This window comes from Physeter macrocephalus, chromosome 8 (genome assembly GCF_002837175.3).
Source record: "Physeter macrocephalus isolate SW-GA chromosome 8, ASM283717v5, whole genome shotgun sequence".
Lineage (NCBI taxonomy): Eukaryota > Metazoa > Chordata > Mammalia > Artiodactyla > Physeteridae > Physeter > Physeter macrocephalus.
Genome location: NC_041221.1, coordinates 87821870 through 87943194, shown reverse-complemented (window position 1 = coordinate 87943194; position 121325 = coordinate 87821870). Strand labels below are relative to the sequence as shown.

The following is a 121325-nucleotide window of genomic DNA, read 5'->3' as shown; positions in this document are numbered from 1 at the left end:
TAATTGTTTTGGGTTTGTTATTGTAGGTCCTTTTCTTCTCTTGTGTTTCCCACTTAGAGAAGTTCCTTTAGCATCTGTTGTAGAGCTGGTTTGGTGGTGATGAATTCTTTTAGCTTTTGCTTGTCTGTAAAGCTTTTGATTTCTCCATTGAATCTGAATGAGATCCTTGCCAGCTAGCATAATCTTGGTTGTAGATTCTTCCCTTTCATCACTTTAAATATGTCATGCCATGCCTTTCTGGCTTGTAGCGTTTCTGCTGAGAAATCAGCTTTTAACCTTATGGGAGTTCCCTTGTATGTTATTTGTCGTTTTTCCCTTGCTGCTTTTAATAATTTTTTCTTTATCTTTAATTTTTCCCAATTTGATTACTATATGTCTTGGCGTTTTTCTCCTTGGGTTTATCCTGTATGGGACTCTTTGCTCTTCCTGGACTTGGGTGGCTATTTCTTTTCCCATGTTAGGGAAGTTTTCAACTATAATCTCTTCAAATATTTTCTCTGGTCCTTTCTCTCTCTCTTCTCCTTCTGGGACCCCTATAATGCGAATGTTGTTGCGCAGTGAATTCCACCATCTGTCTTCCAGGTCACTTATCCATTCTTCTGTCTCAGTTATTCTGCTATTGATTCCTTCTAGTGGATTTTTCATTTCAGTTATTGTACTGTTCATCTTTGTTTGTTTGTTCTTTAATTCTTCTAGGTTTTTGTTAAATATTTCTTGCATCTTCTCCATCTTTGCCTCCATTCTTTTTCCGAGGTCCTGGATCATCTTTACTCTCATTATTCTGAATTCTTTTTCTGGAAGGTTGCCTATCTCCACCTCATTTAGTTGTTTTTCTGGGGTTTTATCTTGTTCCTTCATCTGGTACATAGCCCTCTGCTTTTCATCTTGTCTATCTTTCTGTGAATGTGGTTTTTGTTCCACAGGCTGCAGGACTGTAGTTCTTCTTGCTTCTGCTGGTGGATGAGGCTATCTCTGGTTATCCTTTTAAAATATAGCAGTGTGTACATGTCAATCCCAAACTTCCTAACTATCCCTTCCCTCTACCCTTCACCCCCAGCTAACCATAAGTTCATTCTCTATGTCTGTGAGTCTGTTTCTGTTTTGTAAATAAGTTCATTTGTATTTCTTTTCAGATTCTGCACAGAAGTGATATCACACGATATTTCTCTTTATCTGTCTGACTTAATTCACTCAGTATGACAATCTCTAGGTCCATCCATGTTGCTGAAAATGGCATTATTTCATTATTTTTTATGGCTGAGTAATATCCCATTGTATATATATACCACATCTTCTTTATCCATTTCTCTGTCAATGGACATTTAGGTTGCTTCCATGTCTTGGCTATTGTAAACAGTGCTGCAATGAACACTGGGGTGTATGTGTCCTCTCGGACCATGCTTTTCTCTGGATATACCTGTGATCAACCTGTGGGTCACATATCTGTGTAATGGTATGTCACTTTTGAGGGTAGATCAAAAAAGACATAAAAGGCGTGGTAGCTTCTGTCTCTTTCTCTTGTATTACTTGCTTAAGGGGGAGGCAGGCAGCTCTGTGGAGAGGCATATGGTGAGAAACTGAGGTATTGTGCCAGATAGCTAATGAAGAACTGAGGCATTCTGCCAATGTGAGTAAGCCATCTTGGAAGTGGATCCTCTAGCGCTAGTTAAGCCATTAAATTATTGTTGCCCCAGCTGACAGCTTTGTTCACAGGAAACCGTGAGCCAGAACTACTCAGCTAAGCTACTCCTGGATTTCTGACCCTCAGACACTGCATGAGTTAGAAATGTTTGTTATAAAAATTATGTTTTGGGGGTAGTTACTTATAAAGCAATATAAAACTAATAAAGATTTTGGCACCTGGAAGTGGGGTGCTGACATAACAAAAACCTAAAATGTAAGAGTGGCTGGGACTTCCCTGGTGGTCCAGCGGTTAAGACTCTGTGCTTCTACTGTAAGGCGTGTGGGTTTAATCCCTGGTTGGGGGAGCTAAGATCCTGCATGCTGCATGGTGCCGCCAAAAAAAAAAAAAAAGTGCAGTGGGCAGAAGCTGGAAGGGCTTGGAGGAGAGTGTTTGTAGATGCATGATAACTTTGAGGAGGCTGCAGATGAGGTCTTACAGATTTAAAGTCTTATTGGAAATTAGAGGAACGTGTTAATAGTTTAGCAAATTTGTCACCTGCAGTTATGTGCAAAGTAGAGAATATGCCTAATGAACTGGGTGATCTGGTTAAGGCAATGTCCAGCCAGAATAATGTAAAAGATGTCACCTGGCTTCTCACTGTTGCTTATAGTAAAATGTGAGAGGAAAGAGATAAGTTAAAGGAAGAACTGTTAAACAAAAAGGAGGCAGAACTTTTGGGATTTGAAGATTCCCAGTCTCTCTAGGTGACAGATGATGTTAAAATTAGTAAATGGCTCAGAACAAGAACAGATACAGGAACTTCACTGGTGGCGCAGTGGTTAAGAATCCGCCTGCCAATGCAGGGGACAGAGGTTCGAGCCCTGGTCTGGGAAGATCCCACATGCCGCAGAGCAAGTAAGCCCGTGCGCCATAACTACTGAGCCTGCGCTCTAGAGCCCACGAGCCACAACTACTAAAGCCCGCACACCTAGAGCCCATGCTCCGCAACAAGAGAAGCCATTGCAGTGAGAAGCCCGTGCACCACAACAAAGAGTAGCCCCCGCTCGCCGCAACTAGAGAAAGCCCGTGCGCAGCAACAGACACATGCAGCCAAAAATAAATAAATACATAAATTTATTAAAAAACAAACAAAAAAAACAAATGCAAAGCACTAACAGGAAAATATGAAGTTGAGGATGTAGTTTTAAAGCCCTTTAAGACCTCAGAAAGATCTAGCATGGTGCTTCAGAGTATTTTTGTTCAGACATAAAGGATGTGCCTGATGAAACTTCTCAAGTGACAGGTTCTAAGAATTTTCAGGGTGTGGTGCATCAAAAGCCCAAGGTAGAGAAGGGTTTATATGGAAGATATTTATGGGTATTGCTTTGTCTAATGGTGTGAACTCAAATAAAATTCAGAGGAGATCCACAAAGTTTATAAAAGAATTAATTATATGAGCAGAATATAATGTTTTAAAAGAGACTTTTAAAAGAGGGTTATATTAGTACGTTGCTTGCCCGCCTGAACTGAAAGGGACAGAGCACCAGATCAAAAGAGGCTTTTGGATATCCAAGCTTCTACAGGCAGAGACAAGTACCTAGCTGTAAATGTGGAAAACGAAGGATGACTTAGTGGGTGGATCCAAGTGACTAAAGTAGAGTTAGGAGACCTGGAGATTTACTCTCAGGCCTTGAATCTTAATGAAGAAACTGCCAACCTGTTCCCAGGTGGATTTCAGAATTTCTGTGAACCTGTGTACCTAATTTCCCTCCTTTTAAACACACATCCATAGTGGTTGCCCTATTTTATATTAAGTGTGTGGAGGCAGATACTGTGTGTCTTTAGTATACAGCTCTTCAGATCAAGAGGAACTCTATTTAAAGACCTGTGCTTAAGGAAGTACACACACAAGTCCTCATCTACACCTAGAATTGATTTACATTTCCAGACTTTGAGTTAATGCTGTAATGGGATGGAAGTTAGGGGGAGCTCAGGTGGAGGATGAGTATATTTGGCATACTGGAAGAATGTGACTCTTTGGAGGTCAAATTGTGGTAGCCAGCTTCCTGATATTCATGTTTTTGGATAATTTCCTCCCACACTCTTATCAGGGATGATCTGTGGGATTAAGAGAATACAGGACAAGTAATGCATCACTTTGAGTGATTTTAGCTTGTCTCTTTCTTGGATCACTTGCTCTGGGGAAGACCAGGTGCCATGTTGTGAGCACACACAGGTAGCCCTGTGAATGAACCATCTTGGAGGTAAATCCTCTCTGACCAGGTCAAGTGTTCAGAAGACTGCAGTCCAGCCAATAGCTTGATTGCAAACTCATGAGACCCTGGGCCATGAGACCTAGCTAAACCACTCCTGGATTCTGACCCTCAGGAACTGTAAGAGATAAGTATTTTTAGTTTTAAGCTGTTAAGTCTTAGGGCAATTTGTTATACAGCAATAAATAACTAATACAAGTTCACACATTGCTTCATATGTCTTTTAAGTGAGTCTCTTTTTAATCTACATTTGTTTCCATCTTCTCTTCCTCCTGCAACATATTTGCTGAAGTTAATTTGTCCCATGATTTCCATAGATGAAAATTTTCTGATTGCACAGCCACTGTGTTTAACACATTCTCTATATTTCCTAATATCAGGTTCAATTTTTTTGGCAAAAGTTTTTAATAGGTGATGGTGTGTTTTACCATTAAGAGGCATATAAAGTTTTCTTATTTGTCACATTAGCAGCTGTTGACATACAATGAATAAACCTATTTATTCATTAGGAATCTTAAAATTTTCTAATTTTATCATTCATTCTTCATTTATTAATACATTTATATAAAAAACTTCCCCTCATTTACTTACCTGTGGTACAGTTCATATAGGAAAGGCAGGACAAATAATTACCTTTTTAAAAACTGGTTTTCAAAATAATGATTCCAGAACATCCTTCAATGTTGATCAATTAGATGCTTTTTGTTAGTTTTATTATCATTAAGAACTCATGAATATAAGGACATTTGATAATTTCAGATGTTCCAATCCATTACATTTGGTATGTCCCAGTTTGTGCTCAAGGGGATTTCAGAATTTCTGTGAACCTGTGTGTCCTTATTGATACTCAAAGCGTTCCATCTTTGGCCAGAGGGATGCTTTTCAGTTGGCTCCTGACTCCATTTGACATGATCCTAGTAGCCTATGACATTTTCCTTGCTAAACTGCACAACAAAATGTTCCAGGCTCATTGTGTACATTTCCTGTACCTAAATGAAATAAACTATTACTCCAAGGGCTTATGATATCTTTTGAACAGAGATTTAAAAAATGTATTTGAATGTAATTCTTCCTTTTTATAGGTTTTGCATTTACCTACTATAAGAGCATAAAGATATCTCACTATCTTGTCTTCTGAAGTTTTAATAGGTTTTCCTTTCACATTTAAATCTTTAATTCACCTGGAATTGACTTTTCTGTATGGTGTTAACTAGGGAGGTCCAATTTAATTTTCTTTCATATGGATATCCAGTACCATTTATTGAAATGCTCTTGCTTTTCCCGTTGGCCTACAATGTCATCTGTCTTAAATCAATATCCCTTATAAGAGTGCATCCATTTCTAAATCTGTATTTCAGTACAGACATACTTCATTTTATTGTGCTTCACTTTATTGTGCTTCACAGATATTGTGTTTTTTTTACAAATTGAAAGTTTGTGGCAATGCTGCATTGAGCAAGTCTATCGGCACCATTTTTCCAAAAGCATTTGCTCACTTCATGTCTCTGTGTCACATTTGGTAATTCTCAAAATATTTCAAACCCTCCACCAGATAAAAGATTACAACTCACTGAAGGCTCAGATGAAGGTTAGCATTTTTTAGCAACAGAGTATTTTTAAATTAAGGAGTATACTTTTTTTAGATAATGCTATATCACACTTACTTAGTAGAATACAGTACAGTGTAAACATAACTTTTAAATCACTGGGAAACAAAAAAATTTATGTGACTCATTGTGATATTTGCTTTCTTGTAGTGGTCTGGAACTGAAGCCACAATATCTCCAAGGTATGCCTGTACTCCTTCTTCTGAGAACTAGAAAAGCTAGACAAAATATAAAACAAACATCTGAAGGCATCAGAGAGAGCCATTGAGGCAGTAGAAAATCCAGAAGAAGAAAAACCCAGAGTTGTTGAACTCAGCATTTACTATAGCTTTTTTCTAGGGTTATCTGCTGATTCCTGAGAAGATGATAGCTGAGAAGCTGAACAGACCATCTGACTAACTCAGTGAGTCAAAAAGAAAAAAACTGGAGTTCAGAGCCTGCCTTTGTTAACTCTACAGTCTTCAAGTTGAGATCTCAAAGGTCTATACCTTAGGAAGAAGTTTGAACTAGAAGTAGACCTTCCAGTCATCTCAGCCACTGACCAGATTAAGGTGATTTTGGATTACTAGTGCCCAGAGCCCCTGCCAGGAGACATAAATCCTTTCTATCATCATTTTAGACCTCAAAGTATAATTTCATATACCAGTTCTGGCACTCAATCAAAAATAATATAACATAAATTAACAAAAATTTTATAAATAAAAATAATATAAACAAAAAATTCATAAAAGTAAATAAGATAATATGATAAACAACAAAGAAACAAGGAAGCTTCAGACAACAGCAGACCCCACAGCTACTAGACACGAGTTTTAAAGTAGTTATACTTAATATGTTTGAGAAGATAAAAGATCAGAATGAGACAAATAACTGGAAACTATAAAACAGAACCAAACAGAAATGCTTGAACTGATAACAACCAAAAACATAACTGAAATAAATGCTTCAAGAGATAAGTTTCACAGGAGATTACAGACTATTAAAGAGAAAAGAGTGAACTGAAAGGTAAGAATTATCCAGAATGAACCATACAGAGACAGATAAATGGAACATAGGGATAAACTGAAATGACTGAATATTCATTTAAGTGGCGTACCAGGAGAGGAGAGGGCAGAGAGTGGGGCAGAAACAACTGAAAAGAGCTGAGAACTTTCTCATGTCTTTCCAAGACATAAGATCCCAGATGCAAGAAGCATTACAAACCTCAAAAAGAAAACAAATTTTTAAAAAAACCAAAGAAAACAACATTTAGTTACATCATAGTAAAACTGCTTCAATTTTACTTGGACATCTTATAAACAGCCAAAGGAAAAAACAGGTTATTTAAGGGGGCAAAAATAAAACCAACATTTTTTTCTCAAAAAAAAATTGGAAGCCAAAAGCAATGGAATGTATCTTCAGAATGATAAAATACAATAGCTGCTAATTTAGCAAAAATGTTCTTTGAAAATGAAAGTAAAATAAGTAGTTTCAGGATATAAAAACTGAATTTGTCACCAGCAGCCATCTACAAAGGAAATACTGGAGCATGTTCTTCAGGAAGAAGAAATAAGATCCCAGATAGAAGCTTAGAAACTCAAGGAATCATAAAGTACAACAGACAAAGTAAATGTTTGAGTAAATATAAACACACATTCATTGTATAAAAATAATAATGTGTTAAGGAATTAGGAAATATATATTAAGTAAACACAATGTATATAACATGCAGTGGGGCAGTAAATTAAGTTGATGTGTTCTCAGGTCCTTACATTGTCCAGGAAGAGTATAACATAAATTTCTAAATAATACCTAACTGTCAAGCTTATGGGGTAGAAGAAATGGATTAAAAATAATCAATCTAAAAGAAGGCAAAAAAGGAGAAACTGAACATAGGAGAGATGGGACAAACAGCAAATACAGTTAAGTCCCCTACATATGAACGAGTTCCGTTCTGAGAGCATGTTCCTAAATCCAATTTATTTGCTAAGTCCAACAAAGTTAGCCTGGGTGCCCAACGAACACAATCGTCTATACAGTACTGTACTGTAATAGATTTATAATACTTTTCACACAAATAATACATAAAAAACAAACACAAAAAATAAACATTTTTAATCTTACAGTATAGTACCTTGAATAGTACAGTACAACAGCGGCATACAGGGGCTGGCATCGAGTGAACAGGCAAGAAGAGTTACTGACTGGAGGTAGGAAATGGTAGAGCTAAAAGATCATTGGCAATAGGAGACAGAGGGCAAGCTGCAGTTTCACTCATGCCAGACGTTGATGGCACAGTTCTGGTTCCTTGCTAGATTCAATTCTATTGTTTTTTCTCTTGAAAAAACAATCCAGTGATGTCTGGGTAGCTATATAGTACTGTACAGTAAAGTACACAAAAGCACAACCACTTGTAGAGGATGCACGCACATGACAATGTAAGCCAGACACGTGAACTAACTTATGTTACTGGACATGTGAATGCATGTTCGCATCTTTGAAAGTTCACAACTTGAAGGTTTGTATGTAGGGGACTTACTGTAATATGATAGATTTATGTCCATGTATATTAGTAATTGTGTTACATGTGAGTCAACTAAACATTTCAGTTACAAAAATATCATTAGATTTTAAAAATATATTCTTGCATATAACTCTTCAGGTTAAAATGCTTTTTCCACCACACTTAGAATAAAATCTAAACCCTTTCCTGGCTTTCAATGCAACCATAATTTAGCTCTTTCCTACCCCCAAACTTACTCTTCTTGTAGTCACTATGCTCCAACAAGGCAGGCCTTTTTTTCATTCCCAAAATATTCCAAGATAGTTCATGCCTCAGGGTTTTGCATTTTTGTCCCCTCTGCAAGCAATGGTTTCCCCAATTTCTGCAAAGCTGGATTCTCCTGTCAAATAGCAGTTTAAATAAAAACACTCTTTTAGAAGTTTTCCTTAGTGACCTAATCTAAAATATTCATCTACCTTAATTCCCTGCCTAGCACTATTACTAACTTATATTTTTCTTGTTTATTTATTTACGGTCTATTATCACTAAAATGTAGTAGGGACCATGTCTGCTCTATTTATCACAGTTTCCCCAAGTATAGAAGTGATTAGGACAGAGCAGATACTCAATAAATACTTAAAGAATGAATAAAGCTAACTTAGGTTTTAAACTTTTCTAATGGTTTTATTGCTCTCGGTGGTGGCTGTTTAAAGACCTTCCTGATACCAAAAGGTATCAAATGATATCAAGATCTCATTTATGTACGTTAGTAATCCTTGAAAATGTGCACTGTATAATTTGTGTAAAATTTGCAGGAGTTTTTCCACCAGTCAGATATGTAGTACAGTCCTAGTTATAACTATAATAACAAGTAAATAGAGAAAAGGTTCAGAGGGAGGCTACTGAACTATCAAAAAGTTGCAATACACTTCTGAAGAACATGTGTGTTTGTATGTTTTTCCCAAATTAGAAAGGTGAGAGTAATATAGGTGGATGTTACAAAGCATAATTTTTTTTGGGAAAAAAAAGCTTTCATCTACTCCTAAATAAAAAAAATTAAAAAAAAAAATTACCCCCTTACAGAAAGGTTGTTTTAGAGTGGTAATTCCAGTAACGATGATTGATATATTTTTGTTACTTCCTTTTTTACTCTTTGTTCTATACTTAGTTTTTTCACGTCAAAGCAATCATACTGGTCACATTTTCCATTAGAAAGACCAGTTTAATGGCTTTTAAAAAATAGCTAGATAATATTCCACTAAGTATACATGATAGACTTTGACCAATCTCTAATTGTTAAAGATTTTTCCTAATTTTTTATGATGATAAGTATTACTACGGCTAATATTTTTGTCCATAAATCATTTTAAGGGCAGTTTAACTGAAGTGATTTTTGTCCACAACATTCCTTTAAATGGTTATTTCTCAAGGGGAAGAGGGTGGGCAACACAAGAAGGTCCCAGGCATTTATGTCTAATTAGGAAAACAATATACATTGCGCGGAGGTGGGGGGATTACAAAGGCACTGCACAAGAAAGCATAAATTATTATATTTACTAAAGTAAGAAAACGCAGTGGAAATTTCTTAGGGGAGCTAATCTGTAAAACATTTTGCAAAGAATATGGAGCTAGACTTCAAAAAAGTGATAGGTCTTAATGGCTGAAAACGTTCCAGATAGGTGGAGGTCCTGAAGGACGAGGTAACTATTTGTTCGTGTTCTTAAGTACTGGAGAACAGTTCTCACTCAGGACAACTCATCACAAAGCCTGAATAGTGAGCAACGAAGATTTTTTTTAAATCAAAGACTGGACTCCTAACTCCCTTGACAAAAACAACCAAATTTCTTCTTAATCTCCATCATCCACATCTTTTCCCCCCTTTCATTATTTTCCCCCTTTTTTTGTTCCTTTGTCAAAGACTCTCATCTATTTTAAGTAACGGAAATAGGTAAATTCCTGTACTTCAAGGCATGTAACCTTACACAACATTATAATTACTCTGTGGGATTAAAAAAAAAAAGACTGGGAGGTTGCAGCTTTAAAACATGCATGCATTTTAATCTTAAAAAAAATTACTGGGGCTTCCCTGGTGGTGCAGTGGTTGCGCGTCCGCCTGCCGATGCAGGGGAACCGGGTTCGCGCCCCGGTCTGGGAGGATCCCACATGCCGCGGAGCGGCTGGGCCCGTGAGCCATGGCCGCTGAGCCTGCGCGTCCGGAGCGAGGGAGGCCCGCATACCACAAAAAAAAAAAAAAAAAAAAACAGAAAAATTACTTATAACAGATTTTTCACACTGTAACAGAAACATTAAAGGATATTAACCAAGAGTTATCAACTTGCCATATACCAAATAAGGAACATAGAACCCCATGGTCTATTTAAAATGATCAGCAGTTAACGAATACTGTTATTTCCTTTCGTTTACTCTGGCAGGAATGGATTCCAACCTAATAATTTCAGTCTTACTGCCACATAGGAGATGCTTTGTGAACCTCAATGAGGCTGCCAGGTCTAGGGCAGATGTAAGACCCACAGTGTCAGAAAGGAGAGTAAGACGTAGCAGGATGTGTTGTCACTGACAGACTTATAGCCACTTTCCTTCTCCACAATTTCTTCCTCAAGAATCGCAGCTGCTTTCCACAGACACACCTGCCGACAGACTCCAATTCTTCTCTCCCAGTTACCATCTGCAATGCCCTAGGGCCTGTCAATTTCCAACCTTGTTCCGTACAGCAGAAGTGGAACGAACCCTCAGCGAAGTTCTGGATTCAACCTCAACAGGACTGTTCCACAAAATATTTCCCAGCCCCACTCCACCTCCAGCTGTTTCCAATGTTAGTACTTATGATTCTTACATCTTTTTAAATTGTCACACTATTCATCTCCCAATAAAATTTAAAGTGAAAACTAATATAGAGTAACTGCCCTGTGCATGCTTCTTTTAATGGCTGGGAACGCTGATTCTCAGGATCTTTCGACCATTTATAGCTTGGGTATCTGTGCTGTTCAGGTACTTTGGTAAGGAAGGTGAAACTTAACATCTCTAACCACCCCTACCAACCCAATTTTCTTAAGTTCTTCTGAAGCTTCCTAGTTTCCCATCCCAATTCCAGCTTTACGACAAAACTAGACCCAATGGCAAAAAGAGATCCCACAGATGAAATTGCAGATACAGTTGGGACTAAGCAAGGATCCCTAAATTGTGAGATGAATTTCTGGGTTAAAGGTACTCTGTATATCCACTTCAAAGCCTGCCATTAGTACTATGTATAACCAAATAAAAAGACAGAGAGTTTATAGGTACAGAAAACAACACAACATTTTGAGGGTATATGGGAGTTGTCTTTTGGAAAATAAAAACCAGCACAACATTAGAAGGTATACGGGAGTTTGACTTTTTTTCCATCTGATGATATATACTTTTTAATCTAAATGGAAACCGTCCATACTGGAATGTATTATAGGCAGAATTCTCTTGCCGGTTTCTCTCCTCTTGGTAGATGTCCTTCAAATTCCACTGCCCTGAGGAAGGACAGAGCTGGAAAAGCCACTAAAGCAGGGAGCAGAGACGACAGAGGGACAGGTCTGTAAGGAAAGTCTCCAAGAAAGGGCAGCTAGAAAAACGAGAAGGTAAAAAGAGAAAGGGCGTGGCTGAGCTGAGGCAATTTCAGTGTTGTCTCAGCAAGAGCGGGGCTTAACTGTGGTTTTCTCCCGCAAGAAGTCCGCTGGATCTGGAGTCCGCTCCCACCTCATTCACCAACCTTTATCTCTATTACCTTGTAGAGAGAGGGTGCGCTCTTGCCAACACCACCCAACCTACCTCTGAATCCTCGCAGGCGCAACAGCGGCGCACCGCCCACCTACCTACCTGTGCTGCGCCTGCGCCTCCCGAGTGCGCTCTCAAGGTCAGCACCTCCCCCAGCCTCTAACCTAGCGCCCACGGAAGTGGCAATGAAGGACGTCCTGCGTAGCCTCACCTCTGCGTGGCGTGGGGTCGCCGGCGTTCAGCAGAGGGGAGGGACTTCCTGTCCCGCTCAGGCTGAACTTCCGGCAGAGCCGGAAGATCTTCTCCCTCGCCGTGTCGAGTGGATCCCGGCTGTAGAGTGGTGAGGGGAGGTCCTGGACGGCCCTGGCGACTCCTGGGCGTCTGGTCCACGACCTGTCCTTGGCGCCATGGTGAGTCCTCCTGTGAGGGCTGGAATAACAACAGTCGGGAGGAAGGGGCCGGGAGGTCAGTGCTGTGAAGGGAGCCGGTCGGGTGCCCAGCTGAGGATGGAGCGGGCGGGAGCAATGGGGTGAGCGGTAGGATAGGACCTACCACCTGCCCCGGGGCGCTGGGGCTCCAGAGGAAGCAGCATCTGTCCTGCCCAACCGCGAGATCTGTTTAGGAGTACGGAATAGGTAGTCAGAATGTTCATGGCCCATTTACTGTGTATGGCCGTGGGCCAGGTGGTCCCAGAGTTGACCTTGCCTGGTTGATGATCTCCTCCCTTTACTCTCAGCTGTAGGGCAGTGGCCAAGAAGTTCAGATCTTAGAAATGCCTATAGCCTTTCCAGGTGGACACAGTACATTCCCTTCTTGTAAAGGATTAACACCTGTCACTTAAAGAAAGGGCAAAGTAAAGGAACGGCAAAGTCAGTTTATCTTTCAAACTCAGCCCTTGTGGAATTGGAAAAGGTGTCAAATAAAAAACCTGGACTTAATAAGCAGGGTCCATATTCGAAAGGAATAGTAAGAGCGTGGGCGAGGGAACTATTGGAGGAGGGAGAGTGCCCTGACCATAAGATCTTCAAGAGTCTCAAAGGTTAGGCAAAAGAGCTTCTCTTTTATGGGCAGGAGGAAACAAGGCTAGAAAGAACTGGGTGTGGGGAAGTGAGATGAAGGGGTAGTACGATTGGACTGTAAATCAGAGAAAGTTTTACCCCCACGCAAACCTGTTCGGAGGAAAAACTGTTGGGGGGTTGTATCCTGTTTCAGACTGAGGGTGGGCCAAAGTTCAGGAACCTAGGGGAAGAGATCGTGGAATTTGGGTAGTATTTTGTTCCAGTTGCTCTATGGGGACAAGCAGTTCAACTAGTCAGTTTTGAAGCAAAGAATGGGAATTTGCAGGCGCTATGTCTGCCCTTGTTACAGGTAAACAAGGTGGGTGGGTAATTCCTGAGTCTTGCTCACATAAGTCCTTTGGGGACTGTTGGTTCTTTGCAGTAAGCCATTTCCAGATCACGGAAGGGTGGCAATGGGAGGATTTCTTAACCTTTGCTGTTTCCCAATATCACAGGGGTTTGGCAATGTTCAAAATTGTCAGTTACTTGACTATATAAAAGATTTCAAATCCTCATCTGGAAGACATTCTGTCTTGGAATTTGGAGTTTGCCATATTTTTTCAGGATCAAATGTTGACATTGTTCAGCTGCTGTGTATGATGATTGACTTTTGAATGATTTATAGAAACTTAACTGACTGAAACAGAAGAATTTCAAAATAATGTTGTTCCTGGTGCTCTTTACCAGCTAACCTCTGACTCTTTCAGGCACTGGTGTGTGTGTGTGTGTGTGTGTGTGTGTGTGTGTGTGTGTGTGTGTGTGTGTGTGTTTCTTTAAACCTCAGTGAATAGTACAATTTGTAATCATTAACAGTTTTTTTTTCCTCCTTTTGTATCAGTGAAATTAGACAAAGATAAGGAACAGTAGAACTGGAAGGAACCAAAGATAATAACTAGCGTAACCACCTTCCTCCCTCCCCCGCAACCCCAATTTTATAGAGGGAAGGATCTGACGTCTAGAAATAGGCAGTGATTTACCTAAAGTCGCGATAGTTTGGCACAGTCTGGACTATAACCCAAATCTCCAGTTCTTAAACTTCAACTCAGTTTTCGATATCTTGGTCTGAAAAGTTGAAGATAGGGTGTAATTAAAAACTTTAAATTTATAATTGTCACAAAGAAGCTGAATGAACTTGTTGTCAGTATTCTGTAGTAATAGAAGTAGAACCCCTCTCCCCCTGCCAGCTCAAAAAAAGGGAGTTTTGTTTTAAGCTAAGGTAAACTCCTGATGTTTATCAAAATGCCACTTAAGAGAATGTCACCTGGAGAATGTCACCAAGAGCCAGATAGTTTACTCTCCATTTTGTTATTGCTTATAGTTCTGAGTTAATTACTAAGCTTGCAGCTTTACCTTCCCCAACTATGAAATTGATAATGTCTGTATATGCAAGTGTGGTCATTGCCTGGAATCCTTCAAAGGAAAGGGTTTAGCTATTTTTTTAAAAAATTTATTTATTTTTGGCTGCGTTGGGTCTTCGTTGTTGCGCGCGGGCTTTTTCTAGTTGCAGCGAGCGGGGGCTACTCTTCGTTGCGCTGCGCGGGCTTCTCATTGCAGTGGCCACTCCTGCTGTGGAGCACAGGCTCTAGGCATGTGGGCTTCAGCAGTTGTGGCACGTGGGCTCAGTAGTTGTGGCTCACGGGCTCTAGAGCGCAGGCTCAGTAGTTGTGGCGCACGGGCTTAGTTGCTCCGCGGCATGTGGAATCTTCCCGGACCAGGGCTCAAACCCGTGTCTCCTGCATTGGCAGGCAGATTTGTAACCACTGCGCCACCAGGGAAGCCCTGAGGGTTTAGCTATTATATGAAGTGAACAAGGGTTGAATTTGTTTAGGATTCAGCTTAGTTGAATTGAGGTCTTGGGCACTGCTTGGTCCTAATGATATAATGAAAAGGGCACAGAAGTCAGAAAACCCAGATTCTGCCCATTATTATATGAATTTGGCAAAATCACTCAACATAGATAAGAATTCCAATTTCCTTCTAGATAAGAGAAGTGGAACTTGATAGGAATTAAAGCACCTTTTAACTCTAATATTTATGATTTTGTGACTTCACCCAGGACTTTTTTCAGAATTTTCAGTAAGTTTCTGATTAAGTAAAATTTAGTCTGATTTCCACTGTCCTGTCCCCCCATCATCAAGTTTGATTTTTTTTTTTTAAATCATTCACCTTTCCATTTTTTAATATATCAGGTTGGTAATACTTGAAATCTTTGTCAATATGTTTGGTCAAGTATTTTACTACTGTTTTAAATACAACCATGGAATGGAAAGCAAAGGCTTTTTTATTTTACACCTTGATTTTATTTTGTTTTAGTCGATATAAATTCATGATCTAGACCAAAAATACTGAGTATTCACTCTTAATTGTTTTGCTTTCATGTTGTGAGAATGGATAGTCCACAGAAAATTTACTAAAGGAATAAAGCTATTTTATTATACTTTTTGAAAATTATAGACCAACTTTAATCAAATAGATCTTTACACCATTTAGGCTGATTTGTGGGAGAAAAGTAGATTAGAACTGACTCCTGGAATTGCAGGAATCGCATGGCTTATTTTATCTATGTAACATCCTCTAGTAACTTTTACTGTGGGATTGTGCTCTGGTGTGTTGGTTGTGAACCTCTGCCTTAGTCAGAGTTAATGAGAAAGTTTTCTTTTTGGGGTATGGGGAGGGCTGTTGGGAAGAGATAATGTGGTATAAGTTATAAGAGAAATACATGTAATGTGTTCAAAGAATAGTACAGAGAAAAGAAATTAATTCTAATGGGGGGGAGTCATGTAATAGGTGACTTCAACTGAGTTTTGAAAAGTGTATTAGAACACTAGTTCTCAACTTAAGTTCACATAGGATTCACCTGTGATGCTTGATAAAAATGCTTATCTCGTCTCCATTATTGGGGGGTGGAGTCTCAGAATTTAATTTTTAATGAGTTTTACAGTTAAGTCTGAAACTCGTGGTCCTTAAAGCACTTTGAAGGAACTCTAATGCAGACATTAGAAACTTTGATGGAGATATTGAGGTTTTTGTGCTGAGTGATAATCAGACGTGTGGTTTGTTGATGTGGTGGATTACTTTAATTGATTTTTGAGTGTTGAACTAGCCTCAAATATCTGGAATAAATTCCGCTTTGTTGTGGTGTATAATTCTTCTTATACACTGTTGAATTTGATTTGCTGGTATTTTGTTTAGGCTTTTTGCATCTATGTTTATGACAGATACTGGTCTGTAGTTTTTGTTTTTCTTGTAATGCCTTTGCCTGGTTTTGGTAGTAGGGTAATGCTGTCCTCATAGAATGAGTTAGGAAGTATTCCCTCTGCTTCTGTCCTCTGAAAGAGATTGTAGAGACTTGGTATAATTTTTTCCTTAAATGTTTGGTAGAATTCACCAGTGCACCCTACTGGGCCTGGTGCTTTTTGTTTTGGAAGGTTATTAATTATTGGCTCAATTTCTTTAGTAGATATAGGCCTATTCAGATTGTCTATTTCTTGTGTCAGTTTTGGCAAATTGTATTTTTCAGAAATTGGTTAATTTCATCCAGGTTATAAAATTTGTGGGCATAAACTTGTTCATAGTGCTTCTTTATTATCCTTTTAATGTCCATGGATCTGTAGTGATATCCCCTCTGTCATTTCTGATATTAGTAATTTGTGTCCTCTCTTTTTTTCTTGGCTTGTCTAGAGGCTTATTGATTTTATTGATCTTTTCGAAGAACCAGCTTTTGGTTTTATTGACTTTTCTCTGTTGGTTTCCTCTTTTCAATTTCACTGAAAATAATTCACATTATTTCTTTGCTTTTGCTTACTTTGGTTTAATTTTCTCTTTTTCTTGTTTTGTAAGGTGGATCCTTAGGTGATTGATTTAAGATCTCTTCTAATATATGCACTCAATGCTGCAAATTTCCCTCTAATCACTGCTTTTGCTGTATTCCATAAAATTTGATTAGTTGTTTTCATTTTCATTTAGTTCATAGAAATTAATGTTTTTAATTTCTCTTGAGATTTCCTCTCTGACCCCTGTGTTATTTAGAAACATGTTGTTTAGTCTCCATGTATTTTGGGATATTCCAATTATTTTCTGTTACTGATTTCTAGTTTAATCCCATTGTGATCTGAGGGCAGACAATGTATGTTTTCTATCCTTTTAATTTGTTAAATGTTTTATGGCCCAGAATGTGCAGTTTGAAGGATGGATTCTGGTCAGGTTTCATCACTTTGCCACATAGTGGCAGAGATTTGGGCCTCTGCTCAGTTCTCTGACTTTTCCTCCAGTTCTTTACTAATTCTTTCCAAAAGGGGCTTAGTTCAAATAATCGTAGAGACTGTTCTCTTGGTTAGCATTTGGTTGATTCAAGGTTGATTCTTAAGACTGGTTTATACTTTGAGCTCTGTCCACTTTTTAGATAATTAATTCGTTTGTTTGCTCTGGGATAGAAGCTTAAAGCAAATATAGTTGATTTTAGAAAATCAGAACGTATTCTAAAATGTTCTTTTTTTAAAAGAGAATTTATTATTTTCTTACTATTGTGCCATGGTTTTCCCATGTTACTAAGTCAAGAATGAACACCAACTTGCCCCAAAGGAACTTTGAAGAAATCAACCCGTTTTGTACACTGCCCTCCTACTTTTTCTGTACCACCTACCCTTGAGTTACAGAAAAAAAATTTTTTTTTAAAGTCCTGGTGAGATGAACATTCTCTTGTTTTTAACTGAAATGATTATGTCTTTTGTTTCACCAAACACTTAAAAATCATGCTCTTACTTCCAAAGTATTTGTTCAATCATTCATTCATTGTCTGTTAAGCAGTATCTGTATGTCATGTACTCTTCTTGGCAACAGAAATATAACTGTTTATAAAAGAGAGACATTCCTGTCTTTATGGACCTATGTTTTATTGAGAGAGTCTGACAGTAATCAAATGGGACATAATATTTTTTAGTCGTGGTAAATACAATAAGGAAAGATAGAACAGAGTTAAGGAAATGATTGGGGTGGTTATTTTAGATAGGGCATTCAGGGAAAGCCACAATGAGGAGGTGACATTGAAATAGATTTGAGTTCATATATGTATTCAGCCTATATACCTGGTATCTTTGAATATGTGTTTATGAACTGCACCCTAAAAAACTGTTATAGTGTCAGGCACAAAGCTCATAGTTTCTTTAACTATAGTGGGAATCTTTCAGTAAAGCCATGTATTATCATCTTTCCATGCAGTGAACAGAAAAATAATAGAAATGTGTTTTTTAAAATCGTATATTAGTAGATGATATTATATTTTACTGAATAGATTACATTTTTTATGCCACATATTTTTAGTCTTTTAAGTTATTACAGATCTTGGGAGAATATAACTTATTCATTCAAAATATTCTGATTTTACATTGTATCTTTAATTACATTAAACAGACTTAGTAATTCTTCTGTTAAGGTAAATTAAATATCTTTTGTGTTTTGACCATAAACAAAGATTTAGAAAAACCTGAAATAATTTCACCTTTTGATACTTTGATGTTGAAGCTCAGGATTTTAATATCTGATTATAGTGTTTTATTTATTTTTTAAAAATTGTAAGATGTTACAAAAACCAACTGCTCAAACATGCGTATCTTTAAAAATGACTTTGGGAAGAATTCAATAAATATATGGCATTGAAAGTCTGCTTGAACCAAAACTAGATGACCTCCATAGTTTGTTTCAAGGTTCTGTGATTTTGAATGTGTAATTTTGTGAATATTATTGATGTACTTTTAGTTGAATGTACATTGAGGGAACAAAAGAGGGAATATTCAATTTGTATGGAGTTTAAGAAGGATTTCACAAAGGACTAGGTCTTTAAGGGTAAGTGGAAGTATGTCAGGTAGATAAGAAATTGAGTGTTACTTTTCCTCAATAACAATAATAGCTGCATTTATTTAAAGTTAATATTTATCTCCTCTGCTTATATTAACTTAACTAAATACTTATAAAGTTATTCAGTCTTGGGTTGTTTTTTTTTTAACTTCCTACTATTTTTTTTTTAATCTCCGTATTTTACCTCTTTTTTTTTAACCTGTTTTACAGATGTGTAAATGGAGGCACAGCGACATTAGAGTAATTCATCCAAAATCACATCTAGTGGTGGTGGAATTTGACTTCTAAATCAGGCTGTTTGGCCACTGTACTGTTGTGCCAATCTTATTGTTTATCTTTGATAAGTTTTAACTTATGAAAGGATTGAATTTCAAAAACATTTTCCTATAGAAGTACTATTATAATTAGTGATTATATTTCTAGAAAATCCTTCCCAACTTAGTTACTACCTAGTATCACATCTCATGGTATTAGAGAAATTAATTATTACTGTCATGTGTAGCGCTAATGATTGGCATTTCTAACTCAGATGCTAAATACATCTGACACTGCTGCAGTAAGTCACAATAAGGATTCTGTCATATTCCTTTTACCTTAACTGGCACTCCTTCACGCCAAAGCATTAATTTCCCTTAGGCCTGGGGTTGAACTAGTAACACTGTTGAAGTGTGGAGCAATTAGAGAACTGGGGATGAGGACCTGTGGTGAATTGGAATTTCTTATCAGCGTAAGCATGTAGTGTGTCACATTTGTTCCAAGCCTGTCTCACAGCCCATTTCTTTTCCTGAGGGCTCTCAGGATTGGCTTGCTCCTTTTCTTTTCACTTGGATTACCTATTGCTTGCAACTAGAACTTTGTTCCCTCCCTGAGTTGCAAAGAAGAATGTGGTCTTGTAGAGTATCCTGCCTTCCCTCCCAGACATTCAGCACACTCTAGTAAAGGTTTTTACTGCTAGAAGAATTTGTAAAAGTTATCTCCCCATGTAACTTCTGACAGACCATGAACTAATTATCTATCTAGCTAGCTAGATATTTATTATAAAGATCCTTTAGGGAAAAAAAATAGAAGTGCTAGATGATAATGATGAATCTTTGCAATAAATTCTTGAAGTAGAGAGGTTTGGATTGTGAAGAAGAGATGAGATGGAAATACTAAGGGGCATTGGTTAGAGAAAGGGAGACTTTTCTCCAACAGTAGAAATTACTTAGGAAGTAGGAACTTTAACAAGCTCTATATTATAAATATATGATAGTAGACTGCCATCAGTTAATGTCACAGATAAGGCACTGCTAAGGCTATGGCCATTTTTCTTTTTTTAAATAAACTTGATACTTTTATCTTTGTGATAAGTAATAAAAGCCTTTTGAAACAGTAATCTTGAATTGCTTGTTTTTTATATATAGTTTTAATGTCTGCCCTTTACACAGTGCTTAGCTGATTTTTGTTATCTTCTACCTGTTGATTTCCACTGTTTGCCTACGTGCAATGATCCACTTAGAAAAAGCAGTGCCATAATTTCCTGCTTTCTTTTTCTGAAAGAAAAAGTCATACTGGAGGGTTCTACTCGACTAAAACTTCATTAACTTGAGTGTTTATTAAGTATTTGTATCATTTCTGAAGATTTTGGCTATTTTTATGGTGAGTATAAATAATTGATTAGAAAATAGTTCCAGTTCTTTATGGTTTATGGGCATATGCATTTAAGTGTTCCATGACTAGAATCATTTATTTCTGGATACAGTCTTGCTCAAAAGAGAAGCCATGGCTTTTTTTCCTCAAAAGTTTTGCTTTTATTAGTAGCTAATTCATTAGTAGAATTTTACTTCTGTTTAAGTTTATGCTTACTGACTTCCCGCTCTGTTCCCTATTGTCTTAATTAACGTTAAGACAATGAAGCCTTACTGTATCATTTATTCCTAGACAGTTTAGTTGTTTGGATAGGTCAGATGTTTCATGTTGATTATACTGATCTTTTCCTAGTCCAGTTTTTAAGCCAAAAAGGAATTTGAAAAGAATCTGGATAACTGCAATTAGAATTGTCAACGAAATATATATTCCAGTCAGGAGGGACAGATAAGAAAGCTTCGGTAAAATTCATTGTATTGTAAGTAGTAACTTTAACTGAGACATTAGTTCTTTAAAACTATTTTTAATTTGATTTAAACTAACATTTATTGAGTACTTATTCTTGACTTTAATAGAGAGTTTCTCAATCATTACTGTCAGAAGTAGTTATGGTCATCATAGTTCTTTCTCTTGATAGTCACTAAAAATTTTTTCAGATCATAAAGAAAATGAATCATTTAATAAGAGAGAATTGGCCAAGTAGCTAAGTTAAAAAAAAAAAAAAAAAGGACTGTAGAACCTCTGGCGTTCACAAATCTCCTAAGAGAAATTCCTGCAAACCACTATTTGAGGTAAGAATGCTGGGCAGTGAGCTAGGTGTACTCCTTTACATTAACTTGGAGCTCTGATTTCTATGCAGGTCTCCTATAAATATTAGCTCATTTAATTCTTATGAGGAAGTGATAATTATTCATTCCCATTAGCAATAACCACATATCACAGGCTTTGATGGTGGCTTAGAAATGGTAAATATGTGAATGCCAACAATCTATTGTTTATTTAATTAAAGTATTGCAGTCATCATCAGTAAGCTTTTTTAAGATTTTGGAGATCATTTGCCAACTCCTGTCATTTTGTAGATAAGGAATGCGTCCTAGAGAGGGCTTGTCTGGTTGCTGTACTAATGCTAGTCAGTGACAGAACTACCTTGATTCTAGTGTTTAATTATTCAACATATTAAAATATTAACAGTGAATGCATTTTTCTAACAGTTAATATTAGGGGTGCACATTAAGTTTTCTTGGCTTTTGTATTTGGCTTAAAATTTAGAGATAAGCTGAAATTTTTATTTTTGAATTGTTTAATAAAGCTTTATTAGCACACTTACCAAAATTTGAAAGTATTTGCAATATTTACTGCATTAAATTGAGAGGATTATCTTGTAAAAATAGCTACAACTCTTTGCGGGTTTTTTTAACATCTTTATTGGAATATAATTGCTTTACAATGGTGTGTTAGTTTCTGCTTTATAACAAAGTGATTCAGCTACACATATACATATATCCCCATATCTCTTTCCTCTTGCTTCTCCCTCCCTCCCACCCTCCCTATCCCACCTCCAAAATAGCTACAACTCTTAACTCTGAGGTATGCAGAGTGCATGATATATTGTCTTTCAGTCTTAAAGTGGATAATTTTCTTCTTTATTGTGAATAAAGTCCAGTGTTTGGCATGTATAGGAAACTGAATATAGTGAAGAACAGTGAGCAAATTTATGCTTTATCCTTTTATTTCATCTAAAAAGTAAATATTCGACTTGTAATGAAAGCCTGCCTTGCAAGGCACTTTCCCGGGAATGGAGTTGGGGCTGAAGAAATGAGTTAAGTACAGTTCTAGTGGGGGAGAGACCCTTAAATTACAGTTCAGCATGATAAAGTCTGTTTTGGAGTTATGCATATGTTTTTTAGTAGCCAGGAAGGTTTTATAGAGGAAATGAATGTTGAGGAATGAGGAGGAATTGGTTAGAACAAACGAGATGATTTGTAAATGTCAAATATAAATTTATTAGTTTTGACTATTAGCTTTTTTGAGTATAGATCTGTAGGGAAAATTTTTATATTGTCAGAAAATACTCTTACAGTTAAGGAAGAATGGCAGAATTTAGGGATGTCTTACATTAAACCTTTTGTTTGTTACTTATCAGTATTATAATAAAACATTTATGCCTGTTTTGCTTAGAGATAAAGTAGCTTGTTAACATCTTTAAAAAGATTTAAGTTTTCATCAACATTTTAATGACTGTATGGTATTGCTTTACATGAGATATTGCATAATTTATTCAACCTACTACAACTGGAAAATTATCTTTTAAAATAAACAACTAGGGACTTCCCTGGTGGCGCAGTGGCTAAGAATCTGCCTGCCAATGCAGGGGCCACAGGTTTGCATCCTGGTCCGGGAAGATCCCACATGCCGCGGAGCAACTAAGCCCGCGAGCCACAACTACTGAGCCCACGTGCCACAAGTACTGAAGCCCGCGCACCTAGAGCCCGTGATCTGCAACAAGAGAAGCCACCGCAATGAAAAGCCTGCATGTCGCAATGAAGAGTAGCCCCCGCTCACTGCAACTAGAGAAAGCCGCGTGCAGCAGTGAAGACCCAACGCAGCCCAAAATAAATAAATAAAATAAATTTATTAAAAAATAAAATAAACAACTATTAATTTCAACACATATGGTGTTGAAATTAATAAAATGGTTTATAAATTATATTTAATTATAATGTCCCATATCCTTGGGAAAAGCATCTTGATCCTTGCACTCTATTTGTTGTTGGTCTTCCACTTTGCCTTATCAATTTATATCATAAGAAAAATACCTTAAGTTTTTTTCTAAGTTTAATCAAATTCTGAAAAACGGCTTTCTATCATCATCTTCAGCAGAAAATCTGGAGCTGCTATTACTGAATATAGTTATGTCAAATTCATGCATTCTATGTTGTAGGTCTAATTAAGATATTTAGGGTGAACCAAGGCATTTTATTGAAGGTTTGTGGTTTTGGACCTTAGTTTTAAAGTACATTAAATTTCTTATTCTGAATTTGGAAACAATAAAAATTTCTGCTTGTACTTTTTACTCTAAAGAAATTAAATTTTGTGGTGCAAAACATTGCTGTTGGCAAACCGGACTAATTCTGTAAACATTTAAATTTGAAAACCCATGTCGTTTGAGTTCAAATCATAGTTGTTGATAATTGTGTTTTCCAATTCCCTTTCTGTCATTTTACCTTCTATATATTATGTGTATATAATTCTATTGGTAGTAACAATTTGAACTATATGAAATTGCTGTTTTGTAGGTCAAAACAAATATCTGATTTCATATGATTCAATCAATAAGTCTTAAATATCAATAGGTGACTTTATTCATATTCTTTAACTGCTTTTCTACCAAAACCTTTTATTTTCATTTCATTTGTTTAGCAAAGGCCTCCTTATTTTCAGGTCTGTTTACTGTGTCTGTAAGGGCTGGAGCTATGATATAAAATCAGATAAAGGCCATGATAGCCTGTATAATCAACCCTGGGATTCTAGGGATGGTCTGTGGGGAGGAATTCTCCCTGCCTATTCATGATTATTTTATGCTTTTATCCGCTTTGGCATTATGTGGAAGAATTTCTCTTCTGGGTGAAATTTAGATAGCCCTCAATTCTATTAAAGAACTTATTGGAAGTAATTGTTTTTAAAAATGAAACTTGGGTTTGTCAGTCATCTACATGTATAAGTTCATCAGACCTTTCTTAAGTTTCTGGACATCCTCTCAGTCACATTGCCAAGATCTTGACCTTGATGTGGTTATTTTTCAAGATCTCTCAAACTTTGTCCACTTTGGTCATTTCTTTGGCTCTTTTGACCAGCTACTTAATTATTCTGCAGATTTAACCTTTAACTCCACATCTTTCATTTCTCTGATGTTGTACGTGAGCTACTGAGTCATGCAGGCTTGTAGTTGCTTGGCAATTATTCATTCAATTCTTCCGTTAACTTTTATGTCAAAATTCTCATGACTTGCTGCCCCTCCCCTCTTTTGTTTTACAGATCAACCCCCCACCCCGTCATGGTTTTTAGGGAATGATCTGAGGACTTTGAAATGATATGTAATGAGTTTTCCAAAATGACTGTATCCAGTGGAAATCAGGACATCAAAAATCTTGACCTAGTTTTTCCTTATCCCACCCCAGCCAAGTTATGTAACCTTTGAAGACCTCAGTTTTTCAATTTAATACGTCTGTATACCTTTTGTGCTTCTGTTCAATAGAACAAGGTCTCATAAAGTTTTACTTTCAACTTAGGCCTTTGGTCTCATCTATTTCTGATTCATAAGCAATACCCACAGTTAACTCCTTTTTAGAATATTTAGCAGCCCCCTTATATTGGTTCCTTCCCTTTTGCCTTAAGTATGTATATTTTCCCCCTTACAAATGTATGTTTTTATATGTGAACCTTTCTAGTAACTGTCAGATTTTCCTCTTACTGCTTAATTTTTCCAAGGAATAATTATGGCCATTATTCTCATTTTATCTTTACATAATCACTTAAGTTTAATCTTTACCTATTGATACTTTTCTTGCAGAGATAATTATTAACCTCATGCCTAATTCCTTTTTTTTCCCTCGAAAAAATGTTCTTAATTTTGCTCTTGTTTTTGAAGCTGTTTTAGTTTAGGCTTTTATGGTGTTGTTTGGACTATTTCAGCAGATATCTAATCTAGCTCTTTGCTTCCAATTACTTTTACCCCCCCTCCACTTTATTTTTCCACTGTAGTGACAGAGTTATCCTTCCAAAATATATTTGGTTTATTTACTTCCAGGCTTAGGATCCTGGACTTATTTCTAAGTACCTGCAGAAAAGTCCATTTTGGGGAGCCCATACCAAAATCTAGCTGTGTGGAGCTGCTCATTATTTCAGCTCATGCCATTTACATTCTTGGTACAAATAGGTGTATCTGTCTAAACTTGTATTCCTTTCCTGTCTGACAATGGGATACTACTTTAACCTTGTGACATTGGTTTAGATGTCACCTCTGTGAACAAGTCTTTCCCAGTTCTCTAATGTAGATTTAATCACTCCCTTTCCTGGAATGCTCCCATAACACTGGGCACTGACCTCTACCATACCACTTATCACATATTATTTGTAGGTGGCATGAGGGGTGGTTAACATTTTAAGAGTTTGATAAAATCAACACGTGATGGAAGAAATAAGTTGTCCTCTCACCTTGAACTTAGATGTGGATTGTTTGCAAGACCTAAGGTAGACTAGATTGTAGCCAAATCAATGGTATTTACATGTCAAAAGATAGAGAAAATTTTAGATAGGTTTTCGTCTAAAGAAATAGGATTGGAAAATAGTTTTGTCATTTGAAAGTCTAGAAAAACAGTTTAAATAGCCAGAATTGGACATACTTATCCAGAACTATTTAGTGTTGGAGTATTTTATACTCTAGAGGGCTGTTTTGTGTATTTCTTCAGACTTCATCGCTACGTGAATGAAATATCCCTCAATGATGCCTTTTGCTCTGAGTCACTACGTACCAAGCAGCCTGTTTATAATTTGACTTCCAGTGTATCATTAAGACAGTAATGGAGTGGAGCACTTAGTGAACTGGAGCATCTGATTCACTTGATAGCTTATGTTTCACTGTATATTAGTTGTTAGAACTCTTACAAATCTGATTGTTGCCAGTCTGTCTGTTGTAGAATTGGTTGTACCAGAGAAACATGTTCTGTGTGTGTTCTGAATGGCTGAGGATACAGCCAAGGTGGGAGGCCTGTGGTAGGGTTGTTAGTCCACTTCCTTGAGTTTCCTTCAGCCTACAACTTTTCTGTCAGTGGCTTTAGGATTCTGCCGGTCACTGAAACTAAAACATCCTGAAATAACCTTTGAGACATTCCTGTTTTATTCTATAGTTGTTTTCCGTCATGGTCAGTCACACTCAAAGTCTGATTGGTTTTCTACTGACCAAGTTTTAGTTTTGTTCTTTCCTTCCTAGTTTCAACTGTTTCTACCTTAGTCTTAGGTTTTCTCTGTAATTGCTCAATATATTGCTGTGTCTAATTTTCCTTATATGTTACTTGCATTATTTTATTCTCCTACTCCTGACTGTTTAAAAAGCCTTCCAAGGTGATCTTTATAGACACCTCAGCTCGACGCCTCCTCTTGGTTTTAAAGACTCTTAATCTGAAATTCTGTCTTCATCTGATTTCTCACAATTCTTTGTCATATATTAAAGTCTGCCTTGGTTGAGTTACGCTTTTTGCTGTCCCATGGTTACTCTGTTCACATTTGTCATTTAGCCTGGAAGTCCCTTCCTTGATTTCAGTTTACTCATCCACTCTATGAAACTTTTGTATTCAATTTTTTAAATTTCTGTAACTGTTGTTCATAGTACTATGCAGTTTTGTGCTCCAACATTGTCTTAATAATATTTGTTGTTACCTAATATGATAATCTTGGATTTTAAGTTCTGTTAAGACAGATTGTTTTGTAGTAGTGTCATTCATTCTTTCAACCCTACTATGTACCTTGAATTATTCTAAATGTCATTGCTCTGAGTATTTGGGTTATAATAGTCAGTGAAACACAGAAGTCCTTTGCCAAGTTTCTAATAATAGCCAGTAAGATATTGGATGTAAGTTAGGCAGACAGCCTATATTTGTTAATTAAATTTTTGTTTGCTTTTCTCATTTATAGATATAAATAAATAATTTCTGTAGTGACATAATTTGAATTTATAGATTTTTAACATTGTTTGGCCAAGACCCTAACTCATTTGTCACTATTATATATAGTGATTCTATATAGTTCTTATCACCAACATAAGAGAGGCTGCACCTCTCCTTCCTGCAGTACTGCTACTACCTTTAGTGCAGTTCCTCCTTTCATACCTGGGCAGTTGTCTTAGTGCTGCTGGGTTATCCCTCATCCAGTCTTTACATCGTATCCAGAGCAACTTTTCTTTAATACTGATCTGGTCATATTACTTTTCATGGGTTTCCTTATTGTTTTCAGGCTAAATTCTAAACCTGTAAGTTTTGCCCTTTAGTATCTGGTTTTGGACTTCTGTCATCCTATGTGAAGGAGATATCACTGATGGTTCATCAAGCTGATTCCACCGAGTCTTGACTCATGCTTTACTTTCCATAATCCCCTTTCATAGCTTTTTGCCCTTAGTACTCTCTCTCTCTCTTCTCTCTTGCTGTGTTCTCATAGAATCCTCTGCCTATCCTCTCATAACTTTGTATTGTAAGGGTCCATTTACTCTGTTAGTGGACTGGTTGCTCATTGATGGCAGGGACTGTGCTGTTTCTCCCTATTGTGTGCAGGTGGTTCAGTGCCTGTAGTTTGTTACTTGATAAATGTTCATTGAATGCACTGAAACGACATAGTGCATTCAATTGGAAATTAGGGGTCTGGGTTCTGGATAAGTCTGTGACTGAGTAGTTCTGTCGTCTTTGCTGTTTGGACCCTGATTTCTTCATTTGTAAATTGTTCAGAGATGGTTTGCTTAAATGCTCAGTGTGTGAATTCTAAGTTTTATGTGAATCTAGATTGAAATAACAAAATTCACCCTTTCTTTTGTAGTATAAATCATTTGAGCATATCTAAGAAGTCTTTTTCAACATGTCTAGCTATCACTAAAATATGTAAAAAGTTAAGAAACCGAAAATAGCAACGTCATTGGGTAACAGCCTCTTTTTTTTCCCTTCTTACTTATTCAAGGGGGGTGATAATTAAAACCGTTTGGGTGGTGTGATTCCCAAGTATGTATGCTGATTTGCCTTCTGATGCTAAACAATATATACTTTGTTTCAGTCTGTTGTCAGCAGCAGAGCTAGTTTAATGAAACAAAACAAAATGTCAACTCCGCTGAGGTTGACATAATATTGTTCCAAGTTTGAATTTTAAAATTGCTGGGACTTCTGTGTTTGATCCCTGGTCTGGGAGCTAAGATCCCACATGCGTCGCTGCCAAAAAACCAAAATATAAAACAGAAGCAATATTGTAACAAATTCAATAAAGAGTTTAAAAATGGTCCACATCTAAAAAAATCTTAAAAAAAAATTACAACATGTTTGTTTTTAAGTTTGGGGAGTTTTATTGTCAGTATTGTCAAGCAAGGTAAAATACTGCTGTTTGATATATTTTATTTCTTGGAGAATTGTTTAATTTTCCTTGGTAAGAATTTTTTTAACCTACCCAGAAACGATTACTAACAAACATTGAAATGATCATTCTTCTGTAGACTAAAGGCAAATAACTTTTTCTTGCTCTTCATGACCTCAGGTTAATAGATGTGGAAAGGTTGAAACCTAAGTTACCCCAGTGTTTCACCCTTCTTGGGTGCTTATGAGCTGTTTCATAATTGACTTTCCCCAGTTCCAGTTATCAAGAGAATTGGGGCCTAGGGGCAATGAATCCAAACAAACCATCTCTTTGGTCAAGTTATTGTTTTGAGGCCCTAATAAAACCATTAAGGCCACTTGGGTCAATGACCCATGTGGTTGTGTGTTTGAGAGTTCAGCCATGATGGACTTTATCGGTTCAGTGCATATCTACCCAGTTTAATAGTTTTTTCTTGTGAAATTTATGTTGGTTTATGCTTAAATTTACTTAAGCATTATCTTTTAATTAAAAATAATGAAAAATATTCAGGAAATTTGGTTTTTAAACATTTCAAAAATTCTGTTGTGTATAAACTTAGACATAGACATTTAAGTTGGTCAGTGAAGGCAGGTTATTTAAATGGTTTATTTTTAAATTTCAAATGATTGTGTCTCTTAGTTAATGAATTGAGTACTTTATATTTTAATATGTTAATCCCTGGCATGAACACTGTAATTGTCAATTGTATAGTAATGTCTCAAAAGTCTATCTAAGTTTAGTATTAATAATATATTAAATTGATAACATATAATTCTATAAAATGGTTGCCATTTTGAAAATATATTCCGAGGACTCTTTTCTAAATATGTATGAAAAGGAATAACTTTGGGGACATATTCCATATAATTTAAAAATTACTTCTCCAAAATATTCGGTAGATTCTTGTATTGGGAAAAAAGCAACATATTTTCTTTCAGTACCACATATATAGTCACCTAACAGCTGATTCATTCTCAGAAAGATTTATTGACTTCTATTAGAAAGTTGGAAGAAAACTTCTATTATATAATATATTTAACCCAGTATATAGATGAGGTTTTGAGAAAGTATTTTCAACTGCATTTTAAAAGATGGAAATGGCATAGTAAGGTAAATGAATGGAGTGAAGTTACACTTTTCCATTGAATGTTTTTTAGTCAAACATTAACTACAACATTGAGAATGACGTTTGCCTTTCTTGGGGTTGATCTCTTTAGTTCCTCCTTTGCCTCAATATACCATCAGTCTCTGAATTCTTCAACAATATCCTTAGAATGCAGTTTTCTTCTTTGTACCAGATAGAACCACAGTAATTTAAAGCGTCATCATTTCTGATCTGGATCATTGCAGAAGCTTAGTTGCTATTCTTAATTCTAGTCATTCCAATTTGCTGATTTTTGTTTGTTTTTGCCTTCACATGGTTTACATTCTTCAGTAGTGGGTTTATCAGCAGTTTATGCTTAGTGATTTGGAGTAAGAGGAGAGAGTTTGGCAAGATGCCTCTTTTTCCCAGTTCATCACAGTCCATCATATATATATCTTCCAGATCAGTCTTTCTGAAATGCTATTTAATACCTGTAACATTTATTAGGTGTGACTAAGATATGATTTCTGCTATTAAGGAGCTTACACGTTAATAAATTGTTATGTATGTTTATGAGAGATTGTACTAGATGACCTTGAAGATACTGTGATACTATCACATTTCTTTCAAGGCTAGATTGAGGTTAACTTTGTCCACAAAACTTTCCCTGGCTAAAAAAATTATATTTTGCTTTTAAGTCTATAATCTCAAATAGACTAACCTTCTGACCTACTTGCTAATATATTTCTTGCCCTTGTTCTGCCTGAAAGAGTTCTTTGTAGCGGCATTCATTGTATGGAGATTGCAGAACTTCTGTCACAATCTACATAGAAAATAGGATAGTAAATTCAAGTGATAGGAAATGTGAAAGAAAAAAGGTAAAAATGTAACCTTTGATGTTAGGTGAATATAAAAGTGGTCTGAATCTTAACCCAACTGGTAGAATTTGAGGCATTAAAATATCCACAGTGAAACCAGAGTTGAGGCAGGTTTCAAAGGCATTTTAAAAACAGTCCTGTTTAAGAACCATTTTACTTTTTTAAAGAACAGTAAGTACATTTTTGTTCCTCTTTTTAAATTAGGCATTTGTTCTTTTACTAATTGATTTATAAGAACTCTATATAGTATCTAACAAGTGAATTATCCCTTTGTGATGTGAGTTACATATACCTTTTCCCAGTTAGTCTTTTGACGTTGTTTATATTGTTTCTCTGTGAATAAATTTGATTTGATTTTTCTTAAAATCTCATATTGTTGGAGCAGTTTTAGGTTCATAGCAGAACTGATCAGAAGGTATAGAGGGTTCCGTATCCCCTGTCCTGGCATGTGCACAACCTCCCCCACTATTGACATCCCACATCATGATAGTGCATTTGTTACAGTGGTGTACAACCGATTGAACAGTTTGTTACAGTTGATGAAACCTGATTTTTTCAAAAATTTTTGGTGTTCTTTTATCAGTTAGGAGACATGTCATTTTTTATGGTATGATTCCATTTATTTTGTTTTTTAAATTTATTTTTTATAGAAGTAACATTGGTTATTTTTTGCAAAGTCCCTTCTATTCTTGAAATTAAAAACAAAGTTATCCCATAATAGTAGTGATAATGACAATAACAACAAATAGTACTAATTCATATTGACTGCTTACTCTGTAACAGGCACAATTACTAACCACAGCTTGATTAGTAAGTAGGTTGAATTATTAGCTTCATTTTATAAAAGAGGAAATAGAGGTACTGAATGTTTGAATAACCTGTCCAGAAGGCATGCAGCTAGTAGATGGCAGATTCTGTCCCAGGCAGTTTGGGTCCAGAGTCCATGCTCTTAAACTAGATAAACTATACTACTTTTTAAAAAACATTTAAACATTTTTTTAATGTACTTGTTTGGCATTGAGGTAGGAATTCAACTTTATTTTTGGACTGCTTAGATAGAGGAAGAGCCAACAAAGAGGAGTATAAAGAAATGGTCATCTAGGTGGGAGTAAAGCAAGGGGTTTGGTAGACCTTGTTGGGTTTCTGCTAAGATTTAAGATAAGGAAGTATAATTTGTCAAGATGAAGTGATTGTGGTTGTAGGTGTTTTAATGGAATGGGCCGAAGCAGAAGTCAGATGGGAACTGTGTGGGCATATGAGAACATAGAAAGAGTGAAAACAAGTCTTTTGCAAAGTGGCTACATATTTTAAGAAGGGGAGGGCTGTGGAATAAGAGAAAATTATTGGTATTTTTTAGAAAGATGTTAAAATGCTGATAGGAAGGATTTAAATAGAGAACAGATTAAGGAAGATACAGGAGGGAAGCTATTCATTGGTTAAGGTTCCTGAAAATCAATGAGAGGATTTGCTCTGAAGCATAGATAGAGGGATTTGCTTTATACTGAAGATGCTCTGTTACTTCTAGAGGGTGTGGAAGAAGAAGGGTGCAGATGTGATTGTGAGCTTGTCGGTGGCAAGTGAGCGTTCTCATTTGATGCTGTTGTTTTTTCTCTCTGAACTGGAAGATGTTCTCTACTGAGTAGAGAGTTAGAAGTTTGGGGGGGGGGATAAATTAGGAGTTAGGGATTAGCAGATACAAATTACTATATATAAAATAGGTAAATAACAAGGTCCTATTGTATAGCACAGGGAACTATATTCAGTATCTTGAAATAACCTGTAATGGAAAAGAATATGAAAAAGAATATATATGTGTGTATATATGTATGTATGTACAACTGAATCACTTTGCTTTGATTGTAAATCAACTATACTTCAATAAAAAGAATTTTAAAAAAAAGTTTGAGGGAAGTTGGAGGTGTGAGGAGATGGGAGAAGGTTTGAATTAGGTATTACGGAGAACAAGAGAGGGATTGATTAGAGCAAACTATGGGCATTTTTGGACCTTGTTGAAGGCCTACCCAACTGGAGGTTGGTGATGACAGCATGAATTAAAATTTTTTTTCTAGTGACTTTCAGGCCAGTTCTGCCATCACACTTACTATAGTTAATGCTCTTTAGTCATTCACTACCACCCTAGAATTTAAAAAAACGCATACTGCTTTTACACCTAGCCAAGCTAGTGTTTTAAGTGTGTTAACAGAGTAACTTTGGAGAAGGATGGAAAAAACAATCACCATTTTTCACTTCATTTTGGTACACTTAAGTATTGGAGAACGTTTGTTGGGAATAGATTTTGAATGTGTATGCTACTTTAACTTGTAGAGGATTATGAGAGGAGATCACGTATTTTAAGTTTAAACATACGTGGTCTTGAATACCTAAATGGCAGAATAATATGTATTTTGGGAGTAAATCCATCTTCCTTAAAGTATAATTTTCAAAATGTATAGAAAGCTTTTCAGCAATGTCCTCAAATCTAAATTCGTTCATTGTTAAACTTGTTTGTTTGTTTCTTTACACAGGGTGTGATAGGTATACAGCTGGTTGTTACCATGGTGATGGCCAGTGTCATGCAGAAGATTATACCTCACTATTCTCTTGCTCGATGGCTACTCTGTAATGGCAGGTAAGGCAAGGATAGGCTGATTCTGACTGGCACTTTCAAATCTTTGTTTAGTTTATCAGGCTGATTAACTTCCTAGAAGTTAAGTGCTAATTCCAATTTTCTAAAAACATGAAAAAAGAAAATAATGAGGAAAATCTAGCTTCCTTATTTCTCCTACTTGAGATATTAGTAGTTTATCTGTTTAGTACAAAGGTAGTAGGGTCATGGTCAAGAATTTAGTCCCTTCCTTCTCTATCCCTTTCTGTCCATGGCCACTGGAACTATCACATGACTTTTCTAGTTACCTTTAATAAAAGTTGGTCAACAAGAGGAAGAGACTATAAATCGAAGTGCTTAAATATTTTTACCATTGTTGGAAAAAGTGACTCAAAGCACGTATCCTATTATTGGTGACTTGAGAGTTTATTATGAGAATTAGGGGCCCTTTTTTTACTGCAAATAATTTTAAACTTTAATTTAGTAAGGAGGTGATGAAGTTGTTTTGTAGGATTTTAATTTTGTTTACTGCACTTTAAGCTTACTACTGTCCCCTCCTTCTGCAGAGGAGGTAAGTTACCTTGCTGAAATTTGTACAATAAAAGAATAAAATCAAAAGTAAAGAAGTTAAATATAGGAGGTGTAGTGAGGCAAAAGCAGTAAAACTCTGCATACAGAAATACATGCCACAATCTTGTATAATTATGAAAGGTAAATTATAGATTTGGTACCATGACTATAGTTTTACTCCAATTATTTGTCTCTAATAAATAACCAAATTCTATTATTGATTTGTATATCAATTTTCTTTTGTTTAGACCGTTTGAAGTTAGAAAGCAATGGATAGTTATTATCCTCGTAATGATTTCATATACTGCAAGACCAATAATAAGTAATTCTATCCATAAAGCTTAAATTTATTTTCTAGTTTTAAATATATTCTTCTTCTCTAATGCTTTATACTTTTTCCATATCAGTGTTTAAATATAGGAAAATATTATTTAGACTGCTTAAGAAGTTTTTTTGAACACTGATAGGCACACACGTGTGTGGAATGTGTGAGAGAACAGCAGTTTAAAAATGTATATTTTATTAGCAAAGTAAATAATGACTAAAGTTTTAGTAAAGTTAAATAAAAGCTTCATCAAAGCTATTTATCAGTGAAAAAAGTAAATCATCTGTGACTAGTTTTTAACTATGTACGTTTATGCCCTGTAAACGTACCTTGCTTCTTCCTTTTTTTGCTTAGCAAAAACCCTTTTTCATAGATCATGAAAGGGTGAACATCTGCTGCGCAAATACCATTAATTCTAAATAAAAGGAATCTGAATTAATAAACTAAGTAAAATACATATTAAGGTAGCTTGTTTTCTACTAAGAATTGCACATTTCTAGATTTTGTTTATGATGAGTCTCCAGGGAGACTTCCAGGTCTCTTTTGGCTTTAAAGATCTTTGCAGTCATGTCCCTTTTTAGTCTATAGGCAACTTCTGCTTTCTTACATAATCTGCATCGCATTTGTTTCTATAAAACTAAAACTTCAGAGCTTGAAAACTGATTCTCTTTGTTAATATTGGAACAATATATTTAAAATCTTTACTCATTTGACAAGTATGTGTCATAAGTATATATATTGCTAATTTGAAGAGGAGCTCAACCTTCAAAAATAAACGTGAAGTTGATGTTTTTCGTGTTCTTGATTTGCTTTTATAAATAGATTAACTTTAGTGGTAATTAATGCTGTCTCTAATTCCAAATCAGGTTCCAAGGATACCAATCAGGATTTTCTAGTAATAGTTACTCTTCTGCTGTAGTTAGTTTCATTTCCTTTCTGTTTTTGTTTGTTTTGCTCTGTGTTCTTAAGATCATCTATTTTTCTTTAATATTCTGAAATTTTTAGGTCATGAAGCTATATTGCTCAATGTTGTTGCCTCTGTTGAATAAGAATATTGATTTTATCATTTTGGGATAATTATTGTTTTGCCAACCTTTTGTGATATGAAATAATACTGTTTTAATATTAAGAAAATCTAAAATCTCTTCTAAATTACTCATGTAAAAATATTATTGATCAGAAATGACAGTTTGCATTTTAAACCATATGATGTTGCTGAGTTGAAGGAGAAAGATCTGAGGGCCTTCTTAGATTATCGGCTGTAAAATACTTGAAGAAATTTAAAGGGAGAGGCTTATGAGGACTTTTAAAATTATGAATAGTGTAGGATGGTTTGGGAGTGACTATATTGAATTGCTATTTAACAGAACTATTCAAGTGAATAGATGTGTAGATACCACGATAGGTTAATCGTGGGTATGACAGAAGAAACTTCTTTTTAGTTTTGGTATCTGTCAACTTAATATTTATTCCACTAGTATCATATCTTCAAATTGTAAGTATTCATATTTTTCTTAAAAGTTATGGCTTCTCTTTTTATCATGTAAATTAGTTTCTGTCTATATCTCTCATCAACCTCTGTCTCTTTTAGAATGGAAGGTGTGAAGTGGCACCTGTTTGTATTATGTTGACTTAATGAGTAAGCCTGCCAATTTCCTGAAGAAGTCAGTACCTTGAAGGCATTAGCAGTTTTTGCTTATAAATTAACCTGCTGATTTTTTATATTAAAAATTGACTAGTTTTCTAGCTCTTTTTAAATAACATTTATATATTATAATTAGTATTGTAGATATCTAGTTTTCAAAAAAATAATGCATAGTCTTTAGCCTGGTTTAATTCCATTAATATTACCTTTACAATGTTATAGAACTTTGTACTGATAAAATTTTTATTTCTGTTATCTCATCTGGATCTCTACACTCTGAACTTGGAAGAAGAGATGTATTGGGATATGTTAGGACCTCAGAAATCTTGGTGTCTGAACTTAATAAAAGTTTCTCACTCAGTTCCTCAGACAGGAATCAGGGTCAAATGGGGGTACCTGAGAGGGGTCAGGCAGCTCTCTGTGTAGATCCTTCACAAAATGATGATTCAAGGATTCAGCTATCCTTCAGGTGGTTACTCAGGGATTCTAAGCTTCTTCTGTCTTGTGGCTCCTCTGTTCCTTCTGCTGCTTTGGAGTCCTTCTATTAGATGCTATGCCGGTTGTCAAGTAGATAGAGAGTGGGCTTGGATTTTTCAGGAGATTCTAGGGGCCAAGCTTAGAAGTAGATATATCATTTTTGCCCACATTACATAGTCTGGAGCCCTATGACTGGTTCAGGCCAAAGTGCACAACAGGCTGGGAAATACACTTTTCATTGTACCTAGGAAGTAAAAGCAGGATTGGTAAGTGCCTCGTCCTTCCTTGCAGTAGGTGATATTGTCTACATTTTTACAGATGAGAAAATTTTAGCTTTACTCCTGTTTACATACTGAAAAATGAAACAGATCCAGGCCTTTTACCCTGGAAGTCTGATTCATAGTCTAGTAATTATTTGATTTATGGCTGCTCATCAAATTCCAGACCCTTGTCCTGGAACAGACATACTTGAACCAAGGTTTGAATTTGGTGGAGGTGAACTTTTCTACAACCACTGTGACTTCTGCTGGCAGTTTATAGAGTAATTTATTGAAGGTTTTCTTTTTTCTACCTTTTTTTTCCCTAGCTGTGCTTAGCCTTCTAGAAGATATCCTCAGGTTATAAGCAGTATATGGTTTCTCTTTACTTACTTACTCTAATTTACTTATTCTTCTGGGTTCTCTAGGATTACAGTCACCTTTTATTCTAAATTAAAAGGCACATCAGCATTTTTCTGATTACCAAAAGCATGCTAAGTGTGAAGAAGAGTTTAAGAAATATCATCAGTTAAAATTATACCTCTCCTCACCATTTGAGATTAAATTTATTCCACATTACTAAATTATAATTATTTTGTATTGCATTCTTCCAGTTTTTTTAGTAGATAAATGTTTTTCTTCTAGAAAATGTTATTAGTTCTCCTTTTTTTATATGCCTTTTTTATATAACTATCAGACTGTTGAGGCATTCCTGCTTTAACAAGAATTTAAGTAGCAAAATTTTTCTTGCCATAACCTGTGAGCAAGTATTACTGACCTTGAAAAACTCAGGTGTGAAGAGTCTAGTGCTCTTAGGTTTGCTCTACTCTTCCCTTCCTCCCCAAAGGAAAGAAAAATTGTGGAAAGTTGTTTTCTCTTTACCTTTACTGTGAATTGCTTTCCCTAACGCAAGGAACATTCGTTCTAACCATTGCTCAGGTTGCCTAAAGACGTTAGTTCTTTATCATGTCCAGCATACCACTGATTTGTAGCCAAAGTATTCTCTACTTTCTAATGTAATTAAAGTTCCTTTTTGTTTTGAAGTTTGCTTGGCCCCTCTTTTCATGGAGAGGTAAGTGATAGGTAACATTCTTTGTACATTTGAATAGTGGGTTTTGCATGAGGAGTAGGATTTTGCTTTTTCTCCTTTATAGCTTCCTTGCTGAACCTGCTTTCCATTTTCCTGGTTGTTCAACTCAAACCTTGTGCATTTTTCTCTACCCCTTTATTCCCCTAGGCTCTCACTTTGGTCAGCTACTTCCCTTCATATGTCCCTGACTCAAAATATATTACGGTTGGATTTATTCTGATTTTGTCTCATCCTATATTGGGTAAAGAAGGTGTGAAAACACCCTATTCAATTGCTCTTAACTCTTTTTGCCTGTTGCCTGATCCAAGAATTTGCAAATTCCCTTTGGTGAGAGAAACCTACTATTCAAATGCACAGTAGGTGGGACCTATGACCTAAGGGAAAGGTTTAAACCTTAAGCTACTACCCTTATGGAATGCCTGAGTCCTTGCTCTCCTGCCTTAGCTGTCTTAACTTCCAGTTCCAGAATGTCATGATATTCTAGTAAAGTTTCCAATAAATAACAAGAGAATGTATATGTATAATAAATGATATTTTAGTTACTTGTACTGAAAGGTTTTCTAGGTTTTAGGTGGTGTTTGTTTTCCCTTAAGTTTTTTTTTTTTTCACTTCTAAATTATTATTTAGAGATTTAGAATGGAGACTAAAACTGTGTTGTGGCCTATGTTGTGAAAGAGTTTTGTATGATTATTTATGTATTAAAGCCTTTTTTTAGCTTTCTCTCAATACTAAGCTTTTCTATATTTGTTCATGTTCAGATTTTCATTTTAAATTTCTGAAATTTTTACTTCTGAAAAATTTTTAAGTAGTTTGCTTTAAATGGCATTGCTGCTTAAATTTTTTTTAAAGAATCTAGGTCAGTACATTCTGTATTTTCTGGTATATGTTTTTTACTTGAACTGCCTTAGTAAGAGAGGTTGTAGCCTGATATTACTTTATGTAAGAGGTTTATGCAAGAAAATTATTGAAAAATTATTTCAGTGATTTAGTGGAGTATAACACCAAGTTGGCTTTGTTATCTGAGACACTGCTGACAGTCTGAATATAAGTGAAAATAGCCAAAGTAAATGTCATAAAATACAGTTTAACTTAAATGCAAGAGGTTCAGTTTTGTAGTGAGATTCTATTAATACTTACTGTTTTTTAATTTTTTTCTATTACTAACACAATACATGCCTATGATGTAGAAAAAGATGGTAAATTGATAAAAAGGAAAAATAAGAGGTAGCAAACTATATTCCTCTCAGCTAAAGACAATCGCCATGTAAATTTTGTTGTATTTCCTTTTAATTTTTTTCTATTCATATTTTCCCCTCATGGATGTGATTATTTCATGTGTAATTTTACATCATGCTTCTTTTGCTTAACATAAAGCATTTTTCTCTAATTGTGTTTTTGTAACTGTTATTTAACATCAAATCGAAGGCTGATAAACTTTTATATCTGTTTTCTAAGCCCATATTTGAAAGGCCTAGTGCATCAGGGGCAAGCAAATTGCAAGTCATTTTGCAAAGGAAAAGACCAAAAATTGAGACCAGAACTTAAAGTATAGTAGATGGGAATCATATGATATGAAATCCAACTGTGTATGAAGCATTGACTGTTGAAGAAAATTGTGCAACTGTACCTTTAGGTTTTACTTTGAATTCATGTCCTTAGATGGCTACTACATGCTACCTGGCAGTCTTTGTGTGTTCCACTTCTCAGACAGCTTTTTCAACCCAAATCCTCTCTTCATTTATACATGCCTGACTCAGCCTCACTCTAAGCTCTTGAAACCAGAGCCTGTCGCTCTCATCTTCATGCCATCAAACCCACAACCCTAGTTACACGTGCAGCCTCTCTTTGTTTTTTTTGTTTTTTGGGTTTTTTTAGTGTTTATATATTTTAATTTTGGCCTATGGAGGAGGTATCCTGCTATCAAGACCTAACTCCAGCATGTGTGATCTATATCCCATTCCCTCTAACCTTCACCCTGACTTTTTTTCTTTGGCCCTTTCCTCTCTTCTTTGCCATTAATTACTTCCTTTCTGTTGGATTATTCCTGTTAGCACACTTTTTTTTTTTAAGGTCTCCCATTAAAAATAATAGCAACAACAAATAAACAAGAGTCACAACTCTGCCTCCCTTCCTTCTTAAAAAACAAAGCCCCTCCCATATCTATTCCTTAGTTTGGGGCCTATTTCCCTGTTTTCCATCAATGCTGAATTTGTTACATACTTGTCCTCATGAACTCGATTTTCCCACTTCCTTATTAACTATTTAGCCTTCTACCATGTTTTATTTTCCCCTTAGGTGATCTTATTCATGCCTATGGATTTAAATACCACAATTATGTAATAGCCCCAGGTTATCTGTGAGCTCTTGACTCTAATATACAGTAGCCCTCTTGATATTTTCACTTCATGTCTCATAGGTACTTAAAAACTCAGCATATTTAAATTCTTGATTTCTTCCTGCTCTGCTCCATGTCAGAAAATGTACCACCATCTTCCTCAAATCAGAAGTGTAAATATCATCGTCCTTCATTCCATCCTTTCCTTCCATTCCTTACCTTACAAGAACTGTTGATTCTGAAATATATTTCCGTGCTATTCTTGCCTTGTTCTAATTCACAGAGCAGTAAAAGAAATCTTAAAATGTAAATCAAGTTATTTCTCTTGCTTTGAAACCATTATTTTAGCATAAAATCTACACTCCGTATGGACCCAAGAGGCTTTGCATGACCTGTTCCCTGTTATCTCTTCAGCCTCCCTCATGTGTTTCTCCGTGTACATGGTGCTACTGCCTCCTTGCCCTTTTGGTTACTGCATTGTTCTGAGTTGTTTCATGCTTTTGTGCTTTTGGACATACTCTTCTCTGCCTGGAATGCTCTCGCGCTCCATTCTTATTCTTTAGTTTGTTGGGCAAATGTCATCTCAGAGAGGTTTTGTAACCTAATACCTTAAGGCTTGTCTCTCATTCTCATTAAGTATTTGATTCTTTTGTGTATATCCAATATGTGATGTTTGTCTTTTTAAAAATTGGTTAAATTCTGCCCCAACTGAAATATAAACATCAAGAAATCAGGGACTTTGGCTTTGTTATGGGTGATTATACCTCTGTTGCCTGGCAGAGTACTTGACTGTAGTGGGCTCCATAAATGTCTGATAGATCAATGGGTGGATGGTTGAATGGGTAGATGGATAGATAGATGAGTAACAGGCTGGAAGTGTCCCTGAGAGTGCTCAGTACTTTTAGATTCTAGCTTTGAACAGTAATTGTTACTAATGAAGATGACCTGAATGTAATAAATGCAATTCATTTTAGAAAAATGGATTCACAAAATAAGATTAAACAAGTTTGAGAATATTTTAAAAGAAAGTGGGTCCTAGAAAATGTAAGGGTCTTATAATATTTTATTATTACAGGATTCTAAATGTTTAAGCTTAAGTTTTCCTGTAGTACTAAGAGTCTTTCACTGATAATTATTTCTCAAAGAAATAAACAACTAATTTTAGTCTTTATAAATGAGTTATTGCTTATGTGTTCTCCTAAATGTTATACAGTCAATCCTCATTATTTGTAGATTCTCTACTTGTGATTTGCCTACTTGCTAAAATTTATTTGTAACCCCAAAACCCATACTTGTGGTGCTTTCAAGGTCATTTATAGACATATGCAGAGTGGTAAAAAATTTGAGTGGCCTGTTCCCAGCTGAGGCCCCGGTTCCTAGCTGAGGCCTTCTTGTTGTACCTCTCATATTGTAAACAAGTATCCTTTTTGTGGTCTATTTAGTGCCATGTTTTTCATCTTCTTGCTTTTTGTTGGTGACTTCGCTATTTAAAATGGCCCCCACATGTAGTGCTGAAGTGCTTGATATCTAGTGTTCCTAAGCGCCAGAAGGCTATGATGTGCCTTATAGAGAAAATTCACTAGAAATATTCACAGAAATCAGGAAAATACTATACTTATGATTACAGTTATTAGAAAAGCTTTGCTCACGCGTGAGTTTTATTACTGTTGGCCATGAATTTAATATTAGTGAATCAACAGTATATATTAAATAAGGTACTTTAAACAGAAACACACATAAAACAAGGGTATGTATTGATTGATTGATAAAGATGTTGTGACCAGAGGCTCGTGGGAACCTAACCCTGTATTTCCCCTAGGAACAATGGTTCAGTGTTCGCGGCGACTTTATAGAACATAACTACCGCGAATAACAAGAATCGACTGTAAGTTAAAATTCTGGACTTCAATCGAAATTTCAGGAAGTGCCTCCTTACCCGTGTTAAGTATAGTTTAGGGAATTTGGGGTTGGGATATATATATTTTATTTTAAAACCCTTAAACTAAGAGGAGAACTGAATTCATTCATTGATCCTTTTTGAGCACTTACTCTATGCCAGTCACTGTACTAGTTTTGAAGTATACAAAAACAAGTAAGTCATAAAATCTTCACTCCAAGAATCTGTCAGCTAGGGGAATATTCCATGTTAACCTAACCGGTCTGATACCAACTGCAAATCAGTTTTGACACTAACTACCTGGAGTTAGCTCAGATCCCACAGGTTAAAGGCAAAGTCCTCCATAGGAATGCCCAGGCTTCAGATGCCAGCTGCAAGTTCTTTGGATCCCTGGGCCATGCTCTGACAACCAGCTACTGGCTACCAATTAGGGAGTTCCCATGACCCCCTCAGGTTCAATAATTCTGTATAACAACTAGAACTCAGGAAAGTGCAGTGATTACAGTTTTATTATAAAGATTACACATCTGATGGCGTTTGGGAAGGAGCAGTTTCCATGTCCTGTCCCTGTGGAATCAGGACATGTCACCCTTCAGGCACTTTAATGTGTTTAACAGCTAGGAAGCTCCTCTGAGCTTCGGTGTCCAGAGATTTTATGGAGTTTCATTACATAGGCATGATTTTTAATCAATGGCCATGTGATTGAACTTAATTTTCAACCCCCTTCCTCTTCTTGGAGGTTAGCTGGCTGAAAGTTCCAACTCTAATCATGTGGTTGGTATTTCTGGTGACCTGCCTCCCTTCCCTAAGCTATTGAGAGGTCCCCCCTGAGTCCCCACATTGGCATAACAAAGACTCCTTTATCACTCAGAAAATTTCAAGGGCTTTTGAAACTCTGTGCCAAGAAATGGGGACAATGACCAGGTATATTCTTTATTATACCAGAGAGACTGCCTTATAAACCATCAAAGGTAAATTAGGAGTTTGCCAGTAGTAGCATAGGAGTTTACAAGCAGAGAGAAGAATATATGCAGAAATGCCAAGGGATGAAAGAATTTGTGGAATAAAGGTCATTTAGTCTAGGTAGAATGTCATGTACAAAAGGAGAATTCTTGAAGGTGAGTCTGGTGAAGCAGACAGTAGTCAGATTGTGAAAGGCTGTGAAAATAGGAGGTCACAAACTCTATATTTGGTCTTGTAATGTGTGTTTTAGTTTTAATGCAAACGTTTAAACAAACATATACAACGAATATAGACAGAATAATATCATGAATATATAACAAATATAATAAGCTCCTGTGTATTCATCACAGTAGCTGGTAGCCAGTTTGTTTCATCTATGCTCCCCTTCATCTCTCCTTCCCCCCAACATTATTTTGTAGCAAATATTATTATTATTTCATTTGTAGATTTCAATGTATATCTATAAAATATATGAGCTTTTAAAAAATTACTATAATCCCATTATTACAGCAAAAAATTTTTAACAATAATTTCTTTACATCATTAAATATCCAGTTATTACTCAAATTGCCAGTTCAGCAGTATTTTTAAAACAGCAAATCAGCGGTAGCATTTTTTAAAAATTGGGGTATTTCACTTTTTTTTTTTTTTTTTTTGCGGTACGCAGGCCTCTCACTGTTGTGGCCTCTCCCGTTGCGGGGCACAGGCTCCGGATGCGCAGGCTCAGCGGCCATTGCTCACGGGCCCAGCTGCTCCGCAGCATGTGGGATCCTCCCGGACCGGGGCACGAGCCTGTGTCCCCTGCATCGGCAGGCGGACTCTCAACCACTGCGCCACCAGGGAAGCCCTATAAGATAGGTTTTTTGTTGTTGTTGTTGTTGTTTTTTTGCGGTACACGGGCCTCCTGTGGCCCCTCCCGTTGCGGAGCACAGGCTCCTGACGCACAGGCTTAGTGGCCACGGCATGTGGGATCCTCCCGGACCGGGGCACGAACCTGTGTCCCCTGCATCATCAGGGGGATTCTCAACCACTGTACCACCAGGGAAACCCTAAGGGTATTTCACTTTAAAAACCTAGATTTTTTGTGGTTGAAAACTTGAAAGATCTATCAATACTAGGTGTCTTGTTTCTTTTTTATAACAGCAGGACCTTGGTCAGAGTCCTTGCCTAACTGCCTTACTCACTGCTTTACTCTGTGAGGAGTCTTGGAAAGGATTTACGAAGGCATATATACCTTGATAGAATTTGCATTAAGGAAAAATAAATAAAGGTGGGATCAGAATGCATTTAGTCCAGGAGAAAGGAAGGAGAGGTTTGCCATAGTCAGAGCTAGAGAGGAAGATACGCTGAACTAAGGTCCTTTCAGGGAAGCAGGCAAGTTTAGAATTTTAAGAGTTAAAGAACCAAATTAATGATAATATGTGGAAAGGGCATGTTGAAGGTAAAACCCAAACATCAAATTTAGGTGACCGGCAGATAGAAAGTTCAGGTGAGACAGGAAATTGAGAATGAGCAGATGGGGGCTTGGGAAGGAATAACAATGACTTGTTTGGCTGTTTTGACTGGCTGGTGGGGGTAATAAATACAGTCAGTTGTTTTTGGAGCCCTAACTGAAGAGGGTTAGCTATAGCCAAGAGTAAAGGGTTTTGTAAACACAGCAATTCACTTGAATCCTTATACACATAAAGTTCGCGAATTCTCCAACTAAATTAAAGGGAGGAAAGAAAGAAAAGGAAAGCAAAGACTACTTGCAGTTTTGAGGGCATTCAAAGGACTCACTTTTTAAGACAAGTAACAATTCCTTCCGTGTAATGGGTGGAGAATTCTAATGTGCTTCTGTCAGCTTGCCTGCAGGGTTTGTTAAAGTAAGCCAATATAATCTTAATATATATTAATACAGTGTCAGTTGTAAGAAAAATACCTACAAACAACATTGCAGGGTCTGGCATTTAGTAAGTGCTGGTAAGTGCTGGATTTGAATCTAAACCTTTTAAGACTTAAGCAGTAGTATCTGTTTCAGATTAGAGTTTTTCACCTGATATTTCCCTGCAGTGTCTTCACAATTAGGAAACTCAGATATTTGTAGAATAAGTGAATAATTCTGGTGATTTTAATTCTTTATTTAAAAGAATTACTTTTTTCTTAGTTTGCGATGGTATCAACATCCTACAGAAGAAGAATTAAGAATTCTTGCAGGAAAGCAGCAAAAAGGGAAAAGCAGAAAAGATAGGTAAGTTATACTGTCAAGCTTGTAAGGTGTCAAATATTTAATAGAATTTATGTAAATATATTTTGGTACTTTGGTTAAAGGAACATTTACCGATTATGCTATAAACAGTTGGTAAATCTGAGATCAAAATCCATGATCTAAAATAATATTGAATCACCCTTTAAGAGCACCCAATGTGTAGTAATCTAATATATAAGCACAAAAGTGATTATTTTACTTAAGAATTTTTAGTGGGGGATTGAATAGAGGACACCCGTAACCCATGTCTTTACAACTCATTTAAAGATACCAGTTGGTCTGGGTTCTTTTCCAGATTTTGCTACTCAGATACTGGGCAAATTCATTTGCTTTTTACCTCCATTTTCTCATTTTTTAAATAAAAGAAGTGGACAGTATTAACTTCTTAGTTCCTGTTAGGCTCTTGAATATTATACTTGAAGTTTCTGAAGAAAACTGCCTGCTAATAAACCTCACTGAATAGACCACAGCAGCCTCATCTGTGAAGTAGAAGGACCAAACATAGTAACTGTGAAAGATTCTTCCATCTTTAAAATTTTGTATCCCTATTTATATTGAATTTTCAAGGAAAGTGCATGTTAGTTAGCCTCTCTAAATGGGCCTTAGTCTCCTTAGCTGGGGAGGACTTCTTAGGGTCTGATTCTGTGATTCTAATATATTATAAAATGTCAGTGACAACATATTGTCACCAAATTCCTCATGTATATCATAAAAATTCTATTAACGTGGGCTAATGGATTTATGGGTGCTAAAAAAAATTCTTTGAAGATTAATGATTATTTGACATGAAATTGGAAGTTTGAAAAGACTGTCTTTTCTGATCATGCTACCATTTTCTTTTTCACTTATCATTACAAATATACCTTGAAGCTCATTGGAATATTAAGTGCAAATCCTCCTTCTCTGTATTCCAGTGGTTATGTTCTTTAATAAAATATTTCTGCCTAATATTATAATTTTCAAAACACTTTTACACAGTCTGTTTAATCCACACAGTAACCCTAAATAGTCACTGTAATTTAATTTATGATTTACTAATGAGGAAGCTGTTGATCAAAGAAGTTAAATGAGTTGTTCAAGTTCACATAACTATTAGGAGTCAGGATTTTAATCCAGGTCAGTTTTTAGTTTCTGTGTTTCTTTTTAACTATTCCACATTTGCCTTTTCACAGCTACCATAGTCAACATTTGTAAAACTTAGTTACGTAGTACAGTATTTATTCTATAAACATTTGAATTCTTATTATATGCCTTGTCAATAATTTTGTTATTTTTACAATAATTTTTATATGTTGAAAATGCTTTACGTTTACAGAAAGATGCACTAACAACACTGTTCTGTTTTAGTAGCAATAATTGTTATTTGATTTATTGACGTGAATTAAAATTTTTACTGAGGTTTTCCCAGTTTATACTTATTCAAGAACAAATGCGGAATTGTTTCTTGTTATTATAATTATTGTTACTGAAAGTTTATTGCTTTTGATTTATGTTTGATTGTGTTTAAAAATTAAATTTGGAAATAATACACATGCACCTGAAGAATTCTGTTGTTTTCCTCCATCCATGATTCTTAGTAAAAGCAACTCTGAGCTAGCCTTTCACATTTCAGAATTTCTCATGCACATAAATCTTAATATATTTTTTCAGCTCTGACTTGTTTGTACCTACAGGTCTGTTTATATGTAAGTGTGTGTGTACGTGTATAGTTTCAAAGTGAAATGCATTTTGTCTTCATTTCCTTTTACTCTTGTGCCTGAGGAAAGAGATGTTAGGGCTGTTTTTAAATCTATAGAAGAGAGAGCAGAAAAAATGGGGTGCAGTGCTAAGCTAGCAATCAAGGTTTTGTTTCTGTCACTAGTTTAGGTAACTCTTTCCTTGGTAATCTGTATATTCTCATAATAATTTACATCCATATTTTGTAGTTCCCCTTTTAAAAACTACTTTTGAGTGCCTTACGTCCTTTTTGATGAAATATTAGAAGTTCTTCTTTTTCACTGTGAAATTTATAACCTCATTTGTAGTTAGTTTGATACAAACACTTGAATAACAGTGAGGGTAACTTGTTTTCTGTGTCACTTGTCTGATTTTTATAGGAAATATAATGGTCACATTGAAAGTAAGCCACTAACCATTCCAAAGGATATTGATCTCCATCTAGAAACAAAGTCAGTTACAGAAGTGGATACTTTAGGTAAGGGAAATCTGGGTAAAGTGTTCTGTAAATCTCAGTTTTATATTATGCTAGTTGAAAGTACTTTATCTATTGTTGTTAGATTTTTTTGTTTGTTTTCCTAATCATTAAGTCCATTATATAGACTGAAATCTTTCTCAGAGCTTAGAAGCTCAGAATGACTTCATTTGAATTGAATTTATCTTTCTATCCACCTAACTTATAGTAAGCCTTATTTTTCCCATTTTTTAGAAGAGGCTGTCTTACACAAGTTCGTTACACAGTTTTTGTTTATGTTGAGATTACAGTCAGTTTTCAGTATCTCAAATTCTATTCTAAATTGTCATCTATACCAGTTTACTCGTTTTATAGTGTTGCTTGCAGAAATGCATTTGTATGTTTGTATTAAACTACCTGTATTTACAACAGTTCAACTTTATGCTGCATTTAGTGGAAAGGAAAGTGGTTTTAGTATGATGAATTAGATTAGGAATAGAAAACTTTATTCAAGATTTATTTTTACCCATTGGATATCTCTGAATAAGTCATTCAATTTTTTCCCTGTGTATCAGTGTTTATAATTGTATAATAACTATGATGACTTTAAATTTAAAATGAAATTTATATGAAATTATCCAGATCCTAGAAGAGAAAGGCATCTAAGGTGATATTGTTTAGAACACTAGTTTTCAAACCTGGCTGAATGTCAGAATCACCTAAGCAGTTCTTTAAAAATAAAGATACCCCCATATCTACCCTTGGAGATTCAGTAAATCTAGACTGGCTTCTGGGAATTTGTATTTTTTAAAATGTTCCACGTGGTTCTGATTTTTTTTGACCAGGTTTGAGAACTAATGGTTTACATGATAAGTGAGGAATTAAAATAACACATTTAAAAAAGTAATTTTGGTAATGTTGTGTAATGTATCATTATGTAATTTGGTCCTTTTTGGGTTAAATCATACCACCTCAGAAAAACCTTAATAGATTCATTTAAGCATCTCATAAAGAATTATTTTGTGATACAAGGTGGCTTCAATAAATTTGAAAGTCGATTCTACATTTACAAAGATTGTATGTATATATATGGAAAGGGTGTCCTAGAAAATAAAATGTCAGTGAGGGACAATATAAATCAGTTGTCTGGTGTCATTCAGACTGTTGAGACTGGTTATGTCATCCTCTTTTTTCTTTTTAACTATTTTTCATGCAAAATTTAAAACATGTAAAAGCACTTGAACTTTCTGATTAGTTGTCCCATTTGTTTTGTTAATCCTATATGTGTGCTTACTTGTATAAGAATACTTATACACGTTTCCTGATTTCTAAGACAATTTTTTGTTATTTTTACTAATAACTAATGTTTATTGAATAGTTACCAGCTAACTAACCTTAATAATAGTTTAAATTGAGTACTTATCAGACATTGTTATAAGTACTTTATTTGTATAAACTTGCCCTCACAGTTCTATGAGGTATGTAACTGTTATTGACTTTTTTTTTTAGCTCGTTAGATAGAGGAGTTAAATAACTTGACCAGGGTTACACACTGAATGTGGTAGAGCCATTTAGTGAGAATTAGGCTATTTAAGTAAACTTAAAAAATTGAAGTTAGGGGTAATGTGGCTTCAGCTTACTCAATATTTTGTTTTACTTTTACAATTTTGAGAACTAATTGCAAATGGTACTAGTTAAACAACTGGTCACATAACATTAATATCATTGTAGTTAATCAGAATAACAGAGAGATATTTTATTTATATTTATATTTATGTAATCATCCATGATTGCATGCTCTGTGTGTGTGTTTAGGTAAAAGTAGGTTTTCTGCCTGAACTTTAGGTACTCTCAGGAGGTTAATGCAAACCACTGGGATTGATGAACTCTCAGTTTTCTTTTTATTCCAATATTCTGTTGAGAGGCATGTATATAATTACATTATTGAATACAGAAAGAATATAATACTTGAGTTAAATGCATAGCCAAGAATATATGTAATTTGTTCTTTTGTTGAATGTATATATTATTGATATACCAATAACTATCTTATAGTCTCTCAATTTGTATTAGCTCTCTATTACAAGAACCTCTTAAAGAATGTAAGAACATTTGAATGTCACTTGGCTGTTTGCTGTGAATGAGTTCCCTGAGGGAAGCCTGTGTGATTTCAGCAGGCATGGAGAATTAGAACATTTACTTTAACTTTTGTTAATAAAAACTGAAAACTTCTGGTTAAACAGATATTTGTCTGTCTGTTCCATCCATTTCTCTGCTATCCTTCCAGAAAGTTATTTTAAAAGCTCCACTGAGTGACTTTAGAGGGGAGGAGGGAGGTCTACAGAGTAGGAATTCTGCAACCACTTTAGGGTAAATCTTTCAGAGTGATGTTCAGAAGCTATTAGGTCTAATACAGCAAAAAAGCTAAAGCAGTTAAAATAACTGAAGGCAAATTAGGTGTGTTAAATTAAGTTGAAACAAATAAATAATTTACCCAATTATAAACGGATTTGGAATTTTTGCTGTCACCTCATAGAAATGTTAGTTTGGTTAGTTTGTTTTGATATTTTAAATAAGTCTTATTTTGAGTGGTATTTTATTTTTAAAACATTTTTTCTGTAAATTCTGATTTCATAATATCCTCAGGTGTTACATTTTACAACTAAAATTTTCCCAAAGCAATGTAGATCATTTTATTATGTGGCAGTGAGAATGTAGGAAATGCTGTTTTAGTACGTGATATATTTCCACATTTTTAGGAGGCCTTCTACAAAATGATGTTGATATTTTAGACTGCTCCCTGGCAGAAGTAAACCAGCATATCTGAGAAGAAAAGGGGATGGAATCATACTTACTTTCAGACAATGCTAATTTTAACGTCAGTGAATAGTTTGTTGAAGTAGTATGGCTATATGGAAAATTGACAGGCATTTCATCAGCTTTTCTTGCAGGAGTAGAAGAGAGAATAAAAAGTACATTTATTTAATTTATTATTTTAATCTGCAGTAACACAAAATTACTAATCCTCCGTTAGTATGGTTAATAAATGTGACATAATGTTCAACTCTCTTGCTTCACAGAAATGAATATAAATAAACCTGTAGTACTCTACATCAAGTTGTATTCTAAAGCTAAAATATTTATTATAGCTCAGATTCTTTTAAAAAAATCGTGATTTATAATTTCTGTAGAAGCTGATTAGCTAAAAAATACCAACTCATTTTTCAATCATATATTTTTAACAACAATTTAAATAATTTTTGGTAATCATTTCAGGTTTATTTTAATTATTTAATTTATGAGGTATTAAAATTTAGTTTTGGATGCCAACATTCTTGATCTATTTCCTGCATTTTTAGATTCTCGTATTTGCAAACCTTACATTGCAAATCATCAAACAGAATAAAATCTAGCATGCTTGAAGTTAATTATAGATAAATCCTCCTAAGCTGTTTATGAAAGGTTAAGTAAAGCTTTCTTTCTTACACCTTTATTTTTCAGCATTGCATTACTTTCCAGAATATCAGTGGCTGGTGGATTTCACAGTGGCTGCTACAGTTGTCTATCTAGTAACTGAAGTCTACTACAATTTTATGAAGCCCACACAGGAAATGAATATCAGCTTAGTCTGGTGCCTGCTTGTTTTGTCTTTTGCAATGTATCCTTCAAAACATCATTAATATTAATTTATGAATTTATTTTCCTTTTACAGCTAACACCATTAGATCTCGTCTCTGATTTAAAAAGGATTTTAGATCATTAGAGAATTTTTCTTTGTTGAAATCCTCTTTATTTAGTTGAAAAAAATTTTCAAAATAGAGGTAAATAGTTTAAAAAGTGAAATACAAGGAAAGATACCAGTTCCCTACCTTCCCTTTCCTGTCTGACTCATGTCACAGAGGAGCCACTTTTACCTCTTTTAGGTATTTCTTTTGAGATTTCCTTCCATATGTTTAAATCTTATGTGATAATGGTATTTCTTTAATTTTAGATATTATTGCATCTTTCTCCCCCTTCTTTTTCCTTCCCTTCTTTTCTTTCCAAATACTAAGGAGACAGCTTTTTACTTAAATCAGTAGTTGGTTTTAGTTACACCTATGAAAATATTATTGATAGTTAAGCATTGTAGTATCGTTACCCTCCTTGAACAATTTTCTATTCTTGTTGTATCGAAGCTAAACTCTCCTACAGAATTCTAAACCTCAGTAGTTCAGATATATCATTTCTTTCTTTTTTTTAAAATTGAGGTATAGTAGATCTATAATATTCTATTAGTTTCAGATGTACAGCATTTTTTACAGGTTATACTCCATTCCAGTGCTATATAATATATCCTTATTGCTTATCTATTTCATACATAGTAGTTTTGTATTTCTTAATCCCATACCTGTAACTTGCTCCTCCTCCCTTCCTTCTCCTTTGGTAACCACTAGTTTTCTATATGTGTGAGTCTGTTTCTGTTTTACATAATATATTCATTGGTTTGTTTTTGTTTGTGTTTTTTTTGGTCATGCCGCTTGACATGCAGTGTCTTAGTTCCCTGACCAGGGATTGAACCCACGCCCCCTGCAGTGGAAACTCGGAGTCCTAACCACTGGACCGCCAGGGAATTCCCTTTTTGTATTATTTTTTAGATTCCACATGTAAGTGATGTCATACAGTATTTGTCTTTCTCTAACTCATTTTACTAAGCATAATATTCTTTAGGTCCATCCACAGTGCTGCAAATGTCAGAGTTTCATTCTTTTTTTGACCAAGTAATACTCCATTTTGTGTGTGTGTATGTATATGTATGTATATTTACATACTACATCTTCTTTATCCATTTGTCTGTTGATAGGCATTTGGATTGCTTCCATATCTTGGCTACTGTAGATAGTGCTGGTATGAACAGTGGGATGTACTTACCTTTTTGAATTAGTGTCTGTTTTTTCTGGATGTATATCCAGGAGTGGAATTACTGGTTCATATGGTAGTTCTAGTTTTAGTTTTTTGAGGAGCCTCCATACTGTTTTCCATAGTGGCTGCCAGATAACATCATTTCTATTCTGTCTTTCCATGGAAATATCCTCCTAGAGCCCTCAGTTCTCTCAACTGCCTGTGTATCTGTTATCCTGGGATTTCCTACACTGTCTTCCCAAGAATTCCCTGTGTCCCTTTTTGGATAACATCATCTCCTCTTCTTTGGTTTACTCTCTTGTTTTGGCAGAGTGCATTCTCCTATAGTGTCTTTAGAAAGTGTGGTACATTTTTTTTTTTTAATCTTGCATGCCTGAGTTATCTTTATTTTTTTTCCCATATTCAGTTTATATTTTGGCTCAGTACAAATTCTAAGAAAGAAATAGTTTTTCCTCAGAGTTTTGAAGACTCTTGAGCAATTGGATGCCCTCTTGCTCTTGGCATATGCCTCCCCTCCCCCCACTCACATTCACCCTCCAGAAGCTTTTTCTCTTTCACCAGAATCCTTACAGTATTCTGAAACTTCATCATTAACTGTGTTAAGTTCTAGGTTTAGCTTTTAAACTGGAAACTCATTTCCTTTAATACTGGGCAATATTTTTGTTATATTTTTGAAATTTTTTATTGAAATTAAACATTCTCTCTTAAATTTCCACCTGCCTGTCTGGAGGCAACTTTTTCTAGCTCCTTTCTGTTTGATGTTTATATCCATATTTCCATATGCATACAAGGCCACTGCCTGATTTTAATTTTAGTCTTTAACTATTGTCATTTCACTCTGGAAATGAGGACTTAGCACATCTGCCTGGGTTGTCACCTACCATTGATCATTTCCCATTCACCTTATCTTCTGACTACAGTAATGTCATATTTTAAGGAAATATTCATTATTTATGTTATGATCATGTAAATGCTATTCACAGATAAATACTTGCCTTTTCATTTGCATTGTTTTCTTTGTACATATTGTTAATTCAACTGCAAACTCAGTATGTTCAGAAGCATCAGGTGGTATGTCAGTTTCATCTTCCTGGAGAGAGTTCTTTGGGAGCCCTCAGATAGGCCCTGTTCTGGATTGGTTAAGCTTCCCAACTGATGGCACAGCTATTCCCCTGGAAGCACCAGTTATTATCTTCTTAGGGATTCTCTTTACATCTCTCAGACTGGGACTCTTTTTCTTATATTTCATGTCTGCCTCTTACTTGGTTTACTTTCTCATTTTGGTGGAGCGTATCCTTCAGTATTATCTTCAGAAAGGTTGTGTGGGAAATGCATTTTTTGTGACTTCACGCACCTGAAAATATTTTTACCCTGCCTGAAAATTAATTGATCCATTGATTGAGAATGGAATTCCAGGTTTTACATCACTCTCTTTATAGTTTTGAAGGCATTATTTTACTGTCTTTGAAGTTCCATTCTTGCTCTTCAAGGATTCCAGTTGCCTTTCTGATTTCTGATTTTTCATATGTCCAATATTTTCCCCCTCTGGAATCTTTACTGTTTTTTCTTTAGCTACCTGGTAGGTTGAAATTTTATGAAGATATGCCTTCTGTTGAGGATCTGTTTTCATCCATTGTGCTGGGACTTCACCAATCTGGAAACTCATATTCTTGACTTCTAGAAATTTTTCTTGAATTATTTTATTTGTGATTACCTTTTCTTCATTTTCTCTGTTTCTGAATGCTTATTGTTCAGATATTAGATTTCCTAGACTGGTTCTCTAAGATGCTTATCTTCTGTCTCTCAAAAAAGTTTATATTTTTATATTTTAATTTTCTAGGAGTTTTTTCCAACCTTTCCAACCCTTTAATGGAATTTTTGTTTTTAATTTCTGCTATAATTTTTAATTTTCAAGTCTTCTTTTTCTTCTGTTTCTACCCCCCACCCCTCACAGGATCATACCTTTTTTTAAATTAATTAATTAATTAATTAATTTATTTATTTATTTTTGGTTGTGTTGGGTCTTCATTGCTGCATGTGGGCTTTCTCTAGTTGCGGCGAGCAGGGGCTACTCTTCATTGTGGTGCACAGACTTCTCATTGCAGTGGCTTCTCTTGTTGTGGGGCACAGGCTCTAGGCGCATGGGCTTCAGTAGTTGTGGCATGTGGGCTCAGTAGTTGTGGCACATGGGCTTCGTTGCTCCACGGCACGTGGGATCTTCCTGGACCAGGGCTCAAACCCATGTCTCCTGCATTGGCAGGCGGATTCTTAACCACTGCACCATCAGGGAAGTCCCATACTTGTTTTAAGATTACATTATCTTCTCATGTATATTTGAGATATTGATAGATTTTGTAAAAGTTTTCCTTCCACCAAGTATCTTTTTACTCTGAGTTGATTTAGTTTCTTTGGTTTGGTTGCTGTCTTTCATGTTAAAGACTTAGAGAGATCTGGTGATTGATATTTGCCTGTTTATATTTAAGTGTGAGGCACTAAAAGGCTGAATGGAAGCTCTGAGCATATGGTGAGGCAAGTTGTTGAATCATCTTGATAGGCCAGAGATCATCTTTTTTAACCTCTCCAAAGCATAAATCTCCAGACTTCTTTTAGGAGGGGACAGTTTGAACTGGTTACTTTTTAAAAGTACTTCCTTTTAGTAAGTACTAAGTTTTACTATCTCCTGTTCAAACACACATATTCGCACTTTCACCCTAATGTAGATAATTACTTGGTATCTGACCAGTTCCTTATCCTTTCTGAGAGTTCTGCAGGTTGCATCTTGACTTTCTGATTGAGCTTCCTAATTCTCTTTAGTCATTTACCACTTATCTGCCTGCTTTTTGCTTCAGATTTTTACTGCTTTTTCTCTTCCTATTCACTGTATTTCTCTACTTAAAAACAAATTCCTTTACTGTCATTTTGGTGGGAATTAGGGAGAGGCAGAAAGTAAGTGGGTATGCTCAATATGCTGTTTCTATCCAGAAGTAGTATATTATCTCTTTGGTAAGATTCTCTGTTTTTTATCTTCGTTTTTAGGAACTCTGGCTAGTGAGATGTTGGATATCTTTGAATGATTCTTTAATTTTTATCTCCCCTTTCCATTTATTTTGCACTATTTTCTTGATTTTTCTCAGTTTTCTCTTTTAAGCCTTCTGTTGAATTTTTATGTCATTTTTAAAAAGACTTTTTCTTTTTTTTTTTCGCGGTACGTGGGCATCTCACTGCTGTGGCCTCTCCCGTTGCAGAGCACAGGCTCCGGACGCGCGGGCCTAGTGGCCACGGCTCACGGGCCCAGCCGCTCTGCGGCATGCGGGACCTTCCCGGACCGCGGCACGAACTCGTGTCCCCTGCATCAGCATGTGGACTCTCAACCACTGTGCCACCAGGGAAGCCCAAGACTTTTTCTTTTGAAGTTCCATTTTCATAGCACTCTTGTATCATGGATGTGTAATATCTTTTTATTTTTAAGAATATTAATGGCTTTTAAGTTTAAATTTGCACCTTGCATTGTTTATTTTCTGAGTCTCCCTCCTCCCCCTTTTTTTGTTTCAATCTCTACTGTGTTAAAGATTGTTCTTGGATGTCTTGTGGTCTTTCAGTATCTGTTTATATTCAAGAAGGAGGGGTTAAAAACTGGAAGTTTTGTGCACGTGGCTGGAGTTTGTTGATTGGTAGACTTTTTAGTGAATGATTGAATAGAGACCTGGAAGTATTCTTCGGGAACCTCTAAATATCAGTGTCTGCTGGTTGTTGGGCCTATCATTTTCTCCAGAGAAGAATTGTCCATTCTCCCGTCTGTGGGATCTAAGTCTGACAACCAGTGTTAAGAGAGCTGATTGGGGAAGAAGGCTCAGAGACTCAACATTCATTGTGCAGGCGTTAATTTAACTGCATGTCTGAGTCCTCCCCCTACCCTTTATTTTCAGCTCTTCATTGTCACCCTAAGTTTTATATAATACCCCCAAGCCCAATCTTCTCTGGTTTAATATCTTTAAAAATTAATTCTTCTGGGTTTTGCCAGAATTGGGGAAAAGCCATCATCAAATCTCTATAATTAGGCAAGACAGATGATCTGGGAAGTCTAATCACACTAATACAGACATTCAGCCAATCATCTTGTTTTCATACATTTTGCAACCCTACCTTCAGAGGTCCCTGCTGTCTCCAATTCCTGACTTTTGTTTGTATCATGTGTTATGAATTAATTGGCTTTCTTCTCACTGGGTTCCTCACCTTGTAGATCCAGCATAGTAGAGAAAACTGAAACCTAAATCAGTTACTGCTTGTCCATCTATTTCATGTCTTCCAAAATTTGTTGAAAATTTTTTTCTACTGTCATCTCTTTTCCTATTCTTTGTTTTGAGGAGTTTTACTTTCCTTCCTGTGTAGTTTATTTAGTCAGATTTTGGGAGTAAGCAGAATTAATACATATCTTATATCTTTTATTTTCAACCAGAGACTGCTGAACCATCTTTTAAAGCTGTTAGTAGATACCATTTAAAATACATGATATGATTTGACATTCGACACCACTATGCTATCTCTCTATTGACTTTTTTGGATTGATTTAGGTATAATTTAGAGTAGAAGAGCCAGAACAAAGCCTTAAGAGTTGATGTCTTCACAGGGTTTATATTGTACTGGGTAGAAATACTGATCATGCATGTCAGTTGAGAAATTTCCCCAGATGTTCGGTGTTGTACTTATTCAAGAGCAGATTAAAGAGCAGATTAAATTCAAGAATTTAAAATATTACTATTTAGTTCTATAGTATTAAATATATGAAAATATTTAGTCAGAATAAAGACCATCCCTAGACATCGTCATATGAAACACACTAAAAAATATTTTAACTTGATAATTAGCACTAGCTGAATGTATGTCTTACTACTTTTTTCATACTTTGAGTTTTTATGTTCTCTGAAATATTGTTTATTATGGAATATTCTTGTTTTTGCTTCATTCTCTTCATGGTTTGTAGCTATGATGTATTTGCATAGAAACGCGTATCTTGATACCCAGTTTTATTTAATGTGATACAGCCCTTAGTACCTACTTACCAGAGAAATTAGAAAAACGTACTTCTTAGTAACTACTCAAATTATTTTTTATGTGAATAAATTTTTATCTTTCATTTCACTCAGTAATGCCTAATAATATGAGAGCAAAGGTCCCAAACAGTCTTCAGCACTGAACTGGCTCTGCTTAGTTTTAAGTAGCACACTCGTGAAAGGCACCAAACAATAGCATCCCTGCGGGAATCTAGTAGCTCGCTGTCTCTCCATCCCAGAGAAGACAGAAACTGGTTAAGGGCTTTATAATCCAAGCTATTTTCTGCCAACTTTGACCCTCCACAAAGGGGGTAGAGAAGAAGAAGGAAAGTAGAATTGTGTGTATGATTTTCTTTCAAACTTGTAGCATGTGAGAAAATGACCTGCTGCCTTCAATGGCATGCAGGAAACCAGAATTAAATGCCAGATATCCAGATTAACACCAAGGAAGAGTCTGTTAATAGCCTATCTTTTATCTTAGTTATAACATATCTGGTATGCCTTTCACACCCTATGAACAGTCTAGCTGCAGTGACCTCTGTCTGGCTTCTCTTTATTTTCTTATTGTATGTATCTACTTATTAGTCAAACACATGTCTCCATTGATTACATAGGACAATGGCTCCACTTAATTCCAGAGTCACACATACATCAGTTGATTCAGAAATTCTCTGCAGTTGTTACTGATGAAATGTCCTTTGTTAAAGTGGTCCCCAAATTAGACACATATAACGTAAATAATTGGTTCACTTCAAAGTGAGGAAGAAAATGGTTTTATTTTTGTGGTCATTTTCCCCCCCATCAGTTTTATTTGACATTCTTGTGTCGGACAACAGTTATAATTTTTACATAATCTTGAAAGTTTTAAAAGCACAAGAATGATTTTTTAAAACATGTTACACTAAAATCTTGAACCCTGGAACCTAAAACTGACCCATCCCTTGTCATCAGCTCTGCTTTCTGCTTCAACTGAGTTGTACATGCATCTAAGCTATGACACCTGCTTCCAGTCTTACTCCTAAACTCATACAAATTCTCAGCTCTACTGTCTTGCCCATTTGTAATTCTAACCACCTATTTGTCCAAGCTGTGTGTTCTGGTTCCACTTAATGCCAAGTTACATGGTATGTAGAAGGTAAGGGGTAAAGAAAGCCTTATAATGAGGATGGAGCGGTTGTAGTAATTGTCTTTCCTATATGATGGCCCATAACATCTTAGAGTCACTGGAGAAATGTCTACTGATTTCATAATATGAAGCATGTAATTTTCATTTATGAATAAAGAAAAGTAAAAAGGTAAAAATGGTGCTTGCAAAAAATTCAGAGATCCTTTGGTGGAAGTAAAACTTTTAAAAATTAAAATATTCTACAATTGATGGATTTCTTTTAAAAAAGAACCTTTTCTTATGAATAAGCTGTATCGCAGAGTAATATTGAGTCAATTACGTGAATTTGAGTGAGAAGAAAGCTATTCTACAAAGAATGATAAAGCTTCTCAGTAGTCCTATTATATTTGGTTAAAGGACTGGATCATTAGTCACATTTCCACAGTGCTTGTATTTTACAATGTGGATGGTTTAAGGTACAAAACCCTATTATGTATGTTTTTAAGGCTATGTTTTAAAATTTTAATTTGTCTTGGTTGCCAGACATGCAAATTTTATACAAAGCAAAAAGTTGTGAATGGTTTAAATTGAAATAAATTCTAAGGTTTTCTGTGTTAAATATTCAGTTCTATATGTAGATTTGTAAATTAATGGTCTACAAATTAAATGCTGTATTTGTTTGCTGTAAGAAATAGACAACTACAGTAATGCAACTTAGTCACCTCTTCTGAATTCCTTAAACGATTCTAAATTACTGTATTCTTTACAAAAATGTTCTGCTTTAGATTAATAAGAGAAGCGAAACACTAAACCCTGAAGTGAACTGCATAAGATACCATGTTTCCTAGTGAGAAAGGAACAGATTCAAAGCTATTGAATTTGAGCCAAGGTACTTTTTTTGTCTTGAAAATTTGTACATAGCGTGTTGTGTCAAAACTTAATTCTTTAACAAACTTTTGGAGATCTTCTGTGAGATTAGTGCTGTCAGATTATTCACCTTTCAGGTCAGAAACCTAGTGTCACATAGAGAACTTACATGGGATATAGGACTTTTTCTGTTTATTAATATATAGTTAAGTATGACTTTTTTTTTTCTTTTAGCTAGGAAATGATAATTTTCCTTCTGAATCTAAAAATGTAAGTGTGTGTCTTGCTCTATTTTAATCAGAAGATTAATTAATAGTTTTTTGTTTGTTTGCTTTTATTTTTTAATAAAGCCTTTGTTTTTATGCTTTCAAAAATCTTTGGCCGTCATTTCTTTCCATAATCTGGTTAGGTTGAGGCTGGCTGTAAGCTGTTTGTGGGACGGGTTTTAAAGTTGCATAGTAATTTTTGGCTTATATCTGGGAGAATTTTAACCAAAATAAAGTAATCGAACCTTCACCTCCAAGAAAACATGAAAAAATGTTTTAGTTAAAAATTACCCCAATTTTTTTTTTTAACATTTGAAGACAGGATCAGATTATTTTGACAAGGATTTTATTTGATAACTCATAAGAAAACTCATTAGTTTTTAATGTCCATTCTGTAGCAGATTCTTGGTATAGTTTCTAGATTTCTCTTCAGCAAGAATGCAAAGTATAATGTTTTGAGTATTTCATTTGCCTTTTCTTATGGAAAACTAGATGTGTTAGGTTTAATCATTTGAATAGGAAAAAAGGTGTTTTTTTTTGTTAGTGGTCACAAAAACAATACAATTTTTCACATATTAGAAAACTTGCAGTTTACATGGAAATTGCTTAGTTGAGTGGAAAGGTGATCTATTTTAAAAAGGTAATTATACATTTTGTGAAAAATTTTTGAGAAACGTCTGTGAAACCTCTGTGTTTATTCCTTAGGTTACTATACACTAGATTTGTATATTGGCAAAAAAATTGGCAACATTTCTTATCAGAATATGATTTCTTTGTATTTCTTTCCTTCTCAAAAGAGCATTTATAAAATACCTTTGAATAATTTCAAGGTGTTACAGTGTAGAAGACATTTTCTTAATACGAGAATTGGGTCTTTAAAGCAATGTAAGTATAAATTATGTTAAAACATCGTAGTGCTTTGACACGTATATGTTATTAAAGTTGTTATCCTAGATGACGGAAATTTGCCATTTTTAGAACTAAAAATTAAGCCTATTCATTATTTCAAAGCTCTTATCTCTAGCTCAAAGATAAATATATTTAAAATACTTCCTACCGTGTAAATCTTCCTACCTGTCCTTGATTTTTCTTTTCTGTTGTAATTTTTGTATCTATAAATTTTGGCCTAATTCCAGTTGTGAAATACATTGACATTAAATTAGAACTTTAAAAATGTCAGCCACATGGCAGAAAAAAATATATTCCATCCCTAACATTCTCTTTATTTCAGGGGTTGAGATTTTATAATATAAAGCAAAATAAGCTAGCACCCAAAGTAGGTGGCCCGTTTAGCTAGGACTGAGGGGTTAATTAACAAGGGGGAGAATTATTAAAGAAAAAGAAAATGACTATTTGCATCAATGGTTTTGCATTTATAGTTTTGAATATTTACTAATATAATATTCTCTATGAAAGTCTAATGTACAGGATGATCTATGAAAGTAATAATAGCAAGATAAAGGTAGGGAGAAGCATTTACTTAAGTGAAGGTACTTGGCCATTATTTCCATTAAGTCATAAGTAAATAAATGTTATATTTTTACCTAGTAAGTGTTTTTTGTTATACATGTACTGATAGAAGCCTAATTTTGGTATTATCATAATGTTATTTACATTATTGAGTTGTATATGTGTGCAAAAGGGTTAAAAATAACTATATCTAATTTACTTGGAAATTGTGGACAATTAGTGAAGAAAGATCAGATCAAAGGAAATAGCTCTTAGAGAAATTTTATTTTGAAAGCCATTTCTATAGTATTTCATGTGTAGTTTATTTTTTATTTTTCTATATGAATAACTTATTGTTAATAAGCATATTCATGGGATTAGAGAATAAAAGGATGTTTCTTCCTTATTTAGAAACAATGTGTTATATAAGTATTAGAGAAATTTGATAAGTATCTCAACCAGAAACTTTGTTAATCTCTTAGCTAGTACAGAAAGTTTCTATAAGTGATCTCAAAAGAAAGTTACCACAGTTGTTAGTGAGGAACTAAATGTGGTACCATAATGTAGTTATTTCTCCTATCTCTTCAAAAAAAAAGCCAGATTTATATTCTGATATGTCTAATGCTAACAAAAGTCTGTCTTCTTTTTAGGAGATTTTTGTTTAGTCTACTACCATGTACTACTGTTTGGGTCTATTATATATTAATTGAATAAAATACACATTGCTCTAAAAATTTGGTAGGATAAGCAGTTGAGTTTTGAGTTGAAACATAATGAAGCATCTACAAAATAAAATCCGAGAATAGACTTCAGTTGGTTCAGCATATCTTTGAGTAACTCTTGGCCAGTTTCTTCTTGACCAGGAGTGAACTGTTAAGGGTTGTTGCTGGAAAATACTCAGATTTTTTTCTTATTTTGTAGGGAATGTATAGCTGTTAGAAAAGCTGCCTATTTACTTCTCTATAAAATAGGTCAAGTACTTGTTGTATTCTGTCCTGGGTGTATGTATGTCACATCTTTGCCAGTGAAAGACTTAGACTGTATTGAAATCTTAAGGTTTTTATGATCATAGTGTTTAACAAGCATGGGAAGCTTTTCTAACAGTTGGTTAATGTTAATCATCTTTAACATTTTACTATTTTAATAAATAGGACATGGAAATAATCTCAGTGCATATGTGTTTTACACTGTGAATTTGTGTGTAGTTTAGGTTCTGTTAAACTCTAGGACATAATGTACTTTGTTCCAGAGTGGGGGTACATTGTAGATCAAGATTTTATTAAACTCTAAATTGAATTTTCCAAAATGTTAACTTTTATTAAATACTATATATACATTGTTTATATGGACAAAAAGTTCTAAAAGTGTTGTATTAGAAACCAAGAGTCCCTTACCTTCTTGCCACTTCTGGTCCTGTTTTAGCTGTTTATTCTGGCTTTAAAATTTTTTTCACATTTCTAAGTATAATGCTTATACTACTGACACTTAATTCATCACTTTTAATAGTTGAGGATTTTTCTTAAACTGTCATCCTCTGTGTTTTCTCTTTTTTATGTTCTTAATGTAGTTACTTTACAATTTTTGCTGAAATCAGTTCAGTGATTTTTTAAAAATTTATTTTATTTATTTATTTTGGCTGCATTGGGTCTTCATTGCTGTGCGCGAGCTTTCTCTATTTGCGGCAAGTGGGGGCTACTCTTCGTTGCGGTGCGCAGGCTTCTCACTGCGGTGGCTTCTCATTGCGGAGCATGGGCTCTAGGCGCTCGGGCTTCAGTAGTTGTGGTGCACGGGCTCTAGAGCACAAGCTCTAGAGCGCAGGCTCAGTTGTTGTGGCGCATGGGCTTAGTTGCTCCGCTCCATGTGGGATCTTCCCGGGCCAGGGCTCGAACCCGTGTCCCCTGCATTGGCAGGCGGATTTTTAACCACTGCGCCACCAGGGAAGCCCTCTGTGCCACCCGGGAAGCCCTCTGATTATTATACCTATATAAATATTGTTCATATGTGAGCAATATATAATTATAAGGTATTATATCTTCTTTTGCAGTTTTTTCATTAATTAATAATTTTTTAAAATTTACTTACTTTTCTGTGTGTTTATTATTAATTCCACTAGCTTTTCAATATAGTTATTTCACAACGTCACTCATAATTTGTATTAGTTCCTCTTCCATCCCACCCCCACCCCCATAGAGATACCCTTCCCAGAGACCTCTGTTCTCTGGCTTTTTATCTGGACTGGTTGACCTTTTGGCTTGCTACACAACTGTCATCCTGGGACTTATTTTTGTTGTCATCCTAGGAATTCCCTTTGCCTTTCTCCCAAGTTTAATTTCCCATTTCTAGGAATCAGTGTTTTTCTCTTTCTTGGTTTGTTTAGATGTTTTGGTGGAGCTTTTTGCACATGTGAGGTAACCAGTTTTAGACTTTGCAGTTTTCAAAATGTCTTAATTCTCTGCTCTCATTTATTTAATTGATATTTTGGTTGAATAGTGAATTCTGGGTTGTCAGTATTTTTCTTCATAATTTTGCAGACATTGCTCCATTGTCCTCAGTGTCAAAGTTGCTGTGAAGAAGTACAATGTCATGATGTTTAATCTTCTGCATATGACTTGTTTTTCTTTATTTTTCTTTTCAGAAGGTTTTTACAGTCTTCTCTTTATTTGTCTGGTTTTTGAAGGTTTATGATCATGTGCCTTGTTGAGAATCTTTTTTCATTCTTTGTGCTGGGCTTTTGGTAGGCTCTTTTAATTTGGAAACTTCAAGTTTGGAAATTATCTTGTACTATGTCTCTGATAGTTTTTTCCCTTCTGTAATCCTCCCATCCCCTGTTCTCTTTCTCCCTCTTGCTTTTGTTCGTCGGATATTGTGCCTCCTGGATTGATCATTTCATTTTATCATCCTTTCTGCTTTCTTATATCTGTGTCGCACTACAGTTCAGGGTAGCTTGTATACTTGGCAAGTGAGTTATAGTAGTTAAGTGCTACGAGTTCAAAAGAGGAAGAGAATGGTCTGGGCAGAAGAGGTAAATGGTAAGCTTCGTGAAGGATGTGGAGCTTGAGCTGAGCCTTTGATTAGGTAGAGGGAAGGGAAGAGGGTAGTTCAGGTAATAAGTTATGATCCAAGACAGTATAACTGTTACATTTAGGCAATGGTAAATACACTGTTCTGATTTAAGTGGAGGTTTGGGGACTATTGAATGAAAGCTTGAACATATGGGCGTAGGTAGATCATAGTATTACATATCAGAATATAGTTTGTGTGTTTACACTGTGGGTTATGGGAAGGTTTTGTTCCAACATAGAGCTCAACAAGTAGTTGGTTTTAAGATTTATCTACTCTTCAGTATGAATTCAAGATGTAGGCATTATAACCTGGATTTGGTTGCATCTAATTATTTTTTTTCCTTTAGTGTTGACATATTTTGTAATTTATTTAATAAATCTGGGGTAACAAAATTTGGCAGTAGGTATAATCTTTGAGAAATTTCATTTTGGTCATTTGATATCACTTTTGGCTAAAGATGTTATTTTGCTTTTTAGTGTAAGTGAAGGGGTTGGAATTTGTATCTTAATAGACTCTAGTATCCATTTTCAGTAAAAATGAAACAGTGTTTTTCCAACCTGGGCTTGGGGCCCTCAGGCAATGAGAGAGATCATAGCTAAATCTCAAAAGCATTTCATTTGTGGTTTTGGAGTTTTTATGTTTTGTTTTTAAATCTTTTTCCTTTTTCCTTGTTATCTCCTAATATGTAAGCTTTTCATTAGAATGCCAAGAAAGAGATGGACCTGTAGTGTTTGATAGTAGTAAAATGAACCACTAGCTTTGTTTCTTTTATTTTTAAGTTTCAGAGAAGAGATAGATGAATAAGGAGCATGGGATTCAGAATATCCTGGAGAGAAAAGTTTGAGCATCTGTATTTTAGAATCTCATCATCACTCTTAAACAGTGTTTCGTGTTTCATAAAACTGCATCTTGAATGTTGAAAGTTAGATGAAGTTTATTTTAAGACTTGTAAAATTGTTCTTAACTTGCTGTCTTAGAAAACTTGGTACTCTACTTCATTATAAGAAAAGCTGCTATTTGCATGGGGAAAAGCTCCAGTAGTCCTCTTTATTTAAAAATCAGATTTTTTTCTTTGTTATTTGCTTTTGTATTGTTTACACTTAACCTGGCTTAACTCTTACTGAAGTGATTAATATCACTTATTAATCATAAATATAATTAGGTTATGCTTTTAAAATTACATAATTTAAAAAATAATTGTATTATAGACTCTTATAATGCTGTTCTGTCCTATAAGGAGAAGTTCAGAAGATTAACCAGGGAAGTCTTAACTTTGTAGTTTTTCTTTATTAATTGAACTACTAAAAAAAAATCATTTATAATGTAAATTTAAACTACAATGTGTTTATTACTTTGGTTAATTAGAAAACTCTTCCAAGAGCTTAGTTTATGCAAGATGGTTTAGAGTTATGCTTTGTAACCTTTTTTTTTTTTTTTTTTCTGCCTGCACACACAGCTGACTCCTCTTAGAGGCATCTTTCATTACAAACAATATATCTTCACCCAGGTTAATGGGATGGGTGTGCGCTTATGGTGGGGCAGGTCCTACCTCTATCTCCCCTAGCTGGAGCCTGTTGTTTACTGTCAGAGTTCTGACCTGGATACATAGTCTTCCTAATTGTTTTTCCCTGTAAAGTCTTTTTACTTTAAGCAACTGTAGACTACCAGTGTCTTTGATGTGAGAGCATAAATGCAAAAAGTCTGAAATAAATGATATTCTTACAGAAAAGGAGGAGAAAATAGTGGTAGGATATATGCAATGATTAAGTTATAGAAAAGTTTAAAAAATTCACATCACATCTTAAAATGACATGGAAACTAAATGTGCTTTGTTAAACCTCCATCAATCATTTTAATTGAAATTGACATCCTATCAATTTGACAGCCCTACTTAAGCTTAATATAACAAAATCATGCCAACTTCTGCAGTGATGTAGTATAGTCTTATTGCTTATAAATGATTTAGTAGTTAGCCAAAATAGGAAGAGGATTGACAACTATGTTTAGGGAAAACTTGAACAATAATGTTAGGTGATTTTAGAAAGAATATCGAAGGAATAAGACATGGAAATACCACAGAATTCTTCATTACAAAGTAAGAACTGGAGTGTAAATATCACTCTTTAAATTCTTACTATAATTTGCAAAGATTGTTGGTTTTACAGATATATAAGACTTGAGGATTTATTTCCCTTGTTGTAAAATAATTTAGCTTCCCTTTTCCCCTGATGTTCAATATCATAGAAAAACTGACATCTATTATCATGTGGATTAGCTCTTTTACTTCAGTAGCGTTTCAGGTATCTGTGTATTGCAGTACTCTATAACCAGAGTACTGCAGAGTTAAATTGAGCAAGATAACCTTGTGTCGGGGTGCTGAATATTTGGTGGAGGAAATAATGTAAACCAGTGGCATTTCCATGTTTATTAGTTTTAATTTTTACATTAGAGCAGTAATTTGTTAATAAGAACCTATTGTATAGCACAGGGAACTCTATTCAGTACTCTGTAATGACCTATATGGGAATAGAATCTAAAAAAGAGTGGATATATGTATATGTATAACTGACTCACTTTGCTGTACAGCAGAAAGTCACACAACATTGTAAATCAACTATACTCCAATAAAAAAATTAATTAAAAAAGTAATTTGTTCAAAACTTGACCATTTTATATATATATATATATATATATGTAACCTGAGTTATGGTGAATATAAGAAGACATTCATTTTTATTTTTTAACTATATGGATTTTTTTAAAATTTTATTTATTTTTGGCTGTGTTGGGTCTTCGTTGCTGTGCACGGGCTTTCTCTGGTTGCAGCGAGCGGGGGCTACTCTTCGTTGTGGTGCGCAGGCTTCTCATTGCGGTGGCTTCTCTTGTTGCGGGGCATGGGCTCTAGGCTCGTGGGCTCAGTAGTTGTGGCTTGTGGGCTCTAGAGCACAGGCTCAAAAGTTGTGGCACACGAGCTTAGTTGCTCCGTGGCATATGGGATCTTCCCGGGCCAGGGCTCGAACCCGTGTCCCCTGCATTGGCAGGAGGATTCTTAACCACTGCATCACCAGGGAAGCCCCAAATATATGGATTTTTAATTTCCAAATCTCTTTTAAAAGATAGTTCTCTCTAAACATAATAACAAAGGTATTAATTTTTAAAAAATTTTCATTGGAGTGTAATTGATTTAAGAAGACATTTAGAATGAATGTAACATACCTGGTAAATGTCTTCAGGTGTATGCCTAAGTTCTATAGTATTTCTGGTTATATGGATCCTAAAGCATGTATTTGTTATAGCAAATATGAAAACATGCAGAGGTCTTTTTTTTTTTTGAGGTACGTGGGCCTCTCACTGTTGCGGCCTCTCCTGTTGCGGAGCACAGGCTCCGGACGCGCAGGCTCCGCCGCCATGGCTCACGGGCCCAGCCGCTCTGCGGCATGCGGGATCCTCCCGGACCAGGACACAAACCCGTGTCCCCTGCGTCAGCATGCGGATTCTCAACCACTGCGCCACCAGGGAAGCCCTGCAGAGGTTTTTTAATCAAAAAGTTAATAGGGTATCATCTAGCTTTTCATGATCTGGTTTTGTTTGTCTTAAAAGGAAATCAGGGGCTTCCCTGGTGGCGCAGAGGTTGAGAGTCCGCCTGCCGTTTCAGGGAATACGGGTTCGTGCCCCTGTCCGGGAAGATCCCACATGCCGCAGAGTGGCTAGGCCCGTGAGCCATGGCCGCTGAGCCTGCGCATCCGGAGCCTGTGCTCCGTAACGGGAGAGGCCGCAACAGTGAGAGGCCCGCGTACCGCAAAAAAAAAAAAAAAAAAAAAAGGAAATCAAGTACTTAATTTATAGAATGTAGCATTATAAGTAACATTATAATAGTCTGTAAAGAAATATATTAAAAAGTTGAAATAAATTCCTAGTACAGCAATTTTTAGATTGTACCTCCACCTTGCGTGTAGATTGTATTCTGAAATGCTTGGAAATAAAATAATCTTCATTTTAGAGAAATAATGCTATAAATGGCATTTCCTTTCAGACTAGCCCATGAAAGTTCATTTGATCTATAATTAGCACACAAGACCACATTTTTTTCCAAAGAAAATAATTCTATTGCTAGTAAGTAATTAGGAAAATAAATTTTAGCAAGTATTTATCTTGAATCATGGAATTTGAGAAAGAGCAGAGAGGTTTGTGTGAAAGGGAGATTAGCTAGAGTGGGATTAACTGAGGTGAGAACAGTGAAAGTCAGGAAGGGGGATGATACTCACTGAAAAATGAGGTGCTTGACTAAAGGAGGTTAATAAAGACACTTCCTATCATACATTTCTGAGGGCCTCGTTGCCCCAGGAATAGGTGGATAAAAATGAGCTATTCTTATATTTCATTTTTTTTTGACATTTAAAAGAGGGAACTATCTTCTAAATAAGCCTTAAGAAAACAAAGCCTAAGCCTTTATAAAACTTAGAACATCCTTTAAATTTATAACCCTGAGTGGTAAATAATTTGTATTTTTGTTATTACCACTGATAGAAACAGATCTTAGATTAAAACTTTTTCTATATTATTTTTTTACTTTGAGTATATTATACTAGAGAAAGAATTGTTTTTATCTCATTCTTCAAAAGGTGTATTTACCATTAAAGCATAGAATTAGTAGTTTCAGCTTACCTAAACTACCATGTAAAACATTATTTCTATGGCAAAATTTGTTCACTGATTGTTTGAGTACCTACTGTGTGCCAGGCACTTCTTTTGGTGCTCTAACTAAGCAGTGCGCAAGAGACAAGAATCCTTGATATGGAGTTTACATTCTAGTAGAGATTTATTTCAAGTTGCATTTGAAAGATGCAAGTAAGTCATCTGTCTTTATTACCTTCATGTTGGCTTACTTAGGGTAGGTTCCCGTAAGCTTTAGAGCAGCTGGGACTCTACATTTATATCCAGTATCCTAGTTAGGATCTTAATAGAGACTGGGTAATAACTATATTAGCATGTTTTAAATAGGCAGCAAAGGACATCTTCCTTTTAAAGAGCAAGGACGAGCGTCCTTATCCTTTCCCATCCATTCCTTAACAAGAATACTTCTGATTGTGAGGATGTTTGAATGAACTGTTTACTTCTGTCAAGGCAGCTCTGTTTTTAAAATGATTTCATGTGTTGCTGCTAACTACCGCATAGCTTAGGTGCTGTATACAGTATCTTAGAGGCAATATACTAAGTTGTTAAGCTGAACATACTCTGGATCCAGACTGCCTAGATTTAAATCCCAACTGCCTCTGATCTAGCTGTGTGATCTTGGGCAAGCTATTTAACCTATCTGTGCCATAATTTTTAAAAATCTGGAAAAGTAATGATAATAGTTGGCCAATGTAAGGATGAAATGAGTTAATTGGTAAAGCTTAGTGCTTGACAAGTACTAAATGACAGCTGCTGTTATTTCCTATGCCTGACATATAATTTATGTAAAAGTTGCTTTTCTAGATTTTTTTGGCCAAGCACCTTATTTTGTTTGGTGGGTTTATGCTTTCAAGGAGAACAATTTGGTATAATGGAAATCTGGATTCTAGCTATGGATCATCCACTGATTTGCTCTTGATTTGATTAATTACTAAGGGGGAGAGGGCTCAGATAAAATAGTCTCTTTAGTATTTTCACATAAAATTTAAATATTTAAAAATAGGTGAGCATGTTGAGCCTTTCGTTGTTTTTGAGTACTCAACAGGAACTTGTTTAAAGTATTTTGTTTTATCATACTGTGAAATGCTGATCCCAGATGCTTATTTAGTTTTTGTGCCACAGCTTACACATTGGCTATTAGTAATTCTCAAATTTTGAATTAGTGGATGATTTACAGATGATTCCTATGATGTGTGTTTAATTCTAAATATAAACTACTTGGCAAATATGCCCAATAAAAGGTAGTTCCCTAAGATAACTGGTACCTTGGCTTTTCTGAGAACTATTTCATAATAGTTTCACTGAGAACCTATTTCATAAAATTATTATAATAACCTCCTAGTAAATTTGAGTTAAAGTAGAAATACATTCTTTCCCTAATTACAGCTTAGTATGTGTATGTACACTTTTTATTAATTTAAAAATGTTATAAACTTCACTTAGATTTGCTTTGTTTTTATGTCCTATTTTCTGGAAGACTATTCAGATTTTCATTAGTTTTTCACTTACTTCCAAACGGCACTTTGTAGATAAGCATGTTGTAGCATCAAAATGAATGTTGTAGTCAAATTTTATTGGAGTTCAGGCCCTGTAAAGATGGTTGTGTTTAACTTCCACAAAGTTATTTGTGGTTTTTCCTGAACTTTTCCTTCTGCAGCAAAGTTCTATTTTCATTAACTACACACTATTTTAAAGTAGAAGATGGTGGTGAAAGATCAGTCTGTGTTACCTTTGGATTTTTTTTCTTTGTGAAAGCAATGGCAGTCTTGATTGTAACAGAAAACTATCTGGAATTTGGACTCGAAACAGGTAATAATTTCATATCTGTTAAGTTTTTAAAATTAGGTTTGAGGCATATGTTCTGTAATGTTCTAAATAATTAACCTTTATTATTCTTAAGATCTTCTTTTTTTTTTTTTAGCTAAGCTTTTGCTACCTTTTTCCGAAAATGCTGTTCCCTCCCCATTTTTTCCTTAAAGTTAAATAAGTTTCACCAATGCTAAAGTTGCCTCACATAGATAAAGATGCAAATTTTAATGCAAATTTTATGCATACTCATGGACTGTACAAATATCAAAGGGATGTTTTCAAAGACTATTTCTCCTAATAACTAAGTTTTATTGCATTTTGACATACTAATTAGCACATGAAAGAGCTATGCTCATCACTTCAAAATTAAAGATGTTCTGTTTTCTAGCATTTTATTTCCAAAGATTCTGTATTTTACCCCTATGATAAGAGTAAATTTTTTCCCCCTACAGGGTTTACAAATTTTTCAGACAGTGCGATGCAGTTTCTCGAAAAGCAAGGTTTAGAATCTCAGTAAGTTTTTTAAATTAAGTATTATTTGGATTTAATTTTTTCCATTTTTGGTAAAATAGCATTTACTATAAGTGGTTCTTTGTTTTTAATCAGTGAAAAGAGTTCTTTTTTAAGTAGGACTGTCTCTTTTTTAGCAATATTCTTACTCATGTTTTTTACATTTGTATAAAGTATCTTTTATAGAATTCTCATTTGAATTTGCTCTTATTTATTAACTTAATTCCTCTTCTACTAGAGATTAAATGAAATTTATGAATCACATGTTATTTTCTATGTTGAACTTGTAGGTTGGATTGTTAAAATTGTGACTTAAGAAATGTCTGATTTACTTTATACTTCACCAAAATCCTTTATGGATGATTGAATAAGAGCAGTCTTTTTGTAGGAGTTTACTTTGTTTGTATTACTGTTATTATTGTGGTTTGTAAAGTAATTGATTAGAAGAATGGAAATTTCTAGAAAGTTAACTTCAAAAGTTTATCAGCTTTTTAAAAAATTTTATTTTTAGGGGTCCTGTTTCAAAACTTACTTTCAAATTTTTCCTGGCTATTTTCTGTTCACTCATTGGGGCTTTTTTGACATTTCCTGGATTACGACTGGCTCAAATGCATCTGGATGCCCTGAATTTGGCAACAGAAAAAATTACACAGTAAGCGGAAAATGTACATAAGCACATGCAGATAAATATATGTTTTCCATCTTAATGAAGGTATATTATTGTAATGAAATCATAAATTATTGTATTGAAAATTAATAATCATTTGATGTCACACTTCTTCCTCTTTCTACTATAAGCAAGCTTCTTTCATTCACTTCTAAATTTTAAGTCCTATGTAAAAAAACCCAACTAAATTATTAAATTTCTCTTATATGTTAAAATGGAAATATCAATATTTATGTTAGTTCTTTTGAACTCAGAGATGAATGTTTATGATATTGTAATCTCTGCCACTGATCTAAGGATCTATGGAAATTTCTTTAAATCAGAAATTTTAAGTTAAAAATACTTGTTTAAATTTCATATAAATAATTTTATTTAAATAATTTAATATTTTTTATTTAAAGTATTTTATTTAAAAATGTTTTGAAAGTAAATCTGTATACATAAGAAATGTTTGTTTTCCTTATATTATTGATCTGTTTGCAAGATTATTTTAGTTCGGGATTGCTAATACTGTACAGTGTTAAATATCATAGATTACTATTTTAGTTTTCAAATGGAGAAATCGTATTTGAATCTCTGCATATTGTTCAGAGCCCATTTACTATATTATTTGTGGTTATCACAGATTTTTGGTTGTTGTTGGTGTGGACACCTTGGCAGATGGATAGATTTTTATCTTCATTTCATGTCCAGATCCAAATTTCCAAGTCCTCTTTTTGTTTTGCAGTAGAAGCCCAAGTTGAGAATATTCCATTTTGATATATGTATTTATAGTCATTAAGTTTCTCTGAGTAATCATATTTCCTAACATTTCTGCTCTTTAAAAGCCTATATTTAATGATGCTGATTCTCTAGTCTTTTCACATTCTTATCTCTTACCTATGTCATTTTCCTTTATTTTAATTTTGAAAGTTTTTTTGTGTTTTTCCTTACCTCCATTTTTCTGTATTTGCTTTGTGTGTGTATTTACTTATTCTCACCTCCCAGTACACACTCCTTCATCCCTCTTTTTTCCGCTCCTTTTACTCAGCATGCTGTTGGCTACATCCTGCCTTTCTCCCACCATCCGCCTGTCTAATGGCTCCTTTTAAAACAAAACCTGATTCTCCCCCTCCTCTCTACACACACACTTCAGTCCACTAACCCCAGTGTTATGATTTAAATAAGCTGAAAGAGTGGGTGGAGGGGAGCCCTTCACCAGCTACTGAAACCGCTGTGGGCTGCTCCTTGATACTAGAGTGTTCCCTAGCAACACTGCATACCTAATACTGCTGCTTTCTTCCCCTGCACCCGATGATTTACCCAGGCTGTGGGGTGAAAGAATCACTTTATAAAAACATTTAAAGCATTTAGTGATGGTTTGGGGTTGGGGATGGGGGCACGTTTTAGTTTCCTTCTCAGTAAAATGTGGCTTAAGATTTTTCCCTTTGGGAATTTGGATTTTTATTTTCAGTGTATTGCAAACTCCCCAACCCCACGCCCCCCCCGCCACACACACACACACACACACACACACACACTGTTGTAGCACTCTGCCCGGATACAGGGTGTGCTAAGCTAGTTTTGTACACACACACACACACACACACACACACACACACTGTGTTGTAGCACTCTGCCCGGATCCAGGGTGTGCTAAGCTAGTTTTGTACACACACACACACACACACACACACACACACACACACACACACACACTGTGTTGTAGCACTCTGCCCAGATCCAGGGTGTGCTAAGCTAGTTTTGTACACACACACACACACACACACACACACTGTGTTGTAGCACTCTGCCTGGATCCAGGGTGTGCTAAGCTAGTTTTGTTGTGAGAGCAGCATGACTGGCACAAAGAGCAGCTTTCTCCTTACCCCCATGGCCAGGCAGTAGTACTTGTTTTAGTGCCAGAGCTTAGAACCAGAGTTCCACCTCTCCCTGTCAGGTGTTCATGGTTTCCTGATCTGGCCATTTGCTCACATAAATCACTATCACTTGCACTGTAGTGGTATTTTGAAGTGTGGGTGTGTGTGGGTATGGGTGTGTGTGGGTGTGTGTGTGGGGGTGTGTGTATTTTAAACCCTCCAGTTTAGCTCCCCCAGCATGGTTGGTAATAAAAGCAGTACATGGTAATAAAATAGTCTGAAGAATTTTGTCTTTCTGAAATAAGGACGGTCTTTACCAGTCATGTATCTCTGTAGGATGCAAACTTGGGACAACAATTAAGAATGACATTACATCTCACACCTGAAACCTTTTGCTGTATTGGGTATTTTGCCTTGTAGGAGTAATATAAATTTCCTTGGTTTTTATAGGATAGGGAAATTAATTTCAGGTATGTTCATAATGCTTCAAGAAGAAATAAAAATGTGAGTCACTTATTATTTTAACAATGTAATTAAAACATTATACATGTTCATTACATATTGAAAGTTTCCTCATTTATAAGAAAGTTCCTGCAGTAGCTTCCATCTGCCATATGCCTTCTAGTATTATGGACCTTGCTAATCACTGTCTCTTACTTGTAAATAATGAGAAGGCACTTTGTTTTAGCTGGACTGAAAAGTATCAAAAGATGACTCCTATACTGAAAATCCATTGGATTCATTGATTATGCAAAGTTAGAGAATCATTTAAGTACCAGTGTATTAAATCAGGGATACAGTAGGAGATTGTTAAAGAACACTAGAATAGGAGTGAACAGATTTAGATTTTACTGCTAGATCTCCTTCTAACCTGTAATATTGCCACGAGCAAGTCATTTAACTTTTCTCAATCTGAATGTTCTCATCTGAACAATTAAAATAATGAGGTATTTTTGCAAGGGCTCAAATCAGTGTTAAGTAGTAATGATAAATATAAAATAATGGTGACAATAGTACCTTAATATAGAATACTGAAAATAAGTTCCTACCTTCATTTTTTAAGTCCTAAGGTTCTGTAGTTTATTAGTGTATTTTGTTTCTGGATTTTTATGTTTATTTCTTACATACTTTCAGAACATTACTTCATATCAACTTCTTGGCACCTTTATTTATGGTTCTGCTCTGGGTAAAACCAATCACCAAAGACTACATTATGAACCCACCATTGGGTAAAGAAAGTGTCCCTTTGTAAGTATGGGTATTTGGGGGCTAATTTTTATTTCATTATATGATCAAAACTTTTCTAAAATATTATTTACTGTGTTCACATTTTTTAATGATAACATTAGGACACTGTATTTTTAAAACATTAATAGAAATGTTTTAAAATATATTATAAAATAGAAACTATAGGTCATCATTTTACCTTTTTGTGATCTTCATTAATGGTTTTGGATGATTATTACTCTGCACTAATATTATCTTGTACAGTTGTAAGTTTTTCTGCTTTTTTTAAGACACTACATTTCTCTTATTTTTTTCTTAATTGTGAAAATTATGGAGGAAAAAATGAGTAGTATAAATGGAAATTCATATATTTAGCCCCTTAAGAGTTAACATTTTCCATATTTGCTCCACTGTTTTTTGTTTTGTTTTTTGATGAAGTAGTTTTTCAAGTAAATTAGAGGCGTAACATTTTTACCCCTAAGAACTTTAGTATGCATCTCTAAAAAATAAGGATATTTTTCTACATGACAATATTATCATCATAGCTATCAAAATTAAAAAATAAAGCCTTAACGTTGTTATCTAATATTAGGTCGTATTTCCCCAATTAGACAACTGTATTTTAAGAGAAGAAGGTAACATAGAAATAATTCATTAAAAGGCATTAACTATACTTGATATGTTAACTCATTAGCCTTATGGAACTATGTTAGAGTAATAAAAAGATTCAGGCAGAGCTGGTTCAAACCTCAGTTCTGATCCTCACTAAAACTGTCACTTGAGAGAGATTATTTAACTTCACTGAACCTCTGTTTCCCCATCTGGAAAATGAAGATAATAGTATCCACCTCACAAGGTTATCATTGGAATTAAATGAAAGAACACATGTAATGCAACCAGCTGGAAGTAAGTGCTTAATAAATGTTCCTTTCACTGCTTTGCCTCATCAGAATTAAAATAGAAAATCTTGACTAGTCAGTGATTCTACAGTATGCATTGTATATTATGTATTTCTTTTAGATCCTGGTACAAATTTGTCTTGAAGTGTAGAATCTGTGATGACCATGATTTTTTTTTTTAACACCTAATCTTATTGAACTTAGAAAGTATACATTGAAGTCATAACATTTTTTCCCCCACACAAGTAAGCTTTAATGGTAATTTTAACTTGACAGTTTCACTGAGTATTTAAAAGTAATCCTAAGGATCGTAGGTTTCCAGACCAAATCTCAGATAAACTTTTAACCCACATCTTTGATGCTGAAAGCATTCCTAGTCCTTCCTTGAAGTTTGATCATGGAAGTTGGATTTTATACTTCTGTAATTATGTTTTCTGATTTTATATTTGCCTTAGTTTAATTAAGAAAACAAGGAAACTAGCATTTGTGACATACACCAGTTATTATGCTGGGTATTGATATTTTACATATTTTATCTCATTCATTCTTATAGTAATTCTCTATTTATGATTGCTGTTCTCATTCCATTTTATAGATGAAATAACACACTCAGAGGTTAAATAATTTGGCTAAGGTTATTCAGCCAGATCTGGTGTATGTAAAGCATTTAGTAGTTATACCAACATTCATTTCCCCACTTGTAGCCTACAAAATTATGTACAGATTAATAGTGAATACTATGCTTAAAGGAAGTAGGAAGAAGGAATTTTCCCCTTGGTATATTAAATTACAGGAAAAATTTTGTTGCACATGAAGACCTAGAGTCCTCTTCCTATAGCCTTATGTCGTTGGTCCCTTTTGCTGACCTTCATAAATGAAACAGAATTACAGTCATATCTCTGCTCCATTTTATTCTTTTTTTATTTGTCAGATCATTACATTAAGTGATTAGACAGGTGATTTTTAATTTTTGTTTAAACTCCAAAGTCCATGTTGTAGATTGAGAAAAAATGGCTGCCTGTCAACCCAGGTTCTTCGTCTGTCACATGGATTAAATGGTTTGTCAAAGGCCCTTATTTGTAGTCAGAAGCAAAAATGGATAGAATGCAGTTTCAACCTGGAAATGTATTTAAACTCATCCACCCATGTGTTCTGCTTGGGCATCAAAAAAATAAAATGTGAGCAAGCAGAGTCCATATGTGTGTAACCTTGTGAGAAGAAAACCAGAAGAGAACGTATACGGTGAACCCTAGAATGACTTCAGGAATTTGGAGAAGTTTCTTCTGCCTGTTCTTTACCTGTATATTTTGCCCCAGCTCAGACTCTTTTTTGAGATACCCCATCATGTCAACTTACTAAATCCTTATGAAGTTGGTTAAATAATCTGAGTTAGCAGTACTATTTAATTAGGGACTCTTATCTAAATCCTGAACTCCTCATAAACAGAGCAGATATGTTTTGATTCACTGCCTTATACCATTCTCTTCATTTCTATTACCTGTCTCCCTCAAAGCATGCGTAATAGCTGTCTTCAGAATACTACCAGTCAAGCCTCCTGGTTGCACCACACCAGGGAGCACAGTATTGTCTGTAAGCCCCTGGAAAGGTTCAAGGCGGTGGATCGTCTTGACTTTTGTGTACTGTCAGTCTCACATGACTGATACCTTAATCTCATTGTTCATTACAGTGTAAATGTATTGATAAAAAGTTATGCATTTATGCTTTCTAACCAACAGTATATCTCTATTGGAGCTTTATGTCCATGTTCACTCATGACCTTGTGAAAAGGAAACCAAAAGAGAACATACATAATAAAGCCTTTGTTCCATCCCTATTTTCCCTCCACTTCATAAATAGTTCAAACCAAACTGTACACTTTCACATCTTCTCTGCCTTTTCTGTTTCCTGTACTGTTCTTCAACTTTATTTCCACAGGCAACTTCTAGATTGTAGTTTTAGTCCCTTTCCTAGGTGCTTACACTGGACAGAAGGAAGGGGTGATAATGGAGCCTATTTTGGAGCAAAGTGTTGTAAGGTTTTTTATCTTTTCCCACTTGGTCTTCTTTATAGCCATCCATTCTACCCTCATGGTCTTAAGAATTTGGGGGAGACCCCTATAAATTCCAGATCCTGTCTGGCAGATCACTCCACACATTTCAACAGTCACATATTAAGCGCCTGATGTGTGCTAGAGCTTTGAATAGAGTCAGGCATGGTGTAGGCATTATTTTCAAATTACAGTGTTATCTTTTATCAAAGCAGAAACTGTGGACCCCAAAAGGGCATCAGAATTTACCTCTTCTTTCTAAAGTCCTTTAGGGAACATACGATTTTGTCAGTATATCAGAATTCTTGATCCCAATCAGGAATTCAGCAGAGTGAAAGATCCTACTCAGGTATTTATATAATCAAACAAAACTGTAGCCAGAAATAGATGAGTTGATAACTTGATAGTTCCACAGGCAAGCTCCTCTGTTTTCCTTCTTTCTTTCTCATAGTCTCCAGTTTAAGAGCACCCAACTTCCCTTTTCGTCTTATAGCCGTTTTTCCCCCCATGGAGGAGGGTAGATAGAGAAAAGAATCCCAAGTGTTGTTCTACTTTTTTCTGTTAGATTTATCTCGTACTGTTTTATTTCATGATACATTTATCTGTTAAGCAAGTGAAAGTATCATGTAGTTAAGTCTGTGGTAGAGTGGGATACTTTTTATATCTCCATCTGTAGCTAAGTCTAGATTTCCCTATATCTTAAATGATGAACATTAACACATATAACTAGCATGCTAGCATATTTTGGTCTTTGAGAGCACCATATCAACTTTTTGATCTGTAGAATGACAGAAGCTACATTCGATACTCTGCGACTCTGGTTAATAATCCTGCTGTGTGCTTTGCGGTTGGCCATGATGCGTAGTCACCTGCAAGCTTACTTAAACTTAGCCCAGAAATGTGTGGATCAGATGAAGAAAGAAGCAGGGCGAATAAGCACGGTTGAGCTTCAGAAAATGGTAAGTTTTATACTGTAGTCCAAATGAAAAATAGCAAATACTGAGTTGTAAATGACTATAAATAGATGGGATAATCTTAAACTGACATGTCAGAGACTTTGATCTGATTCTGGTGCTAGGTGAAGAAAGGATCTCAATTCCCCTTCTTGCCTTAAGTACATTAAGTATCATACAGTTTGGGTTGCAAAGCTGTGGTATATCTACTTTTGGTAAATGGGACTCCCCTAATTGATTTGTAAGACATCACAATATATTGTAAAGCCTTTATGACTTAAAGAGTAGGAAATATTAGTTTTAGTGACTAAATGTATTCCTTTTAACATTATTCCAAGTACTTGAACATGAAACATAAAATTTAACTTAATGGGGATTCCAGAGAAGGAAGGTGCTAGGAATCCATCCACCATTATAATGGACTGGACCTATAACCTGATCGAGTCTTTTTGAAGAAATGTGATGTTGGGTCCTCTGTTTTTTACTCTCGAAATTTCATTGTAAGAAGTGTCTATCAAGATTCAAACAACTTTTTTTATGTTTTACCTTTCATATATTTTCATACTTTGTAGTTTTACCTCAGTCCAATATAAATGGGGATTAATGTTTTTATTTATGCTCATATATGACTGTTATTATTTAGTTTGATATTTTAGGTGTCTGTCTTTAGAGGTTTTAGCATTTTGTTTTATATGTGAAATAGTAAGTGAATATAAGCCATTTGAATTTTAGTGGTTTTGTTTCTCCAATTTGTATTAATCACTTAAATATTTTTAAGGAATTTATTCTAATATTTTCACATTTTAAAGAACCTTCGAACTGAGCCTTTCTGAAGTCAGTCTGGTGGCATTTGTAATGAAGTACAAGTTTATTACCATTTAGCTTTCTTCCCATGAAAGGATTATTCATCTCTTAAGCAATTCAGTTTGACGATTATATGAAAGTTTAATTCATTTGTAACATGTCAACCATGTTAGAAACTTAAGAATGTTGTTGGTTGCAGGTCGCTCGAGTCTTTTATTACCTTTGTGTCATTGCACTGCAGTATGTGGCTCCTCTGGTCATGCTGCTTCACACAACCCTGCTTTTGAAAACTCTAGGTAGGCATACCCTGACAACTGGGAAACATGTTGCTTTACTTTCTACCTATAGTTAATAATGCTTTTTGTTACCTACAAAGAAATAATCCTCTTAAAATTGTTTTTCTCTTTAGAAGTTTTAAGAGGAAACATGAAACTTTAAGCTGTGGAAGTTGATTCATTGATTTATCATCTTGATTTTGAAAATTCAGGCCCATATCATTTTATAATGTTAAAAGAATTGTTTGCTAAAGGTTAATTCTGAGTAACTAGAGTGAGCACTTTTCATCTTAATATTTTGTGTTGTAAGAGAGTAATTTAAGATTTTGTTAGTGCATAACATTTAAATTATTACTTGTAAACTTATGAATTACAGAACCCTTTGGTGAGTTCTGCTTCAGATAACTTACATTGATAGAGTAAAGATTTCTCAGTGGCAGAACAAAGTTCTTCTGTAAGTCTGTTCACTAAGCAATCCAGCCCATCTGTGGTGTTACTCAAGAATCTATTGTTGTATTGATCATTTCTTTGCTTAGGTCAGGCAGTCTGCCAGTGTTGGGGTTTTAGAAGCCAAAGGAACTAAAAGCATTATTGGGTGGGCATATAGATGCTTTAGAGCTGTGATAGATGTAAATGTCCTTCAGGAATCTATGGAACATAAAAGAGTAGCTCAGTTGTAAATTATGTGACTCATATTCTATCCAAAATAGGAAAGTGTATGATAAAAATATTTCTGGAAGCTATTAATAATCTCTCACATTGACATCAGAGAGAGTTTCTGAGAAAGAATTTATTCTGATATTCTAGAGGTAGAAAAGATTCTAAGAAGTTATAGAGTCTGTCCCTGTCACTGCATTAGAGGTAGTTGATTCATGGATTATGCAAGAAAAAAAAATGTTTTTGTTATTTTACCAGATTTTAGTGCAGTTAATTAAAAGTAAATTAGATTTTAGCTTTTATGTGCACCCCTACTGATAAGATTAGATTATAGTCTGGTCAAGTTAAGTGAATTTTCCCCAGGTGTGTAGAAAGATTATTATTTTACTTTATTTTCAACATTGAATAATTTGTTGTGCCACTAGACTTTTTGTTCTTAATTTCAAATATAAGTTAAAGAATTTATTTATTTTTTCTAAAGAGCTTTGGAATTACTCTTCACGTTTTATTTGCGTCTTGAATTTTCTAGGTAATCATTCCTGGGGGATTTATCCAGAATCTATCTCTACCTTGCCAGTGGGAAATAGTCCACCCTCCAATTCTGTTTACTCTGAATTACCATCTGCTGATGGGAAGATGAAGGTAACTGTTACACAAATAACAGTGGCACTGAGCAGCTTAAAAAACATTTTCACTCCTCTGCTTTTTCGAGGACTTCTGTCTTTTCTGACCTGGTGGATTGCTGCTTGTCTCTTTTCTACAAGCCTTTTTGGGCTTTTCTATCACCAGTATCTCACTGTGGCGTGAATCTCAGTTAACAAAAAAGGATATTGAAGTCACACTCTGAATTCAGATACTCGTACCTTTGAAGGTCTGACAAAAACCAGAAGAAAGCAAATACAAAGGAAGGAAAACCATATCAGAATATCTTGTTTTAAATACTTCCTCTGTATTCTCAGGGTGGATTAATGGTATTAATATTTAAAATTATAGAATAGATTGTTAACTGCTATACTGTGGCATTGGAATTTTAACTCCTTGTATTAATGGATGTGAGAGAGCTATCTATAAGTGTAATACTTCCGATGACCTTGGTTTACAGAAACCTCCATCAGTCTTTGAAACTTCTCATATGACTCCAGTTATTGATTGGTTGATCTTAATGGTATTATGGTACTGTTAATATTCATAATGGCTGCCTATAGAACAATCTTCAAACTGAGCCATGCTTTAGAGGAGGGAAAGGAGCTAATAAAGTCACTTCTGTTGGTACTATGCGAGTCACTCTTCAAACAGCAACAACAGCAAAATCCAACAGAAAGGAATAGCTACTGTATATTACAGTAAAGAAAGCTACATAGTAATTTTAAATTTAATGGAGTTGTACATGCTTAATATCTACAAGTACTGCTGCTTGAGAGTAGCAAGAATATTATTTTAAAATGCATTCTAGCCAACTTGAGGGATCTTTTAATATAATTGGCTACGTGAACATTTGCAGTCTTGCTATTAGGTTTGGACTGCCCATATTTTATTTTATTCTATGATCCTAAATATAGTTCTTTTTAATAGTCTAAAGATATTTATCAATATTGATCAAACTTTTAAAAAATTACTTTGTAATCCTGCTGACTACCTGTATGTATTGTACATATATATTATATATTAAATATATAATATATTGAGATTATAAAGATGAAAATATTGGGTTCTTATAATATTTTAAGTTGCTGAATGTATTTTAAAATGTGATTGAATGAGATGTGTTTGTATCTAGAAATTTTCTTTCTTTCTGGAACAAGATTAAAATACATTTTGAAAATTCATCTGAGCAAGCGATTTATTTGTATTGCCTTTGTGTGAGAGTACTTCCGATTTTATAAATATTTAGGTGGTTGCTGCCAAATTAAAATTATTTTTCTGTCATTTAAAAATAATTAGAACCTTTTGACAGATTTACCAGTATTATTTAAACCTATGTTTAATAGGACTTGTTTTAAATTTGTAGTGTTTGTATTTTATTTTTTATTTATTTTATTTGTAGTGTTTTTACTTTATAGGGCAGAAATTGAAGTAATTCGAATGAAAAATTCAAATGAAATGGGGGAAAAAAGTAAATTTGGGGGGATGCTTTTTTCCATAGGGAATGAATATAAGAGATAAACAGTTTTGTTTTGTTGGGTTTTTTTTCCAAATGAATAGAATTTACTGGTAAATATTCTTTCATATAACTGTCTTGAGAGGCTATGTATTATGTTTCAGTGCTATTGTCACTATTGAAAGCAATTTTGAAACTCTTCTTTTGGAATTACTTTAAAGGCTTGTGGTTCATATTCATTTGAATAATCTCAGTACAGCATGTTCCTGTCTTTTGGTGTAGGTTAAATATTTTGAAAATAGATGATATTTTAAATAAGACTGAGTGATAAAGTAAATGCTTAAGTTGGATAAAACTGGTTGAAATGAATAGTGAATATAGTCTAATGATAGTTCATGTGTATTTCCAAAAGCAGCATTCCAAATATATCTTGAGATATTAGCATCACTAAAATAAGTATCCTTATAACAAGATTACAGTGAAGTATGCCATTTATTTTGTTTATGAAAATTCTTACATGTTGGACTTGCAAAAAATCTCACCTGGTATTTATAACCATTCTTATTAAAAAGCTATACTGTGAAAGTTATAATTAAAGTTATTATTTTGATTTTCAAAGATTGTATAGTGGAGTTATATGGAGGGAAAGGAATAGAATTCATTATTGGATGGAATAATGTATTTTTGAAATACTATTGATTGACTCTTTTTAAACTTGAATTCTCCCTAAGTATATTATGAATTTACACAGACTGCTTGTTAACTGAAGTGATGAGTTGGTTTAGGTTTTTTTAGCCTTTTAAAGCAAATTTTTTTTTTTTTTTTTTCCCTCTGTTGTGGCTTCTCCTGTTGCGGAGCACAGGCTCCGGACGCACAGGCTCAGCGGCCATGGCTCACGGGCCCAGCCGCTCCGCGTCATGTGGGATCTTCCCGGACCGGGGCACGAACCCATGTCCCCTGCATCGGCAGGCAGATAGATTCTCAACCACTGCACCACCAGGGAACCCCAAAAGCAAATTTTGAGAGAATGATAGTTACAACTACTAACTGGTTTATTTAAGCATGTTGTCTTTGTACCAAGAATTATGTTAAGTGCAAAAGGGTTTGTACTTTATGTAAACCAAGTAATATTTTTTAAATTGAGATATAATTGATATATAATGTTGTATTAGTTTTAGGTGTACAACATAATGATTTTTGATACATGTATATGTTGCAAAATGATTGCAAATAATATTTTTTGAATACCCCAAATTGGGCCAGTAGAAATCTTTTATTTTTTATATTGGACTTCAGTCAGTATAAATTCTTCAGAAGTCAGTTATTTTTATTTTATATTTTTGCCAAGTCAACTAGGAACCCGTAAAATCTTGCTTTTACCATGATCTGTAGAATGTTGCTTGACAACTTGTTGGTTCCAGCCCCCCTCTCCCCACTGCCCATTGCACTATAAACATTAGAGCTTATTCTCCTTCCTACTCCCATTGATTTGTCTGAAATGAAAAGCATATAATTTTACCTTAATATCGCATGCATTTTGATTATCTTTGGTATTTTCCCCAGAATTTCAGTTGTTATGCATAAATGACCAGTGCATCCATGCAGTGTGGGCTCATTGTCTTACTGTGTCTAATATAAATATCATTGGTAAAATAGTGACATGTCTTCTTGAGTTTTGATTCAGAAGAGATATTCATCTATTAATGGAATTGATAGGTCCAGGAAGCAATAAGTAGAATTCATTATGAAATCTGTAATTGGAACTTCACTGGATAGATTTATTCTTTCAAATGAAAGATTAACTTCTCAGTATTGTAAAGCATGGGGTCTCAACATTCTCTGAATTCATACACACTTTCTGAGCCATCACATAATTGAAAATGGTCTGTCGTGGTATATGGCTCTATTCAGCAAAATAAAACTAAGTGATTTTTGAATGTGGATCATCCTTTGTCTTCACAGAGCTTTAGGTGGCTTAAAGAATCAGATTATGATCCTAGAGCTTGAACTCAGTGTCTCAAATAGTCATACAATCTCATCTTTTGATTCCCATTTGTCCCGTTATGTCTATACCCTGAGTTTATAGATGAGCTGGTTATATGCCCTGAAAACTCTGACATGGGCATTACGGATGATCAAAGAGCTAATGTCAACATTTCCCTTCTTTTTTAAAATTTTCATTGGAGTATAGTGGATTTACAGTTTGTGTTAGTAACCTTTCCTTTCTTTAAAATGGTAAACACTTTACTTATTTCGTACCTAAGTAAAAAGAAAACCAGATATAGCCTGTTCATATGATCCTCTTTTGTTACCATTGAACTCCTTTTTAGCTACAGAAGATTACATTGGAAGGACCTGTCTTTAATGATTCAGAGAGTTTGCATTTTTCTATCCTATTGTTGTTTTTTTTGTTTTTGTTTTTTTCTTTTTTCCTTTTCCTTATAACTCCCTGTATGTAGCTACTCCCCTCCTTTCTCCCATTTGGCAAAAGGCTACCCATTTTGTAAATGAAGTAGCAGCACAATTTTCTGGCAGGAATGTTGATCTAAGAATCAGGAGACATTTCTTCTCATCCCATTTCTTCCTGCAATTAGCTGTTTTTTTGCACTTATTAGGCGTTAACTGATACTAATTAAACAAAACTGAATTACCATCACTATTGACCTCAGGTTTATCACATGTAAAATAAAATAAATAGTTTACATTAAATGTACGGCTATACATTTCCAAATTTGATATTTATTTCTGTTTATGTTAGCATGAGAAAAATGAATAGCTATTTTTGGCTTCAGGAATGGTTACAGATCATGTTAGTTAGAGGACATTTATTTATTGTTAGTTGAGAATGACTTTACAAATAACATTTTCTCTGGGAGTATTTTAGTTTGTACTCAATTATTTGTTTAATAAATATGTATTGAGTGCCTATAATATTCCAGAAACTGCCCTACATACAGCAGTAAACAACATATAAAAATCCCTGCCCTCCAGGAGCTTAGAGTCTAGTGGGTGAGTGCAGGCACTAAACAACAATGAATATGAATCACATGTGGGATAGGTTTAGATAGTGATAAGATCTAATAAGCAGGGGTTGGGGGCGCATCAGGGAAGGGGGAAAATGAAGTTGGAGGGTAGGGATAAAATTTTAAATGGAGCATTGAGGGAAAGCCTCACTGAGAAGATGATTTCTGAATAATGCTTTGAAGGAAATGAGTACCATCATAGGGTTTCTTCTTATATCACTGTGATTCATTGGTCAGCAAAACACCTTGATTACTTGGACTTTGCTAAGTGTGAGGTCACTTAAGAATGTTTTAAGAAATGGAAAATATTGTGTATTCCCCTTTTCAGTTGGTGCATTGTATAGGAAGGATTATAGCCATTGAATTAAATGCTGCTTGTTTACTAATGAACTAAAATATGCAATAAGTATAATCTCGAGTCTACTTTTTATATTTTCTGTCGAGTGCTTTTTAACTTAATTTGGACATTTTTACATTTTATTTCAGTAGAACTTTTAAAGACTCAAAGGGTTGCAAAAGAGTTGAAGATATGTCCATTTGGCAGACAATATGATATGTATATGGCAGACACATTTTACCCATAGTTCTTTATCTGTCAGGTAATCTGTTACACAAATGTAATTATGCAAAGGGTAGCATAGCTGAGGACTAATTTGGATTAATAACATCTTATCAAAAATTTAAATATATATATAGCACAGTTTGAATATATTAAGTACCCATTGCTGAAGTATTAAATACGAGGGAGATATATATTTCTAAAATAGTGCTTTATATAAAAATTAGCTTTAAAATCTATTTAGTTTGTTTGGAATGTATTTTCTTTCTGTAATTCTACAGTGAAACAATTTGTACTTATGAATAGGAAATTCCAAAAGACTAAACAGATGAAACTGTGTTAGTAGGGCTACTTTGAATAAGTAGCAATGATATGATATAGGAATTATTGTAATTGTGTTTTGTTTATCCTATATGTGTAAGCTCATTCTGTCTTTTCTATTTTTAACAATTCCTTAAAGCGTGAAATGTAATTTTTTTCCACGTATTTAAATTTCCATCATTATAGTAGATGGTCTGTTACCTGTTTTGGATAAATGGCTGATGTCTAAAGTTGACAGTCTGTCAACTTAATAGTCTGTTGAAATGGAATAGCTACATCAGAGAAAGAATTGAATTATAGAAAAAAACAATTTTATTTAAAAAATTTTAATAACAATTTTTTAAATTTAATAGTAAAATCTTAAAAGAGCAACATTGCAACAGTGGGGAAAACAGTCATTTCAACTATTGGCACTAGAGTAATTGGGTATCCACATTTAAAAAAATGAACCTCAATCCCTGTCTCATACTACACACAAAAATTAATTCAAGAGGGACCATATTTTTCATTGTAAAAGCTAAAACCATAAAGTTTTTAGAGGAAGTCATAAGAGAATAGTTTGATAATTTTAGGGGTAGGCAAAAGTTTCTTAGGACACAAACAATTTTAACCAGAAAGTTTATTTTAATGCTATTGGGGCTGGCCAAAAAGTTTGTTCGGGTTTTCTGTAAGATGTTAATGGAAAAACCGAAACAAATTTTTGGCCAGCCCAAATAAAATTTCAAAGAAATTAAAAGTTTCTGCTCATCAAAAAACCTGTTAAGAAAATAGACATGTCATAGTTTGATAAAATATTTGCAAAATGTGAAACAATGGACTAATGTTCAAGATAAATGAAGAACGATTAAAAAAACAAAACAAAGAATGGGCAAGAAATATAGATACTTCACAGTTAATGAAAAAGCACATGGAAAAGTGCTCAATTTTAGTGTGATAGTCCTTATTACAATTTCTTATATTGCTGAGTTCATTGAGGTTCTTAGATCACTAGGTTTTTATCTCAGGTCAAGTTAAAGACTGACTAATTTTTCCATCCTGAGGAAAGAAGTAGAAACACAGTTGCAATGCACTGTTGGATTTTACAATAATTTTTTGATAGCTCTTTCTGCAGAAGAAAGTGTTGAAAGAAAAGAGTGTTAGATCTTTAAAGGTTAGGATGGTTACATAAAACATTAATAGTACTACCTGGGTCAGCCACAAAAGGCTTTTCAATTATATGATCAGACATATGCAGTAAATTTGATAATAGTTTTCTTTGCCTTTTTAAGTATTGATTCTGCTTGAGAATATTAAAGTTCTTGGCAGAAGTAGTAGATTTCAGTTTCAGCATTTTAATGGAAGACCACTCTCTGGTCTTGGCACTTTACTTGAGAATTTGTAAGTATGGTGTTTGTACTTACTTATCTGGCTTGCCGAACAATAAAAAATTTTTTGTCTGTTATTAAAAAAAAGTTAAACTTGTCCCACAACTCATTGATACGCTGTTCATTTTTTTCTGGTTCTTTTTCCCCCCTCTGTTTCATTTAGGATAGTTTTTATTGCTATGTCTTGAAGTTCACTACTTTTTTTTTTTTCAGTGTCTATAATCTGGTATTTAACTCATCCAGTGTATTTTTTATCTCTAGAGGTTCAATTTGGGTCATTCTTATTTTCTCCATGTCTCTCCTTAACATGTTTATACTGTACTTTCTTGAACATATAGAATATATTTATAACAGTAAATTCAGTGTCTGTGTCTACTAATGTTATCTTCTTTGTCATTTTGGAACTTGTGCCTGTTGATTGATTTTTCTTCTCATTTTGGTTCATATTTTCTTGCTTGTTTGCATTCCTGAAAATCTTGGACTAGAAGCCAGACACTGAAATTTGCCTTGTTGGGTACTGGATATTTTTGTATTTCTTTAAATATTTCTGAGCTTTGTTCTGGAATGTGGCTAAGTTACTTGGAAACCTAGGAGACAGTTTTGACTCTTTGAGGCTTGCTTTTAAAAAGAGCAGCTTTTAATTTAGTGTTAATTTTTACCCATTACTGAGGAAATACTCTTCTGAGTATTCTACCAATGCCCCATGTGTTACAAAGTTTTCTCACTTTGGCTGGTGGGAACAGGAACTATCCCTACCCCTATTTGAGTCCTAAGGATTTTTGTGCCTGTTCCTTTCTGGTGATTCTTCCCCCAACATTGTGTGATTTCCTCAAATGCATCTATTGATCAGAACTCAGCTGAAGATGTAAAGGAACTCTGCCAATCTCTAGAGCTCACTGTCTTTGTAGCTCTCCTTTCTGTTATTCTTCTATGATTTCTAGTTGCCTCACCAGGTTCTCACAACTCAGGGAGACAACTGGGCTCAGTTTAGGCTTTTGTTTTTTTGTTTTTCCCCCCCCCAGAGCTGTGGCTTGAACGCTTCAGTCAGTAAGCTGGAACAGAATTCACCTCGTAATTTTTTTTTTTCCCTCAGGAATCACTGTCCTGTGCTCCCTGTTCATCCCTGTTCCATATCTGAAAACTGTTGTTTCATGTATTTTGTTCAGTTTTTTAGTTCTGTAAAATTAAAAAGTGCATCTGCTCTCTATTAACTTCACCTTGGCTGGAAGTGAAAGGCCCTAGCTTCTAAGTTTTAGTTTTTTACTGGGGACTTTTTCTACCCCACCAAGAGTCTGTTCAGAGACAGCCTTCCATTCATATATTATTTAAAAAGATGTGTCACTCAGCATCACTTGTCATTAGGGAAATGCTAATTAAAACCACAAGATAGGGCTTCCCTGGTGGCGCAGTGGTTGAGGGTCCGCCTGCCGATGCAAGGGACACGGGTTCATGCCCCGGTCCAGGAAGATCCCACATGCCGCGGAGCGGCTGGGCCCGTGAGCCATGGCCACTGAGCCTGCGTGTCCGGAGCCTGTGCTCCGCAACGGGAGAGGCCACAACAGTGAGAGGCCCGCATACCGCAAAAAACAACAACAACAACAACAACACGAGATACCCAGAATGTATCCACTGAAATGATTAAAATTTAAAACTGACACTACTAAATGGTGACAAGAATATGAAGCAACTGGAACTTTCATATTTATACTTTGTGGTGCAGCCACATTGGAAATGATACAACCACTTTATAAAAAGTTCTGGCAGGGGCTTCCTTGGTGGCGCAGTGGTTGAGAATCTGCCTGCCAATGCAGGGGACGCGGGTTCGAGCCCTGGTCTGGGAAGATCCCACATGACGTGGATCAACTGGGCCCGTGAGCTACAGCTACTGAGCCTGCGCGTCTGGAGCCTGTGCTCCACAAGAGAGGCCGCGACAGTGAGAGGCACGCGCACCGCGATGAAGAGTGGCCCCTGCTCGCCGCAACTAGAGAAAGCCCTCACAGAAACGACCCAAAGCAGCCAAAAATAAACGAGATACCCAGAATGTATCCACTGAAATGATTAAAATTTAAAACTGACACTACTAAATGGTGACAAGAATATGAAGCAACTGGAACTTTCATATTTATACTTTGTGGTGCAGCCACATTGGAAATGATACAACCACTTTATAAAAAGTTCTGGCAGGGGCTTCCTTGGTGGCGCAGTGGTTGAGAATCTGCCTGCCAATGCAGGGGACGCGGGTTCGAGCCCTGGTCTGGGAAGATCCCACATGACGTGGATCAACTGGGCCCGTGAGCCACAGCTACTGAGCCTGCGCGTCTGGAGCCTGTGCTCCACAAGAGAGGCCGCGACAGTGAGAGGCACGCGCACCGCGATGAAGAGTGGCCCCTGCTCGCCGCAACTAGAGAAAGCCCTCACAGAAACGACCCAAAGCAGCCAAAAATAAATAAATAAATAAATAAATTTATATTAAAAAAAAAAGTTCTGGCAGTGTTTTATAAAACTAAAAACACAACTACCCAGCAGCCCAGCAATTCTACACAAGTGTTTACCCAAGAGAAATAAAAACACATTCACAAGAAAACTTGATAAGAAAATTCATAGCAGCTTTAATCATAATAGCCCCAACTAGAAACAGCCCAGCTATCCATCAATAGTAGAATAAACACATTGGTATATTTGTACAATGCAATACTACTCAGCAGAGTAATGAGTAGTAATACATGCATAGTGATTTCCTTACAAAGACTACTGTATGGAAAGGTGAAAAAAGCTAACTTGTCAGTGGAGAAACCAGATAAACATCACCTTAGCCTAGTGATCAAGGTTAGTATCAACAATAAGTTAATAGTATGTATCCTTAATGTGATGAGAATGGCATGTATACCTCTTGGTATTTCTCCCTAAAATCCCTAACATTAGTCTAATCGTGAGAAGAACATCACAAAAATCCCAAATGAGGATTATTCTACAAAATACCTAACCATTATGTCTCAGAACTTTCAAGAATATCAAAACCAACGAAATTTTGAGAAACTGTTAGAGCCAAGAGAAGACTAAAGAGACATAACGAATAAATGAAATGTGGTATCCTAGTTGGTATCCTGGAAAAGAAAAAGGACGTTAGGTAAAAACTAAGAAAATCTGAACAAAGTCTAGACTTTAGGTAATAACAATGTATGGTATTGGTTCATTAATTGTGAGAAATGTACCATACTAATGTAAGATGTTAATAATAGGAGCAACTGGTTATAGGGTATGTAGAGCTCTCTGTACTATCTTTGAAATGTTTCTGTAAATCTAAAATTGCTCTAAAATTTAAATGTTTTAAAATACGTAAATATTAGACTGCAGTAATGACAAGTGAGTAAGCACAGAGCTCACAGTTGGGTTTCTGAATGTAATGGACGATGTAATATGTTTTTCATGAAGCTAAGCTGATACAATTTAAAGGACTGTTATTTATTTTAAGATTGTTTCTGGAGTTTGAGATGTTAAAATATCTTTTGCTTTGAAATGATGCTGATAGCAGATTTGGTCTACTATTATACTACCACAATAAAAAGTTTATTAGTCCCTGAAATAAGAGTCTGAGAACCATAGACTTTACCAGTTCAGTTCCTGAAAACTCTTACAGAAGTTTGCTCCTCCTCCTGAGTAGAGCCAGCCAAAATACTATTGCTTTATGGTGTTTCTCTTACATCTACCCCTACATATTTTTAAGAGTCTAGATAGGTTTCTGATACTTTCTGGTGCTCTTGAGCAAAGGAAATAAAAGCAGAGTTCCTGCAACCTCATCTGGCGTCCAGCGGTGAAAGGAAATGCCGGGATCTTCCAAAGTTCAGAATCCAAGAAAAGAGCTCTTATCAACTCCTTATCAGTGAGGTAGGAAATGAAGGCCCTAGAGAGTATGGCATCTTGGGGCAATGAATTCAGAAGGTGAGTGGTAGAAAACTCTCCATAATGAAACCCCAAAAATGTTAATCATGGGTTTTTAGTCTGGGTTTTAGGGTGTAGTGAGCTGGGGATTTTTTTCTTCTTAGATTACAAGAGTTGGAAGTTCCACTGACTAATCTTTTGAGGTTATCTGAAAATAAACCTCCATCAGCTACTACAACTGCAATTGCCTTGTGTGGCAATAAAAAATTTAAAAAGCAAGGCAAGGTTTCAGGTGTTCTCATTAAGAGTCATACCTCTGTAAACTAAGTGTATGTTTTAGTGATGTGTATCCTTCAGTCAGATGTGCATTAGCTTACCCAGCAAACATTTAGTGGTTACTGTTTGCCACTGCAATGTGTGATGTGCAGGTAAATGTGAACAAGATATTCTTTGCCTTGAAGTGGCTCCTAATCTAGTTGAGAGACATGATTGCCATATAGGATGGTAAGTGCTTTGTTAAGGATTAATGTAAGTTTGATTTTTAGGGAAAACTTCATGAAGGACAAAAGCTGCTTTGAAAGTTGGAGTTTGTGTGGCTGAATTGCTAAATGTTAAGAAAATCAAGATGTTAAGAATTATCAATACTCTTAATGTTAAGAGCAATCAAGGCAGAAACCTTAAACTTAGCAGTTGGCATAATATTGAGAGGAAAAGATATATTCTAGAATCACAGATGGGAATAACAATATGAAATACTATTTAAACCACTATTTTAGAAGTCTGGGAATCTGAATTATCAATTTGCTTTGAGCAGAAATGCTTATAAATGAAGGGGAAAGAAGAGATGGTCCATCTCAGAATCCCTCTCCTAAAACTCCTTTTTTCCCCTAATTTATCAATTTTATTTATTTTATTTTGTTTTTATTTATTTTTAAATTGAGGTAACATTGGTTTATAACATTATGTAAGTTTCATTTGTACAACATTTTATTTCAACTTCTGTATATACTACAGCATGCTCATCACTGAAAGTTTAGTTTCCATCTGTCACCATACAGTGGACCCCCTTTAACCATTTCACTCTCCCCTGACACCCTTTCCCTGCTGGTAATCACTACTCTGTTCTCTGTATCTGTGTTTGTTTTTGTTTTATTTGGTTTGTTAATTTTTTATTATTAGTCCACATATGAGTAAATTAATACAGTGTTTGTCTTACTCTGTCTGACTTGTTTTACTTAGCACAATACCCTCAAGTTTCAGGCATGTTGTCACGAATGGCAAGATTTAATCTTTTCTTATGGCTGAGTAGTACCCCATATTTATATACCACATCTTCTTTATTCACCCATCAATGGGCACTTAGGCTTGTCCATATCTTGGCTGTTGTAAATAACACTGTGATGAACATAGGGGTGTATATATCTTTCAAATTAGTGTTTTCATATTCTTTGGTTAAAAACCCAGAAGTGGAATAGCTGGATTATATGGTAGTTATATTCTTAATTTCTTGAGGAATCTCCATACTGTTTTCCATAGTAGCTGCACCAGTTTACATTCCCACCAACAGTGTATGTTGGTTTCCTCTTCTCCACATCCTCTCCAACACTTGTTATTTCTTGCCTTTTTGATAATAGTCATTCTAACAGGTGTGAGGTAATATCTCATTGTGGTTTTGATTTTCATTTCTCTGATGATGTTGAACATCTTTTCATGTATGTGTTTGGCCATTTGTATGTCTTCTCTAGAAAAATGTCTCTTCAGATCCTCTGGCCATCTTTTAATTGGGTTGTTTGTTTTTTGTTGTTGTTGAGTTATATCAGTTCTTTATATATGTTGGATATTAAGCTCTTATCAGATACATGATTTGCAAGTATCTTCTCATTCAGTAGGTTGTTTTTCACTTTGTTCGTGGTTTCCTTTGCTGTGCCGAACCTTTTTAATTTGATGTAGTCCCATATGTTTATTTTTGCTTTTGTTTCGCTTGCCTGAGGAGACATATCCAAATAGATATTGCTGAGACTGATATCAAAGAGCATACTGCCTATGTTTTATTCTAGTATTTTTATGGTTTCAGGTCTTAGACCATTTTGAGTTAATTTTGGTGTGTGGTGTAAGATAGTGGTATAGTTTCATTCTTTTTTATGTGGCTGTCCAGTTTTTCCATTACCATTTATTGAAGAGACTATCCTTTCTCCATTGTATCTTCTTTGCTCCTTTGTCCTAAATTAATGGACTGTATACGTGTGGGTTTATTTCTGGGCTCTTGATTTTGTTCCATTGATCAGTGTGTCCATCTTTCTGCTAATACCATGCTGTTTTGAATAATAAAACTTTGTAATATAATTTGAAATCAGGTAGTATGATACCTCCAGCTTTGTTCTTTTTTTTTCCTCAGAAAAGGGGTCTTTCAGGGACTTCCCTAGTGGTCCAGTGGTTAAGACTCCACGCTTCCACTGCAGGGGGCGCAGGTTCCATCCCAGGTCAGGGAAGTTAAGATTCCCCTGCATGCTGTGCCATGTAGCCAAAAAGAAAAAAGAAAAAAAAAAAGGAAAGAAAAGGAGTCTTGTGGTTCCATATAAATTTTAGGATTTTTGATTCTGTTTCCATGAAAAAAGTCAATAAATCTCTTTATCTTTGTAGTTGCTAATGAAAAAGCAGAAAACACTAAATGTTTAGGGCATACATTTGTCCAGAGACAAAGATAACGGAGCCTAGATTTGGGATTCAGATTAGGGACAGTGGGGAAAGGGATGAGTTCTGTCCTGCAGAGGAGAGAGGGGCAGTCTAACAGCAGAGTGTCTTTCTACATTCATTGCCAAGGCAAAGGTCATGTGATGGTCTGAGATGAAGACAATTATTTTCTAATAGACAAAATGCAAGTTGTGCAGCTTGTTTTCCTGTATTTCTTCCAAAGTTAACATTCTCTGCAAAATGTGCAGTTGTTTAAGATGGCTGGCTCAAACTCAGACTTCCCCTTGTTACACTGTTCCTGAGGTTGGATGGTGTTGGAGTGTCTGGGACATCCATTAAAGGGGGAGCTGAATTACAGATACGTGTCCTTCAGGTTTAGTGGGGTATGTTTATGTGGCTTTCTGTCACTTCCATGTATAATTATTGCTAGCCATCGAAGTATAGGGCTGACTTCTAGAATATGCCTAACTCCCACTATGCTAACTCATCCAGCATCATGTCATGAGATGGGCCAGAGGTATGTCACCTAATAAAAATATTATGTTATTTTTCTGGATTTTTTGACATTTGTGTTATTTTCAAGGTTATAATAATTGTGATTTGATGTGATTTTTCATTCCCATTTAACTTCACTTTTTAATGTAATTTTTTATACATAATTATGTATTTTTCTTAAAGAGAGTCCCCCAAATTGTTTATGCTTCAGGATCCACAAAACCTGAATCTACCCATGTTAAATTCATCTATGGGACTTCAGCTCATTCACTCTTCTGCTCTAGTAGTCAATCAATCAAACAACAATAATTTGTCTCTCTGCCTGTTAAAGCACAGAAGTACAAGAAGGTAACATTTTTATTTCACATTTAGACATACAGATTTTTAAAAAGTAACTGCCTGGTTGAAGTAGTGTTTTCACCTACTTGAGTTTCAGTTATGTGTAGCCAGTTATTCCAGAATGCTGCCTGACTGCCATATAGTTCCTTCTTTGTTTAATACTGAGAGAGGATGAAAGGTGCAGGAATGGTTCTAGAGATGAGGGCACTTTGTCACCAATGAGATTAACAGGTCAGAAGAAGGAGGCTGAGTACTTAGAAAGCCAAGCCAAGCCACATCCCTAGTTATCGTCAGCGTGGTAGTTATAAATGGAAGCTGTGGACAAAGGAACCATTCCTCACTGGGCAGCTTTTAAAACTAGCTTTCTGGGACCCTAGAAGTTAGACTGGTTTTTAGGAAGCAGCCTCCAGAGACCACGTAGCATGAGGATAACCATTAAAATAATAATTCTGTAAACTCTTGAGAGGTTTGGCAGCTTTCCTAGACTTGATTTTTCTCAGATGAGTGGCAAAATGGTTAAAATATTTGGCATGTGGAGGAAGCTCATTGGATGGATGAAGGCTGAATGTAAGACTTTAGATTTAGTTGGGTGAGTTTTGAGGCCTATTTTGTAGGTAAGAATATGTAGGTGAAAGGACCTAGGGAAGGAAAGACACATTGATTCCAGTTCCAGCTATATCACTTCATATGGCCCAGTTTCCTCTTCTGTATTATGAGGATAACAATACCTTCCATGCAGGGTTGTCACGAAAATAAAGTTGAAATAATCAGTGACTGACACATGATCTGAGGTACATGAATGACCTTGAGAAGGGAGAGTGCTCAGCAAACTCCTTAAAATTTCATGCAAATGTTTCTCTGTGTGAACATTTTGAGGAGAAAGTAGTTCATAACTTTTGTCAAATTCTCAGAGAGATCTGTGGCTAAAAATAGGTTAAGAATCATTGAACTAGGAGCTCATTTCTGTTTGAGAATGAGTTGCAAAGGGAAAAGTCTGAAATTCTCTAGAATAGTCATCAAAAAGAAAAGACCTGTGACAGAAGAGAGTAAGGCTTATAGTGGAGAAAATAATCAAATTGACATTGATTAAAGTAATTCTATATTTGTACTGAGTACTCAGCACTATTCTTAGTTTGTAAATGTATTTGGTTCTATGATGAAGAGTATAAAATATTTTCTTCTTTTTCATGCCATGATAACATGGCTGATATATTTTCAATGCAAGTAATTTAAAAAAGCATTAGAGTGGGAGTTTAAAAATTAAGGACATAGTCCTGGCCCTACAACTGATAAATGATATGAATTTGAGAAAGTCATTTGCCTCAGTTTCCCCAAGTGTAAAATAGTATAGATATACCACTCCCTAACAATAATGCTTAAAATTTGACTAATAAGTGAAAATATGTTGAATTCCTTTGAGGGCAGGAGCTATTTAAAATCAAGATGTTATAGCATATTTTTCTTTTAAAATTTATTCTTTACACATTATTGTTACATTATTGTTAAACAATAATCCTATCTCAAATTCATTTTAATCATTTATTGAAGAGCTTAAATTATTGGTATCCACACTTTAAAGTCCCTTGGTATTGATGGTGAACATTGTAAATAATCAGTTTCACTGCATGTCTGGTGATTTTTACACAGCTATATCATACCAGTGATACCTGTTGCCAAAGTCCAAAATTTTCATGCCCCACAGTACACATTCACCCATCACCCAGCTAATCCTGTACATCATTATATTCTTAGCATAAAGATCACCTTCTTAGGGGAGACCTTCCTTCAGTCTCTACAGTTGAACAGCTTCCTCTCTTGCACTTATAATTACTTGTTCAACTCTTGCTTTCCCTGCCAGACTATAAGCACTAAGTGGCAGGAACTGAGGTTTTTTTTCCTGCTCCTGTATTCCTAGGACTTAGCAAATAGCCTGATTTATAACAAACCCTTAAAAAAAAAAAGGTTATTATTACTGTTAGTTATTTTGAGACTCTTAAATTTACATTAGTTTTGAGTACAGAACGAAGGGCATGTTTTGTTTTGTTTTGTTTTTAATTTGCTGAACTATTTCGTAGTAAATTGCTCACAAAATGCCCCTTCACTCACTAATACTTTAGTGTGTTTCTTTGCCAAAGACATTCTCCTATATAATAACAATACAACCATCAAAATCAGAAATTTGATATTGATATGTGACTTCTATCTAAACTTTAGACCACAGTCAGTTTTGCCCCTTGTCCCAATGATGTCTGTATGTAATCCCGTGCAGAATCATCCACTGAGTTGAGTTGTCATGCCCTTTAGTCTGAAATAGCTCCTTAATCTTTTCTTAGCTTTCATGGCCTTAATCATTTTGAAGATTATTCGCCAGTTAGGTTATATAAGGACCTTCAGTTTGGATTTGTCTGATGTTTCCTTATGAGTAAATTCAGGTTATTCAACTTTGGCAGGATTATTAGAAAAGTGGAGTCTTGCCTATCAGCTGACACACAGTTCCTGATGATCTTCACTGTAATCCCTTAAGGTGGTGTCTGCCACTGTAAAGATATTTTTATCCTTTTGTAATTAATAAGTATTTTGTGGAGAGGTACCTTGAAACATTGTAAATATCCTGGTCCTCACCAAACTTATAATTCATTAATTATTTAAATCATGGACTCATGTTTATTAAGTGAGCCACTCATTATCTGTTACATATTTTGATACTCATTGTCCCAGATGTTGCCAGTGAAAGTTTCTTCAAGCTGGCTTCTCTGACATTTGCCACATCCCCATCATTCTTTTTTTTTTTTCCTTTTTTTTTTTTTTCTTTTTTTTTTTTTTGTGGTATGCGGGCCTCCCTCTGTTGTGGCCTCGGACGCGCAGGCTCAGCGGCCATGGCTCACGGGCCCAGCCGCTCCGCGGCATGTGGGATCTTCCCAGACCGGGGACGCGAACCCGGTTCCCCTGCATCGGCAGACGGATGCGCAACCACTGCGCCACCAGGGAAGCCCCCCCATCATTTTTGAGCTCCTTTACACTCTGGCACAGCAAGATATACCAGACTCATACTTTCCCTACTCTGGTATCAATCATTTCTCTAAGAAATCCTGGTTTATTTTGGTGGAGAATGGTATTTAGAAACCATGAGATGAGCATTTAATTGTGTTTATTGCTTTTGGATTGTTGTCGTTCCCAAGCCCTCTCAGTGGACAATGGATAGAGCTATGGAATATAGGAGTATGAGTGCGCACACACACACAGACACGAAAACATACATATACACAAATGCAATTATATTTATTTTCATTTATTTTTGATATATACTGACGATGGCAGAGCCACCTCTTCCCAGCATGGATGTCTGTCTTGCTCAGCCCACCTAATGCCTTGCATTCGAGAAGAGGAAGGGATCAAAGATTACTTTTTAAATGTCTGAATAAAAACTAACTTAAGATGTTATTAACTTTTGTCTCAAATTTCTCCAATCTCTTGGTGCATTTTATCTTTTTTGAGACTAATCTGCATTTCTCTGGGTATGTGATAGGGAGAGTTCTGCTTCATTGGAAGAAGAATGTAAAAGAGTCCATGCTTGATTTCTTTTATCCTAAGTTTTTGCATTTGTTTAGCTCAGTATTTTTGGCAGGAAATGCTTTATTGTAGGACTGTCCACACACTGCAAGATATTTGGTATCCCTGACTCCCCACTCACTATTGCCACTGAAGGTCTCCTGCTAAAAAAAAACTTGGGATAACTGAAGAGCAAAAAAACAAAGAACTCCTATACATTTCTAGCTGCCTCCTAGGAAGGCGCCCTGGAGAGTTGAGAACCCCTGGAGCTCTTTGCAACTTGTATAATAGCTGTTTCCCACTACATTCTTAGGTTCACACTAATTCACATGAAAACTCACTTACATGGAACAGTTTTACTACATCAGTCTGTTCTACTCAAGTGTGTTAGCCTTGTCAAATCAATGTTATTTTTTGATCAAGAAAGATTACATGCTTTTGGGTTGGTAAATGTCCGCTGTTGATTTTTTGGGGGGTTCGGAGGCCCAAATCCAAACGCTGCTTTGAAAAGAGGTTTTCTTCTGTTGTTGAAATGTCTCTTAAATTAATTGAAATATGTCAAGTCATAAATACAAAGCTGTCTGAAGCAGCTGGGTTATTAGTTAAAATTAAGGCCCCAATACCGTATATATAATGTGTGTTATTGGCTTGTTAGCTATATATTTTCATAGCAGTGGTAGATTACTTGGGTTTTGGCAAATCAACTTATAGTTAAGAGCCAGAGCTACACTCAGCAGGCTTGTGAATAGAGAAGGTTTGAGGGCCCTGTTTCCTTGGTGGCCTAAGCCTGTCATACCTGCTGATGTGCTGAAGGCAGTACTCTTTCCCGGATTAGACAAGGAAGGGTCATGTTCTCTCAGGCTCCACAGGCTGTGGAACAAGTTCATCCCCCTTTCTTACCACTGGTGTGAACACCAGCCAACCTGCAGTGGGAAGAAGCCAGACCCTTCAGCTAGAGATCTGTTTCTTTCCCACTGTGTCTTAGTTTGTTTTGGCTGCTTTAACAGAATGCCATAGACTGGGTGGCAATATATAAACAACAGAAATTTACTTCTCATGTTTCTGGAGGCTGGTAGTCTGAGATCAGAATGCCCACATTGTGTTGCAAGCAGCTGTCTTCGAGTTGTGTCCTAGCACACACTTGGGAGGAAAGGGACAAGAGAGCTCTCTGGGATCTTTTCTATAAGGGCGCTAATCCCATTCATGAGGGTTCCACTCTCAGGACCTAATCACCACCTCCCGAAAACCCCACCTCCTATCACATTGGGGGTTAGGATTTCTACATAAAATTGGGGAAGGACATAGTTAGTCCATTGCACACTGGGACTCAAAAGAATAAAAGCTTGCTTGTGTTCTGCCCTTATGAATTTGAGCTCTTGTTTAGATGAGAAAATATCTGCTCCTAGTTCCACCAACTATAGAAATAAAGGAAGGAAAAATAAGGTTCAACAAATGTTATGTTTGAAAAAGAAAAAAGATCATCTTAGACTTGAGAGTAAGCTCTGTATAAAAACTTGGTATGATTTAAAAAATTAGTAGGGTACATCTGCTCTGTTTTGGATAGAACCCATGGCAGAGATATTTACTGCTTCTCAAATATGTAAGTGCTCTCCCATACTTCTCAGCTCTCTTGCAGTTAGGCAGGGCCATGTGACTAGTTCTGCCAACTAGGGTGAGCTAGAGTAGTGAACAGAAGTGATGTGTGTCACTGCAACCTCAAATTTGTAAGGATATGTTCATTTTAATGCATGCTTTCAAGTGAACTAAATTTGAGTTGTGCTGAAACTGGACATAGAATGTTTCTAAGATAATTTCTAGCTGTCCCAGGAAATGGAAGACATTATTACACTAGTCTGGTGCAACACCTTCACTTAGAAAGTAATGTGTGGATTTACTTGGTTTGGTAGTGAACAAGTTTGAACCAGGGGTGATATAATCCATTATCTAGAATCTGAATGGGATCAATTCAATAATTTAAAGACAAAAGCAAACTAGAAAATTGTGTTAATGTGAGTTTTAGTGTTCTTCAGTTGGTGGTTTAAGCCATAGGAAATTTATTTTAACTCAAAAAGAAACTCATACACTATAAAGTGCGTAATCCATTTCCTTTGTCATCCCACCTCTTACTTTCCCTGACAAATGGAGCATGTTATTTCAAGGGCAGTCCCCAAAACTTGCATCAACAGTCTTCTTTGTACCTATGAATTGCCTCTTTCTGTTTATTTAGGATCCCGGACAGATATAATTCTCTCTCTGTCTCTCTCTTTCTCCCCCCTTAGGGGATCTTACCTAAAATCGAATATTTCTTAATCAGAGAACTTCTTAGAATTTTGATTATTTGGTGCTGTTGAAAAATGGAGATTTTTTACATTGTGTCCTTATGACCATTTTTTTTTTCTTTTGGCAGTTGGTGAACAACAAAAACAAGGAGAAAAAACACAGAACAATTTCACACCTAAAATTGAAGGAGTTGATTACTGTCATTTTGATGATGTGCCTTTCATAAGCTTGCAATGGTTAAGAAAGACTTTATGGTTTGGAACATGAGCACTTTAAAGTGATTCAAAATTATTGAAGAGCTACAAATTTTATAAAGTGCTTCAATTTGTTACTGACTACAGCTGCAGTGGAACAATTCGGCAGAGCTTTTAGTACTATGCACAGCCTCCAAATGCTCGCCTAATCTTCCCAGGTGTAGCTCCTTTACACTTGGGGGCTCTGAATGTTCCCCCCAGAGATACTGCATTTCTAACAGCAGCAGAGCCTCTGTTCTGGAGACTTGCATGCCACAAAAGAAGCGCTCACACATGGGTGTCATTTTGGCAATGCTGCAAACTCCAGAGCAGCCTTCTGTTGTTTTATGGCTTTGCCAGAATTATAAACTGTTGGTCTAAAAAACTACTGGAATACTAGTGTCTGAATGCGTGTAGGTATTTGTGGAGTGGAAAATAAATGGGACAAGAGTGGGCAAGATGGCTGAGACGCTGAAAAATGAGATGACCTTTTAGTCCCTTTGAGACGCATGGAGACTAATGTTTAAATAGTTGGGGGCTTCCCTGGTGGCGCAGTGGTTGCGCGTCCGCCTGCCGATGCAGGGGACACGGGTTCGTGCCCCGGTCCGGGAGGATCCCACATGCCGCGGAGCGGCTGGGCCCGTGAGCCATGGCCGCTGAGCCTGCGCGTCCGGAGCCTGTGCTCCGCCACGGGAGAGGCCACAGCAGAGGGAGGCCCACATACCACAAAAAAAAAAAAAAAAAAAATAGTTGGTACTTTTGAGAGAGTCAGTAACTTTGTAATAGCAGGTTTTAATGATACTTTTCTGCTTTGACATTAGCTTACACTATTTTGCTGGACTTTGATTTACATGTTTAGAGCAACAGTAAGCCCTGCTTATGTAAAATAGGAAAAATAAGGCATAATCTTTGAAATTTAAAATGACCAGGTGGTTTAGATATTGACTTGTAATGTGGGGTTCCGCTAAAGCACATGTATAATTCTGCCTTTTAAAATGGATTTACACAGCTGAGATGTCCTGAAAAGCACATGACTTCTCCATGTGATGGCTGTAAATGGGACAACATTTAATTTCTTTAGAGCTACAGTTGTATTGATAGAACTCAGCTAGTTCATTAAGGAGAAGGTAATCTTAAATCGGGACAAAACTAAATGAAGAGAAGTCAGTTCCAAGGCATAACCAGTTCAGCAGTGGGATGGGGGGAGGGTGGCCTTTAGTAGCTCTCTAGTATGTGAGTATTTGGTAACATTAAGAGTGCTTGAAAAACCTTGGTCCATGTGGTTACCTCACATAGGTGATTCTTGCCAGAGCTGAGGTTAGAGTGCACGTTTTCAAGATTTATCTCACCAGTATGCTTTTCACCACCACGCTGTTGATCATTCATTCTATTTAAGAGCATGATGTACCCCTTTTAGGAGGACTTAACATGTCAGAATATAGCTTTTTTGAGATGTGCTTTCTCTTATCAGAAAATAGAAATTGATGGTGACTCCCAACTCTGCTCCAAAGGGGCCCCAGATAATAAATACTGTTGCAAGTGTGTGTACCCACCCACCTGAACGTCACAGTCTGTTGTGGGCAGTGCTTGGTTGAGGAATTTCAGCCAGATTCATTTAGTTCTGCCTGATCCACTTGGTTTTATATGATTAACATGCAAGCACCTGGATATTTGTAAACAAATATTAAAATATCCAGGCATTCTGTTTTCATTAAGAAAATTTAAGAGCTACAAATTGAAACTGCCAAAATTTAGTAAAATAATCAGGAGTGAGAGATTTTGTCCTTTTTTCAAAAGCAAACAAAAAACTATAAGGGACATTTGCATATTGAATTAGTAGTATCTTTTAATTCAGCCCCAAAGCCAAGCAGATGTGGTATGAAGCTCTTTAACCTTGCCTCAAGAATGTGGTTTTATATACCAAGATGATTATGTCTAAATGTCGATTCAGTAACTTTGACCTAAGAAAAAATCTGATCTGCATTCAGTGCTTCTTTATGAAACTATTACTTTTGAATTCTGTAAGTCAGTCTTTTGTTTTTTAAGTTAAATATATTGAATGACTACAAACATTTTATAAGCTAGATATTATTTTGGCTTAAACCCTTTATTCCATGTAAAGCTCTTCCCTTCTTATTTCAACCTATCAACATCCTATCCCTCATTTTCTGCTTGATATTGCAATCATCCTGGCTTAAAGCAATCTTTCCCTCCTTTGAATGCCTATTATTGCACTTGCTCAGGTGACCCCTATAACATATATCACACACTGCAGACTCTTATTCCTAATACATCTTAATACATCTAATTTCCCAAACTGGATTGTCAGTTTTAGGATCTTGTCTGGACACATAGTTCATTCAGCGTTTACTTGATGCATGTTTATCAATTGACCACAATGTGCAAGAGCTATGCTAGGCACTGGAGATGCACAAGTGAAAAATAGATGTGACCACAATCCCTGTGGAGCTGATCTATAAAGTGAATAAGTGAATGAGGGTCAAAGAATGTGTGTCATTTGTAGTATCAAGTAAACTGCTGTGACCATTGTCATGGTACTGAAGACACTTTTGAGGAAGGATCCAGTACTCTCTCTGTGTTGATAAGCAAACTTACATCTGTCTAGTAATGGAATGCCAACTGTTGGTGTGTATGCTTTTGCTAAAAGTAGGATTTTCTAGTTTCTTTAAGTAGCTTTTGAAAATAGGTGTGGTATAAATAAATTTCAATAAATCCAACATTGTCTTTTCTAGGCTCTTAACACTAACATAGGACCCCCAAGAAATAATCATTTCATATCCATTTTATATTATGAAGCATAAATTTGAAAAAGGAAGAGTTATGTTTGGTCATTTAAATCATCAGAGGTTGTGTCCTAGAACTAACTTTCCAATTTATACTGTAAATTAAACTTGTGTTCATGATTAATTAGAAACTGCCAATAAAAAGCAATAAATCAGGTGTAGTATGAAATAAGTATAAACAATATAAAAAAGCTTTTAAATTTTTAAACATAAGCTTCTGACTCAATATGGCAGTCTGACCCTCCTAAAACATTAATAAATTATAGAAAACCATCTTTAAAAGTATAAACTAAAGAACATAAGAATGTAATAGCAGAAGAGATATTTTGAAACGTTCTAGAATCTGAAAAACAGATGCAGGAGTGGCAACTGATGTACCAGGAAAGAAGCATCCACTACCTAGAATATATGCTGAAGTGAATCAGGCAAAGATGGGGCCAGTGTGCCCTGTGGAACCCTGGAAGGCTCAGAACTCAGAAATTGCAGGTGTGAGGGAGGATGGGGGTGAGATGTGTGCCTAAAAACAGGCATTTAATTTATTATATATACCATCAAAGCCCCCACCCCAGTGTACAGAGAACAGGAAATTATACCTTTCTCATGCAAATACAATGAAGAGCCTCCACAAGAGAAATTGTTAAAGTGCAGGCAGTGACACCCAAGAACAAGGCCTTTGAATTACGGCAAGAGTGTGTTCTTCAATAAAATGGCCAGCTGTCCAATCACATTTCATTTATTGAACCGCTAGTAAAAAGGATTCTACCAGTGTTCAGAGAGCTACCAGTGAGCCATTTTACTATTTCCTAGTAATAAACAGAAACAAGTATCTCTAATCATTTGACAAAAGCCAGCAATATAAGTGACAAAGGCCAAGAAAACCAGTCATTAAAAAAAAGAGAAACAGGCAGGGAGATGGCAACATTCTGAAGGAAACAGATAATTCAGGAAGAACAGCCACAAAAAAACCCTTAAAAATTCTAATTCATACCACAGAAAGATTAGAAGACATAATGCATCCATAAAATAAGAACAGGATGCTATAAAAAAGAATAGGATGCTATGAAAAAGAAATTATAGATCAAGTTAGTACTCTTGCTATTTAAAAATGTGATTATCAGGGCTTCCCTGGTGGCGCAGTGGTTAAGAATCTGCCTGCCAATGCAGGGGGCACGGGTTCGAGCCCTGGTCCGGGAAGATCCCACATGCCGCGGAGCAACTAAGCCCGTGAGCCACAACTACTGAGCCTGTGCTCCAGAGCCTGTGAGCCACAACTCCTGAAGCCCGGCGCCTAGAGCCCGTGCTTTGCAACAAGAGAAACCACTGCAACGAGAAGCCCATGCACCGCAACTAGAGAAAGCCCACGCACAGCAACGAAGACCCAACACAGCCAAAAATAAACACGTAAAAGAATAATAAAATTTTTAAAAAATTCTAAAAATGTGATTATCAGACTTAAAAAAATCAATTGGTTGAATAATAAAATTAAGTAAATTTAATTTAAAAGATAGTAAAACAAGTAAAAAAATAAATGGAAAAAACAATGGAAATGTGAGGGAGAAAGAATCTCAAAAACCAACTCCCAACAAATAGGAATTTCAGAAACAAAAAAAGACAACTAAAGACAGGAGCTAGAGTTAAAGGCCATGAGTAATTAGCACGAAAGTATCCATTAAATGTTCAGAACAATGAATAAATGCAAACTCACATTTGATACATTATTTAAATTTACAGAGCACTAAGGAGAAAGAGAAGACTCTAAAAGCTTCCAGAGGGGCAAAAAGCTTTAGTTTTTACAGAGGAATGAAAATCAGATTGGCTCAGTCTTCACATCAGCCACAGCAAAAGACAGTGAATCATGCCTTAAAATTTCTGAGGGAAAATATTTTAAACCGAGAACTCTACACCCAGCCAAATTATCAATAATGTGTGAAAACTGAATGAAGAACATTTTTAGACAAAAAAGGACTCATAAAAATTGTCTCCTATGTGCTCAACGTTAGGTTACTTGAGCAAAAAAGGGGGAAGTCAAAGGAGTGATACAAAAAGGATGATGTGAGATCCAACGCATAAAACTGGCTACAGCCTGGAAAGTAATGAAGGGATGTCTCAGCCTGGCAGTTGTGAGATAACTTGGAGAGAAATTTGTCAATATTGGAGCAGAAAAGGAGAGGCGTACAGAGGGAGATTTTAGACAAAGAATAGATTCCAAAGATTTGATACCATCTTAGAGACCCTGCAAAACTTACGGAGACAACAAAGACATAATGAAAGAAAAAAAGAAAGACAATAGGAAACTCCAAGAAAAACAAAAAGGCATATAAGACGAAATATAATTATGCTTGTACAATAAATAATATTTGGGCTTCCCTGGTGGCACAGTGGTTGAGAGTCCCCTGCCGATGCAGCGGACACGGGTTTGTGCCCCGGTCCGGGAAGATCCCACATGCCACGGAGCGGCCGGGCCCGTGAGCCATGGCCGCTGAGCCTGCGCGTCCGGAGCCTGTGCTCCGCAACGGGAGAGGCCACAACAGTGAGAGGCCTGCATACTGCAAAAAAAAAAAAAAAAATTTACATTGTCACAACAATTTAAAAATTTTATTGATTTTGAATTTAATATTCAACTTATAAGAATGTTCATAAACTTAATTTTATGAATTAAAAAAGCAGAATGTAATGTCATCAATTTTGTTAAGGTAAATACAAAATACAAAGAATGCTAATTGGGTGTTGAAAGATGGGAGGAGAGCTAAAGTGTGAAATCAAAGGATATTGTCTGAGGTGGTTGTAGCAAGAAATACATGTGAAAATGTATTATTTAGAATTTAAAAGGCAAACAATGTAGAAACTAAAAAATAGTGATGAAACTATAATAATAGTGATGAAAAAGTGTGGGAAGTGGTATAGTAACCTATATCTGCATTTCCCATGGTAGATGTATAAACATTTAACAATATGGTTGTAATCACCAGAAAAAGAACAACCAGAAAGAGCTTAAAATATTTAAAGTTATTCTTTATGAGGGGCTATAATGGAAGTAGATAAAGTTAGTGCAGGAGACTGTGGCTTTTCATTTTAAGTCATTCTATACTATTTTTTAAAACCATGTATATGCTTTACTTTGATTAAAAATTTAAAATATTATGGGAATTCCCTGGTGGTCCAGTGGTGAGGACTCGGCACTTTCACTGCCAAGGGCCCAGGTTCAATCCCTGGTCAGGGAACTAAGATCCCACGAGCCCTGCTGTGTGGCAAAAAAATAAATAAATAAATAATAAAATAAGTAAGTATTGTATAATTAAATAAATATAATAAAAAATAAATAAGGGGCAGAGAGAGCTCTTCTTACAGGAAAATTAATGACCAGATTAAGAAGACTGTCTACTTTCCTTTCAAGCTCCTTCATGCCCTTGCACAAATCTTCCTCATATTTCAGGCCTCTTCCAGATGAGATATTCTTAACACTTCCAAGATAGTACTTTTAGTAGGGGGCAGGGAGAGTGTTTGCAAATTTATCTCTGACATACAAAGAACATAACTGTTTGGTTTCATATTAAGTGTAACAACATATTAAGTGTAACATTCTATGAAAATATCAGAATGTAAAAAAACATGGGATATTGTAGAAGTAGCTAGGGGAGCCTAACCTAACTGAATATTGCCATTTCAATTTTCAAAATAGAGCTGCAATTAGGATACAATTCAGTCTCTTATGTCTACATAATAATAACTGACATTTATTATATACTCATTTTATATCATCTACTTTGTATCCATTATGTTTATTCATTACAATTCCGTGGGCTTAGTATTTTTAATGCCAATTTACAGTTGAAGAAGTGAGGCTCAGAGAAGTTAGGTAACTGGCCCAAGGTCTCACAGTCAGAAAATGGGGAGTTAAGGATGTGAATCCAGGGAATTCCCTGGTGGTCCAATGGTTAGGACTCTGAACTTCCACCGCAGGGGGCATGGGTTCAGTCACTGGGGGTAACTAAGATCCCGCATGCTGTGGGGAGGATGGGGGGTGTAGGATGTGAACCCAGCTCACCTGACTCTCCAGTCCATGCTATGCTGCCTATCTATCTATCTATCTACCTACCTACCTACCTATTTGCCATTAGCAATATAAGTGTAATCCTTGGATTCTTGGAAGCAAGTACCTGCTATTTTTCTGAGTATTTATTCTCATGTTTGTAGATTTCTTTCAACAAATTATATGAGCATCATTTTAACACTGTTTTGTGTTAGGTACCATCTAATGGCTAAGAGCTCTGTCTCTGTAATCAAACTGCCTCCTCACCTGACTCTCCAGTCCATGCTATGCTGCCTATCTATCTATCTATCTACCTACCTACCTACCTACCTATCTATTTGCCATTAGCAATATAAGTGTAATCCTTGGATTCTTGGAAGCAAGTACCTGCTATTTTTCTGAACATTTATTCTCATGTTTGTAGATTTCTTTCAACAAATTATATGAGCATCATTTTAACACTGTTTTGTGTTAGGTACCATCTAATGGCTAAGAGCTCTGTCTCTGTAATCAAACTGCCTCTATTTGAATCTTGACTCCAGCATAGACCAGTCATCAGCATCATACGATGCTGAGCAGTAAGTTAACCGCTCTGGGCTTCAATTTCCTCACCTGTAAAATGGTCATAATAGTCCATATCTCAGAGGTTTTCCTGGGAGATTGAATGAGATAATCCACACAGAGCGCTAAGAACAATGCCTGACACTATAACCTCCTGATCTTCCCAAGGAAGTTTAGATTTTACTTACCCCATTTCCATCAGTTGGAAGACTTTTAAAAAGAATTTTATGATAATGAACAGCTTAACAATTTTATTTCAGATTTATGATATGTATTTAGTATTTTATTGTGTTCATTTTGTATTTTTCATGTAAGAGCACTTATAATAAAGGACCCATTATAGGAATCACTAAAAAACTGCCACTTCTCCTATGGTTCCAAGTAGTCAAATAGACATGAGGTAGCCTGTATTTTTTTTTTTTTTTTTTTGGCTGCATTGGGTCTTTGTTGCTGCACGCGGGCTTTCTCTAGTTGCAGCCAGCGGGGGCTACTCTTTGTTGCGGTGCGTGGGCTTCTCATTGCGGTGGCTTCTCTTGTTGCAGAGCATGGGCTCTCGGCTTGCTGGCTTCAGTAGTTGTGGCACACGGGCTTAGTTGCTCCGCAGCATGAGGGATCTTCCCTGACCAGGGCTCGAACCCGTGTCCCCTGCATTGGCAGGCAGATTCTTAACCACTGCGCCACCAGGGAAGTCCATAGCCTGCATATTTATTCATTCATTTACTAATTCACTTATTCTCTGAGCCATGTGCCAGGTATGCTGATGGAAATAAGGTGAAGACATACCAGCGTTCTACCTCTGTCAACAAAAGGGCAGGCAAAATATGGTGCCCAAATTGGTATTTAATCTTCTGTCTTGTGTGAATCTGGCTGTGGTAGGAATTAAGATAATGATGTCTGGAATTCTGAATGTGCCTCTGTTAAGTCACTTGTAATCTGTTAACATTTAACAATTAAATGGTTGTGAACTAGTGCAGCAGAATGGTGCCAAAAATCCTGTCAATGAATAAGAGGATCTTAAGCGGCTTATTGAAATTTAAAAAAAAAAAAAAAAAGGTAAAGTTTCAAAAATGGTATTCAGCTTTTATTCTGTGATGAGGAGAAAAATGCCTGTGCTTTAATTGCAAACATGATTTCCTGAAGCATTCCAAGTTTTCCTTGGAGACTTTCAGGGCCAGAGATTGACTATCCCTGTGCCTGCTTGGAAAGAAAAGGGCTTGATAAAAGTGCTATGTCTGCTGGCACAGTTTAATCACTTAATACCTTGTTCCAATTGAAAACATAACCCAACCCCATTCAGATGATGGAGCACCTACACTTGATCTGTCTGTGGCTTGTGCAGTCACTGATATTTCCAAGGGAAGTGTTGTAATGGTTGACATAGAAATTAATTTCATAGACTTGGGGCCAAACTGAAAAAAAAAAATTCGTTGGTGTAATTTGCTGCTGATGAGCCCTGAAAATGTTGCTCAGACTAAATAAGCTCATGTCAGTCTGGAAAAATGGTCCTAAGTGTGGACTGGATATTGGGAATAGAGGAGGGATGGGGGGAGAGGAGGTAAAGAACTGAGAAAAAATTCTTTATTATTGGACAAAAAGACAATTTCAAGGACAGTCTCAGAGACCACATTCTCTGCATAGTTTTTGATTCTCATAATTGCTGAAATAAACTAGCTGTCTTCCAGAGAAAGTTGTAAAATTATCAAAGGTATTAATTCACTAACTTCAATAGTTGGAGGAAAAATTTAAGCTCTTTTTAGGGGCATACAATTCTTATAGATAACACCATTCCTGAGATCTTCATTTCTACAACTAGATCGGGTGCTATTGTAGAAGTTCACATAACATTTGGTGCCCTTAAATTACTTTAAGAACCAACCCTTTCATACATGCAAAGGAAGGCAAATGCAAGGATTGCTGGGATGGTTGTTGTGTTTTTGTTCATAAATGCTTCCAGTATAGATCACTTGTTCTTAAACTTTTTAGAAATCATGAATCACTTTGGGAATTTAGTGAAAGTTATGACCTCATTTACAGAAGTGTAGATATATGCATAAAGATACAAAATTCTTTATGATCCTTCCTGTACATTCATGGACCCTTAGACTGTTAGGGGTGATGGATCAGGTTAGAAAGTTCTCTTAGACAGTTAAAACATAGAGTATTACATAGAGTAGACAGTTTAAATATAGACTTTGTATAAAATAGGAAAATATTTATTTTGATATTAATATTGTCCTGTAATTTTATATAGTTGCAAAATATATTGAAGTAAAATATTTCATAAACTCTACAATTTTTGAACTGTAGATTATTTAGTTCAATCTCCCAAAATTAACAAAGCCAAGACCCAGTAAGGACAAAAGACTTCATCAAGTTAACGCAGCTAGTTTATAGCAGAGAAAATGCTATATTATATTTTATGCATTTAAGTGTATGTGTGTACTAAACTTTCAAACTGGTATATGAAGAGAGTAGATTTAAAGGACAAATTTAACTTTTAAAAGGGTACCATTACTTGTCAGTAATATCTATTCTGATTTCTACCCTAACATATTTAGGGCATTAGGTAGCAAAAGGAAGAATTAAATGAAGAAATGCTTGTAACTATATTTATCAAATCAGAAAACCTCATTAGCATAAATATTCTTAATATCTATACATTTTTCAATGTCACCTATTTCTAATTCAATTATGTAGAAATAGAGTATATTTATTTTTTCAAAGAAGTTTTCATGAAGCTTTAAATTCAAGAAAAAATTTCATCGTTACTTTCCAGGGAAGATTATTTGAATATAGAAATAATTTCTGAATTATTAAATTGATCACTTTGCTGAAAATCAAATGGTTTCAGTTCATGAAACAGATACCAACAAGCAGAACAAATAGGAAATAAATTAGATGGTATTAGGAAGGATTTTAATATCGCAGTGGTTTCGTAGCTGTGTGTGAGAACCTTCCGTGAAGAATCGCCCGCGGGTGGAGAGGGGCCCTGGCGTCTGCCTCCGCTTTTGTGGCAGTTGGTTTGTGGCTCACACTCTGACAAACCCAGACATTGATCCTCAGCTTGTCCTGTTGAGGCATCGCTGCCTCCTCTGGAACTTCTATTGTTTTGGAAAACAGTGGCACCTCTGAGGCAAGAACCGTCCGCATTTCACTCATGTTCTACCCTTAGAAGTTTTGGAAAGGGAATGTTGTTTTGACCTTAAGCTCCTTCCAGAAGACTGGGTTCTGAAGACTGTTACCACCACGTGATTAATTCCCACTCTGGAGGCCTTCAGCCCCCTGGAGACAGCTGTTGTCCGCTCGTGAGTGCAAGGGCGACCTCCTGCCACTCTGTGCCAGGGCTTTCAGGGTTCAGCTCCTAGACGTTTGGCTTTGAGCACTACTCACTGCAGAGAACTTGGGCCCGCGTGGCCAAAGGGATCAAAAACTCCGGACCCGTCGCCTGAAGGAAGCATGGGGACTGGCCCTTCGCTTCCTGGAATTTCTGGCAGCTTCGCTTCTGTCCGTTTCCTGACCCTCTCTCTCTGGCTCTCTAAAGTTCTCTGGGGAGAGCTGGGGAGGATAAAAGTGCCTCTCAAATCGCAGTGCTGGGAGGGCCAGGTTCGGCGGGGGTGGGGAAGAGGCGCGAGAGTCAGCCACTCCCGCACCTGCCCCTGGTCCGGGACCCCCTCCTCCCGCGCAGGCCCGGTGGGAACGCGGGAAATGGGTGGGAAGTGGCATCCCCTAGTTCTGCATTCTTGCTTCTGCTAGAGGACATTGCTTTGCGGTCTATCTTTTGTTTTGATTTCCTTTTTTGATTTCTACTTTTCCCGTTCTGTTTGGAAACATGTACCTGTTTTATTTACCTTCTTTATCCCAACACATCCTCTTTGCCCTTTTTCTGCACCCCTAACGCCCAAGATGTACGCGTGTGTCAGCATCTATCCTGATTTGCCTCGAGTGACCAGAGCGCACCGTCTCCGTCGGCCAGCCCTTGACCCCCGGGAGCCCTGGGGTCATAGAGCGCGATTCCAGGAGTGGGGTCCCTCCGCTCTGGGCATTACTTCTGGAATTTTTCCGCTCACCACGGATTGGAAGTCAGAGAGCAACCACTACCAAGGGAGCTACAACAGCGAGGAGCCCGGGGAAAGGCTGGGCCAAGACCCAACCAGATCCTCTCTTTTGGTCTCAGAAAGACTTTTTAGGAACCCTAGTCCCTTTTCTTCATCGGAGCTTTACATTTCGCTTCTGTTATGAATTTCCAAAAGGAAGGCGGTGGGGGAGGGACCATGGAGGAAAAAAGAGCGAACAGGAGACACTGGATTTATATATTTATTTCATATAAAGAAATGATACATATGTAATTTTAGATTTTCTTCCGAATTAGAGTGCTGAGGCTATAGAAAACCTATTTTTAACACCCCCTTCTCTCATAACGGCCTTGATTGCTTAAATTGCTTCTAATTGGGTGGCACACATTACTGGAGACGAAGGACGCATAACAAGCAGCCCTCATTCTTTCGCAGATTTAGATAATGTCTCTGGATGAATATCTTTTCCAATCAGGGTAAAACTAGAAAACTCTTAAACTGCCCACAGTTTTCCTAAGGGGTTTGTGCAATAGGGGAGAAATGTCCTGACCATCTCATGATCATGCAAATAGATGGCATTTTACAGAATACACAGCATAATAACGCAGTGCCAACGTTTTCCTCCGGGTTTGGCGTGGCCCAAAGAGTAAGCATACTTTTCAGAAACAAAACAAAACAAAAAAACCAAAACTCAGCCTTCTCCTTCTCTTATTTAGCATTTGTAAAAATGTTCAGCAAACTTCTTTAAAACAAAAATACACCTTAGTTTCCCCCTCCCTCCGCCTTCCCCTTGCCAAAGCCTTGGGCGGCCCTGAGTGCCCCTGGCTCGGCGTGCCAGCCGCGACAGCAGCGAGCAAAGGTCATTACCGCGCAGGCGGGCGCGTTTCAGCTTTTTGGGAGAGTCAGCGACTGGCAGATACCCGGGGCAAGGAGTTCTTGGACCACTCAGAGGTGTATCCCCAACTTGAGTCCGCTGAGGGCTAGGGTCCGAGGTGAAGGCTGGTTTGTCTAAGGTGGCTCTCTGGCCACTGGTGGGTAGGGCGCCTCAGAGGTGAACAGACGTCTGAAGATGGTGAAGTTGAAATATGGTCAACCGAACAAATCTGACATGGAGACATTATCTCGCCAATCTGTACTTTTACTTTTTGCATTACCCCCAAATAAACAAACAAAATACATAAAAAAGTTATTTGAGGCCAGAGGAAACGTGCCCAGAGGAAGTGTTCCTTTCGGTGTCAACTTTAAAGGCACCGGATTTTCCTTGCAATTCTTTGTTTTTACGAAAAGAAAACCCCAGAATGGCGCGGCGAAGCTCCCTTAGGGCACTTTAAATTGTGTCACAGCAGGGTCCTGGATGAAGCCGGAACACTCCAGAGTAAGGGTACTTGTGGGTCCTTCAAAGGCAAGTCTACCCAGGTCACTTGCCTGGAGGGTAGGGCGTGAGCAGCGTCCCTGCCCCAGCAGGTCGCCTGCTCCTTTCCCGCTGAGCTCACACACAACTTTTCTTTTCCCTTTATGCATCAAAGTGAGAACACCTGGATTTTGATTTAATCTAACGTTTATGCTGCATTAAAGGCCCACCACTATACAACTTTACATTCTACATTGGCCCTCAGAGTGAGTTTATCAGCCCCATGAAGAAAGATTTGGGCAGTAAGAAATTCTCAACGGTGGCATTCCAGTTTGGTTCCTGCAAGAGGCATGTGCCTAAACCCTGGCCTTGGTTGGGTCACCAAATACTGTTGAAACTCCCTGGCTGCCTTTAGAAGGTTCTGGATTATACAAGTTGCCCCTCTACTAACCAGTTCCTCGATGGGTTCGAGGTACAGTGTAGAGGAAAACTTCCCAGATTGGAGGCACTGGCAACTCTAAAGGGTCAGGAAAATCCCTCCTATTTAGGCTATGCCTTTTGGCGGCAGTTTAAAAACTGAGAGGCAACATCAAAACTTGTCCTTTAGAAAAGGGCAGCTCTGGTGGTTCGAACTCGATCTTTTGGCAGGCAAAGGAGCAATTTCCTGGAAACGAAATTGGCATTCATAGAGGGTCAGGTAAAGCCCAGCACCCCTGGCCACATTTTGGACCCCGGAAGGGCACTTCTCTGTCTCCAGCCTGTTTAGAAAGAGAAAGGAAAAGGAAGAGAGAGAGAGGGGAGAGCGCAAGAGAGAAAGGGAGAAGAGGGGATATTTAGCAAGTTAAGAGGTTAAATATTTGAACAGATTTGTAAATATATAGACAGCTCTTGTTATTTGGAATGTGTAATAATGCCTTTTGTGGTGCTGTCTGGCTGGGAGGCTGCGGAGAGGACAGCTCCCTAGCACCTTCCTCCCAGGGAAATCAACGGCAGAGCTCAGGAGCTCGCAAAACAATAACAGGGGCTATCCTCCTTTGCGGAAGGGGGATTCTCCTATTCTGTCTTAAAAATAAGAAGGAAAGGAGAAAAAAAGACAGGAAAAGCAGAATAAATGAAAATGTTTTTTTCTTAGGTATGATTTTTCAGGAGCATCCCAGAAAGCCATCTCAGGCTGAAGTAAAATATTGTTTAACCTGATGACATGCTCTAGCTCTGTTATCTATTGTGCATCCATTATTTCTTTGAACCCAACTCTCATCTGACAAGCGTGTGTGTGTGTGTGTGTGTGTGTGTATTTAGAAAACCTGGGTTCACTAATGGTGCTTCTGTGGCTGAGCAGGGTGGGTTTCTTACGTTTTTCTCGCGTTAGTGTTTCTGGAAAACTGTACTGAGCGCTGTTGACGGCATCTGTCTTCTGCTTGTGCCCGTGGGCGGAGGACACAGGCTGTGGGTGTGTCCCGCCCACAGTTGCGCGGGCGTGTGCGTGGGCGTGTGCGCGCGCGCGCGTGTGTACAGGCATTCTCTGGTGTGTGCCTCAAATGGAGCCTTTTTTTTGTTGCCTGTGTCTGCGTCCTGTGTATATTAGTATTATGCAAATAGCATCATTCCGCTTGAGTATTTTTTGGAGGGGGAGGGGATGAGCCATTTAAATTCTTCTCATATTTTGTCGGCAGTCTTTCCACTGCATGTGAATTCACTTGGATGCCTTTTCTGAGGTCCGTGTCTGTGTGTGTGTGTGTGTGTGTGTGTGTGTATCTGTGTGTGTGTGGTGGTTGTGTCCTGGTCAGTGGGTTTATGGGAGAGTGTGTACAACCTGTGAGCACCTTGTGAGTGATGTGTGTTCTCTCCTCTATGTCTCTGCCCCCCTCCATGTTTTGTGTTCTGAGGGTGATTATGTGCATATTTACATACGTGTGCCTATTCCCCTGCCTACATGAATTGTCTGTCTCTATAATCCACCCGTTTCATATATATTCTCTTATCTTTTGGCAAAGTGCCTTTTTTATTCCTTGAGGAATATTTATTGCTGTGATAGTCTGAAATGAAAAGTGGTCTCCCATGAAGGAGATGGAAGAGAAAGGAGTTTTCATCTTTCTTAATAGACGGGGCAGAGCCAGTTGACTGGATCACAGGATTTCTCTGCACTTTCTGCGTGTCTGTGTGTGTGGGGGGGTGGGGACACGGATGGGCGGAGGGCTTGTGGGGAGGAGAGAAAAGGAGCCTTTAACTAGAACAAAGATGGGACATCGCGCCCCCTCGCGGCCAGGCTTCATATTGCGCAGACCTGGCCCTCTCCGGCTTTTCTGTAGCCAAATGAATCCTGTAATTTGTCCGTTAAACCATTCAGGAGCCGCCTCTCAGGCCCAGCCTCCAGCCCTCAGCCAATCAGTAGGCTCCATGCAAATCACCTCTTCCGTTCTCTAAACCTGAGTCCGCCTCAGCGGCTACTCTTGCCGCCCCGCCCCCGCCTCATTCTTCCCCTCTCCACTCCCTCCCTCCTCCGCTCCCGCCCGAGCAGCTGCCGGGGAAGAGGGCAGTGCTGGGTGCCTCATGCATATGAAGATAATCTTCCTCCTCCCTCCATCTTCTCCTGCTGCCCCCCCCCCGCCCTCCTCCCCCAACCCAGTCCCCTCCCCCCCTCCCCCCCGCCCCTCCTCTAATCTTCCTCCTCCCTCCATCTTCTCCTGCTGCCCCCCCCCGCCCTCCTCCCCCAACTCAGTCCCCTCCCCACCTCCCGCCCGCCCCTCCTCTGGTTTCCCCGCCGTGTCCCAGCGCCTAGACGGGCGGTTCTCAGAGCTCTGGTCCCGGGCAGCTGTTTCCCAGAAGGAGGCCTACGAGGGAAAGGGAGGAAGGCACTACCCTTGAAATCCTCTCGAAGGTCAAGTTTGAGACTTGCTGAGCCGGGGCGGGGCGAAAGGCGTTGAAAATGCCTCTGCAGGGTCTGCAGGAAGGTTCTGCACGCAGACTGATTTTGAAATGCCTTTCTCTTCCTAAGCACCAGATTAATTTCTGTGAAACACACAATGTTCTGGTCACATCCAAAGCCAGAATGATAGATGATTCTGTAAGTCCAGAGCTACAGTGCGTATTTGTCTTGTGCACCAAGGCTACACAGCTCCTTAAACCGCAAAGAATTGGAGGTGAGATCAAACAGCGTTAGATCTGCTTAGTAGAATCAGGGAGAGTGAGAAGCGGGCGCGTGGAGGAGAGGGCTTGGGGGCGCAAGGCCTGCTGAGGTGTGCCATTTAAAGTCAGCGCCTCCAGTGGCACAGCTGAGCGCTTAGAGCGCAAACAAGACCCATGAAAAAAAAAAAAAAAACAAATCTTCGAAGAAAAAACAAGACCTGGGAGTAGTAGGTTGTTACTGTTAACTTACATCCAGACTCTGATTTACCGGTCTTTTACAGCCAGCCAGCCAGCCACCGGTAAAGGGTATTCAGGCTTTGAATACTGCTCTGAACTGACCTTGAGGCACATTGAAGGGAAAAGTGTCACTGGAGAAAATCGCGGTTCGTATAGTGCTTTGAGATCCTCTAATGTGAAAGCAGGATAATTGTGAAGTGACTTTGTTTCATAGATGTCTACTTCGACACGAATTTCTAGTGAAAACTGAGTCAGTTCCCCCTCAAATCTTACACTGTGGAGAGGTAAGTACAGAGCACAAGATGAAATAATATCTTGTCAGCATTTATTCATTGAACACATTTTTATGGAGTGCTTATTCCATGCCAGGTACACAGCACCGTCTTACGTGCAAAGCACATTATGTGCACCGTGATTCTCAGGTGTACTGGAAGTTAGGGAGAGGAACAGGAATTCTGGAAGTTTTCTGTCCTAGAGTTGCTCATGGTCTTGCAGGAAGAAGAGATAAAACAGATAAATGTGGTACAGTGTAACATGGACTGTGGAAACAACATAAATATCTGTCTGGACTACAATGAATTAATATACTGGCATATTCCTACAATGAAATACTCTACAACAGTTAAAAATGAATGGACTGTTTTGAAAGCAATGTTGGAAGAAAAAAGCAAATTGCAAATGAAATGTGATATTAATGTAATATTAATCTCTTTTAAAAAGCTCTGCAAACACAAAAGTTGTTGGTACATAACTACATAGTAAAAGTATAAAAACATGTCAGGGAAGGATGCATGCCAATTTCGGGATGGAGGTTACCCCTGGGGGGGAGAGGGATCCTTTAACCATAGGTGTTTTTGCTCTATGAGTAACGTTTATTTCCCTTAAAAAAAAAAAAAAAGAATTAGAAGGATGAGGGGACATAGAGAAGTATGGGAAGGCTTTTTAACAGGACTATTCAAAAGACAATTCTCTTTGAATACATGAAAAGTACTGAAGCTTTTACACATTTTATATAATTAAAAATATTTTAAATATTTATACAATTTTTAAAGGTTACTTTCCATTTACAGTTATTACAAAATATTGGCTATATTCCCCATGTTGTACAATAGACATCCTTGAGCCTATCTTACACTCAATAGTTTGTACCTCCCACTCCCCCGTCCCTATATTGTCCCCCCTCTATGGTAACCACTAGTTTGTTCTCTTTATCTGTGAGTCTGCTTTTTTGTTATATTCACTAGTTTGTTATATTTTTTTAGATTCCACATATGTGATGTCATACAGTATTTGTAGTTCTCTGTCTGACTTATTTCACTTAGCATAGTGCCCTCCAAGTCCATCCATGTTGCTGCAAATGGCAAAATTTTGTTCTTTTTAATGGCTAAGAAGTATTCCATTGTATTCATATACCACATCTTCTTAATCCACTCATCTGTTGATGGACACTTAGGTTGTTTCCATATCTTGGCTATTGTAAATAATGCTGCTCTGAACGTTGGGGTGCATGTATCTTTTCGAATTAGTGTTTTTTGTTTTTGTTTTTTTATTTCACATCTATACCCAGGAGTGGAATTGCTGGGTCATATGGTAGTTCTATTTTTAGTTTTTTGAGAAACCTCCATACTGTTTTTCATAGTGGCTGTACCAATTTACATTCCCATCAACAGTGTACAAGGGTTCCATTTTCTCCCCATCCTTGCCAACATTTGTTACTTCTGTTCTTTTTGATGATAGCCACTTTGACAGGCATGAGGTGATAGCTCATGGTGTGTTTTTTTTATTTTAAAATTTTGGTTCCTGATGAAGTTTTAACTCCCAGACTTTTAAAAAATTAATTAATTAGTTTATTTATTTTTGGCTGTGTTGGGTCTTCGTTGCTGTGCACAGGCTTTCTCTAGTTGCGGTGGGCAGGGGCTACTCTTTGTTGCAGTGTGTGGGCTTCTCACTGTGGTGGCTTCTCCTGTTGCAGAGCATGGGCTCTAGGTGCATGGGCATCGGTAGTTGTGGCACGTGGGCTTAGTTGCGCCACGGCATGTGGGATCTTCCTGGACCAGGACTCGAACCTGTGTCCCCTGCATTGGCAGGTGGATTCTTAACCACTGTGCCACCAGTGAAGTCCCTCTCATGGTTGTTTTGATTTGCATTGCTTGATGATTAGTGATGTTGAGCATCTTTTCATGTGCCTGTTGATCATCTGCATTTCCTCTTTGGAAAAATGTCTCTATTCAATTCTTCTGCCCATTTTAAAATTGGATTGTTTGTTTTTTTGATGTTGAGTTGCATGACCTGTTTATATATGTTGGATATTAATCCCTTATTGGTCATATCATTTGCAAATGTTTTCTCCCATTCAGTAGGCTGTCTTTTCGTTTTGTTAATGGTTTCCTTTGCTGTGCAAAAGCTTTTAAGTTTAATTAGGTCCTGTTTGTTTATTTTTTGCTTTTATTTTGTTTACTTTAGGAGACAGATCCAAAAAAATATCACTGTGATTGTCAAAGGGTGTTCTGCCTGTGTTTTCCTCTAGGAGTTTTATAGTATCCGGTCTTACATTTAGGTCTTTAATCCATTTTGAGTTTATTTTTGTATATGATATTAGAGAATATTCTAATTTCATTCTTTTACATGTACTGTAGCTGTCCAGTTTTCCCAGCACCACTTATTGAGCAGACTTTCTTTCCTCCATTGTTTATTCTTCCTTCCTTTGTCACAGATTAATTGACCATAAGTGTGTGGGTGTATTTCTGGGCTTTTTATCCTGTTCCATTGATCTATGTGTCTGTTTTTGTCACAGCTCCATGCTGATTTGATTACTGTAACTTTGTAGTATAGTCTGAAGTCAGGGAGTGTGGTTCCTCCAGCTCTGTTCTTCTTTCTTATGATTGTTTTGGCTATTCAGGGTCTTTTGTGTTTCCTTATTTTCAATCACTACAAGAAAAAACTACAAAGAACATAAACACATGGAGGCTAAACAATATGCTGCTAAACATACAATGGATCACTGAAGTAATCAAAGGGGAAAGAAAAAAACACCTAGAGACAAATGATGACAAAAACACAATGATCCAAAACCTATGGGACACAGCAAAAGCTGTTCTAAGAGGGAAGTTTATAGCAATTCAATCTCACCTCAAGAAACAAGAAAAATCTCAAACAATCTAAACTTACACCTAAAGCAACTAGAGAAAGAAGAACAAACAAAGCCCAAAGTCGGCAGAAGGAAAGAAATCATAAAGATCAGAGCAGAAATAAATGAAATAGAGACTAAAAAAAAAAAAAAAAATCAATGAAACTAAAGGCTGGTTCTTTGAAAAGATAAACAAAATTGATAAACCATTAGCCAGACTCATCAAGGAACAAAAGGGAGAGGTCCCAAATCAATAAAATCAGAAATGAAAAAGAAGTTACAACTGACACCACAGAAATACAAAGGATCATAAGAGACTACTACAAACAACTATATGCCAATAAAATGGACAACCTGGAAGAAATGGACAAATCCTTAGAAAGGTACAATTTTCCAAGACTGAACCAGGAAGAAATAGAAAATATTTCTTCTATTTTCTTCTATTTTATTACTTTTCTTCTATTTTATTACAGATCAATTACCAGTAATAAAATTGAATCAATAATTTTAAAACTCCCAACAAGAAAAGTCCAGGACCATATGGCTTCACGAGTGAATTCTATCAAACATTTAACGAAGAGTTAACACCTACCCTTCTCAAACTATTTCAAAAAATTACAGAGGAAGGAACACTTACAAACTCACTCTCTTTTTTTTTTAACTTTTAATTTTTTATTATTATTTTTAACAACTTTGAGTATAATTGCTTTACAATGGTGTGTTAGTTTCTGCTTTATAACAAAGTGAATCAGCTGTACATATACATATATCCTCATATCTCCTCCCTTTTGCATCCCTCCCACCCTCCCTACCCCACCCTTCTAGGTGGTCACAAAGCAACGAGCTGATCTCCCTGTGCTATGTGGCTGCTTCCCACTAGCTATCTATTTTACATTTGGTAGTGTATATATATCCATGCCACGCTCTTACTTCATTCCAGCTTACCCTACCCCCTCCCTGTGTCCTCAAGTCCTTTCTCTACGTCTGTGTCTTTATTCGTCTCCTGCCCTAGGTTCTTCAGAACCTTTTTTTTTTTTTTTAGCTTCCATATATATGTGTTAGCATATGGTATTTGTTTTTCTCTTTCTGACTTACTTCACTCTGTATGACAGACTCCAGGTCCATCCAAC

General features: G+C 36.3%; 1 protein-coding gene and 1 non-coding gene across 8 annotated transcripts; both read left to right on the top strand.

Annotated features, from left to right (window-relative positions):
• The first annotated feature begins 12040 nt into the window (after positions 1-12040).
• Positions 12041-81881, top strand: TMEM161B (transmembrane protein 161B). Of its 7 annotated transcripts, none has more exons than XM_007122102.4 (12): positions 12041-12161; positions 32918-33021; positions 44703-44786; positions 46901-46998; positions 50476-50632; positions 70006-70157; positions 70610-70670; positions 71179-71319; positions 74328-74441; positions 78151-78325; positions 79323-79419; positions 80585-81881. In XM_007122102.4, exons 1-12 carry the CDS (start codon positions 12159-12161, stop codon positions 80860-80862), a joined length of 1464 nt encoding a protein of 487 aa, XP_007122164.1. In that variant the 5' UTR covers positions 12041-12158; the 3' UTR covers positions 80863-81881. The 7 variants fall into 7 exon arrangements, with proteins under 7 accessions (XP_007122164.1, XP_023976455.1, XP_023976414.1 ...); XM_024120646.3 differs by having other exon boundaries at positions 12142-12216; positions 80585-81687; XM_024120676.3 differs by lacking the exons at positions 12041-12161; positions 46901-46998 and adding an exon at positions 41516-41581 and having other exon boundaries at positions 32935-33021; positions 80585-81687.
• Positions 81882-106838: 24957 nt separating this feature from the next.
• On the top strand, positions 106839-106911 carry TRNAE-UUC (transfer RNA glutamic acid (anticodon UUC)). Its single transcript has one exon. It is a non-coding gene; the product is annotated as a tRNA-Glu (tRNA).
• Positions 106912-121325: the final 14414 nt, after the last annotated feature.

Excerpts from the sequence above, each read along its gene's own strand:
- TMEM161B (XM_007122102.4), top strand. Across the intron at positions 70,158-70,609 it reads GGAATTTGGACTCGAAACAG|GGTTTACAAATTTTTCAGAC; the intron begins GTAATAATTTCA and ends TTCCCCCTACAG. Across the intron at positions 71,320-74,327 it reads GCAACAGAAAAAATTACACA|AACATTACTTCATATCAACT; the intron begins GTAAGCGGAAAA and ends ACATACTTTCAG.